The sequence below is a fragment of the Brassica napus genome, chromosome C8, assembly GCF_020379485.1.
Source record: "Brassica napus cultivar Da-Ae chromosome C8, Da-Ae, whole genome shotgun sequence".
In the NCBI taxonomy this organism is placed as follows: Eukaryota; Viridiplantae; Streptophyta; class Magnoliopsida; order Brassicales; family Brassicaceae; genus Brassica; species Brassica napus.
Window position 1 is genome coordinate 11,170,627 of NC_063451.1, and position 143,706 is coordinate 11,314,332.

At 42.6% G+C, this 143,706-nt stretch overlaps 6 protein-coding genes and 3 non-coding genes across 10 annotated transcripts in view; 4 read left to right on the top strand and 5 right to left on the bottom strand.

Moving 5' to 3' along the window:
• Nucleotides 1-7,520: 7,520 nt before the first annotated feature.
• Nucleotides 7,521-7,627, bottom strand: LOC125592256. The gene has a single exon (XR_007328094.1). It is a non-coding gene; the product is annotated as a small nucleolar RNA R71 (small nucleolar RNA).
• A 25,522-nt stretch (nucleotides 7,628-33,149) lies between these two features.
• On the bottom strand, nucleotides 33,150-33,256 carry LOC125592087. The gene has a single exon (XR_007327937.1). It is a non-coding gene; the product is annotated as a small nucleolar RNA R71 (small nucleolar RNA).
• A 6,086-nt stretch (nucleotides 33,257-39,342) lies between these two features.
• LOC125591852 lies at nucleotides 39,343-40,559 on the top strand. Its single transcript, XM_048766727.1, has 2 exons — nucleotides 39,343-39,514; nucleotides 39,556-40,559. The coding sequence occupies exons 1-2, from the start codon at nucleotides 39,343-39,345 to the stop codon at nucleotides 40,557-40,559; spliced, it is 1,176 nt and encodes a 391-aa protein (XP_048622684.1).
• An 869-nt stretch (nucleotides 40,560-41,428) lies between these two features.
• On the bottom strand, nucleotides 41,429-47,115 carry LOC111209461. Its single transcript, XM_022709375.2, has 6 exons — nucleotides 47,073-47,115; nucleotides 43,802-44,505; nucleotides 42,865-43,578; nucleotides 42,370-42,677; nucleotides 42,206-42,287; nucleotides 41,429-42,124 (listed from the first exon to the last, which is right to left on the bottom strand). Exons 1-6 carry the CDS (start codon nucleotides 47,113-47,115, stop codon nucleotides 41,429-41,431), a joined length of 2,547 nt encoding a protein of 848 aa, XP_022565096.2.
• A 19,321-nt stretch (nucleotides 47,116-66,436) lies between these two features.
• Nucleotides 66,437-68,385, top strand: LOC111209940 (transcription factor VIP1-like). Its single transcript, XM_022710009.2, has 4 exons — nucleotides 66,437-67,127; nucleotides 67,189-67,343; nucleotides 67,821-67,905; nucleotides 68,014-68,385. The coding sequence occupies exons 1-4, from the start codon at nucleotides 66,560-66,562 to the stop codon at nucleotides 68,193-68,195; spliced, it is 990 nt and encodes a 329-aa protein (XP_022565730.1). The 5' UTR covers nucleotides 66,437-66,559; the 3' UTR covers nucleotides 68,196-68,385.
• A 23-nt stretch (nucleotides 68,386-68,408) lies between these two features.
• On the bottom strand, nucleotides 68,409-70,533 carry LOC106446276 (serine decarboxylase-like). Its single transcript, XM_013887977.3, has 5 exons — nucleotides 69,985-70,533; nucleotides 69,674-69,905; nucleotides 69,397-69,590; nucleotides 69,192-69,328; nucleotides 68,409-69,113 (listed from the first exon to the last, which is right to left on the bottom strand). Exons 1-5 carry the CDS (start codon nucleotides 70,325-70,327, stop codon nucleotides 68,550-68,552), a joined length of 1,470 nt encoding a protein of 489 aa, XP_013743431.1. The 5' UTR covers nucleotides 70,328-70,533; the 3' UTR covers nucleotides 68,409-68,549.
• A 213-nt stretch (nucleotides 70,534-70,746) lies between these two features.
• On the top strand, nucleotides 70,747-85,871 carry LOC106446274. Of its 2 annotated transcripts, none has more exons than XM_048765718.1 (2): nucleotides 70,747-71,061; nucleotides 82,347-85,871. In XM_048765718.1, the coding sequence occupies exon 2, from the start codon at nucleotides 83,898-83,900 to the stop codon at nucleotides 84,723-84,725; it is 828 nt and encodes a 275-aa protein (XP_048621675.1). In that variant the 5' UTR covers nucleotides 70,747-71,061; nucleotides 82,347-83,897; the 3' UTR covers nucleotides 84,726-85,871. Both variants share the same exon structure in this region, with proteins under 2 accessions (XP_048621675.1, XP_048621676.1).
• Nucleotides 85,872-140,023: 54,152 nt separating this feature from the next.
• Nucleotides 140,024-140,130, bottom strand: LOC125592126. The gene has a single exon (XR_007327975.1). It is a non-coding gene; the product is annotated as a small nucleolar RNA R71 (small nucleolar RNA).
• An 848-nt stretch (nucleotides 140,131-140,978) lies between these two features.
• The window catches only part of LOC125591853, a 5,167-nt gene continuing 2,439 nt past the window's right edge, over nucleotides 140,979-143,706 (top strand). The window contains exons 1-7 of the mRNA XM_048766728.1: nucleotides 140,979-141,229; nucleotides 141,314-142,014; nucleotides 142,056-142,191; nucleotides 142,285-142,495; nucleotides 142,733-142,831; nucleotides 142,957-143,017; nucleotides 143,108-143,706. The exon at nucleotides 143,108-143,706 is cut by the window's right edge and continues 10 nt beyond it. Coding sequence (XP_048622685.1) covers nucleotides 140,979-141,229; nucleotides 141,314-142,014; nucleotides 142,056-142,191; nucleotides 142,285-142,495; nucleotides 142,733-142,831; nucleotides 142,957-143,017; nucleotides 143,108-143,706 — 2,058 coding nt within the window. The remainder of the gene's footprint in view (nucleotides 141,230-141,313; nucleotides 142,015-142,055; nucleotides 142,192-142,284; nucleotides 142,496-142,732; nucleotides 142,832-142,956; nucleotides 143,018-143,107) is intronic.

The following is a 143,706-nucleotide window of genomic DNA, read 5'->3' on the forward strand; positions in this document are numbered from 1 at the left end:
GTCGTGCTTCTCGCGTTGCTCGTCGTGACGTCGCGGGACGATGTCGAGAGATCCTAGAGTTTTTGAAGGAGAAATGGGAGAATAAGAAGAAGGAGGCATCAGCTGAGATCCAGTCGCAAGAGGTGGTTGCCAACATCGACCTTCTAAACGAGCTCAAGGATGGGGGCTTAAATGAGGACGCTGAACTTGCTCGTTTGAAGGAGATGGAGAAGGACTGTGAAGGTCTTGTTGCTTTGGCTGCTGTATCGGATTGGTCAATCTCCGGGTTCGATCTTTCTCAGGTTTCCAAAGATTCAGTGGATCAAGCCGGAGGGTCGTTTGTTCCTGATGGAGCCGATTCTAGTTGAGCTTTCTGTTTTGATACTATTTTTTTTTTGTTTCAGACTCTTTTGTTTTCCGCGATCTTTGGTTGTGAAGTTTCGATTTGAATGAAGAAACACGGTTTTCGGAATATCTTTTGCTCCCTTAGTTTTCGAGATTCTTTTATCTAGATTGTTGAGATATGGGGATGCCTTAGTCTTTATAAAGCCTTACTTCGTTTAGGGTTTATCACAGTACTTCCGCTAAATTCTTGTTTCCTTCTACCGAAAAGATATGGCATCGAGAAGGACGAACCTTCGTGAATCCGAAAGGATACAAAATCGAGCTGGCGATGTTAGTGCGGAACGCATTCGATCCGGAGATGTGAGCGAACCGCTCACAGAAGTTCTTCGCGAGGAGACCCGGCTTCCGTGAGCTTCACCTCAAGAGGAAAAAGACCTCGAGGGTGAAAAGTCTGCTGCTCGTACAAAGTCGGGTAGCCCAACTGGTTCAGAGGGGCGCGAACGTCTTTCGAAGAAGGCAAAAACGAATGGTGCAGACCATCGTCTCGGTGTTTCGGGTGATACGGTTGTTGCTAAACTGTTTCATTGGCAGTTTTCTCACTCCAAGGATTGTCCTATTACGGAGGACCCGGACAGCGTCGCTCACTTGGTGAGGCACTTCAAGCCTGCTGGATGTCCATTTCTTTCGTTGAGAAATATGACGGAGTGCGAGGCTTATGTGAAGATGGCTGTCGCTCATGCTAAGGTCGTCTTTCTGATACTTGTAATTTTGAATCTTTAGCTTGTGCTGAATCGTTATGTTCCAGGCTATGGAGGCCAATAATGAGTTCGCGGCGACTTTGGAGAGGCGTCTGCAGGGTATTCCGTGCTCCGACGAGCTTTATGAGATAAAGAAGGTCGTTCGGGAGCTCAAACTTGGTTTGAAGATGGCTCAGGAGCGAGAGAGAGCTAACGCTGCTCAGCTGGCCGCCGCTGAGAAGCTGGGGAATCAGGCTGCTTCGCTCGAGGCTCGTTTACGAGTCGTGAGTAACGAGAGGAAGTCGACCCTCGAGCAAGTTTCTTTTTTGGAGGCGAAGGCCGAATCTTCCGCTAATAAGTTCTTTGACGACCTTCGTCCCGCAACTTACGATGCTAAAAAGGCTTTGGCAGATAGCTACTTGGACGTGCTGGTATCTTTGAAGGAGAAGTGGGAGAAGAAGAAAGCCACAACTGATTGCGAAGCTTATCTTAGGGAGGTCATGGCGAACATAGATCTCTTGAAGGAGATCATGGACAATAAACTTTTGGCCTCGGATAAGTTGTTGTGTCTTCGAACGAAGGAGGTCGGGCTCGGGTACGAGCTCGATGTGATGGCGGTTTCAGATTTCTCCTTTGAGAAGCTTGATCTGCCTCAGATTACGGAGGACTGTGGGAACCGAAATTCGCACTGTCGATTTCCGTTTAAATAAGGAAACTAGGAAAACCCTAATTTCCCAGAGGTCCCGAATATCTGCTAATACCACACGCCAAGCAATCAGAACACGAAACATGAACAGTAATGAAATAAGAAATCGAAAAAGAGAGCAAGATAGTTCTTATTCCGAATCTGTGTTTGAGCGTTTACAACAAGGTAAGTGCCTGGGCTACGAGAGCTGTCGGCGAGATTCCTAGTTCTAAAACCCTAAGACGGTAAAAACCTAATTGAGTCGTAGCTCGAATAACAGAAACGGAAAATTGCCTAAAATCGCTCTAAGTGCTAAGTTTGCTGTGAAAAGTCTTTTTCCATGCCTCTCGCCTAGGACTCCTTATATACAGGCTCCAAGGTCGGTTTACGCCTTTCCCCTTCTGCCCTTAAGCCGCCATAGCATAAAAATGGAGATATTCCATTTTTTCCGATCTTCGTAATTATCTTCAAAATTTTGTATTTATCCGCGGAACTTGACATTTATCTTTCTTTGCGAACCAAGCGTAAACCGTCATGCGGCTTACGGGATGTTGGTTAAGAAATCTTAAGTTGGGCTTCGAGTCATGTCTTAGGTCCCTTTGGGCCGTCTTCCGACTCGAAGCGTTTGTTACGGCTTCTTTCGATAAAGAACAAACTTTCCGCGGTTTTTACGGTAAAGTTTGATCGATAACTTAGAATGGCAGGGAATCGTGAAATGGGTTCACTACGGTCTTCGGGAGATAGCATCGAAGGGTACACGAGAACGCATGGACTAATGTCGTATCGACGTTTCGGAAGAGCTCGGTCGCTACGTAGCGACCGAGCGCTCGATCGCTACGTAACGACCAAACTTTGGTTCGAGCTCGGTCGCTACGTAGCGACCGAGCTTTGGCTTGAGCGCGGTCGCTACGTAGAAACCGAGCTCCTGCTCGAGCTCGGTCGGTACCTAGCGACCGAGCGGAACATGTGTTTGGTTGCTGCGTAGCGACCCTCTTCGAGCTCCTGTCCGATGACTCGCATTTCTTCCGCAAAGCTTTTCGTAAAGAAGAATCTATTTCGAAAAAGTATTTGTCGAAGAAGGTTTCTACGTTTTTCTTCTTCGGGGATTGGACGTTAACTTCGTCTCAACCGTTTTCGACCCCAACAAGGACCTACCAGAAGATTTCTTTGCTAAAGTTTCCTCTGTGATGAACGACACGGATGATGAAACGAAGTGCGCAGGTGGCCAGTTCGAGGATGGTGAATTCGATGTTGAGGAGTAGTTTTAGGGATTTGATTTTTATTTTCGCTTTCCCCTTGTTTTCTGTTGCTTTATTATTATTATATTTTTAATAAAGAAAGAATTGTGAGTCCTCGAGTTGTTTGTCGCATTTTTTTTATGTTTACGCGAGGCCAGTCTTTTGAGGTCGTGGGTCGATTTGTCGTAGGTACTCTTTTCGACGTACGTTTGATGTAACAAAACTTTTATCGACGTACGTTTGATGTAACAAAAGATTTTGTTAACTAGTTTCGCCGCGCTCGTTGGAGGGGCTGGCTGTAACCGAAGACTTGATTAGGGTCCTGGTTTACCGTCAGCCATTAAGAATATTGCGATTTTCGGATATAGGAGTTCTAACGAGCTCGAACTGCGAGGTGTAAGAATTTTATTAAAAAGTTGGTTTTCGGTTTGTTACAAAATTGAGATAAGGAAGGAAGCTTGTCTTTCGATTCGAAGTTGATGCTGTCGTGTTAGTGTGCTTCGGGTGTTGCGACGCGTATTCTCTAGGCTGTGTAGTTGGTGGGTGACTAAACTCGTGTCTTGAGTTGCCTACGTACCCTCGGCGAGGGATCAAGTCATAACGTAGTTCGATTATTTTCCCAGGGATAGGGTCTTTTGTTCGATGGTTCGTGTACGTGTGTACGTCTGTTGTTGGTCTTGGTCGCCTGATTAAGAGTGTTGCTTGATGTATTTGAAGCTTTGCAAGGTAGGATGTTCTGGAGCTCTTCTGACTTCCTCTAATGGTTTCGATTCCTTTTGGAGTCGGGAATTTCAGGCACTGGTGGTAGGTTGAGGGAACTGCCTTCATGCTGTCTAGCCAGGGCCTTCCAAGGATTGCGTTGAACGGGGCTGGACAGTCTATCACGATGAATTCCACGATTTTCCTGACTTCTCCGGCAGTTACAACGAGCTCGATTGACCCGAGGGAGTATGTGGTTTCCCCTGCGAATCCGATCAGAGGGGTTCGTTCTTTCTTGAGGAGTGCTTTGGTGAATCCCGTTCTTTTGATCGTGTAGAAGAGGACATCAGCCGACCTGCCGGTGTCGATCATTACTCGAGATAGTTCGCAGCCGCCGACGTCGAGTCGTATTACGAGGGCGTCGTCGTGTGGTTTGTCAAGATTTGCGGTCTCTCTTTCGTCTAAGGTGATTTCGTGGTCAGGACCCGATAGGGGTTCTCTGACTCCTACGCTGTTTTCGGCTCTTCGTTGGTATGCTTTGATGGAGTTAACCGAGTTGAAAAATTTAGAGCCTCCGTAGATAAAGTCGATTCATTGTTTGCCTTTGTCGTTTATCGAAAAATTCCATATTTTGGTGGGTGTTGGTCAGTATTGTCTCTTCCATTTTTCTTAGAAGGTGACGCCAGAAAATGGCTTGACCAAATACCAACAGGATCTTTGACCTGTTGGAAGGAGATAATGAATGCCTTTATCAATCAATTCTTTGATGAGGCGCACTACTGGGATGTAAGGAAGAAAATCTCCAGATTCCGTCAAGGTCCACGAGAATCGTTCAGAAACGCTTGGGAGAGATTCAAGATCTACCAACTTGAATACCCCCACCATGGCTATTCAGAGCCACAATTAATTAATACCTTCTATTATTCTTCATTACCAAATTACGCTTGACACAGCCAGTGAAGGGAACTTCAGTACCAGGAACCCTGAAGAAGCAAAGCGTTTGATCAAAAATATAGCTACGGATAGATCCTACGAAATGATGGACGTAGAGTTAGGAAGGAAAGCTGATCCAGTTGATGAGTCACCTTTACCCGACATTAAAGAACATCTAGATTCATCCCATTCTGCTTTTGAGGGACATAACCAATTTGGGATTTACCAAATTGATGATGATACCCTATCTGAGCTAGAACAGCAAATAGATTTCGTAGATAGCCAAACCTTGGAAAATAAGTATCCTAACCCCGATAGCTTTAGCCAAAAATATGATGCTACTGTTGGATCACGCCGAGGTAGAGCGAAATTTAGGCTAAACCAAGCTTTCACGGGAAATCATAAATTGGCCACTGACCTGAATGGAAAGATAGACTTAATCTTCAGTGAGCTGATGAGGAAGTTCGACACTTTGAGTGAACACATTAAGAGTCTGGACAGTCGGGTCGCGGAAAATGGAACCGCCATCAAAAGAGAGACATGACGTCTCCCTGGGCGGACTGACGCGAACCCAAAACGTCAAGTTAATGCCGTGTTATTGAGAAGCGGAAAACGCCTCATTCCGAGCACAATAGAAATCAACAACACAGAGAAACGTGATGTAGTTGAGGAAGCCGGTGAAAATAGGTCGCACCCTATAATCCTCGATGATCCCAACACTGAGTCAGAAATACCTCGAGAGAGAGAGAGAGCGACCCAACACTGAGAAAGAGGCCATCGACCTCGAGGAGGAAGAAGGAGAATTGGAAGAAGTGATATCTTGCATATTTACATGTTTTTAGCCTTCATACCTTGTACATTTTGATCATATAGATTAGGAATTAGGCATCTTTAGAGTCCATATTGCATGCATTGTCCTTATTATGTGTTGGAGAGTGCTATAGAGTGATTGAAGATGTTTGGGAGCATTGTGATTCAAAAAGAAGTAGAAAATGATCATCGGGCGAGTAGAGGAGCTGGAGCGACCTACTGGAGCGAGGTGAGCAACCTGCTCTAACCTGGAGCGACCTCTCGCAGCGACATCATCAACCCGCTCGGCATTTCGTCGCGATACGAGGATGATCTGGAGCGGGCGAGCGCAGTGGGGTCTGGATGTCGCGCCACGACTTGAATATTCAGACGACGATTCAGCGCGGAGAGACGCAGCGGAGCACAGGAGTCGCGCGCTAAAATCCAAAAATTCAATCAAAGCTGGAGCGGGGTATGGCAGCGACGTCACGTACCCGCTCGGCATTTCCCACTTAGTCGAATTTCTATGTTTTAATGGGCTTTCTCAGATTTGTTGACTGAGCCCACTAGGGTTTTAGAAGCCATATAAATACTTTTAGATCCCAAAGTTGGGAGAATCTTCTTTTCTCTCTAAGAACACATAAACCTCTTTAAAGAGAATTTGGATCTTGAATCATTTTCCATCTATATTCTTTGTGTTTGTGGGATTATCTTGCTCTCTAATCATGTTTAACCTTGAATCATCCATGATTTTGGGGTTATTCATGTCTATTAGCGAGAAGACAAATTTTGGATTCATGGGCTAGGGTGATTAAGGGTGATTAGAGAAGATCTAGGGTGTTTAGTGTTAGATCTACTTGTTTCCATGCTTGTTGAGGGTTCTCAATGCTATTTTAGTCTTGATCATACTAAAATAGATCTCTAAGCATTTCCTGCCCACAAGGTGTATGATGAAATGCATTAACCAACGCTTCAATGCTTTTAGCTTGCTTTACCTAAGAGATTAGTTGCTAAAGGAGTTAAGATTGCTATTAGACTTGTTCTCCATGTTTGCTTTAGTAACATTCAACCTAAGAGATTAGATGCTTGAGTTGCTTTACCAGAAGAACATTCATCAAGAGATAAAGCTTGTTTAGCTTAGTGTCTAGGCATAAGGAAAGTGTTTGATTGATAGTTTGCAACCCTTAGATTGGATCTACATCACCCAAGATCAAATGCCAAGCCCCATGAGTCCTCTTGCTTCATATTGAGAAAGAAAGATCATTACTTTATTGCATTAGCTTATTAGTTCTTAGTTCATACCATCTTTAAAACTGGATTGCACTTAGCTTAAGTATGAACTTGCATTCCCTTTGCTTTAGAATCACCTAGGATTGGTTCGACAATCTTTTATACTACAACATTTGATTAGGAGCCTTGAAAACTCCTAACATCAAATTGGCGCCGTTGCCAAGTTCTAGGTTGATTGTGACATTGGGATTTAGTCACTCTTTTGAGACTAAGTCATTTTTCTTTTATTTTGTTACTGATTCTCCCTCTTCCTCTCCCTTTGCATTTCAGGTGTATGAACTTGAGGAGCAAAGGTTCATCAAGCCTAGTTCCAAGAGTTGAAGACATAGTTGCACCTGAGAGGGAGATAGCATGAAAGATAAGAGAAGAAGAGCAACAGGCTCACTTTCAGAGATTGGGGTTTGAAATTGAGCACAATCAGAATCAGCCTCATGATGGAGTGGCCCAAGGAGCTGCAAACCTTAGGCCACAACATCCGCAGCGCCAAGCTAGAAATATTGGAGCCTATGATAAACCTCACATTCATGGTCATAGGTTGGAAATCAGAGCACCAGCTGTGGAGAACAACAACTTTGAAATCAAGTCAGGGCTGCTCAACACCATAGAGAACAACAAGTATCATGGCCTTGCTGCTGCAGATCCATTTGATCACTTGGAAAAGTTTGATAATTATTGTGGCTTGTCCAAGACCAATGGTGTTTCTGAAGATGCCTTCAAGCTCAAGCTGTTCCCCTTTTCTTTGGGAGACAAAGTGACTCTATCACAACTTGGAATGAGTGCAAGAGGGCATTCCTAGAGAAGTTCTTCTCTATCTCAAGGACATCCAAGATCAGGAATGAGATTTCTAACTTTCAGCAGAAGAACCTAGAGGGCTTTAGTGAAGCTTGGGAGAGGTTCAAGGGCTATTGATCTCAATGTCCACATCATGGCTTCACCAAGGAGAGTTTGCTCAGTACCTTCTACAGAGGTACTCTTCCAAAGTTCAGGAGCAGATTAGACACAACCAGCAATGGTTTCTTCTTGGGTAGAACTGAAGAGGATGCAGAAGAGCTGGTGGAGAACATGGCTAAGAGTGACTCAGTCTACAGTGAGGAGTATGATAGAAGCAACAGAGGTGATGATCAGCACACCAGGAAAGAGCTGAAGTCTCTCCAAGCCAAGTTGGATCTACTTCTTGCAGAAAAGGCTAAGCAGGAGAAGATGAACTTTGTTGGTGACCAGAAACAAGAGGCACCTCCAGTGATCAATGAGGTTGATGGTTTAGAAGGCCAAGAGGAGTTGTGCTTCATCAATGCTAATGGTACATGGTACAAGAAAGAGCCCAACTTTCAGTGCCAAAACAACTACCAGCAAAGGCAACTATACAACAACCAACAAGGAGGTTACCAAGCCAAGCAGAATTATCCTCAAGGTTTCACCAACCAAGGCAACCAGTCTCCTCAGACTCAAGGAAGCTCTTCCCAAGCTCAAGCTCTAGATTCAAGTGTGGACTCCATGTTCAAGAAACTCTTGGAATTTCAGGCCAGAAATGAGAAGACAATGGTTTTTGAGTTCAAGAACATCCACACAAAGATTGATGAGAACTACTCTGACCTCAACAACAGGTTCTTACAACTTGCCTCTCACTTCAAGGCTTTGGAGAGTCAAGTTGCTTCTATGCCTTCATCCTCCAAGCAGCCAATGGGGTCTCTACCAGGGAAACCAGAAAAGAACCCCAAGGAGTCTTGCAATGTTGTCTTCTCCACTACTTCTTCAGAGATTGAGCTGAGGGATCAAGAGAAAGAGGAAGATGAGATTGAAAGGCTGGTATTTGGAAATGATTTTGGGGAAGTTGAGAGATTTGTTGTGGCCACAGCTGAAGCACAGATTGTGAAGGACGCTGCCAGGAAGGTTGAAGCAACGAATCTGCAAAGAGCTGAGCACAAGGCTGAGAAACAAGTTGAGAAGAGAGCTGACAACAAGCTGAAAGAGGTTAAGCTAGAGGAAGCCACTGAGGTTGAGCTATCACCCTATGATAAGCTCCCTTTCCCCCAAAGAGTTCTCACCAAAGCTCAGAAGAAGGTGCTCTCCAAGTTCAGGAAAGATTTTAGTGATGTTGGGGTCAGGCTTCCAAAAATCTCGGGTATGCGTGAAGCTCATGTCCAGATGATACTCATCAACGACATTCTAGACCACCAAGCTGAAGTGGCCGAGCTTTTGGACATCTCCATTCTGAAGTTTGATCCACCAATCCCTCCAAAGTCCCTCCCTAAGCTTGAGTCTCAAGGGATATTCACCTTGCCTTGCCATCTTGGTAAGCTCACTTTTGATGATGCTCTTGTTGATTTTGGTGCAAGTGTGAATGTGATCTCAATGGAGATGATGAAGAGTCTAGGGATTGAGAGCATGGAGCCAAACACATCTTCCCTACAGTTTGGAGATCCCTCTTCTACAACTCCTATTGGTCTCATCAAGGACTTCCCTTTGAAGATTGGAGCATGCACCATTCCTATAGACCTCATTGTTCTGAAGATGGCAACTGAGAAGAGAGTCCCATTATTCCTTGGCACTCCATTTCTCACAACAGTGGAAGCTTGCATAGACTTTGCCAACAAGAAGGTCACACTCCTAAATGTGAACAAAGCTGTCTCCTATCCACTACAATCCCCAAAGATGAATGCTGAGTATTGTGGAACAATCACTTGTGGAGCATCCTCCATTGAGAAGACCAAGGCTGAAGGGGTTGGTATTGAGAAAGAAGTTCTTGCTGGAGAGTTCTCTAAAGAGCTGTGTGATGAGCACTTGGAAAGTGCTAAAAAGGAGGAGGTGAGTAGAGCCAAAAAGGCTGCTCGTGACAAGAAGAAGATTGTGAAAGAACCTCATCCTCCACCTCTTGAGAAGACTCCTCACACTCTCACTCTCCACCCAATGAAGCTTAAGGATGGGGCCATTGAGTACAAAATCAAGTGCAAGGGAAGGTCTAAGCCATTCTCAAGTGCAAGGGCCATCATCACTCCTCACCTCCAAAATGATCCAATCAAGCTTCAAGAGCTTCTCTCCCACGTCCTCACCATCACTCTTGAAAGTGGGAAGGACCCTCCTTCTCACTAGCCAAATGAAGGAAAGTCAAGCTAGAGACTTAAAACAAGCTCACTTGGGAGGAAGTCCCATCGCTATCCCTGTACATATCAGTAGGATCTTCGTTTTTAAGACCCTTGGGCTGAGAAAGAAAGCGGCCAGACATTGCTCCCTAGACACCACTGCCTTTTCCAACACTCCATCAGAGGTACTCCTTCACCTTAATCTTGTACATACCAGTTTATCTTTGCATATTGCTTTCCTTTGGGTATCTCTCCCTTACTCACACAGAGACTGTGTGATTAAGTGTGGGGGGAGGTACCAAGTATTAGATCATGTTTTCTTTGATGATTTTGAGTCTCATGCATTGCATTGTACATGCATATATGCATAGAAAAACCAAAATTTTTTTTGAAATTTTTGAATCATGTAGTTGCATCACTTGCATTCTTAAGATTGAGTCTAGAGCATATAAGATGCATTCACTTGCATATGGAGCAGCTGATTGATATTGCCTTGTATAGAACACTTGTTTGCACTGAATTTGACACCCTAGTTAAACATATCAAGTAGCTTAAGCATCTTTTGAAAGGCTTGCATGCTTTGAGCCTTGAAAAGTCTTTTGAAACTTGTTTGCTTGCTTAATATTGGCATTGTTCTTGAAACCAGCTCCAACCTGAACTTAGACTTGACTGAACTTAATCTCTCTTGCATATGGGCATTTGCATACTTGATCATGGGTCTCATACACATTTGGGCTATCTTTCCCCATTGTACCACTCTTTGTTAACCCAAATGACACTTCCTTACCCTTGAACCCTAGCCATTCTTTGAAGCCTACATTAAATGCATGAGTGAGGCCTCTTTTGATAGTTTGTCATGTGCAAAATCTTGAGAGTATTGGGAGCGACATGGATTTGTTCTCATCTCTTGCTATCATAGGGTCATCATTTGAGCTAGCTTCTAGGATGGTGAGTGGGGTCTTTGTTCCTTAAAGGTTCATATCTTGGGTTTGGGAAGTGATAAAGTTGAGATTGATGAACAAAAGATTGTCATGAGAAAGAAAAACCCTAGGGACCTAGAATAGAAAGATAAGAAAGCTCTTGATTGTATTGTTTGAGACATTCCCCCTCTATAAAAAAAAGAAGAAGAAAAAGAAAAGAAAAAAAAGAAAAGAAAAGAAAAAGAAAAGAAAAGAAAAAGAAAGATTCAATAAGATAGTGGGGAAGGGATAATAAAAAGTGTTAGAGCTTAGAAATGTGAAAAGTGAATAAGAGGTCCTTAGTGGTTGAGTCTTAAGAAAAGAATGTTGTTCATTGGGTGAGTGATGTGAGTGTTTTTCATTTTGGGTTATGGGATGAATGAAAAGGGTGTAGAATTTGTAATCACTTAGGAATGTGGTAGAATGATGAGGATGGATCCATGTATGCATGAATTGCTCCTAGTCTTAGATAAATTTTGAATAATGATCAAGCTCCTTGATTATTGAGTGATTGCCACCTTAATATGATTGCATTGAACCCTCCTCTCCATCCATATTAGACCATTTGATCACCTAGCCAAATGATTGAGATCATGTGCCCATCTGTGAGAATTCACCTTGTGTGTGTGAGTGTGAATCAATGTGAGGGTTGGTGGAGAGCATGTTGGTTGAAAAGCATTGCATCTTGTGTAGAGACATAAGAGTATTTATAGGCCTAGAGAAGCTAGAGTATAATAAGAGAGTGTGTTCATGCTATTTGCTATGTTTCTTTAGGATGTCAAGTTGAGTGCATTGAGTGTTTCTTTTGGCTAAGCTCCCATCTTTGTATCTCTCCTCCTTGTGTTTTGAAAAGTTTACTTGAGGACAAGTAAAGGACTAGTGTGGGGGAGTTGATATCTTGCATATTTACATGTTTTTAGCCTTCATATCTTGTACATTTTGATCATATAGATTAGGAATTAGGCATCTTTAGAGTCCATATTGCATGCATTGTCCTTATTAGGTGTTGGAGAGTGCTATGGAGTGATTGGAGATATTTGGGAGCATTGTGATTCAAAGTGAAGTAGAAAATGATCATCGGGCGAGTAGAAGAGCTGGAGCGACCTACTGGAGCGAGGTGAGCAACCCGCTCTAACCTGGAGCGACCTCTCGCAGCGACATCATCAACCCGCTCGACATTTCGTCGCGATACGAGGATGATCTGGAGTGGGAGAGCGCAGCGGGGACTGGATGTCGTGCCACGACTTGAAGATTCAGACGACGATTCAGCGCGGGGAGACGCAGCGGGGCACGGGAGTCGCGGGCTAAAATCCAAAAATACAATCGAAGCTGGAGCGGGGTATGGCAGCGACGTCACGTACCCGCTCGGCATTTCCCACTTAGTCGGATTTTTATGTTTTATTGGGCTTTCTTTGATTTGTTGACTGAGCCCACTAGGGTTTTAGAAGCCATATAAATACTTTTTAGATCCCAAAGTTGGGAGAATCTTCTTTTCTCTCTAGGAACACATAACCCTCTTTAAAGAGAATTTGGATCTTGAATCATTTTCCATCTATATTCTTTGTGTTTGTGGGATTATCTTGCTCTCTAATCATGTTTACCCTTGAATCATCCATGGTTTTAGGGTTATTCATGTCTATTAGTGAGTAGACTAATCTTGGATTCATGGGCTAGGGTGATTAAGGGTGATTAGAGAAGATCTAGGGTGTTTAGTGTTAGATCTACTTGTTTCCATGCTTGTTGAGGGTTCTCAATGCTATTTTTGTCTTGATCATACTAAAATAGATCTTTAGGCATTTCCTGCCCACAAGGTGTATGATGAAATGCCTTAACCAACTCTTCAATGCTTTTAGCTTGCTTGACCTAAGAGATTAGTTGCTAAAGGAGTTTCTCCATGTTTGCTTTAGTAACATTCAACCTAAGAGATTAGATGCTTGAGTTGCTTTACCAAAAGAACATTCATCTAGAGATAGAGCTTGTTTAGCTTAGTGTCTAGGCATAAGGAAAGTGTTTGATTGATAGCTTGCCACCCTTAGATTGGATCTACATTACCCAAGATCAAATGCCTAGCCCCATGAGTCCTCTTGCTTTATATTGAGAAAGAAAGATCATTACTTTATTGCATTAGCTTATTAGTTTTTAGTTCATACCATCTTTAAAACCGGATTGCACTTAGCTTAAGCATGAACTTGCATTCCCTTTCCTTTATAATCACCTAGGATTGGTTCAACAATCTTTTATACTACAACATTTGATTAGGAGCATTGAAAATTCCTAACATCAAGAAGATGTCGAAATCGATCGACAAGAATGAACAAATGTCGATCGACAAACCACGGTGAATATCGGTCGACACTCTGGAAACAATGTCGATCGACTCTCGACTCCTGTTGAACCCGCTATAGAAAGAGTGTATAGGACTCTACCATCCTTCCCTCCTAACAAAAATCAGACTAAGCGAGAGCTAGATAAAGCGATCTGCAAGAAAGCATTCGATAAGATCACGTCGGAAATGCTATTGAGTGATGCAATAAAAGTTTCACCTTCAATAAAAAATTATGTAAAAGATATGGTACCCAACAGTGTTCGAGCCGCTGAGCGCAGCATCATGATGGTTTCATAGGAAGTAAGTGCAATACTCCAAGGCGAGATCCCGATCAAGAGACCCGATCCGGGCAGTTTTGTTTTGGATTGCAATATACGGAACAAAAATTTTCCTTGATCCCTTTGTGACCTAGGTTCCAGCGTGAACTTCATGCCACATTCTGTTGCAATATCCCTAGGATACGACAAGTTCAAACCTACCAAAATAACTTTGGTTCTGGCCGATAGATCCGTTAGATTACCTGAGGGAGTGCTTGACGACATGCCAATAAGAATTAACGGCTGTCACGTTCCAACGGATTTCGTGGTACTGAAATACCAAAATGAACCAAAGGACCCCCTTATTTTGGGTAGACCATTCCTAGCTACTGCAGGTGCATTAATCGATGTCAAAGAGGGTAGGATATGTCCAAACATTGGAAACATTCCGATGACTTTCGACATGGATAACCTGATAAGATGACCCTTGATCGATAAACAGACTTCCTACGTGGACGATATCTGTGAATTGGCTGAAGAATCTTTCATAAACCTGTGCTCAGACAACCCCCTGGAGAAAGTACTCACAACTAGTGAAGAAGAAACATTTAGTATCGACAGTAGAGCTGAAGAATACACACGATTAATGGATGTGAGCATGGAAACAGCAAGCATTGATGACATAGAAGATGACGCTTCGGAAATGAACGTCGATCGATATTTGATAAAAGCTGTCGATCGACAACCATCCCCCTTGAAGGAATGGGATCCCGAAAAGGCACCAAAGATTGAGTTAAAACAGCTGCCCGCTGGACTCAAATATGCTTTTCTATATAAAGATTCATACCCAGTAATCGTGAACGCTAACCTCACAAACGGAGAACTTGCGTTGTTATTAAATAAACTACGCAAATACAGGAAGGCCCTCGGGTACTCTCTCAAAGATATTCCTGGCATTTCTCCAGATCTGTGCATGCACCGGATTCACCTAGAAGACGGTTTGAAATCGTCAGTGGAACACCAAAGGCGACTGAACCCGAACTTGAAAGAAGTTGTTAAAAAGGAAATAATTAAACTTCTAGATGTCGGAGTCATTTACCCGATTTTGGATAGTAATTGGGTTAGCCCCGTGCATGTTGTACCAAAAAAGGGCGGAATCACTGTGGTGAAGAATGACAAAGATGAAGTCATTCCCACGCGAAACGTCACTGGACATCGAATGTGTATCGATTATAGAAAGCTAAATGCTGCTACTAGAAAAGATCACTTCCCTTTACCTTTCATTGATCAAATGTTGGAAAGATTGGCAAATCACCGATACTACTGTTTTCTTGACGGATACTCGGGAGTTTTCCAAATCCCTATACATCCTGACGATCAAGAAAAGACCACCTTTACATGCCCTTACGGAACATTCGCATACCGCAGAATGCCATTCGGTCTTTGTAATACCCCTGCCACTCTCCAACGGTGCATGATGTCAATTTTTACTGATATGATAGAAGACTTCCATGAAGTCTTCATGGACGATTTCTCAGTATATAGATCCAGTTTCAAAAACTATCTCGATAACCTTTGTAAAGTTTTGGCAAGATGCGAAGAAAAGAATCTCGTTCTAAATTGGGAAAAATGACACTTTATGGTTAACAATGGAATCGTCATAGGACATAAAGTGTCTGCTGGTGGAATAGAAGTAGAGCGGGCAAAGATTGAGGTAATGACCGGCCTGTCGGCACCCACAAATGTGAAAGATGTGAGAAGTTTTTTCGGGCATGCCGAATTTTACAGGAGGTTCATACAAGATTTTACCAAAATCGCTAGACCTCTCACCTCCCTCCTCTGTAAAAGTTAAATTCGACTTCACACCAGAGTGCGTAAAATATTTGGGGAAATAAAGGAAGCCTTGATAACCTCCCCCATCGTACAGGCACCCGACTGGAATCTTCCTTTTGAAATCATGTGCGATGCGAGCGATTTCGCTGTCGGAGCAGTTCTGGGCCAAAGGAAAGACAAAAAGCTACATGCAGTTTATTATGCCAGTCAAACTCTCGACGAAGCACAAAGAAATTACGGGACAACAGAAAAAGAACTGCTAGCCGTGGTTTATGCATTCGAAAAATTCCGTCAATACCTGGTCGGATCACGAGTCATCGTCCACACCGACCACGCTGCAATTAAATACTTGATGCAAAAGAAAGACGCAAAACCACGACTCCTGCGATGGATCCTTCTACTTCAAGAATTCGACATCGAGATCAAAGATAAAATAGGAGTGGAAAACAGAGTTACAGATCATCTTTCCCGGATAAGAATAGAAAACGACGTCCCTATCGATGACTTCTTACCAACTGAAAACGTTTACCAAACAGAATCGTTCATCGGGAATGTATATCTCACTTCAAAGGACCTATCGATCGACGATAACGATCCAATGTCGATCGATTACGACATTACTAGGTCAATCGACGACGAAAATAGTATGTCGATCGACACTTCGGACATTCTGAGCGAAGATACTAATCCCAAAACCCTCACCTTCGATATAAAAGTTAACGTCGCGCACAACAAGATGTACCCTGACCGTGATTTCCCCGTGGATAAAAGTCTACATCGAGGGGTGCATGTAGTCGGATAAGGTTCAAAGGACAGACCCTGGTACGCTGATATAGTAAACTATTTAGCTGCTGACATAGAACCCGAAAAGTTGAGAGGGTACACAAGAAAGAAAATTTTACGAGAAGTTAGGAGATATCACTGGGACGAACCATATCTCTACAAACACTGCTCTGACGTGATGTATAGATGCTGCGTCACCGAAACTGAAATACACGATATTTTATTCCAATGCCATGGATCAGATTATGCTGGGCATTTTGCTACCTTTAAAACGGTATCAAAAATTCTTCAAGCAGGATTCTGGTGACCACCCATGTTTCGCGATGTTCATGCATTCATAGCACAATGCGACAGATGCCAACGAAGGGAAAAAATCAGTAAAAGACACGAAATGGAACATAAATCTATTCAAGAGGTGGAAGTCTTTGACTGTTGGGGAATAGATTTCATGGGCCCTTTTCCTTCTTTGTACGGAAATAAATACATCCTAGTCGCTGTTGACTATGTGTCAAAGTGGGTCGAAGCGGTAGCTTCCCCAACAAATGATGCATATGTAGTTATTAAGCTTTTCAAAAGCATTATCTTCCCGAGATTCGGAATACCCCGAATAATCATAAGTGACGGTGGTTCCCGTTTCATCAACAAAGTTTTTGAAGAACTACTCCGTAAGAACGGAGTATATCATAGAGTTGCTACACCCTACCACCCGTAGACGAGTGGGCATGTAGAAGTCTCAAATCGACAGATCAAAGAAATCTTAGAAAAGGCCGTGGGCGCATCCAGAAAAGATTGGTCTAGAAAATTGGACAATACACTCTGGGCCTACTGGACTGCCTTCAAAACCCCTTTAAGAACCACCCCATTTCACCTGCTATATGGAAAATCATGTCACTTACCAGTTGAGCTGGAACACAAAGCAGCCTGGGACATTAAATTATTAAATTTCGACATCAAACCAGCTGCCGAAAGAAGGCTCATACAACTTAACGAGCTGGACGAGATTAGACATTTAGCCTATGAGAGTTCAAAGACATACAAAGAGAAAACGAAATCATATCATGATAACGCTGTTTCCCGGAAAACTCCGATCTCGTTGATCTGGTCCTTTTACTGTTGTGAATGCCAATCCCTATTGAGCCATTACGCTCACAAATAATAAAGGAGACGAATTCACGGTAAATGGCCAACGAGTAAAGCACTATTGGACTAAACCGCCAAATATCGAGCCCATAAACTTATGCCCCCTTCCCGATAATTAGAAAATTTGAATATCGAGTCAAGCAAAAGACTTAAAATAAGCGCTGAATGGGAGGCAACCGATATTTAATTTTTGAATTTTTAGAAAGTTTTAGGATTTAAAAATAAAAAACATAAAGCTGCTGATAACATAGCGTTTATCGATCGATAAAGACACACCGTCATCGATCGATAGTAAATGAGAAGACACGGGCTCATATTAAGTCGACATTCACACAAACCCGAAAACCTAAGAAAACACCCCCATCTCTTTTCTCTCCCGTTTTTCGGCCAATTCCGAGGATTTCTAAGCTCAATCCACTCGATTTTCAACCCTCTGTCCGTCTAAATCGCTAAACTCACGCATCATCATGGTATGACATGAAATTTTCTTATTTTTCGTTCTTCCTAGGGTTGAAATAGATAATGAGCTAGAACCGGGATTTTCGGGCCCTTATAGATCGATTCATGCTAAAGGAGTGATAGAATAGGGAATACTGATCGATTAAACCGATTATATATGCCATGCACTTTGAAATGCATCGATGGGTTTTTGCAGGTTCCCGCGAAGGCGAAATCGACCGATGATTCACAAGTTTCATCGATCGATTGTCGCACCAAAATATCGATCGACATCGATCGTTCCGTCGATCGACATCGATCGTTCCGTCGATCGACATCGATCGTTCCGTCGATCGATATTGCACCAACCATCAAACCGGACTAAACTCCTATTTTCGTTTATGGTTTTTGGTTGCAGATGTATGAAAGGAGGATGAAGAGAAGGTTCGACGTAGGCGGCAGTAGCGCAGCTCCGCCACCACCACCGGTTCGCGACCAATACCCTTGGCCACGCAAGCACGAAGACGAACCTATCCCGCTCTTTGACCACTTGGACGACATACATTAAGCGGTAAAGAGCGTGGCATGTAGAAACCGCGCGATCATGGACACGTGGGACGACTATGACAGCATATTCTTCAATGAGTGGCTGAAGGTCTCCATCGAGCCGACGCGGTTCGTCGATCCATACGTGATCCGAGGTTTGGCCATCAAATCAGGCCTCGAGGACTTGTTCGTAGAGCTGGGTATGTGGAACTTGGCTACTAACCTGCAGGTTCTCTACCCGGAGCTGGTCCGCCAGTTCATGGCCACGGTGAACGTCTACTATGCCAACGAGAGGGCAAAGAGAGCTAATGAGGGTGTCTTGACCTTCTTCATTCGCGGCATTCGCTACAGGGTCCTTCTCTCGACTCTCTGTACTATCTACAGGTTCGACACCGAACGTCAGCACGCCGTTGTACCCGAGTTCCCAGGGATTTCAACATTCTGGGAGCACATCGCTACAGGTTACTTCGAGTCCGCCAAAACTCTTCAGACAGACATCCGTCACCCGACCCTACGCTACTTCATGAAGGTCCTTGCCAACACTATGTTGCTCAAAATGGAACCTAATAAGGTTCGGGTGCAGGAGCTCACATTAGCCTATTACGCGGTGAGGAGTTTGGTTCACATGGAGGACATAGAGGAGCCCGCCGACGACGTGTAGCCCAACATTGGAGCCGTCTTTGCTGAGCATCTGGTCAAGCTTAGGATGAAGCCGTTTCAGTCAAAGGGAAAGAAGAAGGAGACGGTTGGGAGCTTACTTACCCGGATTTTCATACATTGCGGAGTTCCATTAGACGATGCTGAGATGGATGACCTGATCGTCTACATGGACGCAGCACACCTCACGAGCGCTCAGTGGCTCAAGGAAGACCGTGACTGGTGCTTCAGGGACGAGAACAGCACTCACCTGGTGAGGTTGCGACTTCGTACACTCACAGAGTTCGACCACGGTCTCGCTAGCATTCAGTTCTGCCCTGACCCACGCCTCCTCCACGCCCCTGCAACCATCCCGCGACGCTACAAGGTCCAGCGACCTGGAGGACCTCAGCTGCATCAGCCCGAGGCTGCACTCCCGCCATTCCCGCCTATGCCAGACATGTCTACACGCCCTGAGGGAGATTTCCAGCGCGTGGTAGTCGATGCTCTCACTGCCGAGTATCGAGATGTCGCTGTTCGTGGAAGAGGAACGTGCCAGCCAGCTCACCATTTGCAGCAGGACCATCACGCCAGCGCAGAGGCACCTCTAGCGACGACACCACTGATGAGGACTAGTCCTCATAACTCTATCCCTATCTACTTATGTTTTCTTTTACCTTTGTACTATTAGGATTTACTTTCGAACTTATTATTCTATGTTATGACTGGAGTTTATTTATTTTGCAGACCTTGCACGTGTTTTGATTGTCTAACAGAGCTAACCTAGCTGACTGATACTTGTGGGAACCGAAATTCGCACTGTCGATTTCCGTTTAAATAAGAAAACTAGGAAAACCCTAATTTCCCAGAGGACCCGGATATCTGCTAATTAACACACGTCAAGCAATCAGAACACGAGAATAACAACGATAAGAATAAGAAATCGAAAAAGAGAGCAAAGTAGATCTTATTCCGAATCTGCGTATGAGCGTTTACAACAAGGTATAAGCCTGGACTCGAGAGCTGTCGGGGAGATTCCTAGTTCTAGCAACCCTAAGACGGCTAAACCTAATTGAGTCGCAGCTCGAAATAACAAAAACGGAAATTTGCCTAAATTTCTCTAAGTGCTAAGTTTGCTCTGAAAAGTCCTCCCCCATGCTCCTCGCCTAGGACTCCTTATATACTAGCTCCAAGGTCGGTTTACGCTTTTACTCTTCTGCCCTTAAGCCGTCATAGCATAAAAATGGAGATATTCCATTTTTCCCGATCTTTCAATTATCTTCAAAACTTCCGTATTTATCCGCGGAAACTTGACATTTATCCTTCCTTGTGGACCAAGCGTAAACCGTGCTGCGGTTTACGGGCTTTTGGTTAAGAAATCGTAGGATGGGCCTCGAGTCGTGTTTTAGATCCCTTTGGGCCGTCTTCCGACTCGACACGTTTACTACGAATTCTTTTCGATAAAAAACAAACTTTCCGCGGTTTCTAATCCGCGAAGTTTGATTGAAGGATTTGAATAGCGGAAAACATGGACTGAGCTTGCTACGGTCTTCGGGAGATAGCATTCGAAGGTTTGACGAGAATGCATGGATTGATGTCGTATCGATGTTCGGAAGGGTTCGATCGCTACACAGCGACTGAACTTCGGCTCGAGCCCGGTTGCTACGTAGCAACCGAGCGCTCGTCCCGCTCGGTCGCTACATAGCAACCGAGCGGGACGATCGCTACGTAGCGACCGAGCCTTGGCTCGAGCTCGGTCCCGAGCCTTGGCTCGAGCTTGGTCGCTACGTAGCGATCAAGCGGGACGAGCGCTTGGTCGCTACGTAGCGACCTGTTTCGAGCTTTCATCGGACATCTCGATTCTTTCTTCCGTAAAGCTTTTTCGTAAGGAAGAATCTATTTCGAAAAGTACTCTTCGGAGAAATTCTTATTTTCTTCCTCGGACGTTTTGAATGTTAAATTTGTCGTAACCATTTTTGACCCCAACAGTTAGCCCCCCAGCCCGTTAGAGTTGTGACTCTAGCGGGCGGATAGATGACTTTGACAAGGTTAAGTGTATTGGACGAAATTCACATTTTAAACTCCGCGGAAAAAGTTGTCGAGACGATATTCCGAATCCATACTTCTATAAGTAGTGAGCTCTTGTCATTCATTTTCTTCACACCTTCCCTTCTTCATTCCTTCAAACTCATTCAAAAATTAAAAAAATCTCTAGTTTCATAACTTTCCTTTCAACATGTCTTCCTCCCAAGGTGATAAGAAGGATTCCGACGTCGAGATGGGCGAGGCCACTTCTCCGGCTCCGGTTCTAACTTCTCTGGCGGAAGCGCCGGCTTGTGTTGCCGGTCATCTTTCTTTCCGAGAGGAACTAGTTCGTCGTCAAGCCGAGAAAGAACTAGCTCAAGCTGGCGCTGAGTTTCCGTCTTCTTCCGCGAAGGTCGTTGCCTCGTGTCATGGGACTGAAGTCATGGCTCTTCTCCCGCAAGCCCTACCTGCAGGATCTTCCACAAATCCGATCCTCGTCGAGGACAAGGAGAAGGCCGCTGACTCTATGCCTCCTCCTCCAGCCAGAAAAGACGTCATTCTGGCATTGCGTGCTCCTAGCGCTGTCCTGGCTACTCAGCCTAAGAGTCGGAAGAGGAAACTTGCCAAGAGTGGTGACGGGGAGAATTCGCAGCGAGGCGGATCGAGCCTAGCATCGGGACTTCGCGAAAAGGTTTATCTGTTGTTTGAATTCTCGATCGTCTTTTGTGCATTCTTTTCTCGGACTTAGTCTTAAGAATTTTCACCGTTCGCAGTTCATATCGTTGATCGATGGGATGATCGGCGAATGTTGTTCTGAGACCAGTTGCCTTTCCGGGGAGTTGGTGGAGCTTCAGGGCAGATGGTCTGAAACCGAGGGCATGTTGACGGCTGTCAAGGACTCTCACTCTTCGAAAGTGTCGAAGATCGAGGTTGCGATAGGAGAGCTTGAGAGGGACCTTGGGAAGACGGCGAGTTCCTTACTTAAGGAAAAGAAGGCCAGGAAGGCCAAATCCTCGGAGGCGTGTCGACTCCAGCGTCAGATCGAGAGTGACGCGGGACTAGCGCGCCGTGGGATCCAAGAGGCTACGGATGCCCTTCGCGCGGAGTTTCAAGCTCGCTTGGCGAAGATTTCTGCTTCCCTGGGTTCCCTCGAGTGTATCCGGAGCAGGGATCTAGCTTTAGCGACGATTGAGGGCGGGATTGCCATGGTTCGGTTGTTCCAAAGTGAGACTCCCCCGATCTTGGAGGCCGAAGAGGCCCGACTGTCCGGCTGCAAGAGAGATATGGCGGCCGAGAATGGAGATTTCGGTCTCGTCCTGGCTGACCTGAAATCCGCGTGCTTCCTTCCGACGTGTTCAGAAGACCCAGAGGGGAAAGACCCGATGGTCGGAGAAAACGGAGGTGGCGCGGCTCCAGGCTCGGATGAGGCAGCAGGTGAAGAGAGGGCGTAAGTTCTGAGGATGACTTGGGTTAGATCTCTTGCGAGAGATTTTTTTTTTTTTTTTTATGTTTTTATGTTTCGGCCTTGAATGGCCTTATTTGTATTTCGGGACTGGCCGTGTGTGGCTTTGATTCCCTGCCGCGCTGCGGCTTTCTTTTTATGGTAAGATAATCGGATAGCGCTTTTTATGAGTTTGCGAATAGTGGGGAGGAAGGTGATGAGTTGTCGTCTCATATCCATCTTCGATTGTGAAATGTTTCATTCGAGACCTGTTTCGAGAGTTCTTCCGCGAGATGTGAACTCTGCGAGGGTGCTGAAGATGTCGAACATAAACATAGAGGCATGGTTTAAGAATCTCTTATCTTTCGATATCATGCCTTTGAGATGTTAGAGACCAGTGCGCTGGGTTTAGGGCAAGACCTAGGTTTACTCTCGGTTTAAGGATTGTGCGGTGACTAACCGGCTATCGTTTTTCCTGTCGCGATTTCTTCCTGATTCATGTCGATGTAAAGTCCGTGATAGGTTCTCGGCTTATATGACTTGTTTGATACGAATCGAGCATCTCTCCGGAGACCGGAAGTGCTAGACCAAAATCTCGGATTTCTTTTATAGCGCTATTATCCTTGTGTCGGATTGAAGAGAGTCATCTTCGTGAGATGGCTATGTCTGTTTAGGACGTTTTGTGAGTTTGATGTGATCAGCATCGGACTTGGTGGCGTGTGCCGTTGTTTCGAACTTTTTGCGCAAAATAGGTGATAGTGTGTGCATATATATGTTTCTTTTGTGACGGAAGTTTCGTTCGTTCGAAAGAAATAAACTTTTGAGGCATCTTTTGCGACGTCTCGCGATGCCAAAGGTTGCTTCTCCTAAACGGTTGACTAATATCCGAAGACCTCACACTGATTTTACAAGTGAGGAGGTTTTGATAAGTCGAAAACACCAAGAGCGTGGTAAGAAGTTTTTTCGATTTTGGGGAGTATACGAGTATACGTACCCACTCCCCCCTTTTTAATGAGGGGGGACAGCTGAATTTGCCTTTCGGCAAACTGCCTATGTACTCCTTGCGGAGATCAAGCCGTCTCGTAGTTCAGTGATTGCGGGTTGGTTCGTTTAGTGATAGTATTTTTTGAGATGCAACGCGTTCCAGGTTCTAGGAATTTTTATGCCCTGCATGTTGGCTATTTCGTAAGAACCTGGTCGGACGACTTTTTCAATTTTATAGGGACCTTCCCAGTTTTCTCCGAGTTTTCCCGCGTTTCGTTCAGCGCTGTTTTGGAAAACTTTGCGAAGGACCAGATCCCCCTGATTGAACCTACGATTTCGTACGTTGGAATTATAGTATTGTGCAGCGGCGTACTGGTAGTTTTGAATTCGAATAAGCGCTCGATCCCGGCGCTCGTTAATGAGGTCGAGATCATCCAAGAGCATAGCATTGTTGAGTTCCTCTCGTTCGGGTAATGACCTTCTTCGAACACCGGGAAATTCAACTTCCGCGGGAATCATGCATTCTGTGCCGTATACCAGAGCGAAGGGAGTTTCTCCCGTTGCTCGCCTTGGGGTGGTACGGTGAGACCAGAGGACTCCCTCGAGTTCGTCGGCCCATCTGCCTTTTTTTGCCTCTAAGCGTTTCTTCAGTCCGTCGAGAATGGTCTTGTTGATTGTTTCAGCCTGTCCGTTGCACTGCGGATATCTGGGAGTTGACTTGTTGAGTCGTATCTTCCATTTTTCGCAGAATGCTTCGAATCGGGTGGAGATGAATTGAGACCCCTTTTTGGTTACAATCTTGTAAGGAACTCCATGCCTATAGATGATGTTTTTCCATACGAAATTCTCGACTTGGACGTCCTTTATACTTGCGTACGAGTCCGCCTCTACCCATATTGAGAAACAATCGGTAAGGACTAGAAGGAAACGCTTTTGCTTTGAATTATGCAGAGGTCCGACAATATCCATGGCCCAGCGCATAAAGGGGTAGGGCGATCTGATGGAGGAAAGAACTTCGGCCGGTTGTCGGATGGTTGGTGCATGCCTTTGGCATTTTACGCATTTTCGTGCGAATTTTTCGCAATCTCCGATCATTGTCGGCCAATAGTATCCATGGCGTTTGATTTTCACGGCTAGTGATCTCCCGCCGGAATGCTTGCCGCAGGAGCCGGAATGTATTTCCTCCATTACTTTTCTCGGCTTTTCTCCTTCCAGGCACGTCATGAGTGATCCGGAGAATCTCCATTTGTAGATTTTGCCGTCCACTGTTACGTAGCGTGCGGCCTGTGTTCGGATCTTGCTAGCTGCCCATTTTTCGGCGGGTAGTTGCCCGTCGACGATGTGGTCTCGAATCGTCTGAAGCCATGGGGTATCACAGCCGTAATCAGATTGCTCTGATGGTGGTGGTATGATAATTTCTTCTTCGTCGTCTTGGCCTTTTATGAGATTGACGACGATTGGTGGTCCGATGCTCGGATGTTCGATGAATTCGACCGGAATTACCCTTTTGAGTCCTGGATCGGAACTTGATGCTAGGGCCGCGAGGGCGTCCGCCTGGACATTCTCGGAACGGGGGATCCGCGTAAGGGCAAAAGAGTCGAAGTCTTGAGCTAGACCTTGGACCAATTTGAGGTACGCGTCCATCCTTTCGTCTCTGGCTTCATACTCTCCGCTGAATTGACTGGCCACTAACTGGGAGTCGCAGTAAGCGTGGAGATTACGTATTTTTAATCCGTGAGCCAAACGTAGCCCTGCGATTAATGCCTCGTATTCGGCCTCGTTGTTCGAGGCATGGAATTCCAGCCTGAACGATTGTTCCAAGATCTCGCCCGTCGGAGAGGTGAGACGGATTCCGATACCCGATCCTTGCTTGGATTAGGATCCGTCGACGTGGAGGAGCCAGGTGGAATTTGGTTCCTCATTTGTTATTGTTCCCGTTGGAAGTTCGACCTGGAAGTCTGCGAGCACTTGTGATTTTGCGCTTGTCCTCGGTCGGTATTCGATGTCATACTCGCTCAACTCGACCGCCCACTTAGCCAATCGGCCTGATTGACTCGGGCTATGCAAAATTGTCCGTAAGGGAAAAGTCGTGAGGATGACAATCATGTGGGATTGGAAATATGGTCTTAGTTTTCGGGCCGATGTTACGACCGCGCATGCCAATTTTTCCATCAACGGATACCTAGATTCGGCATCCAGCAAGGTTTTGCTTATGTAGAAAATAGGTTTCTGCTCCCCGCGTTCTTCCCTGATCAGGACTCCGCTTACGGCCGTTGCCGATACAGCGATATACAAGAATAAAGGTTCCCCTTCCAAGGGTTTTGCGAGGACTGGAGGGGTAGCTAAATAGCGCTTCAACTGTTGGAAGGCGTTTTCGCACTCCTCCGACCATACGAATTTTTTATTTCCTCGCATGACGTCGTAGAAGGGCAGGCACTTATCTGTTGATCGTGAAATAAATCGGTTGAGCGCTGCGATTCTGCCGGTCAGTCTTTGGACTTCCCGCTTATTCTTTGGTGAAGCCATCTCGATTAGTGCGTTGATCTGTTTTGGATTTGCTTCGATACCACGGTATGTGACCAAGTAGCCGAGGAATTCCCCTGATGCCACGGCGAATCTACATTTTGTCGGGTTGAGCTTCATGTTATGGGAATTTAATTGCGCAAAACACTCTTCGAGATGTGACACGTGATCTTTTGCTTTGAGGGATTTGACTAGCATGTCGTCGATATAAACCTCCATCGTTTTTCCGAGTTGTTTGGAGAACATTCGGTTTACGAGTCGTTGGTAAGTTGCACCGGCGTTTTTGAGGCCGAAGGGCATTACCTTATAGCAATAAGTTCCGCGATCGGTAATGAACGTAGTCTTCTCTCGATCGTCGGGATTCTACCTAATTTGATTATAACCTGAGAAGGCATCTATGAAGGATAAACGTTCGTTGCCCGCTGTTGTCTCTACCAATCGATCGATATGTGGTAGGGGGAAGCTATCCTTTGGACATGCTTTGTTTAGGTCGGTAAAATCCACGCACACTCGCCACTTCCCGTTTTTCTTTTTGACTACTACAGGGTTGGCGAGCCAGTCTGGGTATCTTACTTCTGTTATCGACCCAACTTTAAGCAATTTCTCGATCTCATCGTTTACTGCGGCAGCACGTTAGGGTCCTAGCTTCCGCCTTTTCTGCTTGATGGGTTTGAATGTTGGCTCGATATTCAACTCGTGACATGTTATGTTAATGTCGATCCCCGGCATATCTTCCGCAGCCCATGCGAATGTATTGAGGTTCTTTTTAAGACAGGCTATGAGTTCTGTTCTTAAAGGCTCGCGGAGATTGGCTCCAATCTCGATGCAGCGTTCCGGGAAGGCTTTGTCGAGACAGATCGTCACCACGGGTTCACATGTTGGCTAGCGTTTTTCGTCTAGGGCTGCGATGCTGCGAGATTGCCAGAAGAGTTCCGCTGAATCTTGACCTCGTGTATCTTTTCTGGAGGTCTTTTTCTCCACTTTTCTAGGAGTGATCTCGAGGATTGGTCTTTTTGGTTTCAGTTACGCAGTGAAGCAAACCTATGAGACTCTCGGATTTCCCCATATTACCTCGACTCCGTTAGGGGTCGGGAACTTGAGGCAAAGATGGTACGTTGATGGGATTACGCGCATGGCGTTTAGCCATGGCGTCCCCATGATAACGTTGTAAGATGCGGGATGGTCAACGACTAGAAACTCTGTGACGTTCGTCACGGTTCCGGCTTTGACAGCGAGATTAATCGATCCGTAGGCCATGGTTATTTCCCCCGAAAGTCCCAGCAGTGGGCTTGGGTATTTTGTGACTTCGGATTGATTGATCCCCATTTTTTCGAGCGTTTCTTTGAAGATGATATCGGCCAAACTACCGGTGTCGATAAGCACCCTAGCGACGTCGACATCTCGAATCGTCAACTCGATGACAAGGAGGTCGTTTCGAGGTTTGGCCCGATCGACCGTTGCTCCCCCCTTGAATGAGATGACGTTCGCGCACGTCGAGTCTTGCATATCGTTTCTGATCGTTGAGTGGCTTTTGCGGGTTAGATTGATCCTTGTCCCCCCTCCTTCTAGCGCCAAACTGTGGGAACCAAAATTCGCACTGTCGATTTCCGTTTAAATAAGAAAACTAGGAAAACCCTAATTTCCCAGAGGACCCGGATATCTGCTAATTACCACACGTCAAGCAATCAGAACACGAGAATAACAACGATAAGAATAAGAAATCGAAAAAGAGAGCAAAGTAGATCTTATTCCGAATCTGCGTATGAGCGTTTACAACAAGGTATAAGCCTGGGCTCGAGAGCTGTCGGCGAGATTCCTAGTTCTAGCAACCCTAAGACGGCTAAACCTAATTGAGTCGCAGCTCGAAATAACAAAAACGAAAAATTGCCTAAATTGCTCTAAGTGCTAAGTTTGCTCTGAAAAGTCCTCCCCCATGCTCCTCGCCTAGGACTCCTTATATACTAGCTCCAAGGTCGGTTTACGCTTTTACTCTTCTGCCCTTACGCCGTCATAGCATAAAAATGGAGATATTCCATTTTTCCCGATCTTCCAATTATCTTCAAAACTTCCGTATTTATCCGCGGAAACTTGACATTTATCCTTCCTTGTGGACCAAGCGTAAACCGTGCTGCGGTTTACGGGCTTTTGGTTAAGAAATCGTAGGATGGGCCTCGAGTCGTGTTTTAGATCCCTTTGGGCTGTCTTCCGACTCGATACGTTTACTATGAATTCTTTTCGATAAAGAACAAACTTTCCGTGGTTTCTAATCCGCGAAGTTTGATTGAAGGATTTGAATAGTGGAAAACATGGACTAAGCTTGCTACGGTCTTCGGGAGATAGCATTCGAAGGTTTGACGAGAATGCATGGATTGATGTCGTATCGATGTTTGGAAGGGTTCGATCGCTACACAGCGACTGAACTTCGGCTCGAGCCCGGTTGCCACGTAGCGACCGAGCTTTGGCTCGAGCTCGGTCGCTATGTAGCGACCGAGCTTTGGCTCTACGTAGCGACCGAGCGGGACGATCGCTCGGTCGCTACGTAGCGACCGAGCTTTGGCTCGAGCTCGGTCACTACGTAGCAACCGAGCGGGACGAGCGCTCGGTCGCTACGTAGCGACCGAGCGGGACGGACGTTCGGTCGCTGTGTAACGACCTGTTTCGAGCTTTCGTCGGACATCTCGATTCTTTCTTCCGTAAAGCTTTTTCGTAAGGAAGAATCTATTTCGAGTTTTGAATGTTAAATTTTTCGTAACCGTTTTTGACCCCAACAATACTTATGGGTTAGACACACTGACACGATGCAGCTAGCGCATAAATTTTTTGTTTTAGCGCTATCGATCGACGGCGAGGTCCTTACGTCGATCGACAGAAATGCATTTATGTCGATTGATTGAGAGTAGTATATATCGATCGACACTGGAGACAGATGGGTACGAACAATCTTTTCTCTTGTCTAACATTTTAACTTAGCAGTTATTATTAACTTTCTAACCAACCAACCTTAGACTGAATATCACTGGGGACAGTGAAGTTTAAGTGTGGGGGAGGTACTTACTGATATTAGTTTATTCATGAATTTTTAAATATTTTCAAACAAATTTTTTTTATTGAGTCAAGAAGGGAATAATGACCTTATTAGATTTTTGCTTGTTATCTAACCACTCTTTTAGCACCATTTTAAACTTTCTGATTGCACATAGTACTAAAGATACTAAAGTGGATCAACCTGTCAACTGTCCACGCTTGCTGAGATTGTTTGAAGGAACCAAAGCCGACCTCCAACACTAAACTTGACAGAACTGCTTGTCTTGGGGCTTGGTATACATGAGATCGGATTCTTCAAACAAGTCTGGAAGGTAGAGCCTTGTGTATATAGATTTATCACCATTTCTCTCTCTATTTTCGAAATTATAGATAGATAGAATAAAAATAAATTTTTATTTAATTATTATTATATATTAGAGATTTATTTGGAAAAAATTTGAATATGACTTGGTGACTATAACCATTAAGGATTGCTTCATAAGAATTCTATAGATAAAGGATTAGAACATGACTTGGTGGCTACAACCATTAAGGCTTGCTTCACAAATAATCCTAGGATATATGTCAAAAAGAAGTGAACAGGACTTAGTGGCAACCACCATTAAGGCTTAATTCATGGAAGTCTGTCCAATCTTGGTCAATGATCTAGCTAATATAGGCAGACTTTGACTAGGAGAGAAAATTAGTAGAGAGAGAGGATAGGAACTAATGTTTACCTGCAGGTCCAGATACTTGTTTGAAAGTCCTTGCATCTTGTGATCGATACCCCCAAGGTAAAGCCTGCACTTTTATTTATGCTAGGAAATGAGGTTGGTAGAGGGGAATGACAGACAAGATATGCTAAGTTGTTGGCTAGATGAATTTGGTTGCTAAGCTAGGATACAGTATAAAGTGTTTTTGCGATTAGGATTTTTTTAGATATGGATTGCAATATTGTAGAGGTGATGATTCTGATTTTTTAAATCATGTGAGTTCCTGATGTTTTCAGGCCTCTCTCACAGAGACTGATCTGTTGTGTTTTGCTTGAAGACAAGCAAAAGAGTAAGTCTACACAAGCAAAAGAGTAAGTCTGGGGGAGTTGATAGACCATGGATTTTACCCATTTTTAACCATGGTTTATGAATGTTTTAAGATATATTATTACTATATAGAATCTATTTAGAGCAATTACAGGTTCAGGTACTATCTGGAAGAAAATGATGTATTTGGAGCTTTTTGGAGATCTTTTGAGCTTCGCTGGAAGCAAGAGATGGTCGACGGTCACAATTCAGTATCGACCGACAGTTACCACCAAATATCGATCGATGTTGGGTTCCTCACATCGATCGATTAAGAAGCCGTTCGAGAATTAATGACAAATTAGAAGATTTCAAGTTTCACAAAAGTCTTAATAATTACATCATTAGTCCATGGCCGTCTGTTAGGCTATTTATTAGGGTTTTGTATCATTTTAGAGGCAGACTTGCCTAGAGACCTTTTAGACCTAGTTTGGAGGAGGCAAGAAGCCACCATTGAAAGAGGAGAGCTTAGGATTGGAGAGATAGATCATCTACTCCAAAACAGAGAAGATCTTGAACTCCCTTGTTTTCATTATTTCTGTTACCTTTACTATTTATTTTAGCTAAGTATTATTCAGAACATCATAACTATGTGTTTCATGAATATGTCTGAGTAGTCCTTACTGTTATATTTAGGTTTCTCAAATAGGTTGATAAATGTAATACTGACATAACAATTGCTAGGGTTTTTAGAAATATAGTTCCTTCATCTAGTTGTGCTTAAAGCTAAGTTTAGGTTGATCTCCCTTTAAACTTAGATCTTAGGATTAATTGGGATTAAGCCATTGCTTGACTCAATACCTGAAAATAACTAGAATGATCTAACTGACTAGATACAGACGAGAGTTGGTCTATTAAGTTAGAGAATATAAATCAAATTTGTCCGTAAAGCTTTCTGGAAGAAATATCGATCGACGCAGCGAAAGCCCTGTCGATCGATATTTTGAAAGGTGTATCGATCGATATTCACAAAGAATTATCGATCGAAACTTTCTCGTGATTAAAATACGAGAGTTGAGATCCGAGATCCATATTAGATAATCAAATAGATTATATCTTAATTTGAATTCAAGAACAATTAATATTAATAAACCCCTAATTTTCCAAGTTAAGTTTTACTTATCATACCTGAGAATATACATGAATCTAGCTACTTCAACCAACTGTTAACAACCTCAAAACAATCAATCGAGCAATAAATTTGCTCACCAATCCATTTACTGCTTTTAAAGCTTATAAACCATTCAATCTAGATTTATTTAAAGACCATAATCTATTGTGTAATTGATATCTTGCATATTTACATGTTTTTAGCCTTCATAACTTGTACATTTTGATCATATAGATTAGGAATTAGGCATCTTTAGAGTCCATATTGCATGCATTGTCCTTATTAGGTGTTGGAGACTGCTATGGAGTGATTGGAGATGTTTGGGAGCATTGTGATTCAAAAAGAAGTAGAAAATGATCATTGGGCGAGTAGAGGAGCTGGAGCGACCTACTGGAGCGAGGTGAGCAACCCGCTCTAACCTGGAACGACCTCTCGCAGCGACATCATCAACCCGCTCGGCATTTCGTCGCGATACGAGGATGATCTGGAGCGGGCGAGCGCAGCGGGGTCTGGATGTCGCGCTGCGACTTGAAGATTCAGATGACGATTCAGCGGGGAGACGCAGCGGGGAACGGGAGTTGCGCGCTAATATCCAAAAATACAATCGAAGCTGGAGCGGGGTATGGCAGCGACGTCACGTACCCGCTCGGCATTTCCCACTTACTCAGATTTCTATGTTTTAATGGGCTTTCTCAGATTTGTTGACTGAGCCCACTAGGGTTTTAGAAGCCCTATAAATACATTTTAGATCCCAAAGTTGAGAGAAATAAACCTCTTTAAAGAGAATTTGGATCTTGAATCATTTTCCATCTATATTCTTTGTGTTTGTGGGATTATCTTGCTCTCTAATCATGTTTAACCTTGAATCATCCATGGTTTTGGGGTTATTCATGTCTATTAGTGAGTAGACTAATCTTGGATTCATGGGCTAGGGTGATTAAGGGTGATTAGAGAAGATCTAGGGTGTTTAGTGTTAGATCTACTTGTTTCCATGCTTGTTGAGGGTTCTCAATGGTATTTTAGTCTTGATCATACTAAAATAGATCTCTAGGCATTTCCTGCCCACAAGGTGTATGATGAAATGCCTTAACCAACTCTTCAATGCTTTTAGCTTGCTTTACCTAAAAGATTAGTTGCTAAAGGAGTTAAGATTGCTATTAGACTTGTTCTCCATGTTTGCTTTAGTAACATTCAACCTAAGAGATTAGATGCTTGAGTTGCTTTACCAAAAGAACATTCATCTAGATATAGAGCTTGTTTAGCTTAGTGTCTAGGCATAAAGAAAGTGTTTGATTGATAGCTTGCCACCATTAGATTGGATCTACATCACCCAAGATCAAATGCCTAGCCCCATGAGACCTTTTGCTTCATATTGAGAAAGAAAGATCATTACTTTATTGCATTAGCTTATTAGTTCTTAGTTCGTACCATCTTTAAAACCAGATTGCACTTAGCTTAAGCATGACCTTGCATTCCCTTTGCTTTAGAATCACCTAGGATTGGTTCGACAATCTTTTATACTACAACATTTGATTAGGAGCCTTGAAAACTCCTAACATCAAATTGGCGCCGTTGCCAAGTTCTAGATTGATTGTGACATTGGGATTTAGTCACTTGCTTGAGACTACGTCATTTTTCTTTTATTTTGTTACTGATTCTCCTTCTTCCTCTCCCTTTGCATTTCAGGTGTATGAACTTGAGGAGCAGAGGTTCATCAAGCCTAGTTCCAAGAGTTGAAGACATAGTTGCACTTGAGAGGGAGATAGCAAGAAAGAGAAGAGATGAAGAGCAACAGACTCACTTTCAGAGATTGGGGTTTGAAATGGAGCACAATCAGAATCAGCCTCATGATGGAGTGGCCCAAGGAGCTGCAAACCTTAGGCCACAACATCCACAGCGCCAAGCTAGAGCTATTGGAGCTTATGATCAACCTCACATTCATGGTCATAGGTTGGGAATCAGAGCACCAGCTGTGGAGAACAACAACTTTGAGATCAAGTCAGAGCTGCTCAACACCATAGAGAACAACAAGTATCATGGCCTTGCTGCTGAAGATCCATTTGATCACTTGGACAAGTTTGATAAGTATTGTGGCTTGTCCAAGACCAATGGTGTTTCTGAAGATGCCTTCAAGCTCAAGTTGTTCCCCTTTTTTTTGGGAGACAAAGCACACCAATGGGAGAAGACTCTTCCAAGTGACTCTATCACAACTTGGAATGAGTGCAAGAGGGCATTCCTAGAGAAGTTCTTCTCTATCTCAAGGACGGCCAAGATCAGGAATGAGATTTCTAGCTTTCAGAAGAAGAACCTAGAGGGCTTTAGTAAAGCTTGGGAGAGGTTCAAGGGCTATTGGTCTCAATGTCCCCATCATGGCTTCACCAAGGAGTGTTTGCTCAGTACCTTCTACAGAGGTGCTCTTCCAAAGTTCAGGAGCAGATTAGACACAACCAGCAATGGTTTCTTCTTGGGTAGAACTGAAGAGGATGCAGAAGAGCTGGTGGAGAACCTGGCTAAGAGTCACTCAGTCTAAATTGAGGAGTATGATAGAAGCAACAGAGGTGATGATCAGCACACCAGGAAAGAGCTGAGGTCTGTCCAAGGCAAGTTGGATCTACTTCTTGCAGAAAAGGCTAAGCAGGAGAAGATGAACTTTGTTGGTGACCAGAAACAAGAGGCACCTCCAGTGATCAATAAGGTTGATGGTTTAGAAGGCCAAGAGGAGCTGTGCTTCATCAATGCTAATGGCACATGGTACAAGAATGAGCCTAACTTTCAGTACCAAAACAAATACCAGCAAAGGCCACTCTACAACAACCAACAAGGAGGTTACCATGCCAAGCAGAATTATCCTCAAGGTTTCACCAACCAAGGCAACCAGTCTCCTCAGACTCAAGGAAGCTCTTCCCAAGCTCAAGCTCCAGATTCAAGTGTGGACTCCATGTTCAAGAAACTCTTGGAATTTCAGGCCAGAAATGAGAAGACAATGGTTTTTGAGTTCAAGAACATCCACACAAAGATTGATGTGAACTACTCTGACCTCAACAACAAGTTCTTACAACTTGCCTCACACTTCAAGGCTTTGGAGAGTCAAGTTGCTTCTATGCCTTCATCCTCCAAGCAGACAATGGGGTCTCTACTAGGGAAACCAGAAAAGAACCCCAAGGAGTCTTGCAATGTTGTCTTCTCCACTACTTCTTCAGAGATTGAGCTGAGTGATCATGAGAAAGAGGAAGATGAGATTGAAAGACTGGTATTTGGAACTGAGTTTGGGGAAGTTGAGAGATTTGTTGTGGCCACAGCTGAAGCAAAGATTGTGAAGGACGCTGCCAGGAAGGTTGAAGCAACGAATCTGCAAAGAGCTGAGCACAAGGCTGAGAAACAAGTTGAGAAGCGAGATGACAACAAGCTGAAAGAGGTTAAGCTAGAGGAAGCCACTGAGGTCGAGCTATCACCCTATGATAAGCTCCCTTCCCCCCCCCCCCCCCCCCAAAGAGTTCTCACCAAAGCTCAGAAGAAGGTGCTCTCCAAGTTAAGGAAAGATCTTACTGATGTTTGGGTCAGGCTTCCAGAAATCTCGGGTATGCACGAAGCTCATGTCCAGATGATGCTCATCAACGATATTCTAGACCACCAAGCTGAAGTGGCCGAGCTTTTGCACATCTCCATTCTGAAGATTGATCCACCAATCCCTCCAAAGTCCCTCCCTAAGCTTGAGTCTCAAGGGATGTTCACCTTGCCTTACTATCTTGGTAAGCTCACTTTTGATGATGCTCTTGTTGATTCTGGTGCAAGTGTGAATGTGATCTCAATGGAGATGATGAAGAGTCTAGGGATTGAGAGCTTGGAGCCAAACACATCTTCTCTACAGTTTGGAGATTCCTCTTCTACAACTCCTATTGGTCTCATCAAGGACTTCCCTTTGAAGATTGGAGCATGCACCATTCCTATAGACCTCACTGTTCTGAAGATGGAAACTGAGAAGAGAGTCTCATTGATCCTTGGCACTCCATTCCTCACAACAGTGGGAGCTTGCATAGACTTTGCCAACAAGAATGTCACACTCCTAAATGCGAACAAAGTTGTCTCCTATCCACTACAATCCCCAAAGATGAATGATGAGTATTGTGGAACAATCACTTGTGGAGCATCCTCCATTGAGAAGACCAAGGCTGAAGGGGTTGGTATTGAGAAAGAAGTTCTTGCTGGAGAGTCCTCTAAAGAGCTGTGTGATGAGCACTTGGAAAGTGTTAAAAAGGAGGAGGTGAGTAGAGCCACAAAGGCTGCTCGTGACAAGAAGAAGATTGTGAAAGAACCTCATCCTCCACCTCTTGATAAGACTCCTCACACTCTCACTCTCCACCCAATGAAGCTTAAGGATGGGGCCATTGAGTACAAAATCAAGTGCAAGGGAAGGTGTAAGCCATTCTCAAGTGCAAGGGCCATCATCACTCCTCAGCTCCAAAATGATCCAATCAAGCTTCAAGAGCTTCTCTCCCACGTCCTCACCATCACTCTTGAAGGTGGAAAGGACCCTCCTTCTCACTAGCCAAAGGAAGGAAAGTCAAGCTAGAGACTTAAAACAAGCTCACTTGGGAGGAAATCCCATCGCTATCCCTGTACATATCAGTAGGATCTTCATTTTTAAGACCCTTGGGCTGAGGAGGAAAGCGGCCAGACATTGCTCCCAAGACACCACTGCCTTTTCCAACACTCCATCAGAGGTACTCCTTCACCTTAATCTTGTACATACCAGTTTATCTTTGCATATTGCTTTCCTTTGGGTATCTCTCCCTTACTCACACAAAGACTGTGTGATTTAAGGGTGGGGGGAGGTACCAAGTATTTGATCATGTTTGCTTTGATGATTTTGAGTCTCATGCATTACATTGTACATACATATATGCATAGAAAAACCAAAAAAATTTGAAATTTTTGAATCATGTAGTTGCATCACTTGCATTCTTAATATTGAGTCTAGAGCATATAGGATGCATTCACTTAATATGGAGCAGCTGATTGATATTGCCTTGTATAGAACACTTGTTTGCACTGAATTTGACACCCTAGTTAAACATATCAAGTAGCTTAAGCATCTTTTGAAAGGCTTGCATGCTTTGAGCCTTGAAAAGTCTTCTTGAAACTTGTTTGCTTGCTTGATATTGGCATTGTTCTTGAAACCAGCTCCAACCTAAACTTAGACTTGACTGAACTTAATCTCTCTTGCATATGGTCATTTGCATACTTGATCATAGGTCTCATACACATTTGGGTTATCTTTCCCCATTGTACCACTCTTTGTTAACCCAAATGGCACTTCCTTACCCTTGAACCCTAGCCATTCTTTGAAGCCTACATTGATTTGCATGAGTGAGGCCTATTTTGATAGTTTGTCATGTGCAAAATCTTGAGAGTATTGGGAGCGACATGGATTTGTTCTCATCTCTTGCTAGCATAGGGTCATCATATGAGCTAGCTTCTAGGATGGTGAGTGGGGTCTTTGTTCCTTAAAGGTTCATATCTTGGTTTGGGAAGTGATAAAGTTGAGATTGATGAACAAAAGATTGTCATGAGAAAGAAAAGCCCTAGAGACCTAGAATAGAAAGATAAGAAAGCTCTTGATTGTATTGTTTGAGACATTCCCCCTCTATAAAAAAAAGAAGAAAAAAAAAAAAAAGATTCAATAAGATAGTGGGGAAGGGATGATAAAAAGTGTTAGAGCTTAGAAATGTGAAAAGTGAATAAGAGGTCCTTAGTGGTTGAGTCTTAAGAAAAGAATGTTGTTCATTGGATGAGTGATGCGAGTGTTTATTATTTTGGGTTATGGGATGAAGGGAGTTTATCAAAACCAACCCACTTTTTCAAGTCAAATCCAAAATCAACCCCTTTTTTTTGTCCATACTATTCATCAATAAAATTTCCATATTATCCCTATGTTTTTGAATTATTCACAAAATTGCCATTTTTATTTTATTTTTTATTAATTTCGAAATTAACAAAAAACCAAATACACCCTAACCATTTCTTCTTATTTACAAAAATGCTATCATCATCAATTTTTCCAACCACCATGAACCACCATTTTTGAGCTCTAAAGCTCTAGAATTCAATTTTCAACCACTTTCTTTCTCATTCTAATCCAAAAAACTTCATTTCCTCTCATCTCCTCTACATTTCCATCTAAAAAACTCTCATAACTTTCAATTTCACAATCACAAACTTCATATTTTTGAGTTTCTTCATTAGTGAATCGTCAAAGATGCTTCTTTTTGCTCATATTCAGAGTTTGGACGGTTGAAAAGGTTGAAAACGAGCTTTACACAGGAAAAAGGTAACTATTTATATACTTTTCGTTCTTTTTCAGATCTGTGTCGCGACGGTAGACTGTTTTGTATGTCTACGCCTCCCTGTAGACTTACGATACAGTCTATTTGTCAACGCACGGGTTAGTTTTGCAATTGACCAAACAAATTTTTTTTCTAACGCAAACTTCCCCAGTAGTCTCCGTCTTTACCTTTGACAACAAAAATAAAACTTTCGGTAGACTAACTCAGACGTCTACCTAAAAGAGGTTAGTTTTTCATTTGACCGAACTTTTGACTTTTCAAAATAGACTTCAACGGAAGTCTACAAACTGTAGACTGCCAACGAAGTCTATAAAAGGTCAGTATTGCATTTGACCAAAACGTTGACTTCGTTGAATAGGTTAGTTTTGTGTTTGACCAAAAAGTTTAAAAAGCAATTAAAAATTTATTAAATTGTAGACTTCATATGTAGTCTTCTTATCTTAGAAAAAAAAAATGTAGACTGCGTATAAAGTCTATCTTTTTATTTTGGTCAATTGCAAAACCAACATGTCGGATTTGAGAGTAGACTTTACAAGAGGTCTACACACACGTAGACATTCATTTCAATCTACTGATTGGAAGTCAAACTTGGTCAATTGCAAAACTAACCTCTTTCAAAAAAATTCAAACATGTAGACTGCATATGAAGTCTAGTTCTGAAACTCAAATCTTGGATGAATTCTGGTCAATTGCAAAAACTAACCTTTTTAAATTGTAGACTGAAATGAAAGTCTACATGTACAAAATCACAACTTTTTTCAACTATAGAAAGCAACCCGTAAAATGGTTAATTGCAAAAACCAACCCAAATCGTAGACCTATTTGACAGTCTACGTCTGTAAACTGAAAAGTACGTCTACATCTTCAGAGACTGAATATTAAGTCTGCATAGAAAAATCTATAAATATGTGAATTTGTGTATTATTCATTAAGTTTTTTCTAGTTTTATTTGTTTGAAAGTGTGTGTTAGTTAATCCTAATGGGTTTGAATGATTTTGAAAAGAATTTTTTTTTATAATGGTTCAGGTATAATTCATTTGATATGACAATGTTGTTTAGCTAATAATTGTACACGTATTTGTAAGTCTTCGTTTATAGTTTTATGAAACATGAAATATTTCTTTGCTGATTATGTAAACCTGTATTTTTTTGCAGGAAATGGCTAAGATACCTGTTGTATACGAAGAATGGGTGGTGAAAGGCTCTTTGTGGGAGTTTGTGGTCAATAATCGGAAAGGAGGGAGAATGTTTCTTGTGCCGGATGGTTGTACACATGGTGAACTTCATGAAATGGCACTAGAAGATTATGGTCTGGACAAGAAAATCGAGAAGGTGGAGCTAACATATTCCTTACCAGACGTCATTTTACAGTAAATGGCTCCGGATACTCCTCCTATGCATGTCACGAGTGATAGACAAGTGCGGAACTTGATCGAGTTGGCTAAGACACACTTTGTACGCCTTTGTGTATCAAGCTAGAGCCAAGTAGAAGCTGGAGTTGATGATGATGCGGATGTGTCTGATGGTGATGATAGTAATTTTGCTGATGACGATACTGATTCAGAGTGGGATGAAGATAGTAACGATGCTGATGATGTTCAAGCAACTGCTGATGATGTTCAAGCAACTGTTGCTGTTGATGTTGACGATGGTGTAAACTATAGTGATTACGGGAAAGTGAAAGATGAGGATTCTGACGAGGATGCAAATGAAACGCTTTATGATGGCTATAAAGCACAGTTCTCTGGTGGTGAAGGAAGATCGTTGTCCTTAAAGGACAATATATATGTCGGTTAGAGTTTTGCTAGTAAGGCTGAGCTTGTTTCAAAGCTGAAGTCGGTGGCTATCGAATATAAATTTACATTCTCAGCATATAAGACAACGAAAACTCTGTATGTGGCTAAGTGTCGTGTTCAAGGATGTGGTTGGAAGCTTAGAGCGAGTGTGAAGCATGGGCCAAAGACATTTTGGGTGACAAAATATTCGAAAACTCATACATGTTCAGTTGCGGATCGAATGGCTCAACGGAAACATTTTACTCCGAAATATGTTGCAAGACTATTTATAGAACGGGTTGGGATTATAGATGGGCTTACACCAAAGCATATCAAAGACGCGATGAGGAACATGTTTGGGATGAAGCTAGATTACAACACTTCGTATAGAGCTTTGTTATCTGCGCAAGAGTTGGTGAGAGGAACAGCAGAAGGTGGATATGAGAATCTGCCTTCTTATTTGCGTCAGATCGAGATATCGAATCCGGGAACTGTCACATGTCTTGTGAAAGATGGTGAAAACAGATTTAAGTATATCTATTCATATCTTTTGCAGCTTCGATAGCTGGTTTTAACTATCTTAGGAGGGTTATTGTGGTGGATGGGACTCATCTATGTGGAAAGTATGAAGGAGTTATGCTAGTTGCTGCTGCCCAAGATGGTAATTTTCAGATTTTTCCATTGGCTTTTGCGATTGTAGATGCGGAGAATGATGAGTCGTGGGAATGGTTTTTTACCCAATTGCGGAGATGTGTTTCAGATCAGTATGCTTTGGTGATAGTGTCTGACAGGCATGGTTCCATTAAGAAGGCGTGTGAGAAGGTTTTCCCTTGGGCAAGGCGAGGAATATGCTATTATCATCTACAGCAGAACATAGTCCAAAAGTTCAAGGGAAAGCATATGTTGTACTTGGTCAAAGGCGCTGCTTATGCACATACGCTTTTCGATTTTAACCGCTACATGGATGAGATACGGAGTATAAACCCAAACCTTGCAACATATTTGGAGAATGCTGACGTCTCTTTATGGTCACGAGTTCACTTTCAAGGTGACAGATACAACATAAAGACTAGCAACATCGCAGAATCCATCAACTCTGCACTTAAGCCAGCCAAAGGATTCCCAATCTCATTCCTTATTGAATTTATACGCGAGAAGCTAGGAAGGTGGTTCTTTATAAGGAGAGAAGATGCTTTGAGTCTCACATCACATCATAGTCGGGGAATCGAAAACTTGTTGGCTATTCGTGAAGAGTATGCAGATATGATGAATGTGGAGCGTATTGATGGTTGGCGATTTGTTGTGAGAGGAGGACATCGAGATTGTGTTGTTGACTTGGAACTTCGGAGGTGTCAATGTGGTGTGTTTGATATTGAGAAGATACCTTGTTCACATGCCATTGCAGCTGCAAAGGATGCAAATATTCATGTCACTACGCTTGTATGCCCATCCTATTCAAAGAATTATCTTTATGCAGCATACGCGGCAAATATATATCCCAAAAGTGACGTTTTGGAAGCTCCCAACACTGATGACACATCACCTGCCAATGAAGAATAAGCTCCCAACACTGATGACACAACACCTGCTAATGAAGAAGGAGCTGATAAGGCACGTAAATGTCTTCCTCCAGAGGTCAAGCGTGGAAGGGGTAGGCAAAAAAGTAAAGGTGGCAGTCTTGGCTAGAAATTTCCAGGATGAGGGGAAACCAACCGCGAAAACTGCACAAGGATTATAGTTGCTCCCAGTAAAAAGTACCGGGTCACACTCGTCCTAACTGTCCAGGTTAAACCGGTGTTGTGTGTCTTATTGTTTTAGATGTTGTCTTATGTATTGTGTGAAACTTATTAGTTGTATTGTTGCTTTGGATGTTGTCTTATTCCTTTGGATGTTGTCTTATGTCTTATGTGTGGAACTTAACAGTTGTCTTATTGCTTTGGATGTTGTCTTATGTCTTATGTCTTAATGTGTTAGTCTTCTGTTACAGAACGCAGACTTCTTTTGTAGTTTTCTTTTCCAGAATGCAGACTTCTTTTATAGTCTTCTTTTACTTACCGCAGACTTCTTTTGTAGTCTTTTTAAAAAGAAGACTAATACGTAAGTCTCTGAGTTGTCTCGAAGTTGTATTTTTGGTCGAATATGAGCTAAAAAGGACTAATATACTGATAAAAAGATGATGCCTAGATAGTAGTCGAGTAGCAGACTTCTGTAAAAGTCTTCTGTAAAAGAAGACTAATACTTAAGTCTGCTGCAAGCAAATTACATAAGTTTGTTACAGCCAAAAGTGTGCTACATCAGCCTGTTACTCACAGCACAATACAATAGTCTGGTACAAAAGCCTACTACATCAACCTACATATATCCGATGAGGAAAGTCACCAAAAAACTTCATACTTTCCCTTAATTCTACCCAAAGAAGTGGATTAACCTTAGTCATAGAGACCGAGATGCTTGTAATCACGTTTCTCTGTGTCGTTTATCCTGGTCTCATCAAATATCTCACTAGCCATCTGAGACCTGATTGTCTTGATCTTCTTATCACACAGCTCATGAGGTGGGAATGGCATGCCAAGTGCATGACATTCTATATACTTCAAGCAATACACTCCACAGTCACCACTTTGTTTGTTTTGTGGCACCCCAGATTCACGCTCATGTGTGAAATCAACTGTGTACAACTCCCTCTCCGCACCGGTAGATAACATACGCAGCATATACAGCAGCATGTGTGCAATAGGTTTCACGACCTTAGCAAATTCTGCATCCGTAGCGTAAGCAAGATCACTATCCCAAATCACTATGCGTCTCCTCGGGATTGATATCCAGCAAGCTACCCAATGATCGTTCTTGACCAATAATGGCGCATATATATCATCAATCTCCAGTGCCCATGTCTTATTTGATCTGCTATACGCTGGTTCCTCACCTGTGTAGTAGTCTAAGGCGCCAGGAGGGAGTAGTTTACCTGAGCCGTCAGGATTGGCAGGAGAGGCCAGAAACTCTGAGTACTTTGCTGTCCACATTTGAGTAAATACAGCATCCAAAATGCAAAATCTGTCGGACCTAAACCATTCAGGGTGCTTTGTGTATCGGAGCCTTAAGAGATTAATGCCAGCATCCATGTGCTGCATTTACAACATTAGAGACTTCTACATCAGATACATCTACATGCGAGAGAAGTCTACATGAGAGAGAAGTCTACATACCGTGTCAATCAACCATTTTGTAGGAGTTAGTAGTATGTAGAACCAATGACTTGAAGAACCTTTGACCTTCTGTCGCCATTTGCTGTCAATAATCAAATTAAATAAATAAAACACTACAAAGTCTTTATATAAAGAGCAATTAATTTAGGAAATAGATGACTTACGGGTCAAGTTTCACCCAATCAAGAAGAGCAGAGAGCTTTTGGCGATCAGGATTAGCAAATGGGTTATATCCCTGGCCTTGCTTCGGCTGGTTAGGTATAATAACCTTTGCCGTGCTGTTTCCATCAAAAGGAGACTGCTGAGTTGCAGCAAGCCTACGTTGCCGATCACTTTTAGCACGGGCCACAATGCGAGCAGCTCTCACTTTACCAACTTGTTTCAGTTTTTTCACAGAACCATAATCAATGCATGATTGTTCTTTATCTACTACAACAACACTTATGCCTCCATTCTCATTTTCACTCTCACTCTGCATTTGTTTTCAGTAGAAAGAACACATTAATAACAGCCACAAATATTATACAAACCAAAAGAGAACATTCAAATGCACACGTTTTTCCACAGTTCCAAATCCAAATGCAAACAAGTTATTTCTTTTTCACTGATTTTTTTCCTCTTTTCGGATTGAGTGGTTTGGGAGATGTTTTGGTACTAACCACAGTGGCTTGGGTGTCTCTAGCTTTGGCTCTTGTTGTCATTCCTTTGGGAGCTGTTTCCGCAGCTTTGCTTTCCTCGGCTCTGCTTTCCTCGGCTCTGCTTTCCTCACCTTTGCTTTCCTCACCTTTGCTATCATCGCTTTCATCACCTTTGCTTTCTTCAGCGCTGTCCTTCTTAGCTTTGTCTCCATCAGATTTGTTTGCCTCAGGTACATCAGTAGATGAATCAGCTTTGGCGTGGTCTTCCTTCCAACCTTCACGCACCATCTTCTCAATAGCTCCCACCTGAGTTGTAAGGCCCTCAATCATGCGGGATTGTGTCTTCAGAGTGTTCTTGCATCTGCTCAGCCCCTCAACCATATTAGAAGTCAGGCCAGTTAGCCAACGAACTATTTCTCCTTTCATGGTCTCCACATCCAGGCCAGGGGACTCACGAGCCTTCTTGCGTGATTCTGCATCAGACTGTGTGCGAGAAGGGGACACTGTCTTCAAGCTTCGCACCATCTGACCAGCTTTTGTCTTCATCGGAAGGATCTCCACCTTCACATTTGTCCACAGTTTTGTTCCGACAAGAGGCCAGTGACTTTGTTCCCATGCCCAGCCTGAAGAAAACACTGCCTTCACTATGTTATCAGCCTTCTCATCTTCCAGCTCACCATCCCAGCGAGGGAACATTTCAGAGTAATCCTTCATAGTAAAGTTCTTAGTCCTAGTCTGCAGAAGATAAAACTATTAAGTTAGTATAAAACCACTTTATATCAAATTAATGCATATATAAACATAAGAAGCATACCTGTTTCAGCATATTCTCCTGGAGCCTTCTCTTGCCTTTGCCACCTAAGAAGGCAAGTAGAGGTGGGGTCGGAGAACCTTCTATAGGGTGACCAAACCCAGCTCCGAATTCAGGGAGACATTAGTAGACCCAGACTTGAAGAACCTGAACAAAGCCTTCAATAGCATACGTCTTTGTCAAGTCTACACCCTTCACCGACTCCATCAAGAATTTAAAGGCTACCCTTCCCCACGGATAATCTTCAAAAGCATCTAGATCCATCACTAACCTAGTCAGGCTAGCCCGTGTGGGTGACGAGGTTCTTGCTGCTTCGATGAAACCAGCGTAGATGGCTAGATACCCTAAACGCAGCCGATCATCTCGAGACCATGTTCTGCACATCTGACACGCTGTAGTTAATTCATCAATACTTGGCCCCCTGTCGAAATTCACTCCCATCTGTGCCCAAAATGCTTTCATGTCAGTCGTTACCTCAACCAACGGATTCTCGAGATTCTTCACATACTCGCAGTTCAGGCCAGTTATCTCTTCAAATTCATGCAGAGAAAACCTCAATGGTTCAACACCTACGAGACTCCACAACTCAAACTTCTTCTTGCAGTCAAGCTGAAAACACAGTATATAGTGCACCAGCCTTGAAGCCCATCCAAACTTCATTTCGTGGAACTTTAAGAACACTCCTACTCTCGAGTTCTTGAGCTCCTCCCATTCATCTGCCTCGAGTGCTTCTTTAAGAGCAGGGAAGAGCTTGTTGTCATCGCTGTAGTAGGCAATGCTTTTATTCGGAAAAGGTTTCTTGCCTACACTATACAGCCTCTGTGGGAAATCAAGTGTATCCATTTTGAAACCTGCAACAAAAAAACACAAACAAAAAAAATTACACAAGAGAAGTCTACAAACGAATAAAAGAAGTCTACACGAGAAGTCTACAATTCAAAATGAATTCTATACGAGAAGTCTAAAATTCAAAATGAAGTCTACACGAGAAGTCTACAATGCAAAATGAAGTCTACCCGAGAAGTCTATAAATCAAAATGAAGTCTACACGAGAATTCTACCATTCAAACTAAATTAATAACCCAAACTCTATCATAAATCGAGAATACGAAACCATCTAACCAAACTAAATTTGTCATCCTTCAACGGAAGCCAAAAACAGTATACAACAATTCAAAAAGATGTCTACATATCAGCAATGATGTCTACCTTAAAGTAGACTGACTGGAAGCAGAAAATGGATTAGAGAAGAAACTAATAGGTTAGTTAACAAACTAAGACAGAGGTTACAGGAATATACGTCAACTAGTTAGGTTATTAGTTAAACGAGAGAAGACATAGAGAGATGAAGTACCGTTCGTTCCCTGGAAAGATGAAACACAGTTTGTTCGCTCGCTAGAGTAGAAGCCGTGAGACTGACAGGAAGCAGAGATTTGGACGATAAGCACCGTTCGCTAGAAGTCGCCGGCTCAGATCTGAAAAAGAAAAAGGTAAAGGTGGTTACTTTTAGCAACGGAGCGGACGAAGCCGTAGACAAGCCGGAGACATTTAACTTACCAGAGCGACGGAGTGGAAAACGACTAGTTTAAGCGGCGGAAACGGTGTGGCTAGAGTTCGCCGGAAATCTCCCCGAAAATCGCATGAGAGAGAGAACGGCGGGGATTAGGGTTTTTTTACCCCAAAAAGCTTAACAAATCGTATTTATATTCTCGGTAACTTTTCTGGTTAGGTTAAAAGAGGTTTGGTTTAAATTCGATTTGGTTAATATTATATTGGTTAAATCCGGTTAGGTTAAATTTGATGTGTGGACTTCTTTGTAAGTCTACAACGATTTTTTTCTTTCCCTTTATTATTTGCAAAAATAAAAAAAATAACTTACTAAATTTGTTTATTTATTTTTAATATTTATAATATATGATTTAACATTCTTATTCATAAATATGTAAATTTAATTTAAAATAGATTTTTTGTAAACACCAATAAAATAGACTGAAAAGGACGTCTCCAGCTAATTAGACTTTTTTGTAGGTCTACGAAACCCTAAACCACAAATCTCAAACCCTAAATGTTTTGCTTGATAATCAAAAAGTCTCAATTATACAAAATATAAACTACTAAACATTAATATGCAGATTTAAGTTAATAAAACAAAAAAAAAACAAAATCTAAAATCTAACCCTATGAAATCAACCACTAAAAGACATAACATGTTAGAACCTTTTTGTTTCTAAACTATGAACATTGTCTACCACATGATAGCCAAATTAGTATATATTCTTGAAAATTGTTCAATTATATGAAATTTTAATCTATTTAGTTCATATTATCCATTATATTGATGATTAGTTAAAAATATCACTATAATTATTTTTATACATTTTCAAAATTAAATTTTTTTGATCAAATTAGAGTGTAGACTACAAACTAAGTCTGTAAGGTAGACTTTTTAGAAAGTCTAAACATTTGTAGACTTCGTTTTTTCGTGTAGACTTCCAAAGGATGGAAACGTAAAATACATTTCTGTTTTTTTGTTTGGTCATAAGGGTTAAATAGTACTTTCACTACCCCTTTAGGTTGGTTTTGCATTTGACTGAAAGTGGGGTACACTTTTAGGTTTGACTTTAATATTTGGGTTGGTTTTAGTAAATGTCCCTGGGATGAATGAAAAGGGTCTAGAATTTGTAATCACTTAGGAATGGGGTAGAATGATGAGGATGGATCCATGTATGCATGAATTTCTCTTAGTCTTAGATAAATTTTTCATAATAATCAAGCTCCTTGATTATTGAGTGATTGCCACCTTAAAATGATTGCATTGAGCCCTCCTCTTCATCCATATTAGACCATTTGATCACCTAGCCAAATGATTGAGATCATGTGCCCATCTGTGAGAATTCACCTTGTGTGTGTGTGTGAATCAATGTGAGGGTTGGTGGAGAGAGCATGTTGGTTGAAAAGCATTGCATCTTGTGTAGAGACATAAGAGTATTTATAGGCCTAGAGAAGCTAGAGTATAATAAGAGAGTGTGTTCATGCTATTTGCTATGTTTCTTTAGGATGTCAAGTTGAGTGCATTGAGTGTTTCTTTTGGCTAAGCTCCCATCTTTGTATCTCTCCTCCTTGTGTTTTGAAAAGTTTACTTGAGGACAAGTAAAGGACTAGTGTGGGGGAGTTGATATCTTGCATATTTACATGTTTTTAGCCTTCATATCTTGTACATTTTGATCATATAGATTAGGAATTAGGCATCTTTAGAGTCCATATTCCATGCATTGTCCTTATTAGGTGTTGGAGAGTGCTATGGAGTGATTGGAGATGTTTGGGAGCATTGTGATTCAAAAAGAAGTAGAAAATGATCATTGGGCGAGTAGAGGAGCTGGAGCGACCTACTGGAGCGAGGTGAGCAACCCGCTCTAACCTGGAGCAACCTCTCGCAGCGACATCATCAACCCGCTCGGCATTTCGTCGCGATACGAGGATGATCCGGAGCGGGCGAGCGCAGCGGGGTCAGGATGTCGCGCCACGACTTGAAGATTCAGACGACGATTCAGCGCGGGGAGACGCAGCGGGGCACAGGAGTCGCGCGCTAAAATCCAAAAATACAATCAAAGCTGAAGCGGGGTATGGCAGCGACGTCACGTACCCGCTCGGCATTTCCCACTTAGTCGGATTTCTATGTTTTAATGGGCTTTCTCAGATTTGTTGACTGAGCCCACTAGGGTTTTAGAACTCATATAAATACTTTTTAGATCCCAAAGTTGGGAGAATCTTCTTTTCTCTCTAAGAACACATAAACCTCTCTAAAGAGAATTTGGATCTTTAATCATTTTCCATATGTATTCTTTGTGTTTGTGGGATTATCTTGCTATCTAATCATGTTTAACCTTGAATCATCCATGGTTTTGGAGTTATTCATGTCTATTAGTGAGTAGACTAATCTTGGATTCATTGGCTAGGGTTATTAAGGGTGATTAGAGAAGATCTAGGGTGTTTAGTATTAGATCTACTTGTTTCCATGCTTGTTGAGGGTTCTCAATGCTATTTTAGTCTTGATCATACTAAAATAGATCTCTAGGTATTTCCTGCCCACAAGGTGTATGATGAAATGCCTTAACCGACTCTTCAATGCTTTTAGCTAGCTTGACCTAAGAGATTAGTTGCTAAAGGAGTTAAGATTGCTATTAGACTTGTTCTCCATGTTGGCTTTAGTAACATTCAACCTAAGAGATTAGATGCTTAAGTTGCTTTACCAAAAGAACATTCATATAGAGATAGAGCTTGTTTATCTTAGTGTCTAGGCATAAGGAAAGTGTTTGATTGATAGCTTGCCACCCTTAGATTGGATCTACATCACCCAAGATCAAATGCCTAGCCCCATGAGTCCTCTTGCTTCATATTGAGAAAGAAAGATCATTACTTTATTGCATTAGCTTATTAGTTCTTAGTTCGTACCATCTTTAAAACCGGATTGCACTTAGCTTATGTATGAACTTGCATTCCCTTTTCTTTAGAATCACCTAGGATTGGTTCGACAATCTTTTATACTACAACATTTGATTAGGAGCCTTGAAAACTCCTAAAATCCTAGAGTCTCTGTGGATTCGATCCCTAAGTACTACATCCGAACCTCTTATTTGAGAGAGTAATTCACTCCTTATGGTAATTTGAGTGAAATCACAAGGCGACTCTGGCTCGGTTTCCCTGCTTCTTTTATTCGAAGAGCCTTTAGTTTTTCGATTAGACTTTGGGGTCGCTGGCTCTTCCTCTTCTTCTTCGGTATTCTAGCTGGTCTTTTTATTTTCGTTTTGACTGCGAAGTGCCGCTCGACATTCCTCGGTCGAATGGCCGTTTCGTTCATGGAAGGCACAGTGTTTATTGGGGTCGTACGTCAATGATTTGTTTTGCGGCGAATTGTTTATCGCATAGGAGTGTTGTCCTTTGGTTGCTGGCTCTTTAGGAGCATTGTTCTTTGTTGGGAGCGTTATTTTTGTTTGCGCTGTATTGTTCCTTCAAGGCTGCGACCTCCTCTTCGTGGGTTGCAAAGTATGAAGCTCGGTGTAGGGCATCGTCCAACGAGATCGGTGCCTGCACTTCCATTTCTTCCCTGAAATTGGATGAGAACCAGACGCCGTTCTTTAATGCCGCCAGGGCCATGACTTCGTTTGGGTGAGAGATCTTGGCTTTGATTTCCCTGAACTTGTGTATGTACGCTCTAAACGGTTTGAAAGGCGCTTGCTTGAGATTCCAGAGGTCTGCCTCGGTAACCCTCGTTTCTATGAAACCCGAGTATTGTTTGAGGAACGTAGATACCAACTGGGTGAAGTTGTCGATTGAGTTTTCTTCGACGCCCGTGAACCATTCAAGGGCGGCCCCTGTGAGATTTTTGGCAAAGCAGCGGCAGTAGCCGGCCTCTTTTTCGTCGTCGTTAAGGTGTGCTCTTGATATCGCTAGCCGAAAGGCTCGTACGTGGGCTTTTGGATCTGTGTTCCCAGCGTACTCGGGAAATTTGAGTTTCCCGACATGGTGTAACCTTACGCTGGCGATTCGGTTTGTGAATGGAGTTCTCCTTGTTTCCTTAATGACCATATCTATGTATGAAGTGGAGCTCGCACCATGTGCACGATGGTGTGTATTCTTTTGAGCTCGGCATCGTTTCTTTTGATATAATTCTGGAACGTTCCGGTTTCTCACGAAATCCCCATATCTTCTCTTTGAGGATCCGCGTCGATAGGTCTGCGAGGGTCGTAACCGCGAGCTTGCCCTATTGGTTCACTGAACCCCGCTTGCTGGGCGGCTCTCGCGGCAGATGGGGTTCGATTCTCGGAGGTTAAATTTCCCAGTGGTGGCATTCGGTTCCTAGGCTCCCCGGTTCTTTCCGTATATCTGTTTTGCGATTGGATTGGAGTACTTCTTTGGGCTTGTAGTCCGGTGTCTATTTCGTCCAACCCGCTGTAACTCAGGCTTCACTGCGGCATGCTCTGCTGCGGAGGTCGTTGCGAGTTCTCTTCCGTGTAGCATCCGGATCGAGCGCTCGGGATTTCTGGAGTACCGAAGGCTCCAGAGTTTTGAGGATTTAGTGTTTCTCTTAATGGATCAGGCGGCGGTTGGTTTCTCTCTCGGGCGTTAGCTCGGTGCTCCGCGAGTTCCCATTTGGCTTGATCCAGTCGGTTACCAATGGCACAATAGGCGGTCTTTTGGTTGCGAGCTTCGTCAATTAATGACGAGCCAATTCCTCGAAGCTCGGTCACTTCTTCCCGAGTGTGTGCTAGCGGGGTAGGAGATATCGGCCTAGATGATTAAGGTCGGATTAGGTCATCATTGGTCTGTCTTTCTCCGGGGCGATTCCAGACTCGAGCTCCTCTTCGATCGGGGATCGAGGTCCTTTCCGAAACCGAAGTGCGATCTGGTAGTGAGGATGGTTCGTGGACCGATGATCGCTCCTGGTTCGAGGTTCCGATTGGAGGGATTTGTTGTGTATGGGTCGTTCCGGTCGTCCCATCGGTGCCCGTTGGTCCAATGGGTAACGATCCGGTTCTCGAGTTGGATCCGGTGGGATCGACGTTGTCGATTCCTGATGGCGTGGTTCCGATAGTTTGATTGGGATCCATAGTCACGCTTAGGAAAGTTAGATCGGTTTCTTAGCAAAGACGTTTTTCGTTTATCGTCCCCACAGTCGGCGCCAATATGTAGATCCTAAAATCTACACTAAGAATTTGATAGTGATCGGGAGTTTAATCAAGGGAAGATAAATGATGTAGGCAACGATATCTTTAGAACACAATGATGTAATCATTTTCCAGTAGGCAAAAATTGATTTTTATTGATGAATAAGATCGAATACAATGAATAAAGCAAGATCGAATGTTACAATGAGATCGTTAAGAGAAAAGATCTAAAGATGGATGAAAACAAGGTCGAAGTATGGGTGTAGCTCTCTCTAGCGATTTCAACGTGTTCCTTCCTTATGCGCCAACCTCCTCTTATAGCGGGCTGCTCTCGTGATGCTCGCAACCGTTCCGCGATCTCCGCAATCGTTCCACGATCTCCGGATCTTCGAAGTCTCCGTTTGGAGCTCGAGTGCTCGCTGTGGGCTTTAACTGTTCGCGTCCCATTTACTTGATTGTGGCCCATTAACATATTGACCAAAATTGGGTCCAACAACAATGAGAAAGAAGGAGGAAGACAACGCACTGACAGCTCATTTCTACCTTTTAAGCAGATGCTAAGCGATTCTGGGATGTTGGAGTTCCCGTTTTCTGGGAATATGCTATCATGGGTAGGAAAACGAGCAGGTAGAACCACTGTCAGATGCCGCCTAGACGGAGCTGTTGGAAATGAAGATTGGCATGACAAGTTTCCTCACTCTGATGTGAAGTTCATGAGGTTGTGGGGATCGGATCATCGTCTGGTCCTAACAAACATTCTCACAAAACCAACGAGGAAAAAAAAAAGTTCAAATTTGACAAAAGGTAGCTGGATAATAAGGAACTAAGGCAAGTCATTCTAGAGGGATGGAAGTCTCGAGATCTTCCTCTTAGCTCAAATATCATGGAGCATATTTCGAGTTGCCGCAGAGCCTTAAGCGAGTGGACGAGACATCATAATTTGGATGCAGAGAAACTTTCAGAGGATCTTAAAGAGAAGGTGGAGGGCTTGTACTCGAATAAAAATGCTACGACCGAGGAAATACCAGAAGCTTTAAAGAAACTATCTGATGCTCTTAAGGCAGAAGAGATGTTCTAGAAACAAATAAAGTCGAGTTTTCTGGCTAAGAGAAGACGACAGAAATACAAAATTTTTCCACGCATCGACAAAGCAGAGGAGAGTTAGGAATAGAACCACACAGATTTTAGATGCAACTGAAAATGTTGTCGAGGATGAGGAAGGACTGGTAGCCATTGATATTAGTTATTTTAGGCAAAATTTTGAGTCATCTAATCTAGAAGGTATATAAGAAGCGCTATCAGAGAAAAGGCTCCATGGCCAGATGGGATAACTACTTTCTTCTATCAGAAATTCTGAGATATTGTATAGGAGGATTTAACTCATGTGGTTAATCAATTCCTTTTTGAAAGATCGATGGCGAGTGGACTAAATGATACTAATATCTACTTAATTCCAAAATAACTAAGCCTATAGAAATGTCCCAAGTCTGCCCTATTAGCTTGTGCAATGTGAGCTATAAGATAATCTCTAACGTCTTATGCCAGAGATTAAAAAAAGTTATACCTGACAGAATTTCAAAAACCCAGTTAGCCTTTGTTGCTGGAAGACATATTTCATTTAATATCATGATTGCTCAGGAAAATGTTCCATGCACTGAAAACAAAGCCAAGTGGACGAAATAAAATGATGGCCATTATGACGGATATGAGTAAATCGTATGATAAGATGGAGTGGTCCTTCATCGAAGCAGTTATGCGAAAATGAGATTTTCGGAAACTTGGATTACATGGATAATGTGTTGCATAACTTTGGCTAAGTACAAGGTGCTTATGAATGGTCAACCAAGGATAAATATTAGTCCGGAAAGATGTCTACATCAAGGAGATCCTTTGTCTCCTTTCATTTTTATTCTATGCACGGAAGCGCTCGTTAGCCTTCTTAATCACGCAGAGAGTCAAGGAAAGATAACTGGGATGTGTGTTACACGCTAGTGTCTCTCAGTATCTCATTTCCTCTTTTCTGATGATAGTTTCTTTTGTAAGGCGGAGCCCCGTGAATGTGAAGAAGTGATGAAAGTTGTCAGGAAATATGGACAAGCATCAAGCCAATGTATCAATTTTAAGAAATACTCTCTACTCTTTGGCAACAGGATCGACACAAATGGTAGACAAAAAATTAAAGAGACAACTAGAATCCAGATTGAAAGAGGAATGGAGATATATTTAGTAATCCTAGAAGATATTAGCGGCTCCAAATGCAAGCATTGGGTGTTGCAAAACAGTCTCGTCAGGGCTGTATCCTCAGATTCAAAAATTGTATTGAACAGTCACACATTACAGACGATATATTGAGGTAAAGAAATATATCAAATCTCGACTCCATGAATTTTTCTATTTCCTTAACGATTTCTTATACTTTTTCTACATGTTTTATAAACTATATGTTTCGTGATTTTCAATCAAGATATTCATGGTCCTACATATAGTCGTTAAGCTTGATTTGCTCTTGAACCAAAAGGAAACTAGTGGATCCTTTGTATCTTGACAGTTTCTGGATGTAACCATGGTCAAGAAGCCTTCCTAATGTTCTCCTTTGATTGCTTGATGAGGAATATGGCTGTTGGTGTTGGAGAAGAATTTGTAAAAACTTCTTTATGCTGTATAGTGTGAATGCGGCTGAATATGGAAAGGTTATGTGCATGAGGATCCGCCTGATCCTATGGGTACTGGTGCACCTAAGGACATTTTGGATGCATTTTGGTTTATGTAGAGTATCTCCTGGATTCCATAGAAATGTTTGATCTGAACCAAATTGAATTGGTTGACAGACTTCTCATATTTAATATCGGTTCGGCCAATTTTAGTAAACTAAATCTTCTGGCTGATTTGGATTTCGGGCTTGGTTCTTCTTGATCTGGACTCCTAAATATTCCTCCTTAACATAACAGATGGCTTTAGTTGAGGCCCTTTCATAGTTGGATTCATATGAACCTAAATATGGCTGATCTGGCTGGTCAGTGAATCTTTTCTGGTAATTCAAAGCTTCAGTGATGAATTGATGAGTTGGACGTATTATAGGATTGGTTTCATGCCAAAATTTCTTATTGGTGTTAAGATGCACTCCTTGGACTGAACCTCTATCGTTGGTACCTCCTAGATGGCTTGTGTGGGCGGTTTGGTGAGGCTCTGGTTGAGCAATAGATTTCACGACGACAACACCCCCTCCTTCTTGAAAGGTTTGGTTGTCAGCTTTCATTCTATTTTAAGATTCTAGGACCTTACCTCAATATTGTTTCGTTTTGGGAATGGGTTGTGTATCATGTGGTTCTCCTTTGAGAAGATAGGAAATGATCACACCTCTTCCCAGGACATGGTCATTGCATATCTTTTGGAGTTGATGGTCCTTCACACTTCTGGTATCCTTTATTTCGTCAGCAAGATAGGCATCGACTCTGATTATTTTGTTCGGATCAGTGTCGTCGATTCTGAAATCTATAACCTCCTCCTTTAGTGGGTAGATTTTTTGAATCGGCTTTGCCACTATATTGACATGGGATGCCGACTGTCGGAGTTTCACTTTAGCGACAAGGAGATTCCTCGCTGTTTATTGGTCTCCTCGGAGATTTTGGATCCGTCCATTTCTGATGGGGAACTTAACACATTGGTGGTAAGTTGAAAGGATCTCCTTCATTAAGTGGATCCACGGAGTGCCAAGGATCGCGTTGTAAGGAGATTCGATGTTGATTACGTAGAATTTGACATTCCAAGTGATATCTCCGACGAACAAGGGTAATAGGATTATGCTTGGCATTGCCTTGGAAGATCCGTTGAAACCGTTTAATGAACGAGCTGAAGGTTTCATATCTTGGAGATCGACTCCCATCTTTTCGAGCGTATCCTTGAATATGAGTTCGACCGAGCTACCAATGTCGATAAAGACTCTTGTGAAGACTCTTGTGACTTCACAAGCTCCAACCTCTAGATTTCATCAATAGAGGATCGTTGTGTGGTGTGTGGACACCAACAGTATCTTCGGCGGAGAGAGTGATGTGTTGATCATTCCCTGGCTTGGCATGTCATTTCTGAGTAGCAGCGGCTTGTATTTTATATTCATTGACCGATCTGAATGAGTCTCGTCTTAGAGGTGATCCTCCCATGATGAAATTTAGTTGAGCTCCCATGATTTAATTTAATTTAAGTTGCAAATCCTTGGCTTTGGATTGGTCGAGCTCCCTCTTTTCGTCCTCGTCATTTGACTTGTGCTGATCTTGTTAATGATACTTCGTAATGTCCTACGGTTGCCAACTGTTGAATCTAAGTTTGGATGGACTTGCTAAAGACTGAAACAAACTCGATTGTGGGTGTTTCAAAGGTGTTTTATTGATTACAAGAGAGTTAGGTTGCAGAGTCTGTGAACAAGAGGGGAAATTACTCGACACTTGGCAGAGTTAGGCCGTAAAAGTACAAATCGGCGAGAAATAACAAAGTGTAAAACCCTAATTTCTAGCGGTCAGTCTCTTGTGTGTTTAAGTCTGCATCTCATTCAGGGTTCTTTTTGTCATTCTTTTATACTTAGACCTCCTCTTTCTCTTGTCCTAAGTCAATTTGATCTAATGGGTCGGGTTATGCTTTACGGGCCGAGCATTGGGGCTATCGAGCCGAGCTCGTGTGTGGGAACCGAAATTTGTACTGTCGATTTTCATTTAAATTAGGAAAGTAGGAGAACCCTAGTTTCCCAGAGGTCCCGGATATCTGCTAATACCACACGCCAAGCAATCATAACACGAAACGAGAACAATAATAAAATAAGAAATCGTAAAAAGAGCAAAAGGTGTCTTATTCCGAATTCGCGTATGAGCATTACAACAAGGTAGAAGCCTCGGCTATGAGAGCTGTCGGCGAGATCCCTAGTTCTAACAACCTAATACTGCAAAACCTAGTTGAGTCGCAGCTCGAAATAACAAAAACTGAAAGTTGCCTAAATGCTCTAAGTGCTAAGTTTGCTGTGAAAAAGTTCCCATGTGTGCCTCTCGCCTAGGACTCCTTATATACTCGCTCCTAGGTAGGTTTACTCTTTTCCTCTTCCGCCCTTAAGCCGTCATAGCTTAAAAATGGAGATATTCCATTTTTCTCGATCTTCGTAATTATCTTCGAAAACTTCATATTTATCCGCGGAAACTTCACATTTATCTTTTGGTTAAGAAATCGTAAGTGGGCTTCGAGTCACGTCTTAGGTCTTTTTGGCCCGTCTTTTGACTCGAAATTTTTATTACGGTTTCTTCGATAAAAAACGAACTTTCCGCGGTTTTTATCGTAAAGTTTGATCGATGACTTCGAATGACGAGAAACATGAAATGGTTCAGCTATGGTCTTCGGGAGATAGCATTAAAGAGTAGACAAGAATGCATGGATTCGAGCCGTATCGACGTTTTGGGAAAGCTCGATCGCTTCGTAACAATCAAAACGTGCACGTGCTCGGTCACTACGTAGCTAGCAAGCTTGGTTCTGAGCTCGGTCGCTACGTAGCGAGCTTTGGCTCGAGCTAGCGACCAAGCTTTGGCTCGAGCTCGGTCGCTACGTAGCGACCTAGCTGTGTGCATGATTGGTCGCCGCGTATCGATCGAGCTTGGCTTGTCCGCGGTCCGATTGCCATACTCGAGCTCGTCCATGACCAGTCCGGATACGTGTCCGTTGTCTTGGGACAATTGGTATTTGGTTCAATCGAGATTCGAACAAGATTTTGCCACGAGATTCTTTGTAAAGATTCTTTTTACGAAGAATAACTTTCGTAAAAAATGTTCATGCTGATTTTTACCGAGATTTGGATGTTAACTTCGTCGTGACCGTTTTTGACCCCAACAGTTAGCCCCTTAGCCCGTTAGAATCGTGGATCGTTGATGAGATTCTAGCGTGCGGTTAGGCGAGTTACGCAAGATAGGCATGTTGGACGAAGTTCGTATCCGAAGATCCGTTAACAAACATTGACGAAGAAAAACTTATGCATATAAAGAAAAGTTTTTGTTTTTGTTTTTTTGTTTTTTTGTTTTTTTTTTTATTGGGGCTGCACCTTATGAAGGCTGCCTACTTACCCTTGTCGAAGGGATCAAGCCTTTCGTAGTTCGTTTTGGAGTTAAGATGCTTACAATCTGTTTTCCAATGAGACATTTGTTTAGTTATGTGTCATGTAGAGATTATCAGGCATGTTGCTGCCGATGGCATTTTATATGGGCGTAGAGGGAAGACTACGAGTTGTCATCTCGTAATCTGACTCTGTGTGAACTGCTATATCTGTAATCTGTTTCAAGAGTTTTCTGCAGTGTGTAAACTTGCGGGATTTCTGAAGACGCTCGAATATTTTCCAAGAGACAAATTTTGGGATCTCGTATCAGGGTGTTTGATACTATGCCTAGAGATGTTAGAGACCAGTGCGCTGGGTTTAGGGCAAGACCTAGGTCTAACCACGGCTTTAGGGGGTGCGATGACTACTTCGACTTACGTTTCCCGTATCGTTTTTGACCTGATTCCATCCCGCTTTAAAGTCCACGATATGTTCTCGGCTTATGTAACTTGTATGGTAGGAATCAAGCATCTCTTCGAGGACAATTTTTAAGTCTCCCGAAAGTGCTGACCAAAATTTCGGATTTTTTTTTATAGCGCTGTTACCCTTGTGTCGGGTGTACGAGAGCTATCTCTACAAGATGGCTAAGTCTGTTTAGGACGTTAAGAGTTTGTTGTGATCAGCAACAAACTTATCGGTATATATTACCGTTTTTGAGTCTTCGCGAAGAATACGTGTTTGAGAAGATGTTTGGTATGTATGACTGTTTGGTCTTCCAAGAAGGTGCCTTTATCGAGGAAGGAGATTTTGTCAAAAAATGGTTCTTCAGGCGTCTACGACGTCTCTCAATGCTGAAGATTGATTTTTTTCTTTTCTATGCCGTGTTTCGTGCTTGAAATGTTCGCGGACTTGAAGATGTTTTGCGATATTGCAAGGGTTTGGTCTTAGCCCTGCGTTTGAGAAACATTCTGGTTTGTCTACGGATGTTCGCAGCCAAAATTATTGTTCCTGTTTGGATTTGATTTGCGATCGAGGAGTTAGGACCAAGGGGTCACGTAAATTTGTCCCCGGAAAAAGGCATCCTCCTATACCATGCTTTGTGAGGTGTTAGCCTTCCGAGATTTCTTTCGTGTCTATTTGAGGATGTTTCGTATAGCTATAGGAGCTCTGTTACGAGTTTTCCTTACATGCCGCATTGTACGAGTAAAACACAGCAGGCTTATAGTGAATCGCAGTATATGGAAATTGGTCAATTTTTGACAAGTGAAACCTTTCCATTATATGTTTGGTTGTTAGGGCTGAGTTTTGTTATGACGAATTTACCGTATGATTCCCGTTTTTGGGTCATACGATAATTGTTTGTGTAATCGTTACTTGGCGTTTCAAAAAATTGTGGATTACCGTTTAGCCGTCAAGTTATTGGAGCGGTCGTCGCTCAATTGTTTTGGCTTTGCATGAAGGCTGTGCTCAGCTTTATAGCCAAGGACGTTGTTGCCAAAGGATTAGACCATGACACTTTCGTGCTATCAATAAGGTCAAGTCGGTTAGAATCGTCCTTAAAGGGGATGCTGTAACCCAGTTCGGCTTTGAAGGAAATGCGTAATTGGGCACGGGACGAATGGCGTTTATCGAGATTGATAGGCCGAGTATGCCCATGGTGGTAGAAAATATTTTTCCACTTTAGGGTTAAATTATACGATGAAAGTTTCGTATAATGTTTCCTTTATTCGTATGGAAGTTGTTTGCTTTGTTTCCGAGGGAGATAAAGCCTAAGAAGCTTGATACAGAGCCCGTGCGGAGTCAGTTGCGGGGTGATTTCCTGCGCGGACGTGACCAAGCGGAATGAGAGCGGATGCTAGTGAGTCGCAGGGCTAAAGAATGAGACCTTTCAGATCGTGGTGCGAGGAAATAAATTTTAGATTGGTCATCCAATGGCGGATCATACAGCTTGGTTTTTGCTATAAGGAATATACTTTTTCGTAAAACCTGTTACGTTTACTTTCGAAAGTTACTTCGTATAACATGATCTGATTATACGAAGGATTTTTTGCGTAAGTAACAGGAGACTGGTTTTTATGAATTTAGTAAATTGACGCGACGTATGGAGATTTCAAAATAACAATGTTTCCGCAGATTTTTGAGAAACGCTTCCGCTTTTGTTTTTATTCTTCGGTGAAAGTTTTTTTGAGTCACTCATGGAGTTTTAACAAAGGTTATTTCACCGAGATCTAGTCGCAAAACGTTTTTGCAGGTTTCTTGAGCGAAATGAATCAGTTAAACAGCGATAGACTTAGTCGACGAGCGGGGAGGACGTGTTCTCTTTGTCTTATTTTCTGTTACTTTTGTTTTTGATTTTGCTTTGTCGCAAATGTTTTTGATGTTTTTCCATGAGTCGGTTGGTTCAACGGAAAATAAGAGCGATGCTTTGATGCCTGAAGATTTCTCGTAAAATGACTCTTATAGGAAACTCGTTTTATCAAATCGGAAAAGATCTTTATGACTTCAGCAAATTATCGACTTTCATTCTGATGTTTGGCAGAGGTTTTCTAAATGAATGATTGCGATGATAGATGCTGTATAGTATTTGAGAATTTTTCCAAGATGGTTTGGATCAGTTCCTAGCGTTTAGACGAATCTCAGATTGTCGTTTGCTTTTATGATGATTTTGACGAGACATCGCATTGTTTGAATATTTTTCCGTATATTTCTACGAGAGTTTGCTTTGTCGAAAGCGTTTTCTTGTCGAAAGCATTTTCCTGATCTTGACGAGACATCGCGTTGTTTGAATATGTTTTTGAAGTATGGGAGTATACGAGTATAGTATATGCACCTACTACGTCCCTTTTTTCTCGAGGAATAGAATGATCGACAGTCCGGGTCGGTTTGAAGACGACACTAGGATTGCGACTTGGTGGTTTTCAGGTTGACAAGTTGGAATATGTCGGTTTTTATGAAGGTTGCTAGGAACGAATCGATTTTAAGACGATGTTCGTGTCTCTAGTTCTTTCTTTTTCTTTTTTTTTTCTTTTTTTTGGGAAGCGAGCTAAGTATGCGTGGCAATCATTTCTCGATTTTGAGAGAGTTTAGATCGGTTAGCAAGATCTGCCAGAGCAATAGGAAAAATTGCCTATGACTTAGCTCACTAGACTATCCACCTAAGTTTTAAGTTCCCTAAAATTCTATGGCAGTTTCAAAAGCTTTTTATCGCTTAGTACCTTCCTACGAAAATTCCAAGTTTGATCTTGAAACAAGTCGGACATACCTTAGTGTTCTCGGAGATGCAGTTTTGTCTCTTCTCAGTTTTGCTTGCTCATTTCCCCTTCCTCTTTTCGTGTGTGTTCGCCATTTTCGATATTGTTGTTTATTGTTTGAAACTTGACATTTATCTTCCGAACTCGACTGTTATCTTCTACTTAGATACGGCTTCAATTTTTATAAAAAAGTTCAACGTAATAGTATAGTTTAGGCGGCTAAGGTGCTAAGTTAACCGTTGCCGTTTTATACGATCAATTTGAATTCATGCAAGAAAACAAGTCTTTGCGATTTTTTTTTATGGTAAAGTTTCAATGGTAACTCCAATCGAGACGAAACAAGAGACGTTTCGATCGAGATTTGAAGGAGAACACAAAGATGGAGGTGAGGGCGAGTAGGAGCAAGCGAAGGAGTTTAGACGAGTCTTACTTGTTTTCGTCGTAAAATCTCAACGAAACTCCGATTGAGACGAAACGAAAAGTGTTTCGATCGGGATTCAAAAGAGAACACAAAGGAGGAGGTTTATGAGACCTGGCAGGTCGCTACATAGTGACCTAGAGGTCTGACAGGTCGCTATGTAGCGAGTAGAAGTAAGCCAAGACGAGTCCTACTTGTTTTCGTCGTAAAATCGCAACGTAAACTCCAATTGAGACGAAACGAAAAGCGTTTCGATGAATATTCAAAAGAGAACGCAAGGGAGGACCTTTTTAGGCCTGACAGGTTGCTATGTAGCGAGTGGAGGTCAGACAGGCAGCTACGTAGCGAGTAGAAGCAAACCAAGAAGAGTCCTACTTATTTTCGTCGTAAAATCTGAACGGAAACTCCGATTGAGACGAAACGAAAAGCGTTTCGATGAGGATTCAAAAAAGAACGCAAGGGAGGACCTTTCTGAGGCCTGACATGTCGCTATGTAGCGAGTGGAGCTTGGCTTGAGCTCAGTTGCTACGTAGCAACCGAGCTTGGCTTGAGCTCGGTCGCTACGTAGCGACCGAGCCGTGTTTGTCCTCGGTCACTACGTAGTGATCAAGCTTGGCTTGAGCTCGGTCGCTACATAGCGGCCGAGCCGTGTTTGTGCTCGGTCGCTACGTAGCGACGGAGCTTGGCTAACTGGTCTAACTCGAGTTTTGATGATACGTTGATGCGGTCGCTTCGTAAATGATGCCAATTTTATTTCTACAAATGTCTCATCATAAAATATTGACTCTTTTCACTTTGCAAACGACGTTTCGTAAAACATTGTCGAGTTTAATTTTACGAAAACTATTTCGTAAATATGTTTTCGAGTTCGGATTGACGAAAGCTGTCTCGTAAAATGTTGTTTGCTTTGTTTCGTCTCCGTCTACCATTTTTTGGTTTCGAGTGATTTTTAGGAAATCAACTTTGTTTCTTGGAATGTTATCCAGAAGAAGTACATCATTGGGGGTTGCGTACCCGATTTCCTGTTCTTCTTCTTTCTGCGAGTAACCTAGGGTTTTTCCGCAGTTTTTGGGAGAGCAAGTTTTATTTTTCTGAAAAGTTTTCAGAAAAAGTCATTTGGTCAAACCCCTACGCGCTGAGATTTCTCCAACTCGGTAATAAGAAAAACTTTACGGGGTTGGATAGATTTTATTGTTGCCCTTCGTGTTTACAGGGAGAAATCGCGAGCGCGTTTTAGTGCTCTTCCTGTGGCAGAAGGTCGCGACTAAGTTTTCGATTTCGTTGAACACTACGGCGTTTTCGTAAGCTTTGGCCATAGGAGCAGTCAGTGCTGCGAGTTTGTCTTTCATATATCCAGACATCGTTTTGATCAAGCGTTTTGTGGCCATGAGTAAGAATAATCCGTAATCCCCCCTCCTTCTAGCGCCAAACTGTGGGAACCGAAATTTGCACTGTCGATTTCCGTTTAAATTAGGAAAGTAGGAGAATCCTAGTTTCCCAGAGGTCCCGGATATCTGCTAATACCACACGCCAAGCAATCAGAACACAAAACGAGAACAGTAATAAAATAAGAAATAGTAAAAAGAGCAAAAGGTGTCTTATTCTGAATTCGCGTATGAGCGTTACAATAAGGTAGAAGCCTCGGCTATGAGAGCTGTCGGCGAGATCCCTAGTTCTAACAACCTAAGACTGCAAAACCTAGTTGAGTCGCAGCTCGAAATAACAAAAACGGAAAGTTGCCTAAATGCTCTAAGTGCTAAGTTTGCTGTGAAAAAGTTTCCATGTGTGCCTCTCGCCTAGGGCTCCTTATATACTCGCTCCTAGGTCGGTTTACGCTTTTCCTCTTCTGCCCTTAAGCCGTCATAGCTTAAAAATGGAGATATTCTGTTTTTCCCGATCTTCGTAATTATCTTCGAAAACTTCATATTTATCTTTCCTTGCGAACCAAACATAAATCATCATACGGCTTATGGGCTGTTGGTTAAGAAATCGTAAGTGGGCTTCGAGTCACGTCTTAGGTCTCTTTGGCCCGTCTTTTGACTCGAAAAGTTTACTACGGTTTCTTCGATAAAAACAAACTTTCCGCGATTTTTATCGTAAAGTTTGATCGATGACTTTGAATGACGAGAAACGTGAAATGGTTCAGCTATGGTCTTCGGGAGATAGCATTAAAGAGTAGACGAGAATGCATGGATTCGAGCCGTATCGACGTTTTGGGAAAGCTCGATCGCTTCGTAACGATTGAAACGTGCACGTGCTCGGTCACTACGTAGCGAGCAAGCTTGGTTCCGAGCTCGGTCGCTATGTAGCGACCGTTCCGTGCGCGTGCTCGGTCGCTACGTAGCGACCAAGCAGTACGCGTGCTCGGTTGCTACGTAGTGACCGGGCTTGGCTCGAGCTCGGTCGCTACGTAGGGACCGAGCAGTACGCGTGCTCGGTCGCTACGTAGCGACTGAGCTTTGGCTCGAGCTCGGTCTCTACGTAGCGACCGAGCTGTGTGCATGCTTGGTCGCCGCGTATCGATCGAGCTTGGCTTGTCCGCGGTCCGATTGCCATACTCGAGCTCGTCCATGACCAGTCCGGATACGTGTCCGTTGTCTTGGGACTATTTGTATTTGGTTCAATCGAGATTCGAACAGGATTTTGCCGCGAGATTCTTTGTAAAGATTCTTTTTATGAAGAATAACTTTCGTAAAAAAATGTTCATGCTGATTTTTACGGAGATTTGGATGTTAACTTCGTCGTGACCGTTTTTGACCCCATCATCGTGTACCGATCTCGTGACGTTGAATAAAGTCAATCTGTCTAACAGTGTATGAGTGTCGGTCTGCTTACGCCGAGTGATGTTAAGTTGGGCCGACTTATTGGGTCGAGTTTCTTATTTGATGGGCCTTGTGAAGAACCATGGGCGGAGGTAGTGAAAGAGTAGGAGATCAGCTGACCCCACAATCTATATCATAATAGTTGAGTTTTTACTCCCTCCTCAGCGCGCCACATCAGCGTTTTGTGGGTCCTACTTTAAAAAGTGTGAAAAAGTGTCACGCCCATGGCTCGAACCAAAAAGTATCATTTAGAGTCAAGGTCGGACTGATCAGAGGGGATAGACATGTTGGACATTACATCTGGATAGTACTGGTCAGGTTAAGACGATACTGTCTGTCAGAACATAGCAGTTGAGCTTGTCGGACTAAGCTGGACGGATTCATACAAGGCAGCTGGAGTTGTCTTCCGAGATCAGTTAGCCTATGTAAGGACTAACTGATGTACGTTCTGACGGGAACAGATACTGAGCTGAACATGAAATGATTAGCTAAGGAGAATGGCGGGATCAGTTACCGGAACGGTTACTAAGCAGTTACCGAAACAGTTACTGGACGGTTCCTAAGTGACTACTGGACGGTGTAACCGACTAGGACGGTTTATGGGACTTGGAACTGTCAAGTAGTTATGGAGCAGTTAATTAACTGTCGGGAAGTTAAGTTAAACCGCCCGAGAGCAGTTACAGATGGGATTAAGCGCGGGAGCAGTTGAGTGAAACGGTTATGGGCGGTTAAGGCCGAGAAGTAACCGCCCAAACTCCTTTTTAATGGAAATCCCGCGGATCAGAAAGGATATCTCGGCTCTATACGGTTCAGGACAGACTAGAGAAAGAGAAATACGGAGAGAAGGCGATTCTGATCGGAAAGATAGAGAGAGTTAGCCGGAAGGCGGATCGGGGTCTCAGTTACTGTCCGCGGGTCTGTCTGGTGCACTGCGACTTCGTCTGATCTGAACATGATCGGATCGCGACTGGGATACCGAGAGACAATGATACTGGATCGAAGGGATAGAGCGTGGGTACTAATAATAGATCGGCATACTGTATCTGATCAGGTACAGTACGGGAAGGGAACAGACCGAATCTGTGTTCTGCGTGGGTTCTTGTGAATTCGAGTTGTCCTTCATACCGTGGGCTTGATGATGCAGATCTTCCCTGATGGATGGCGAGTCCTGTGGAGGCTGGATTGGCTGGTTCTGTACACGGTTTGATGGTTTCTGATGGGAGGCGTCTGTACTGATGATACAGATCAGACGGCAAGAGTTATCTGAGGCGGTTATCGGATGTTTGGTTCTGGAATGCGATTTTGGCGGTTAAGACTTAGATTGAGTCTTAGTTCTGTTCCGACGATGGTAATGGTTGTGTCTTGATGGAACGGCTGGTAGCGAGGCGTCTTCTATTCATCGCGGACTGAGTGTTGGTAGGATCTTGAGAAGATTTGATCTGATCGTATGCTGGAGAGGCAGGAAGGTGGCTGTGAAGCCGAGTGTGTTTACAGGGATCTGGATGCGTGATGGTACTGGTTGGATCGTGGGCTGCAGAGCCGAGTTCGTACTGATTGATCTAGGCGTGATCATTGACTGGTTCTGGGGCCCTGAGCATGGCTAGCATGCTGTCTGTACTGGATGGCTGGTTTGAGACCGAGCCGTTTCTTCTTGCTCTTGGTCATGTGGGGATTGTTGGCTGAGTGACTAAGGAACAAGGGGATTCGGTTAAGTATCAGATCGAGCTGGCTGGATAAGACGGATGGGAAACAGGAAGACAGCAAGGAAGGAGTGTATGGATGGATTATCAGATAACAAAGCACCGAGGTAGTAAGGTACATGTTTATTATGCTGCGATTACTAGTAGACTGCTAAGTTGCTGGATTAGACTTAGGGAACCCTGTGTGATCTGAACCTCTTAGAGGAAAGCTGGTTAAAAATCGTAAGTAAAGGGAATATTTCGAAAAAATGCCAGTTTGGGTCGGGGCAAGCAAATTGAGGACGAACCGGCGGTAAGGGAAACCGAGTTGGGGCCTTTCAAGTGGTATTAGAGCAATTACGGTTCTAGGACAGAGTTGGATGGATTATTCAAGATTCGTCTAGACTGAACGGACGTGGAAAATGCTAAGCACGAGCATTGGAGAACTGACGAGAGACTTGACCCTGGGAGTGATCAAGTCGGACTTACACTTTGTATGGGTAAATGTAAGTCGGACTTACACTTTGTATGGGTAAATGTGAGTTGGACAGGTGGTCCGAGAATTGAGATAGTATCTCAATGAACGGGTTAAGGCAATTGATGGATTGCTAAGAGATAACCTGAAAGAGTCAGGAAATCGGAAAACTGAATTGGACTAGTCGTCCATGGAAGAGCCTAAGGACTAATGGCCAAGGCACTGATGCTGGAATGTGAAGTACGGAGACTTACATTCGAATGGAACATCTGTTGAGAATGCTTAGACGGATTCTAAGATTTTCAATGTAATAGACAAGCTGGTCCGGGAAAATGGAACTGGAAGTTTCATAAGAAGATTTTTGGAAAAATCTGAGTGAGACTTACACTTAGCAAGTGGTGGGTGTAGGCAAGTCTGGATATAGGAACTGGACAAAGGAATTATCAAGGTTGACTAAGCTTGAAGAACTGATGAAGCCACGTAACGGAACATGTGCCTTTTATGCATCGTCACTATCTATTGTTACTTGGGTTTCATTAAGCTTAATGTTTTTTTTTTGTATGATCTTGGGCTTGATTTCTGCTTGTATTGAATGGCGTTTGAGCCTTTTAATAAAAGTTGACAAATAAAAGAAGGTTTTACAGCCCCATTACTGAGTAAGCCAAGTTCAGCTACCCCTTCACTAGCGATGCTGATCTCCTCGGCCCCATCCTTCATAGTCCTTCCTCCGGTGGGTCTCACCGTACCTTTGTGGTCTTGGATTCTATGGCAGCTGTGGAACGGTAGAAACAAACTCTGTTTTGAGAACAGAGTATTTTCCGGTATGAAAATTATCTCTAAAGCCATTGCGGATGCACGGGAATGGCAAAGTGCACAATGCTCGGATAAGGCAGTACCCTCTGATGTAGCACAAAGCCATTCTAGGATCTCATCTCTCCAGGCCCCTTCCCCTTCGCCAGAAACTGTTATATGCAACGTTGATGCAGCATGGGACTCATTGACTTTAAATAGTGGGATTGGTGGTGTTTTTTCAGGTCGGAAGCATTGTCCGTAACTCTCCCCTATCAGTGACTCTCGCAGTCTCGTTTCATCGGCACTTATGACTGAGGCCATTGCCATCCGTTCGGCGGTTATGTATGCTGCCTCTTCAAATGTCAAATCTCTTATGATCCGGAGCGACTCTCAATCCCTCGTCAAGATGCTGAGGGAGAAAGGCTCATCTCCTGCTTTGTTTGGGATTTTATTTGATATCTACTACTTTGCTCTTCTTTTGATGTTATATCTTTTGTTTATGTACCTCGGTTGAAGAATGTGCAGGGTGATTCAGTGGTAAAATCAGCTCTCTCGTTGCTAAATTCATCCTCATTGTTGGAGTGCAAATTCTATTTATGAATGAATGGATGTGTTTGACCAAAAAAAAGAAGGTTTTACTCGGACTTGTCCCAACTTTCCCCTCTCGACAAAACTCTTCTGTCAAGCTTTGTTTCTACTTGGGTAAGTAAACTACTGAAACAGTCCACCCAAACGTATGAAATAGATGGAGCCTACCCTGAGAGCTAACCAATCATCGATCCTAAGCGAAATCGAACGTATGCCAGAAGCTCCACGTCAGCGTATCTCTCATCACCGTCGAGCTCGTTCCGACACTTTCTTCACCGGCGAATCAATCGACGATCTCCTCCTATTCGACCCTTCCGATGTGGATTTCTCGTCCCTCGATTTACTCAACGCTCCAGCACCACAACCTTCTCTGATGTACGTCGATTCTCCTCCCGAAGAAACCTCATCAAACGGTGCTCCACAGATTCCTCTTCCCCCTGGCCGTCACGTTCGAAGCTTCTCAGTTGATTCCGATTCCGATTTCTTCGACGATCTAACGGCCACTGAGGATAATCAATTCGCCCGAGCTACAAGCTCCGGAGAGAGGAAAGGTCATCATCATCATCATCGGAGTAATTCGATGGATGGAGCTACAAGTTCGGGTTCGTTTAACATGGAAGCAATTCTCGCCGCTGTGAATTGCAAAGACGGTGGTAAGAAGAATATGAGTATGGCTAGTGACAGACTTGCCGAGCTTGCTTTGCTTGATCCCAAAAGAGCTAACGGTATGTATCCTCTGAAATTAGGGTTTTTTTCATTCAAATATACTCTGATTATTATTCTTAGTATTTGGGATGGTTCTTGATAGGATTCTCGCAAATAGACAATCGGCAGCTAGGTCAAAAGAGAGGAAGGTTAGGTATACTGGTGAGCTGGAGAGGAAAGTACCGACACTTCAGAACGAAGCAACTACACTCTCTGCCCAAGTCACCTTGTTGCAGGTATATATCTTTACCATGACTTGGTCAAGGGTGACATCTTTATTCATCCTTCATGCAATCTATATATGTTGATTTGGTGGATAATATTTCTTTCTGGTTAGTAGCTTTCAACTTGTAATTGAGGTCTTAATTCATATGTGTTTAAGACTGCTTCTTGGTGTTTAGAGATATGTTTGTTACTCGTAACAAGTATATGATAAGGGCCATAGAATTGTTTAAATATGGGAGAGAGAAAACAAATTAGTTTAGAGATCTCTACAGTTTTGTTGTTGTGTTCTTGACTGTAAAACCAACAGTTCATGATCTAAAATTTGAGAACCGTTTTCTGGTCCCTTATTTGGTAGACATGCTACTGCGTAGCATTTTTCTGTTATTCTTTTGTTAAAATTAAACGAAACATGATTTATTGTCTGGATAGCATATTTTGTTTGTTTGCGCACTTGTGCATCCCTTCTAATATGTGTGTATACTGTGCAGAGAGGAACATCGGACCTGACCACTGAAAATAAACACCTCAAAATGCGGCTGCAAGCACTGCAGCAACAGGCTGAACTTAGGGATGGTAAGCCATTTTTGAAAACGCAGCAGCATCATAAATAATTTTTTTTTGAACACGCATCGTATATAATTTAAATCAAAGTTTTGGTACATAAATCATAATGTTCTGCAGCTTTGAATGAAGCGCTGCGGGAAGAATTGAACCGACTCAAGATGGCCGCTGGAGAAATTCCTCAAGGTAAGGGAAATTCATACAACTGTACCCAATTCCTAACTCAGTTCGGGAACAACAAGAACCAGCAGATGAGCACAAACGGGCAGCCGAGCTTCCTTGATTTCACCAAGAGAGGCTAAGTTCTAAGTGTTGGCTGAGTTTTCATTTGGGGCTGCAATATTGGATGTATTTATTATGGTTTGTGTTAGCTTTGTTCGTCTATACTGATGATATGTTCATGTCAATATGTGTAAATAGTAGTAACTACAACTACTGTAATACTGTCCATAAATCTTTATAGCAAACATATCTACATCCATTTAGTATCAATCATCTTAAACGCATAAAAAACATTGTTTTAAAACCATGACTTGTATTATTATTCTTATAAGAAACTAACGAAAGTTTGACGCCAAAATTCGCGACTACAAAGGAGAGAGAAATTTAAACCAAATAACACAAGAAATACCAAACATATGGCGGAAATTGTGCGGTCACTTGTGAGCCGGACAGATGCAGTTGTTGATCCCTACATCTTTTACAAGGCATGGTGGTTGAGATCCGTCCTCATACCAAACCAATCTGTGTTCGACCAGGTCCTTGAGAAAATGATCCAGCTTCTCTACTGTAACACTTGGCATAACCACCACATGAGCTATATCGCCTTGACAAGCAAGCTGCCACCTTCTGACAAACTCTTCCTCCTTGGGACGTTCAAAGACCACAGTGCTGCTAAGCTCATTGAGCATCGCGCTGATCCCAGCTTCACGGAGTCGATCTTTGAGGTAATGCGCATTTCTCAGGCATTTCTGAACCTCCTTCTGGAATCCTTTGTACCCTTTCCTGTTTAAGGTGTACCAGAGGAACAAAGGAGCATGCCCGTTTCGGCTTCCCATGATTGTTGCATCCCTAGAAGCGAGATACTCGACGTTGTTAGAGAGGACTTTGATGTGTTTCATTCTTGTTATCTGAACACCACATGGCATTGGGCATCCGACAAATTTGTGGCCCGATACGCTCACACTCCCTATCGGCTTATTGAACGTGACTTTTGGTGCCTGTGAAGAGGGGTACGCTTGCTTAGAGGACAATAAAGCTTATGATCTGAATGATTTGATTGAAAACTATACTCTTACCCGTTTGACAAAAGGCATCATAAGTCCAAACAAAGCTCCATCACAGTGTATATAGAACCTGTCATGTGAGAAGCCACACTCTTCAAGAGTTTTGATCACAAGGTCGAGGTCATCAACAGCTCCTTTAACAGTTGTTCCTACAATAAGAAAATGTAAACAACCATTCTCAATACGGACCTAGTTACAAAGAGAGCGAGAGACGAACCTATGTTAACATTAAGAATGGCTGGTTTATCTTTGTTTGCCGACAGCTTCCGTCGGAAATCATCACAGTCAATCTCCCCCGAGATAAGCGTATCAACCTTCTGACACTCCATTCGATACATACGAGCTGCTTTAAACACAGAGTAATGAGATTCACTCGACGCATACAAAATCCCATCAGGAAACACTTCTCGCCTGAAAAAATAATTAGAACAAATATTCAAAAAAAAGCAGTAAAAGGATTGAAATAAAAAACAAATCACACAAACAAAACTAACCCAACTAAAATGCCGTGAAGGTTTCCTTCGGTACCACAGTTTGTGATGTAACCCCAATAATCATCTCTCTCTATCTCCCAAAGACGAGCAAACCAATCCAAGACGCCAACTTCAAATGGCCTGGAGTGTACACCATAGTTGCTTTCGATAAACGGATCTCCAAGATTGTTGATGGAGAAATGCTGCAACTGCCCAAGCGCACCGTAGTCGAAATCCAAGTTATATGGATAACCTACGCCATGTCCATCTTAACATTTAATACATATATCCTGAATCTAAAGATTGTTTTTGTTCCTTGTTGTTGTTATTACCTAGATGATATTTGGTTCGTTCGACCAAAGTTTTCCGGTAACGAGCGAGAACGCTAGCCATGTAAGCTTCTTTGTCTCCAGTAAATTCGTCGTTAGACTCTGGCTCCGTAACGGCGAGGGAAGTCGTGTGCACATTCCTGCCCAGAACCATCTCTCTTTCTCCTCCTCCGTTTACCACCTTCGTCTTTTTCAGATTCTCTTCCTCTTGATCTGCTCCGGTTCCGTTTGTTACCGGCAAAGGTAACGGTTCGGGGGCAACAGCCGTTGGATCGAAACCATCAGACAAGATGTCGAATTTTTCAGCCATTGCGAATGATTGATCAGATTCCAGAGCTCCAACCATGGTGATTTAAAAGATGCAGAAAAGTAGGAGAATCTCTGGTAAGTGCAGATCTGAGACAGAGAGGGGAGAGAGGAGGAAGTGATTGGTGGAAATGGTGAAGACTGAGACAAGAGATCGAGAGAGGCGCGGCTTCGTTAATTTATTAGTAGCAGAAAATGATTCTTTGCTTTTTATTGTCTTTTCGTGGGCAATTGTGCATCTCGTGAGATTTAACTATAAAAATTTACATCTGGAATCACTTTATTTATGACTTTTCAATTACATATGAAGTCACTTTCCGTGATACACACTTTTTTGTGTTGTTTGGCCATTATACCCTCCAACACAATTATCATATTTCTAAAGTCAACCTCTTTCCTTATCTTGTAACCATCTCCTAACTCTATTTCATTTTCTCAATTCACACTTTATCAACCCTAATTCGCCTAAATCTCTTATTTTCCCCAAAATATTTATGTTTCCTAATTCATATTCAAAAAAATAGAAACCTAAAACACATTCATCTCCTTCCTCATTTTTCGTAAACCTCTTTCTCTCCTTGCTCTCTCTCTTGCCATGAAAATCCAGAATACAATCTCATCAGAAATGTTTGATCATTGTTGAGAGAAGAAAGAGTCAGAGAGATGTTGGAGCGAGAGGTTGAGTTCTTGCCAAAAGTTGATTACCACAAGAGATTACGTTTTGGGACTGGAAGAGGCGTGTTAGAAACCAAACTCTGAATTGGATTATAAAAGGTTTGATCTTTCTTGAATCTGGTTTGGTCACTGTTTAAAGTTAATTATCAGGCCCGTTGATAGATCACTGATGTTTGTGTTAAAAAAAAAGAGAGGCTTCTAAGATCACTTGCATCTTATCAACAGATTGAGAGTCTGATTTGTTTGTGTTACGGAGTATTTTGTCTTTAATTCCCATTGTTGATGTTGGGTCTGAAATACGTTTGTGCTCATTACGGTTTTGGAACATTGTGCACAAGCACGACCACAAGCGCCATCACACATATTGTTGTTGTCTGCTGATATCACTCAAATTACCTTAAGGAGTGAATTACTCTCTCAAATAAGAGGTTCGGTTGTAGTACTTAGGGATCGAATCCACAGAGAGCTAGGGCACAAAAAAGATCTAATAGTTATATTATTAAGCTAGGCTAATAGGTTATTAAGTAGTAAATATAGCAACGCAGGTTGAACAAGGTAGTTGTTCGGTAAACAATAGTGAGGTTGTTTGATGGAAGGATGGTTACTAGACTTAGGGTTTCATTCAGGATATTAGAACTCTAATCATGCTAAGGATTGATTCTAGAACTCGATATCTAATACAAAAGAACACCAGCTCCCACTGTGAGTCTAATCTATTGACTAAGTTTAGTGTGTCAGCACTCGCATGCGGATCGAGCGTCGATGGATACTATGGTATGAGCGTCGATCGATGCTACAGTATGAGCGTCGATCAATGCTATGGTATGAGCGTCAATCGACGCTGCCTTAGGCAAGCGTTATCGATCTGATCGGTTATGTTCAACTAGATTCCTAGACCAACGCTAATATGCGCCTACGTATCTAATCCAGCAGGATTCGGGTTCCGTTAATTGATTGCACTCTTGTGCCTCTCAATTGTCCTATGATTCTAGGTTCAAGAAATTAGTCACACTCCCGAGATTTTTCAACTACTCTAGATCCTAGTATTACAAGTTACTCTGGTGTAGAGATCTATAGATATCCTAACAATCATATAATTCAGAAGTTCATTCAAAACTCTAGAAAACCTAGATCTAGCAGGTGGATCTACTCGGACATGATAGTTGTCATAGGAATCATAGATAAATAGAAGAAATTGCAATAGATATTAAAACCAAAACCAGAGGAGTTCAAAGAGGACTCTGAAGGAGTTCCTCTCTTCTCTCTTAACTAAGAACAATGAATAAAAGAAAGCTTAGCCGTCAACAATGGGTTAGAAAATACATAAATAGGTTTTTAGGTCGTCCAAGGGTATTCGAGTAATTTGTGGCTACTTCTGGACTTCAGTCGGTCATAAAATATGCCCGGCCAGCATTCTGGCATCACCGTCGATCTACACCAAGTCTGTGTCATCGATCGACGGTTGTTCATCTCCTCGACAGCTTTTCCTCGCGAGGCAGACTGACAACTCTTCAGTAAAATATGCATAACTTCTGCTACAGGATGCTGATTGACCTCAAACCAGTGGCATTGGAAAGCTAACTCAAATATATATCTTGTGTAAAAAGATGGGCTCAATCTAAATGTGGGAAGATATCCATCCATACCTAGACATCTGATGCGTCTGTGCAGTTCTGCACTCAAAAGGTTCCAAAAGACACCAAAATCACCACTTTCCACCAAATCGTCCCTGAACCTGTAAATACACTAAATCGACTCCAAAACATAATAATTATATCTTAAAACACTTATGTAACATGGCTGATAGTGGGTAAAATCCATGGTATATCAACTCCCCCAGACTTACCCTTTTGCTTGTCCTCAAGCAAAACACACAGGGGCAGTCTTATGAAAGAGGTTTGAAAACACCAGGGATTCACATAATTTAAAATCACTACTCTCACTTCTGCAAATATGATAGGTGGAAGTGAATCATTACTAACCTTGGATGCTTTCAATATACTACACACTAGCTTAGTCACCATACCATACAATCACACAACACTACTGATAGCGTCTGACGTACCCCTCTCCTGACCTCATTTCTACATAAAAATAGATGTGAAGGCTACGTCTTGGGAGTATCGATCAAGGGACATGGAATCTTACTCAAACAAGTTTCTGAACACACATGTAGTCTTCTCTGATCCCTTTCTTCCCTCTTTTCTCTCTTCTCTGAATCTCTATAGTTTCAATTTCAATGAATGTTGATGCTGATACAGTCCATCTTGTTCATCTTATTGACTTGTCTACTTTTGTAGCTTTATTTGACAAAGTGTAGGGAATACCAGGGTCACAGGAGACACTCCCACCCCTCGTTTCCACAATGTGTTATCATTCCCTTCAGACTTAGAATACTGGGGTCACAGGAGACACTCCTACCCCTCTGCCTCTTCCAGGAAATCATTTCAATCTTTTATATCTTAAGATGCCAAAGAGAGGGAGAGAAGGGAATCAGAAGCACACAGACTTTTACCTTCCAGACTTGTAGGAGGACTCCTATCCAATGTATACCGAACTCCAAAACAAGCAAGTAGAGTAGATTAAGGTTGGAAGTCAGCTTTGGTTTCTCCAGACATTCTCAGCAGGTGTGGATGTGAGCATTATGTGATACACAACGGTGTTTCTATCTAATACTTCTTGCAATTAGTAAATCTAGATGATGATAGAGAGTGATTAGAGTAGAAATCAAATTGTATTTGATCATAATCCCCTTCTTGACTCGATAATTTTTTTTTTTTTTTTTGAAAACATTTGATAAGACTCAGAATAAACTAGATATCAGTAAAACTCTTCCCATACTTAAATTACACTGTCCCCAGTGTATATATAGTTAGAGTTATGGTGATAAATAAATCATAAGTACTCAATTTAACAAGTTAGAACGATATACCTGACCGGATTAAGTGTCGATCGATGGAAAGGAGTTACCATCGGTCGCTGCAAGTAATGTACTGTCGATTGATATCGACATGCTCTCATCGGTCGATATGATGGGCATTCGTCTATTCTGTTCTCTTTTTTTTTTTGAATAGCTAACTAAAACACAATATTAGTAGAACCTCCCCCAGACTTAAACAACACTGGTCACAGTGTTATACAGTATAAGATTGGTGAGAAAATAAATCATAAGGAAAATATTAACAAGGTTTCGCGAGTAAACCTGCCATTGATGTGAGTATCGATCAACCCAGTTAAGTGGTGATCGATACTTGTGATGCTCTGTCGAGGGACACTGGCCGGCTGTCTATCGATGCTGGTGCAGAACTCGTCTTCCTCGTATTTATTTCCTTTTACCTAGCATAAATAAAAAGTCAGTAATAAATAAATAATAAAACCAATTATCTAAATTTTTTTTCTCGATGAACAGTGACTGCTACAGTAGACCTGCTACAGTATCACAGCTACAGTAACTCCCGATTTTCTGCTACAGTGTCGGTCGATGTTTTTGCTATAGTGTCGCTCGATTTTCTTGCTACAGTGTCGCTCGGCGCTGCTACTGTACCGTCATTACTGTTCACCTTTTTTTTTGACCTGCATAAAAATAAAAACAAAAATCAGTAACAATCTAACATAAACTGAATGAAATTACCTAATACTGGGTTGCCTCCCACTCAGCACTTTGTTATAGTCATTTAGCTTGACTTTGGAGATCTGATTTAGTCCAGATGAGAATGAGAACATTCTCCAAAACAAGTCTCAATGTCTACTCTCTGAAGCTTTATCAATTTTGTGTGAAAGCCTCCTCCATAGACTCTTCTCCTTTGTCTATCATCTCAGCAATAAGGAGTGCTCGAAGCTTTGAAAATGGCTGTGAGAAGCATCTGCTGCGCACTCTAGATTTCTTGAGACCATCTGAGAAGCAAGAAATCAATGATAACTGAGAACCTTCCTTGGTCCAATTCCTCTTCCTCCAATTCCTCTTCTTATTTCCCCCAGACTTGTCTGATCGCGTGGTGGTTTCCACACACTTCATACTCATTCTGCTCTGACTCACGACCAGTGTCGATCGATGGTGAAGTGGTAATGTAGATCGATTTCGGTTTGTTGGTGTCGCTCGATACTGCTTCTATTGGACCATTGTCGAATTCACCTCTAAATCTCAACCCTCTTCTCTGAGAAGCCTCTACACATATATGATCATCAAATACTCCACTGTAGGAACTTAACTGTATACTTTTATCTGGTGGGATAGGAGATTCAGCTTCAAATACATCGCATGGAACCACAATCTTCCCAGGATCATGTATCGTCTTCACTCTTTTGTGAAATCCAACAGCTTCTTTTGTCCAGATAGGTGGTCTCTGATGTTTAAGCACAGCAAGGTGTGAGGCCTTAGATATGTACATCCTTTCCTCAACTTGTTCCAGCTCGACTATGTATCCTGGCAGTTCATCCAACCATGGGTGTCAATCGATGCAATCGGGTGGGTGTAGCTCGATGCTATCTGGTGGGTGGTGATCGATGATGTAGGGCGGGCGTTGATCGACGATGTAGGGTGGGTGTCAATCGATCTCATCACGTTGCTGTCGATCGATGCTAGTCTTTGATGAAGTCTCCAAATCTTTCCTCTTAGCGTTTCGTTCGTCATTAAGCTTCTGCTCCGAGTCAAGGCATTCCTCCAGCTCCAAGAAGTCTTCCATAATGACTTCCCTACTCGAATCCAAATCTCCAAGATTTTCTCCATCCTCCAACTCCAAGAATTCTTCTAGCTCCAAGAAATCTTCTATGGTGATCTCTTTTTCTGCAATTGGGGAAGGATAATAACTTGATATATCAGTTCTCTTCTGTGTCGAGTCTGCAATGTCCTGAGGACAACTCGATCATTCAGGGATTTTGAGTGGCGTCGATAGATAACAAGAATCTGCATCGATCGATGCTGAGGAGGTGCTGTCGATCGACAATGAGGTGGTAATGATGATTGATGCATAGGTTTTGGTGTCGATCATTTCGGAGGTGCTGGGGTCGATCGACGATGAGATGGTGGTGTCGATCGATGTTGAGGTCGGATCACTAATTTCCGCTTCTTCTCTTCGCGCAGTCTCGTCTGTCCATTGAACCTCAATGTCTGGCTTTTCGATCTGAGCGTTCATGGTTTTCGATTCCTCATTCGGCTCAGTGTAGACTATACCCAACATCTGACTGAATCTAGACATAAATTCCTTTTCCCGACCTTTAATCATCTTGTCCAACATATCATCAAACTTCCTCTGTCGAGTTGCTGTAGCTTCATAGAGAAATTTGTTGAGGAAAACGCTTTTAATGTCCTCCCAGCAGGTTAAAGATCTTGGCTGCAGCTGACTAAACCAGCTAAATGCATCTCGAGATAGAGAATAGGGGAAGATCTTGCAGATAATGTGGTCTACGAATACTTCATTCTGCTCGCTTGCCAAGGCTAGCTCGTTAAGCTCCTTGATAAGGTCTCTCGGATCTTCATGAGGAAGACCTCGAAAAGGGTCCACACTTCCCCAATCATACCATTCGCGGTTCAGATCAAAGTCGTTTGTCTCAGCAACATCAATCACATCAGGGATTACAGCACCCTTTGCATTAATCAATTGTCATGTGCTGTTGCGATAACAACCATTTTCGTCTCGTAACATCCTATTCTCATCGACCTTAAGTATAAGCACTTTGACCTTCTCTGTCTCCACACAAGTGGTGTCGGTCATCGGACGAACAGTACCATGATGAACAGTGCCGTGGTGAACAGCGTCTCGATGAATAGGGTCACGTTGAACAGTGTCGTGATGAAGATTGTTTCGATAAACAGTGTCGTGATGAATAATGTTGATCGATGCGGGATGAACAGTGTTGATCGACATCAGATGAAAAATGTCGATTGACATCGGATGAAGAGTGTCGATCGATGTCAGATGAATAGTGTCGATCGACGTCGGAAGAACAGTGCCGATGTGAACAGTACCGTGATGAACAGTGTTCGGATGAACATTGTCGATCGATACGGGATGAACAGTGTCGATCGACGAGTGATGAACAGTGTCGAGTTGAACATTACCGCGATGAACAGTGTTCGGATTAACAGTGTTGTTTGACGGTTGGTTGGAACATTGTGCACAAGCACAACCACAAGCGCCATCACCCATATTGTTGTTGTCTGCTGATATCACTCAAATTACCCTAAGGAGTGAATTACTCTGTCAAATAAGAGGTTCAGCTGTAGTACTTAGGGATCGAATCCACATAGGGTTAGGGCACACAAAAGATTTAATAGTTATATGATTAAGCTAGGCTAATAGGTTATTAATTAGTAAATATAGCAATGCAGGTTGAACAAGGTAGTAGTTCGGTAAACAATAGTGAGGATGTTTAATGGAAGGATGGTTACTAGACTTGGATTTCATTCAGGTTATTATAACTCTAATCTATAGATGCTAAGGATTGATTCTAGAACTCGATATCTAATGCAAAAGACAACTAGCTCTCACTGTGAGTCTAATCTATTGACTAAGTTTAGTGTTTCAGCTTTCGCATGCCAACACGGATCGAGCGTCGATCGATGCTATGGTATGAGCATCGATCGATGCTACGGTATGAGCGTTGATCGATGCTACGGTATGAGTGTCGATCAACGCAATGGTATGAGCGTCGATCAACGCTGCCTTAGGCAAGCGTTATCGATCTGATCGATTATGTTCAACTAGATTTCTTAACCAACGTTAGTATGCACCTAGGTATCTAATCCAGCAGGATTCGGGTTCCGTTAATTGATTGCACTCTTGTGCCTCTCAATTGTCCTATGATTCTAGGTTCAAGCAATTAGTCACACTCTCAAGATTTTCCAACTACTCTAGATCCTAGTATTACAAGCTACTCTGGTGTAGAGATCTATAGATATCCTAACAATCATATAATTCAGAAGTTCATTCAAAACTCTAGAAAACCTAGATCTAGCAGGTGGATCTACTCAGACATGATAGCTGTCATAGAAATCATAGATGAATAGAAAAAATTGCAATAGATATTTAAACCAAAACCAAAGAAGTTCCAAGAGGACTCTGAAGGAGTTCCTCTCTTCTCTCCTAACTAAGAACAATGAATAAAAGAAAGCTTAGCCGTCAACAGTGGATTAGAAAATACATAAATAGGGTTTTAGGTCATCCAAGGGTATTCTAGTAATTTGTGGTTACTTCTGGGTTTCAGTCAGTCTTAAAATATGCTCGGCCCGCATTCTGGCATCACCGTCGATCGACACCAAGGATGTGTAGTCGATCGACGGTCCTTCATCTCCACGACATCTTTCTCTCGCGAGGCAAACTAACAACTCTTCAGTAAGACATGCATAACCTCTGCTACAGGATGCTGATTGACCTCACAACGATGGCATTGGAAATCTAACCCAAAGCTCTATCTTGTGTTAAACGATGGGCTCAATCCAACAATAGAAAAGTCTCCATCCATACCTAGACATCTGACGCGTCTGTGCAGTTCTGCACTCAAAAAGCTCCAAATGACACCAAAATCACCACTTTCCTCCAAATCGTCCCTGAACCTGTAAATACACTAAATAGACTCCAAAACATAATAACTATATCTTAAAACACTTATATACCATGGCTGAAAGTGGATAAAATTCATGGTATATCATCTGATCGTGCTCTCCCCACCGTGCCTGCAACTCAGGTCACCATCCTCTATTCACCACTGTGTAGAAGCCCTAAATGAAGCTCTAAGCCTCTGGCAAGTACCATCCACGTCGTGTCATATGTCGTCATTCTCTGATCCCACCAAGGCATTGTGGTCATGCTCAAGATCGTTGTGGTAGCTGTCTTCACCTCTTCAGTTGTAGAAGGAAAGCTCAAGCAATCTCTTATAATGTGTAGACCTTTTTCTCATGTCTAGCTGAACCTTTTTAATCTCATAAATTGTAACCTTGTCCATATTTCTGCGTCCACAATTATTATGTCCATAATTTATGTCTTAACCATATGTGTTCATGAAATATATATATATATATATATAATTTATGTCTATAACAAATCACTCTCGTATATATTACCATTCACATGGTGTTAAGTGTATCATGTACATTATCATGTCAAATTTCTTTTAAATTTCAAATTTGTAACAGCGGAAGTAAACCATCATACATATTATTTGCATTTTTTAATTCACATGTGCATAAATTGCTCGTCATTTACAAGTCCATTCACAATTCGTCGTCGTCCATAACTTGTCTTCTACAACTCGTCGTCCATAACTCGTCATCCATAACTTGTCGTCCACAAGGATAAATTTGTCAAAAACACACCTAGGCCCCACCAAAAAGTGTCTCACAGGTAGGAAGTGACTCTCACTGTAAAGGAAAGACAAAAAATGTCCTCAGGTGTAATCAACTCTATTATCTACCACTCTCTAGCACCACTCTTAGATTTATTGACTGCAGAGTGTATTAGAGATACTAAAGTGGATCACCTGTCAATTATCCACACTTGCTGAGAATGTTTGAAGGAACCAAAGCTGATCTCCAACCTAAATGAGCTTAATCTGCCTGTCTTGGGGCTTGATATACATTAGATCATATTCCTCTTGCAAGTCTGGATGGTAAAAGTCTATGTGTAGCTAGTTCCCCTCTCTCTCCCCTTCAATTTTAAAATGGATTAGAACATGACTTGGTGGCTACAACCATTAAGGCTTGAATCATAAAAATTCTAAAAAGAGATAAACATCAAAAAGAAGTGAACATAATCTGGTGGCTACAACCATTAGAGTTTGATTCATGGAAACCTGTCCAAATATCTCAGTCAATTAAAAAAATAAAATGGTACCCTTTTAAAAAGGGGGACATTGACTGAGAGAAGTGAGAAGAGAGAGAGGAAAAAAACTAGAAAAGACTACCTGTGTGTTCAGAAACTTGCTTGAGTAAGAGTCCATGTGTCTTTTGATCGATACTCCCAAGGTAAAGCCTACACCTTTTATATACGTATTAAATGAGATCAGTAGGGGCGAGTCAGACATTATTAGCTAAGTTATTGCTTAGATGAATTTGGTTGCTAAGCTAGGATATGGTATATAGAATACCTCATAAGTTAGAACTGATTTGATGTGGTGATGATAGTGAGTTCTTAAATTGTGTGAGTCCCTGCTGTTTTCAAACCTCTTTCATAAAGACTACTCTTTGTTTTGCTTGAGGAGAAGCAAAAGGGTAATGTGGGAACCGAAATACGCACTATTGATTTCCGTTAAATTAGGAAAGATAGGAAACCTAAAATTTGCCAAAGGTCCCGGATATCTATCTGCTAAACCACAAGCCAAGCAATCAGAACAAGAAAAATAAGTTAAGTATAAAATTGATGAATCAAAAAGAGAGCAAAGAAGATCTTATTCTGAATTTGCGTATAAGCGTTTAAAACAGGAAAAACCTCGGCCGCAAGAGCTGTCGGCGAGATCCTAGTTTTAACCACCTAAGACTTGAAAAACCTAGTTGAGTCGCAGCTCGATAACAAAAATGGAAAATTTCCAAAATTGCTCTAAGTGCAAAGTTTGTTGTGAATGTAGAGTCCCCCTTGCGCCTCTAACCTTCGCATCCCTTATATACTCCTCCTAGGTCTGTTTGGGCCTTAATTTTTCATTTCTGGGTTGAGCTTATCCTTCGGCGGAAAATATTCCATTTTCCCGATATTCATGATTATCCTTGGAAAACTTAGAATTTATCTCCAAATTTGACATTTATCTTTTCTCGCGAACATTTGATTAACCGTCATAGCAACTTTGGTCTGATTTTTCGTTAAAAAATCGTAAGTGGGCTTTTACCGCGTTTTAGACCCTTTGGGCCATTTTTCGACGAAAACGATTTTTACTATTTTCTTTTAGGAATAGAAACCTTAGGTACGACGCCAGTTTTACGAGATAGTCCAAATAATTCGTATAGTCGAGAGAACCATGGCGTTAAGTTTAACCGTTATCATCTTTATGATATACCATGGATTTTACCCAATTTTAGCCATGGTGTATAGGTGTTTTTAAATACATTATAGTTGGTTTGGAGTCTTTCTAGTTTGTGTTCAGGTTTTGGAGTGATTTGGAGGAAACTGGTGATTTTGGTGCATTTTGGAGATAAAATGACAAAGACCCGAAGTTGACATCCGACCATGACTATCGATCGATGGGCAAAGGCAACAATCGATCGACACACACTCTGTGGTGTTGATCGACGGCGAACCACGCAGAAACCAGATTGGGTTCCAGCCGACTTAAACCCCAAGTCCCATAACAATTACCAGATTACCCCTGATGAGTTTTAATATATTATTTATGTGTTCTGCCATTGTTCTAGGCAACACACGCTTTCATACTTTCTACTTTTCACACAACAAAATACTATGAGTCTTAGGTTTGGAGAGAAGATCCAAGAACTTCTTCAGAGCTTTGTGATTGGAACTCCAGTTTCTTTACTCTATTTTATTTATGCTATTTACTTATTCTATTGTCATGAATTGCTTAGCCATGTCTGAGTGGTTCATCTTTTTAGATTTAGGGTTCAGATATTCATGAGGGATTAGCCCAAAATATAGAATTGCTAAGTGTCAGGATATTAATCAACTAAACTAGTCTTAATGCATGTGTTCTAGAGTAGCTAACTAGTACCTTGCATATAAATATTAGGGCGCATTCGTAAGATTGGTTCTTTGTCTGAAATAGTTTAGGTTGTGCTAGGATTGCTAGAAACAAGGAGAAGCTGATTTAGTTAACCTAGTGAACACGTTCAAACCCGTTCGTAACGCTCCCTGGAAGGAACGTCGATCGACAATTCACTAGTTGCATTGATCGACGGTCTGAAAGGTGTATTGATCGACACCCCGTTGTTCGAATCGATCGACACTTTCTCAATACCAACAAGCGACAGCTGAGGTCCTAGATCCGGTGATAGATAGTCTAATTATACGGAAGTTGATCGACTATTTTAATTGTTTGAGTTCTAGAATATCCATATATACTTAGTAGTCTATATCTCTATAATCATGATTGTCTGAATAGAAACCTTAAGTCTAACGTCTCCCATATCAATCCTTAAAACCCAATCAATCAACTTAACAATTGCTTGTTCACCACTGCTTATTTACATTTAAACCGTTCAACCTAACTTAACTATATAACTAGATAGATCTATTGAGTGCTTTAGCTCCCTGTGAATTCGATCCCTAAGTACTATAATTGAACCTCTTATTTGAGAGAGTACAAATCACTTATATGGTAATTTGAGTGATATCAAATTTGGCGCCGTTTCCGGGGAGCTTCGATCGTCATTAGATGAAACTTAGTTAGGTTTAGTCTAGATTTTTGTTACTTGCAATAACTGATAAATTTTTTTTTTGTCTTTTCAGGTACATGCCCAACAGTACCAGAAGCAACAAGGAACATACACTTCTCTTTTCAGATCCTACACTACTAGAACGCACCATCCGCAAAAGCAAACGTACCGCATTAATCGACAACAATGCATGTTCATCGACCGACACTCGCCTTCCACCTTCGATCGAGACTACTCTTCCGTTGACCGCCCATACCCACCCAACATCGATCGACACTCCACCTTGGACATCGATCGACACAAAGCCGCGAAACATGGTTGCGACACTAGTTCTAATTCAGGATGCAACTGGAAACCTGCATGACCAGGAGGGTCATCTGCGTAATGCAGCAGATCAGAAGATAGATGATCAGGGGGCTGTAATCCCTGATAATGATGCTGATATTGCAGCTGCTCAAGCTGTAGACGAGGCTGCTAGAACGAAGACATTAGCTGATTACAACAGGCCATATCAGTACTACGAGAATAGATCTGCCATCCGTCCTCCAGCCATACAGAGGCAAGACTTCAAGTTGAAGCCTCAGTACTTTACACTCGTGGGACAGAGACCCTACTGTGGGTTATCACACGAGCATCCTATGGACCATCTGGAAAGGTTTGAGGATCTAGTTTCTCCTATCAAAGCCAATGGAGTCCCTGAGGACTATCTGTTTTCCAAGCTCTTCAAGTACTCACTTGCTGGAGAGGCTTCGTACTGGCTTAAGTAGTTACCACCAGGATCCCTTACATCCTGGGCCGAAATCAAGAATGCATTCCTATGCCACTTCTTTGATGAGGCACGCGCTAAAGACTTGAGGAGTAAAATTGCTACATTCACATAGGAGCCTACAGAGTCATTTAAAAGCTTCTGCATCAGATTCAAGTCATTTAAAAATTGCTCCTAAAGCTCCATACATTACCCAAGGTAACGGCAGACCATCTGGGTCTGAAGATAGAGCCTTCGCAGGATTCATTCACTTTCATGGATCATTCTACGAGGAACTCAGGAGGAATCATCAGAGATGTTGAGGTGCAGATTAGAAACGCACTAGTTCCAGTTGACTTCCATGTCCTGGAAAACAAGCAGAACAAGAATCATTCTCTACTGCTTGAGAGAGCTTTCATGGTCACTGTAGGAGCAGTTTGCAACATGCAGACTAATCAGCTGTGTCTAACACTGATAAATCTTGATGTCCACTATGATCCAGTCAAAGTTGTGAGGCCACGAACATCCAACACTGGAGTTAACACATGATTCATTGCAGCATTCCACTGCAATTATGAGGATAAATACGAGACCGAGTATTCAGGATCGATCGACCGCGGGACACCACCATCGATCGACATTGACATTCATCCACCGATCGACGATGAGTCTAGAGAATCGATCAACAGTAGCCCTGCGATCGAGACCTTCACCTTGCCATCACACTGATATCCGCGCTTTGACGTTGCTACACAGCCTCAGACAGCGATTGACTACCACTACGGTGACACGATCAGCAGACAAGGCAATTATTCTATTGCCTGTTGGGCAGAAGATATCCTTCATGAGAGCTACGCACTGGACACTGAACTACCTGAGATGAGATCTGATGAGTATGACAAGGACAACCATAGGGAGAAGAGCATCAAGTACCATGGTCTTACCATGGATGATAGAGGACTTCTCCATACATCGTCTGCAGATGTAACGTCAACATCGATCGATAGCAGACCTACACCATCGATTGACAGCAGAAACAACCCATCGATCGTCATACGTTACAAACATCTATCCGAAGAATATTTGAATAATAATACTGATTATGATCTAATTTCTGATGAATTTGGTATGTTCAGAGATTCAGAAAGACGAGCACGAGGAATGCATGGAAGTATCCTCAATGTCTCAAAGGAAGATTCTGAAGAACTTTTTTCCATGCATGGATCCAACCTCTTTTGCCAACCAAAGAAAGAATCTGCTACTCGACCATCGATCGACAGGAGACCCTTTTCATCGATCAACGGTTTAGTCGCGCCAGAGAAGAACAACTACACCAAAGTAGAGATTGATGTGTTAGTAGAGGAGATCTACAGAGTTATCAGAACTTCAGACGATTTTCATTCAAAGAGGCTCGATGACATCTACTACCCGATCGACAACAGTATCAGTTGGTTGACCAGTAGCATGGATGAGATGAAGCAAAACCTAGCCATGCTTCAGAAACAACTTGAAGTCGACAAAGGTAAATCGAAATCGATCGACGCTCACACTCAAACATCGATCGACACTAGCATCTTAGCATCGATCGACGAACGACTAGCACAATTCGAAGATAGGCTACAATCATTCACCTATCGGCTTGAAGGTGTTTACTACCCACTACGTGATGGTGTAGACTTCCTGACCACACGCCTGGACGCTTTTTAACAGGAGATGGTTATGATTCAGAGACAACTCGATTCTCAAGCAGAACTGTCACCGTCGATCGACAGAGGAACTCAACCATCTAACCACGGCGACTACACAACACTACGAAGCAAGCTGGTTACCGAGAAGTCGCTACAGGAAAAGCTTGATGAGATCACTTTCTCTCAAGACTTGCTCAAAGAAGATGTCTACCAGGAGCTGAAGGACATCTTAGAAACAACATATGCCTACTTGCTCAAAGAAGATGTCTACTTGGAATGCAACAACACAACATTGGCAATCTTCAACATAGGATGCATGCAAGTGAGGTTGCTGGAGAAAGATTGAAGAATCAATGGACCAGAGGAGATGAGGCCATAAGAAGCTTCATTGGCACATGGTTCCATATGAGCAAAGATGAAGTGGACACTTGCATACAACCAAGTGGTCACTTTGATCATTACTAAACAAAAACAACCTCTAAAGTCAAGCTAAATGAATATAACAAAGCGTTGAGTGGGAGGCAACCCACTATTAGGTAATTTCTTACGGATTTATTTATTCCATGTTATTTAATTTCATTTTTACCTTATTGCAGGTCTAAAAAAATAGAAAATCAGAAAAACCAGAAAGAGAACCAAGGAGAGATAACTTGTCATCGACCAATGAGCCCAGGTCGACATCGATCGACATCATAACACCATCACCGATCGGTAGACACATTCCTGTGTCGATCAACATCGACAACATCGACATCAGCGATCAGGTATACCATTCTCCTTGTTACATTCAGTACTTATGATTTATATTCTCACCAAACTCCGGCTAGATATACGCTGGTGATAGTGTAATTTAAGTCTGGGGGGAGGTTTACTAATATTATTTACCTAAGAGCTTTTTTAAAATGTTTTTATAAAGTTTGATTGAGTCAAGAAAGGGACAATGAACTTCTACAATTTTCCTTACTCATCTAACCACTCTTTAGCACCATTCTTAGATTTATTGACTGCAGATTGTACTATAGATGCTAAAGTGGATCAGCCTACCAGTTATTCACACTTGCTGAGAATGTTTGGAAGAACCAAAGCTGACCTCCAACCCAATTTAGCTTAACTTGCTTGTCTTAGGGCTTGGTATACATTGGATCGGAATCCTCCTGCAAGGTATTAGACTTAGTGTCACTGATTTTCCTTCCACCTCTCTTTTGAATCCATATATATAAAAGATTGAGATGATTTCTTGCGATGAAGAGGGGTAGGTACATTACCTATGACCCCACTAATCTAATTCAAATGAATGATCACACATTGTTTGGAAGTGAGGGGTAGATACATTATCGATGACCCCATTAGTCGCCTACAAACTTTGCCAAAAAAATAACTCTTCCATTGTGATGTAATCCGTAGCTTTATGGAGGGCTTCTTGGATTATCCGTGGCTTGCCGAGAGTTATCCACTTACGGAACTTTGACTTATACCAGAGCGTCTTCCTGAGCATGTCGATTGCCACCTTATCGCTTATCCCGCTAGCTCTCGCCATAACGAGCTTGAACCTGTTCAAGAAGTCACGAAGAGATTCGTCCACCTTTTGGCTAGGCTCCAGAGATCAACGTCGGAAGTTTCTCTATCTATGAACATAGAGTACTGTTTGAGAAACTCTGAAGCGAGTTGGCGGAAACTTCCGATGGAATTTCACCTAAGACGGGAAAACTATTCGAGCACTGCTCCGTGGAGATTTTTTTACGAAGAGGCGGCAATGGCCGGCATCCCTTGCGTTTTCCGTCAGCTTGGCCCTCCCCATGGCGATCTGAAATGTCTGCAGATGCGCTTTAGGATCGGTGGTACCATCGTAGGTAGGGATTTTAATTTTTCCAGGGTCCGAGACCTTTGTCTCGGTAATGCGAGCGATGAAGGGAGTTTCTCTTGGTATCTCGGATTTCGTAGAGATCATCGCCATCAGCTTTCCGATTTTGTCGGCATTTACTGCGAGTGAACCGGGTCTGTTCTCCAGCGAGTTTCTCTTGTTTGGCCCATAAGGTGTTTTCCTCTTCCTCTGTCATGGGTTTCTCGTACGAAGAACTTTCCTGATTTGCATGGCTCCTGGTCCTCCTTGGATGCACATCTGCATCCTCGTCCGAATGAAAAGACTGATCGCTGGTATCCAAGTCGATTCGTTTGACTTCGTAATACTCCGTTTCCCGCACGAGAGGTGGAGATTTTTCCGAATTTTTCTGAGTCACAGCCGGGGTAATCTCATCAGGGTTTTCTCTGTCGGGTTATCCTGCGCGCTTCCCGGCCTGTCGAGTGGAGTCGCGAAATCAAGTCTCCTTCCGCGAACCTTTGTAGTTCCGCGGGGAAGGACGGCTCTGGTTCTTGTTGTTAGGGTTTCGACCTGTTTAGCGAGAGAGCCTATGAGCTTTTCCTGTTCCCTCGACTTCATTTTGAAGGCCGTGGTCTTAGCATTAGCGTTGACCGCGGATACGTTCTCTGCTGGAGTGGTGCCAATGTTGTCGTTGATATCTCCATCAACAAGAGTTTGTTGGCTGTCTGTTGCCATGTCTGATCGAGCGTCTGCGGCTGAGAGTTAGATTTGATCCGTACCCCCCCCCTCCTCCTTCTAGCGCCAAACTGTGGGAACCGAAATTTGCACTGTCGATTTCCGTTTAATTAGGAAAGATAGGAAACCCTAAATTTTCCAGAGGTCCTGGATATCTGCTAAACCACACGCCAAACAATCAGAACACGGAAAACAAGCTAAGTATAAAATTGATGAATCGGAAAGAGTGCAAAGAAGATCTTATTCCGAATTTGCATATAAGCATTTACAAAAGGTAAAGCCTCAGCCGCAAGAGTTGTCGGCGAGATCCTAGTTCAAACCACCTATGACTTGAAAAACCTAGTTGAGTCGCAGCTCGATAACAAAAACGGAAAATTGCCTAAATTACTCTAAGTCCTAAGTTTGATGTGAATGTAGAGTCCCCCTTGCGCCTCTCGCCTTCGCATCCCTTATATACTCCTCCTAGGTCGGTTTGGGCCTTACTTTTTCGCTTCTGGGTCGAGTTTATCCTTTTGCGGAAATATTCCATTTTCCCGATCTTCATGATTATCCTTTGAATCCTTAACATTTATCCCCAAACTTGACATTTATCTTTTCTCGCAAAAATTCGATAAACCGTCATATCATCTTTTGTCCGATATTTTGTTAAAAAATCGTAAGTGGGCTTTTGCGATTGGACCCTTTGGGCCGTTTTTCGACGAAAAAGTTTATTATGATTTTATTTTTGGAAAAGCAACCTTCGGTACGATGCCGGTTTTACGAGATAGTCCGAATCAATCGTATAGTCGAGAAAACCGTGGTGTTATGTTTAATTGTTATCGTTTTTATACAATCGATTCGAATTTATACGAGAAAATAAGCTTTTGTATTTTTTTTCCGTAAAGTTTCAACGGTAACTGAGATCGAGATGAAACAAGAGACAGTCCGACCGAGACCTGAAGGGGGGGAGTTCCGAAGACGAGAATGCATGGTTCTGGATCGATCCAACTCGGCGAAGGCGAAGCTGGACAAACTGATCCAACTCGCCGTTGAGCGAGTTGGAGACATATCATCCAGCTGGCCCAACGGCGAGTTGGACATGGTTAGTCCAACTCGCCCAACGATAATTTAGATCAGTCGGTCCAACTCGCTGTTGGGTTAGTTGGCCTTGGCTAATCCAACTTCTCCAAAGGATCGGACGATGCTAGTGTGGTAGTTCCGATGCTCGGGAATTGTTCCTTAGATAGTTTAAGTGGTCCCTTGTCGCGTAATAGGCTTAAAAATACAAAGTTTTAGTTTTCCTTATTCTTATTTTCTTTTTTAAAAGGTTTCTCGAGAACTATCCGATATTGATATTTTGTTACCAATTTTGACCCCAACAGGTAAGTCTGGGGGAGTTGATATACCGTAGATTTTACCAACTTTTAGCGATGGTATATAGATGTTTTAGGAACTATATGTCAGATATTGGAGTATTTTTAGCACATTTAGAGGTTCATGAGTGATTTGGAGAAAAGTGATGATTTAGGTGCATTTTGGAGATAAAATGAGAGAATCTCATAGCTGACCATCGAACCAGTCCGAAAGGTCGACATTCAGAGTCAAACATCGATCGATGCACACCTTATACCATCGACCGACAGCGAAGCGTGCAAAGCCCAGCCGGCTTAAAACCCAAGTCAAGAAATATTTACATAAATACTCCAGGCCGTTTTTAACCTAATATTTATGTGCTCTGCCATTGTGCTAAGCAACACACGTTTTCTTACTTTCTAGTTTTTCACAGCAATCAACCTCTAGAGTTTTTAGTAGATTTGGAGAGAAGATCCAAGACTCCTTCAAAGATTTGTATTGGAACTCCAGTATTTCTCACCTTAATCTATTTATGTTTATTGTTATAAATTTCTTTGCTATCTCTGAGAAGTTTACCTTGTTAGGTTTAAGGTTCAAATAGGATTATGAAGGATTAGTCTCAAATATAGAATTGTTGAGTTGTATGTGATATCCATCAGTTGAATTGATCTTATTGCTTGTGTTCTAGAGTAGCTAACTAGAACGCTGATATTAGGATAATTAGGCGAAAGCGGAAGCCTAGTTTTTACCTGAACTTTCTCCAGATCAACAAACGACAGTTGAGATATGAGATCCAGACAATAGATAATCTAAACAAACGGAAGTTGATAGATTATTACTTACTTTGAGTTCTAAAATATCCAATATATAACCCTAGCTTCTATACTATTATAATCCTGATTACTTAAATAGAAACCCTAAGTCTAACGCTTTCTCATATTGTTTAGAAACCTCAAAACCAACCAACCGAACAACTGCCTTGTGCACCTTGCAACTTTATTATTTACATTATTTACCTAGCTTAATCATAAACTGTTTAGATCTATTGTGTGCTCTAGCTTGATATCACTCAAATTACTCTAAGGAGTGACTTATTCTCTCAAATAAGAGGTTCAGTTGTAGTACTTTGGGATCGAATTCACAAGGAGCTAGGGAACCTAATAAATCTAATCAAATTGGTTAAGCTAGATTGATTTTAAGTTTAAATGTAAATAGCAGGTTTGTGAGCAAAGTAATTGCTCGATTGATTGATTGGGGTTTTGGTACTTAGATGGAAGTAGCTAGACTTAGGGCTTTTATTCAGGTAATCAGGATTAAGTTGCATGCATGATATTGTAGAGCTCAACACTTATAAACAAACCACTAGGCTCTCGACGCTTTGGTCAAGCGTTAATGCGCGGGTTGAATATGCTCACTAAGCTCACTAGATCAGCTCTCGCCTTACTCTTAGCAAGACTTAGCTCAATTAAGATGGTTTCAGGGTGAGATGCAAGGTATCGCTTATGCCTACAACTCCTATGGCAAGTTCTAGGTAGCTAATCTAGAAACATGCATTAATGACAATCCTAAAGATGAATATCACAACTTAGTAATCTATAGTTGAGGCTAATCCCTCATAACCTATTTAAACCTTAAATCTAACAAAGAGAACTACTCAGACATGGCCAAGCAATTCATAACAATAATTAGATATAAAAACTGCATTAGATAAATAGATAGATATCAATGGAGTTCCAATCACAAATCTCTTTAGATCTTCTCTCCAATCTACTAAAAATTCTAAAAACCTTTTGCTGTGAAATCAGTAAAACAAGAAAGCACACTTTGCCTCTAACATGTTGGCAAAGCTTATATAATTAGGTATAAACTCATCAGGGGTAATCTTGTAAATAGGTGAAGACTTGGGCTCTAAGTCGGCTGAGACCAAACAGGCTTTCTGCGCGCTTCGTTGTCGATCGATGTAAAGATGTGAACATCGATCGATTATTCCTCTTCAATATCTCCAAAATCATAACTTTCCTCCAAATCACTCCTGATCCTATAAATATACTAAAGAGACTCTATAATATAATAATTAGTAGTTAAAACACTTATAAACCATGGGTAAAAGTGGGTCAAATCCATGGTCTATCATAGCTCCCTGTGGATTTGATCCCTGAGTACTGCAATTGAACCTCTTATTTAAGAGAGTAAATCACTCCTTAGGGTAATTTGAGTGATATTAGATTACAGCCCTATGTGCATCAATCATTGGTCGTCTATGTTATGCGCACGACCCTCTTCATCTCGTAACACTCCTTCGGAATCAGCCCTTAAGTATGATCCTATCAACTATTTTTGCCTATCCACGTATGGCGTTGATATACGCTTTAGAAGTGTCATTCGATGCTCGTGCCCGATGTGTGTCGTTTGATGGTTTGTTGGCATCGTTCGGCGTTAACTTCCCAGACTTATGGATCGCACGTAAGTCAGCAAGCTCCTGCTTTGAAAGACCCAAAAAGACTTTTTTCATTGTTGTTCCTCGTACTGAGATGTATGTACCTGAAACAGAAGATTAGAATATTAATAAACTAATAAAGAAAAACCTAGTCTAATGGTGATCAGAGTCCCTGCAATGACGCCAAATTTGATATGCTCAAATTACCATAAAGCAACTCTCTCAAATAAGAGATCGATTGGAGTATTTTTTGTGGATTGAATCCACGGAAACTCAATGTTTCACACACTAGACTTTAGTATACAGATTAAGCTAGCCAAACAGTATAAAAGTAGCAGCCAAAGAAATAAGTAGATAGAATGTTTTCAAATGGTAGGAGAAGATGCTAGATTTAGAGATTATCAAACAGAAGATTCAAAACAACAATCAAAGAGAGAGAGAGAGAGAAAGAGAGAGACAGAGAGAGAGAGAGAGTGGAACCATTTTAGTGGAGCCTCCTGAGATCGTCGCCGGAGCTCGCCACTTCGACCACCGCCTTCGCCATCATGCATTTAGTTTTTTTTTGCTGTTTCGTAAATCGTTGATATCTCTCTAAGTTTTGATAATTTCACGCATGAAATGCCACCAGCGTGTTCCTCTCGACGAGAAGAAGCCGTAGCCGCTGACCACACCACTATCGGAGTCTGGACGAAGACGCATGCGCCTCTAGAAATTACCTCCGTCCCGCCGCCGTTTGCTGCTGCCAACCTCCACCGCCGCCGTCTTTCACCAGTAGCTTTCCGGTAAGATGCCGCCGCCCATTGTCGCTTCTGCCGGTGACTCGGCCAACTCAGTGACTCAGAAACCGAATGGTTTATCTCTACTTAATAGATTTCGGTTTGGTTAGGATAAACTGGTCGGGTAAATTTGATTAGATTTTGGTTAGGTTAAACCGGCTGGTGAGGTCAAATTGATTTTGGTCAAAGGTTGACAGGGTTGACCTTTGATCATCAGGTTGATTTTTTCGTAGATCTTCACAAGCCCCTTTTAACTGTTCAAAGAGTTTTCTGACTCGAATTTTCACTCTGGTTTCAGATTTGGAGTCTATTTTAACAGGTGGAATTCATAGATACCACTTCTACATATTGGTAATGGGAGGGCTACTCTGTTTAAATCCTAAATAATTTAGTATTACCGTTATGGAAAGTTTAGTTTCGAAACATGATATGTCTCTGTGAATCGAGTCTGTTTGCGAGTCTTGGTTGTTATTACTATTGATTGTTAAATTGGAAATATGATAATAGAGGATTCAACGGTTGAAAGAAGTGATTGATGTTAAGAACTGTTATATATATATATATATGTGTGTGTGTGTGTGTGTATATACATAGTTATTAGTAGGGATGAGGGCGTGAGTTTAGAGTTGTCTGAGCTTCTGCGCTGCTTGTGTGGGGGCGTGGGGTACAAAGACGTTTGTACTGGCGACGCTAGTTTTGTTGGGGCATGTAGCACAGAGACGTTTGTGCTATCGACGCTGCTGGGCGTGTGGTGCAGAGATGTTTGTACCATCGACGCTACTTGGTGGGAGTACATAGACATATTGTCCTAGTGACGCTTCGTATATATGTATCTTTATGAGGAGAATTCGGGGTGCAAAGAATAGCTATGTTCTATTATCGCATTGGTTTTATTTGTCTAGTGCACTAGACATACGTTGATTACTCTGTCTGGTTTAACATGCATCATGTTTGTTTCATGGTAGAGCTAGGCCTACACAGTTGTAATGCTATGGACTGAGTCAGTGATTTGCGGATTAGCATCTCATACCTCACTGAGTAACTCCTCTGTTACTCACCCCTCCTTCTTTCCCCCTTCAGGTGAGACCGACAAGCAGGAGTGATTGTACCGGATTGGTGTTGCTTTTGGTCTATTGGGCTTTTGGTATTTTGTGCTTTTTGGTTTCTTTTCTATTTGAACTTTCGATTTTATGTTGTTCTTTAAATTTCGGATGTTGTTTTATTTACTTGATTTACAGCGTGAATGTTGACTTCCAAGTTTTTTTAAATTGAGATTTCAGATATTATTATTTATTATATTATTGCGAAAGTGCGGGTGTCACAGTTTGATTCCTGAAATTGAAGGCAATAAATAAGTTTCCCAGCTCTTGCTACGGAAGACTATCAGTTGTCTAACTCTAATCTAATAGCAACTCTCGTTGTGTATCCGATGAATCAAACAAGCATTACGCCAGATTCAAATAAGTTCAACTAAAATCCTAATCCAACTCTCGCTGCGAATGGATATGTAGTTCAACATGATTAGATTCAGGCATCGGTCACACTCTCGTTTTTCCGATTATCCAATGATTATAGATTCATGTTATCAGTCACACTCTTGTTCTATCCCAACTAGCCTAGAAACTAATATGATAAATAATCCTGGTGTAGAAATCTATAATAACCCTAGGAATCCTTTGGTTATCAGTTCGACATTAGGGTCATGAAATCCCAAAATCTAACAAATTGATCTACTCAGACATGGACGCAGAAACACAAAACATAGCCTGAACAAAAATCATATATAAACTCAATAATAAAACCAAAGTTATTCCAAAAAGACTCGGAATGAGTTCTTCTCTTCTCTCTAATCTAAAACAAAGGTTAGCCGTCAACAATGACTACAACATAGATAATATATGTTAAAACACATTCTAGGTTCTTTTGTAAATAATGCAAGATTTGGAACCAAACTGCAATTACTCAATCTTCATTATCCGCCGGGTACCTGTTCAGGGGAAGCTTCGTTCGCTTTTCAGTGTGCGTCATTCGACGCTGGCCACAAACTTGAATCCTCGACAACTTCAGGTCGCACGTAAATGAGACCACTATCCAGTAAAACAAGCATAAACATTGATATAAAATCCTTATTGACCTTAAACTAGTTGAATTTAAAAGTGAACTCAAAGATCTATCTTGTTTAAAAATATGATCTCCATATAACCATGGTAAGGGCTCCATCTGTTGCTAAACTTCTGACGCATCTGCGCAGTTCTGCATCTTATAAAAAGCTCCAAAATGCTCCATAATCTCCAAAATGCTCTTAACATACTTAAACCTGAAAATAACCTAAACTAGACTCGAAATACATTATAAAGACTCTATCACTTACAAAGGATATCAGTTAAGTCATTTCTTCAGGAACTCTTGAGAAACTAAGGAAGAGGTTAAGGCACTGTTTGCCACTTAAATATGACAAAGCAATTAGAACGGTTTGTAAATATATATGAAAGGCGCTAGATCTAGGGATGTCAAACAGGTTATCGGAACTCAAATCTATAGATACTAAGGTCTAATTAAGATCAATCATAGAATTCAAATTCATAGGTAAGTAATCCAGCTCTCACATGAAATTACTATCAAACGCCAACTCTCGTTGTGGATTTAATTATTTAAGACAAACATTAATGTTCCAATTCGATATGTTTACTAGGTTCAAGAGTTAAACAAGGCAAAAAGGGTTGATCTTGAACGATTACACACAATCATAGTATGAACAAGCATCATATCGAAATGACAATAAAACACATAACAAGGTATTACTCTCTAAGAAACATGTTTTCTTTCAAAGACAACCAACGACCATATCACATATGAAAAAAATAGAAACCAACAAAGCAGCCAGATCGCATAGATTCAACTTCAACACATCCATCGCATCATGAGAAGCCGTACTGGCCGTCATCACCACCTCATTCAATCTCTGAAAGAGTTCTAAACCTTCTCTCCAAAGCTCTGTAAAAATCTCTCTAAGGATAAGTAAAGCGTAGCCTAAACAATGACTTGAGAAATAAAAATATAGGTAAAAACAAGCCCATTGGATTTTTTTGCAAATACTATAAACTTTTGGGACAAAGTGCAATTTATGAACCATCATCAAAGCTTGTCGGTCTGATTGAATAATTGTATTTTTGTACCTGTTGCCAGACACATCAAATCGTACAAACCTTAGAAATTACTCCATATAATAAACCTATCCCACAAAAAGATTATCGAATTTTACCACCACTGACCTTATTTAAGAACTTTTTTGTGCAGTCTCATCGGCGGAATATCGCTCAAAGGACACATGTAATCTTACCTATTTAGGTTTTTCTATTAGACATCCAGTCTCTTCTGGTCATTTTCTTCTCTCTTTTCTCACTCTATGAATCAATTTTCGTCTTTGTCTTTCTTTTTTCATGCTCTACAAAGTGTTGGCGAATGGGGTCACATAAAAATTTTCTATCCCTCATTTCCATATTTGTGTGATAATTCCATAAGAGTAAAATAATGGGGTCTTTGGAAATATTCCTATCATTTTACGAGTTAGTAAATCATCTCAATATTTTATTAATTTTCTAATTTTTAGATGCTGAAGGGAAGAGAGAAGGGAGCCATACTCACACAGACATACCTTTTCAAACCTGAACGAGAAATCCGATCTTGTGTATACCAAGCCCCAACACAAGAAAATTAAGTAGATTACATTGCATGCCAATTTTGGTTCCTTCAGACAATTTCGCAAACATGTATGTTATTGGCAGATCTATCCACTTTGGCTTTTCGAAGTTGTAAAGCATGCAGTCAATAACTCAATAATGGTTCTAGGTAACAGTTAAGTAATTAGTTCCAAGAAAATCTAATAGTTCCCAAGTGACTTTATTTTGACTCAATAAAGAAACTCAATTGACATTCAAAACATAACACAATGTCAGTAGAAACCTCCCCATACTTAAACAACACTGTCCCCAGTAGTATTCAGTCCTAAATTGGCAAAAGAAACCAAAAAAACTCATGAAAAACAAAGAAAAAGTAGAAACGTACCTGATGGTTGAGATGAGAGTCGACCAACATTGGTGGGTATCGATCAATGCTAATGGGAGGGTGGGTGTCGCTCGGCACTGAGAGGGTGTCGATCAGCAGTAGGTACTCTAAGACACGGACTTCTTTTTCTTTCCTTTTTGAAAACTTACCAAACAATGGGTTGCCTCCCACTCTGCACTTTTTTACATTATTTAGCTCGATTTTGGAGCCAAGATTTAGTTCAGATGAGATTGGGAACTTGCTACAAAACAATTCCCAATGTCCAATAGCTTCATCTTCAGTACAATGCCCACGAAACCTTTCACATAATCCTCTTCTTTTCCTTTTAACTTCGAAGTGAACACTGTGGGAACCGAAATTCACACCGTCGATTTTAATGAATGGAGGAAAGCAAAGAAAACCATACTTTCCTTGAGGTTCGGATTCTCTGCAAGAGCCAACGACAAGTGACCAAATAAATGCGGAAAAATGGAAAGATAACAAAACGAACAATATATCTTTATTTCGAATTTGCGTATGAGTGTTCCAGAGACAAAAGCATACATGAGACTTGTCTGGAAACTGGATTACAAAGGAAATCGTATAACACAAGCAGTAAAACGAGAATAAGTTTGCTAGCAATACCACCTATGTCGAGAAAAACCTATGTGGCCGCAACTCGCTTAGCAATAGACGAAAAGGACGAAAATGTTTTGTTAATATTTGGGAGTGGACCTTATGAAAAGCTACCTACGTACCCCTTTCGATGATCAAGTCGAACGTAGTTCATGATGCAACCATGGTTGAGCCAGATGACTATGAAACAAAGGATAAGCCTGGATGGCTAAATGCAAAGCTTGAAGATGAACCAGAGGCTGGATTCGAGCATGTTGGGCTTATTTCTCACTCAAGTGACAATGACGAACATGTCAAACAAGCTGGAAAAGATGTGATCAGACTCATGGATGACTTAGGCCTCTTTCTCAGCCTAAAAGAAGATCAATATTCAAGTTGAGGATCCATTCTCTCTTTCTGAATGGACAGCCACAAAATTCAAGTCAAGAAGTCAGCCAAAATAATTATTATTGAGTTTTCAAGAGAATTTTAGTTTTAATTAAGTTTTTTTCTTATTTCTGCAATTTAGGACTTTTCGTTTTCCTTCTTCTTCTCTACTTAAACTCTCTTTTGTTTCAGAACAAAACATTCACCTTTTCTATAAAAATCTCTCTATTTCTGTGAATCCTTTGTTCATCTTTGAACATCGATTGCTAGGAGTTCATTCTCTGCAAGCAAAACTTGTCTTTGATTGAAATCAGAGTTCATTCTCTTGATCAAAGACATATCTAAACAAGATCTGATCAATCCATAGATCATTTCTGAAGATCATCCCGTCAAACCATCTCTATCACCCACGATCTGAATCAAACCATTTCTCTCTCAAATCATCAGATCATCCTTCAAAAGAATCAGGGACAATTGAATCTCCTCATCAGGGATTCATCATGTGGTATCAGAGCAGATCTAAAGGCTTTTGATCTGGTTTTGATTCTAAAACTTCTCTCTTTGTTTTTGGGAATATGTTTTCTTTCTCTGCAATTTTCTCAGAAATCTCTTATCTTTCTATCTGTATAATCTGCAAGAGGGCCAACCAGATTTAAAAAAAAAAGAAAAAAAAAGAAAGAAAAGTTGAAGAGAAATCCAACTTGGCTGAAGAGAAATCCAGCCGGCTGAGGAGAAATCCAGCCCTGGTGGTAATGACTCTTGCAAACAAAAATCTTGCAATCTGTCTATCTCTTTCTTCTGTTTTGGGGTTGGGGTTTGTTCTCTGAAGTTTGATCTTTGTTTGTTGCTGAGCTATTGGATTCACAGAGAAAACTCACTGAAAAAAAAATTACAAGAGAGAAACACTTAAGAGATTGTGAGGCTTCGGCTATCTGTTAATGTGCTAATTTTTCTTGTTGAGACTGTAACAGGAAACCGTGGCTGGGGATGTCAGTAAAAGAAAGGAGGCACCAACTATGAAATTGAATAAATTTCAGATGGAAGCAATGATGTCTGAGATCATGAGAAGAATGAAAAAGTATGATCTTTTACAAAAGAAACATGCTGATGATTTCTTTGATAATGTTTCTCAGGTTCAGAAGGAAGCTAAGACCAAAGGGAGTAGGCAGGATGTTTCCAGTGCTACTAGACGTCCTGAGAGAAACCCACAGCCTGACCAATTCAGTTCCTCCACAAAGAGTTTGCTAGAAAAAAGGCAATACTTGTTAAGAAAAGAAAAATCGGGTTTTAACAAATCTGATTTGTTGCAGGAAAGGTCACGACCAGGGAGGCTGCTGGACACGCCTATTAGGAGGAGCAGAGGGCAATCTAAACAGTCCAGAGAAGAAACAAAACCTGTCCATAGTCGTGATGATCAGGAGTTGCTGCGGAGAGCTCTTAAGCGGATGAGTAGTCCCCAAAACATTACTGATATGTGTAACCAGATATTCAAGGATTTAGAGAAGGACAAAAGACAGAGCACACGACCTTCCTCAAAGGCTACTTACCCAAGGGATTGTAACAAGCAGGAACAGATTATCCAAGAGCTGAAAAGAGAGCCATCTAAGGTAAGTAAAGAATCTGAGACATAAAATGAGTTTTCTCTTTTCTCTCCTCAGTCTGAACTTGTTGTCAATAAAACCTGTGATGAACTAACTTATCTTGAACCGGTGCAACCGAGTAGCATTGTCTCAGTGTCTAAGGTCTCAGAAGAACACTCACCAGAAATAGAACAAAAGAGTTTAACACGAGGTGAAGTGATGGAGCAACAGAGCAGCTTAGAGCTGAGCACAATTCCTAATTCTTTGTTCCCTAACCTGCAAGAGCATTGTAAGGAACTTAATAAGATTATTTCAGTTCCTGGATTGTTTGTTTTGGTGACTACTAAAGATGAAAAACATTTTGGTCTTGAAAATGTGAAAGAATTTTGTGTTTCAAACTCTGTTTTTGATAACATAATTTATTCTTTTAAGAAACTTGAACCAGATATATTTTCTGAAGAAAAAGGTTTTTCCAGTGATAGTGACATCAATCCTGGTCTTGTTTTGAGTCTTGATAAATTTATCAAACATATCAAAAGCTTTGATCATCCTATAAAGTCAGTGAATCTTGTTTTGCAACAGCATGTTTTCTGTTCTAGAAAATCATTTGATTCATTTGTCTTCAAAGAACTTTGTTCTGAATTGTTCTAAGCATAAAATAGCCACTGGTTATTTGTTTTCTTCCTCACATGTCTTGAAAGAGTTTATGGTTAGGAATTTTCAGAAACCAAAATCACTTAGAGATGAAACCGATTTTATTTGTGATTATGTTTTTAAACTTGGTATCTTGTGTTCTGAATCTGATAAACCTTGGCATGTTTTGAGATCATTTCTTGAGAATTGTGTTGTTTTAAGCTTTGATGATATTCTGGTTTACAATACTTTCTTTGATAAGCAAGCTGAGCCTTGGTTAAGAGATTCTCGGTTTGAACTTGATCTTTTGTGTTCTGAATATAAGGAACTTGTGCCTGTTCTAACATTGTTCTTTAAGAACCATGTTATCTCGTGTCTTGATACCATTCTGGTGTACAATACTTACTTTGATATGCATCATCAAGTTCTGAAACATTTGCTGCATGATATAGGGAAATAAAGTTTGGTTTTTGATCCGAACAAGGGCATGTGTTGCATTGATAATTCTGGATATCTAGTCTCTGTTTTGAGTGTCCAGGAACAACAGGACCAGTCTCAAAGGAGCAAAAGCAAACACCATGCTTATCAGCCAGAGATTTGGAGATGGAAGTACTTGAGGAAAATGACTTCAAAACTCGAAGGAAGTTTTTGTCCAAAACCTTACTTTGATGCTGTTTTCATGCTTATTTTCTTGATCATTTGTCTCACTTCTTACTTGTTTCCTTTTGATGTAGGAGATACAGATTTGAGGACAAATCTTTTCAAAGGAGGAAGGGATGATGCAACCATGGTTGAGCCAGATGACTATGAAACAAAGGATAAGTCTGGATGGCTAAATGCAAAGCTTGAAGATGAACCAGAGGCTGGATTGGAGCATGTTGGGCTTATTTCTCACTCAAGTGACAATGAAGAACATGTCAAACAAGCTGGAAAAGATGTGATCAGACTCATGGATGACTTAGGCTTCTTTCTCAGCCTAAAAGAAGATCAATATCCAAGTTGAGGATCCATTCTCTCTTACTGAATGGACAGCCACGAAATTCAAGTCAAGAAGTGAGCCAAATTAATTATTATTGAGTTTTCAAGAGAATTTTAGTTTTAATTAAGTTTTTTTTCTTATTTCTGCAATTTAGGACTTTTCGTTTTCTACTTAAACTCTCTTTTGTTTCAGAACAAAACATTCACCTTTTTTTTATAAAAATCTCTCTAATTCTGTGAATCCTTTGTTCATCTTTGAACATCGATTGCTAGGAGTTCATTCTCTGCAAGCAAAACTTGTCTTTGATTGAAATCAGAGTTCATTCTCTTGATCAAAGACACATCTAAAAAAGATCTGATCAATCCACAGATCATTTCTGAAGATCATCCCGTCAAACCATCTATCACCCACAATCTGAATCAAACCATTTCTCTCTCAAATCATCAGATCATCCTTCAAAAGAATCAGGGACAAAGGATCTCATCAGAAGGGAATCAAACAAGTCTTTAATTATTTTTTTTCTTTTTTTCTGCAATTTAGGACTGTGGGAACCGAAATTCACACTGTCAATTATGATAAATAATAATGGAGGGAAACCGAGTGAACCCGTTTTTCCTTGAAGGTCTGAATTCTCTGCGTAATCACTTTAGAACGATAAAAAGATAGATAATCGCTCAGAGGCGTTTTATTGAATAGTATGAATACAAGATTTTCTCTGAGAGGAGTAGAGATATGCTAACTATCGGAACAACAGGACAAGAGGCGGTCAAGACGTCCTAAGCCTTACCGTGCTAGTCTAACCACCTAAGCCCTAAGTTCTCTAAGCTAGCAGGAGCTCTCTAAGTCTAAATTCTCGGATCCTTTTTCTTCAGCTCCTGCTCTCCTTATATAGTCGCTCTAGGTCGGTGGCCCATCCTTCGCCTTCGGACCCAATTCTATCTCTTTCGGGCATATTCCATTTTTCGTCGATCTTGATAGTTATCCTCGAATCTTTACATTTATCGTATTTCTGCGAGTTAGGACAAACCATCATAACTTTTATGGGCTCGAATCCCTTCTGAGATCGTAGATGGGCCTCTAGACCAGTCTGGATCCTTGTGGACCGTTCTTAGGCTTTTTGGCGTTTATACGATTTCTCGGTTTTGGTCATAAAACTTCGAGAATAACTTTAATCAAAACGAAAAAAGAAGTATATGGTCCCGAAGGCCGGATATCACAGCTATATGGAAGATACGGGAGTTGAAGTAAGTCGGACAGGCCGGGATCAGGTCGAGCTCACGGGGCGAGCCGACTCGCGTGACGGCCGAACTCGCCGGTGAACACAACCACGCGACGGTTCAGCTCGCCAGCGAGCTGACCGGCGCGATGGCTCAGCTCGCCGGGCAAGTGCAACCATATGGCGGTTCAGCTCGCCGGCGAGCTGACCGGCGTGATGGTTGAGCTCACCGGCGAGCGGACCCGCGTGACGGTTCAGCTCTTCGGCGAGTGGCTTTTGTGCGGGATTTGCTCGTTCGTTCACTTCTGATCTTTCTTTCAGTGAATGTTTTGCGAGAAATCCGTGAATAAGAAATAATCATAGCCGTTGATTTCGATATAACCGTTTTTGACCCCAACAGTTAGCCCCCCAGCCCGTAAGACTCGGAGACGATTTTGCGGGCGAGTGATATGAATTAGAAATCGAAATCTTTGGCTAAGAATATTTATTGCGGAAATCCACGTCACCCTCATATCCTTATAAGTAGCAACTCACCACTCCTCATTCTTCACACATCTCTTTCTCTCACATTCTCTTTTTTTCAAACTACCTATCAAGAATGTCTTCCTCCCCAAGTGAAAAGAAAAGCTCCGATGTCGAGATGGGTGAGGCCAACTCGGCACTTCCGACTCCAGCCATGCACGAAGCGACTCCAACCTTCATCGCCGGATTTCTTTCTTTCAAAGAGAGACTGTCCAGATGCAGTGCCGAGAAGGAAGGGGGTCGGGTTCATCCTGAGGTGCCAGCTATCCTTTCTTCGCCTGCGATGTCGACCTCGGCTGGAGGAAACAAGTCCCCTGGTGATGCCACGCCCCTCGCAGAATCGGCCATGGTTCCTATTCAAGTTCCAGAGGTCTCGGCTCAACCCTCGGGCTCTTCGACCACACCAGCTCCAGCTCCTAAGGAGGAGAAGGCGACGGATTTGATGCCTCCACCTTTGGATAGGAAGGAGATCGTCCTAGGGCTTCCTGCGTCCAGTGCTGCTCCTTTGACCAAAAGCCGCAAGAGGACTGGCGCTGCGACCGAGACCATCAAGAAGAGGAGATGTACCGCTGGCGCGGAAAGGGAGCCCTCGGGACCTGTGTCGCAACATCGTTTCAAGGTTTGTTTTGACTATTTTCAGCATGAGCCACCTTGTTCTACGATTACCCTGACCCTTATTTCATGTATAGTTTGTATCCCTGATTGACGGGATGCTCAGCGACTGCGGATCAGAGATAGAGCGTTCGACAAGGGGCCTGGCTGAATCGCGAGAGGCGTTGAAACAAGCCGAGGCCGCATTGAAATCTACTGAAGCCACTCGTGCTGCTGAGCTCTCTCAGCTGGAGGTTCGGGTCAGCGATTTCGAGCGGGACCTCGGAAAGTCGGCGAGTGCATTGTTCAAGCTGAAGAAAGAGAAGAAGAGCAAGGCTTCCGAAGTCCGTCATCTCCAGCGTGAAATTCAGAACCGAGAAGAGTCGAGGACTGTCGTTTCGAGGGATAATTATCACGCTCGCCTGACGAGGATGGCTGTTCTGTTTGATTCCCTCATGGCGGTCCATGAGAAGGACCTGGCTCTGGCGAGCGTCGAGGGAAGCCTGAACGAGATCCACCTGCTGAAAGGCGACATGGTTCCGACTCTGGACTCCGAAGAAACCAGGCTGTTGTCTCACAAGGAGGAATTGAAGGCTTCCGACGGGGACTTCGACTCGATCCTCTCTCAGCTGCAGTTCGAGTGCACCCTCACGCCGTGTTCGGGAGAGACCGAGGGGCATGGCCCCGTGGCTGAAGAAGGTGGAGATGTTGCGAGCTGGAGAGGAAACGACGAAGCGGCCGAGGGAGGCAATGGCTGTGAGGTTGAGGATGAAGGTAGTGCTCCGAGGAGTGCTTAGGGTAATGATCCTTTCGGGGATTTTTTTTTATTTTCTGTTTCGGCCTGTTTGTGAGGCCACAGTTTGCATGTTTTGGGACTGGCCGTTGGTGGCTTTGAATCCCTGCCCTTGTTTGGGCTTTTTGTATAATGCTTGGCTCAATCTATAAAATCTTTTCGGCTTATTATAAATCGAGAGAACTCTGGGTTTTTTGAAGTTAGAGGGCGAAGGAGTGAGTTTTCGTCTCGTTCCTTGCCCCCGGACGATCACCGTATCCATAGTCTGTTGAGCGCGCAGCTTTTGCTTTGTGCGAGGACTCGTGAAAACGTATAGACTTAAGTGAAGAGACAAGTTTTGGGATCTCATATCGGGATGTCGATTTTATGCCTTTGAGATGTCAGGATCCAGCAAGACTGGGTTTAGGGCAAGACCTAGGTTTACTTTCGGACTAAGGCTATGCGATGACAAGTCGGCTTTCGTTTTGCCTGTTTGCAATTTCTACCTGATTCATACCGATATAAAGTCCGCTAAGTGTTATTGGCTTATATGACTTGTCTTGGAATGAATCGAGCTACTTCCAAAGGCCGTTTGGAGGTGCTGGCCAAAATTTTGGATTTTCTTGTATAGCGCGCTATGGTATCCTTGTCGGATGTAAGAGAGCCTATCCTTTCGAGGGTGGCTAGTGTCTGTTTAGGACGTTAGGGTTCGTTTGTTGTGATCAGCAACAAAGAAGCGATGCCATTTTAAAGGCATTTCACCGTTAGAGGTATGTTGATTTTGGAAACAAGAGTGTTGTTTCCATAAGTGTTGGAAAGACCGTAACTTCAAGCGTGTTACGACGTTTCACAGTGCCAGAAGTTAATCTTTTTTTTTTGTTTTGAGCCGCGTTTTTCTTGCGGGCTTTTTACCAAGGATGCTTTTTTTATGAGCATTCGTGGGTTTGTTGGTTTTAGCGTGATAGCTGATTTAGGCATTCTGGGCGAGTTCTGGACCGCCATTCTGGCCGTTTGTCGGGTAGTGGGCTTAGCAATTGTAGCGTTGCATTTTTTTTTTTTGAAAAAAGTTCTGAAAAGATCGACTTTTTTGAAAGTTGTGGGAGTATACGAGTATACGTACCCATTCCCCCCCCTCTTTTTTAATATGGGGGATAGCTGAACTCGCTGGGCGAGCTGCCTATGTACCCTTTTTTCGGGGATCAAGCCATCTCGTAGTTCTTTGGATCCACTTTACGATTAGTGGTAGTATTTCTTAAGATGCATCGCGTTCCAGGTTCTTTGGATCTTGACGTCCTGCATGTTTGCGATTTGGTATGATCCTGGTCGGACTACCTTTATGACCTTGTATGGGCCTTCCCAGTTTGCTCCCAGTTTTCCTGCGTTACGTTCGACAGTGTTTTGGAAGACTTTGCGAAGGACCAGGTCGCCTTCTTTGAACCTGCGATGGCGAACGTTTGAGTTGTAGTATTTTGCGGCGGCGTGCTGGTAATTTTGGATTCGTATGAGAGCTTGATCTCGCCGCTCGTTAATAAGATCGAGTTCGTCTAGCAGCATTGCGCTGTTAAGTTCTTCTCGTTCGGGGAGGAATTTTCTCCGTACTCCGAGAAATTCTACTTCCGCGGGATCATACATTCCGTTCCGTAAACGAGGGCGAATGGGGTTTCACCCGTAGCCCGTCTCGGGGTCGTACGATGCGACCAAAGAACTCCTTCGAGCTCTTCTGCCCATCGCCCCTTTTTGGCTTCTAAGCGCTTTTTTAACCCGTCGATGACGGTTTTGTTGATGGTCTCTGCCTGGCCATTGCACTGCAGATATCAGGGAGTCGACTTGGTCAGTCGTATCTTCCACTTCTCGCAGAATGCTTCGAATCGGGTAGAGATGAACTGAGATCTGTTATCTGTCCCGATTTCGTAAGGGACCCCGTGTCTGGTGATGATGTTCTTCCATACGAAGTTCTCGACTTGTAGCTCTTTGATACTTGCGTAGGAATCTGCTTCTACCCACTTTGAGAAGAAATCCGTGAGGACCAAGAGGAAGCGTTTCTGCTTCGAGTTGTGTAATGGCCCGACGATATCAATGGACCATCGCATGAAGGGATACGGAGACGAGATGGACGAGAGGACTTCCGCGGGTTGATGGATTGTCGGCGCGTGCCTTTGGCATTTTTCGCACTTCCGTGCGAATTTCTCGCAGTTCTTGATCATAGTTGGCCAGTAATAACCATGGCGTTTTATTTTTACGGCGAGAGATCTTCCGCCGGAGTGGTTCCCACATGATCCGGAATGAACTTCCTCCATTACTCTTCTTGCTTTTTTGCCTTCGGCGCAGGTCTTGAGTGGGCCGGAGAATCTCCATTTGTAGATTTCTCCTTCAACCGTTACATATCGCGCGGCCTGGTCTTGATTTTGCGGGCCGCCTATTTCTCACTGGGAAGCGTTCCGTTGATTATGTATGCTCGGATTGGCTCTAACCATGGGCTGTCGCAGCCGTATTCTGACTGATTCACGTTTTCTTCTGGTGGGTCTTTGACTTCCTCCGCATTTTTGATTTGTGCTCGAGTCAGATTGGCGACCACTGGTGGTCCGATGCTTGGGTGTTCGATGAACTCGACGGGGATTACTCATCTTAGTCCAGAATCCGAACTTGATGCGAGTGCGGCCAAGGCATCCGCCTGAGTGTTTTCCGAGCGAGGAATCCTAGTGAGGGCGAAGTGGTTGAAGTCTCGGGAGAGGTCTTGGATGAGTTTTAGATATGCATCCATTCTTTCGTACCTCGCTTCGTATTCTCCGTTGTACTGATTTGCGACTAACTGAGAGTCACAGTAAGCGTGAATGTTGCGGATCTTAAGCCCATGGGCTAATCGTAATCCTGCGACGGGTGCTTCATATTCGGCCTCGTTGTTCGACGCATGGAATTCCAATCGGAACGATTGTTCCAAGACTTCGCCGGTCGGAGACGTGAGCCGGATTCCGATCCCGGATCCTTGTTTGGACGATGATCCGTCGACGTGAAGGATCCAGGTTGAGTCCGGTTCTGTGTTTGTCATACCTCCCGTGGGCAATTCTACCAAGAAGTCTGCTAGTACTTGAGATTTTTTGCAGGTTCCTGGGCGGTACTCCACGTCGTACTCGCTTAGTTCGATTGCCAATTTTGAGAGTCATCCTGACTGACTCAGACTGTGCAAGATCGTTCGCAGGTGGAAGGTGGTGAGGATTATTATGGTATGCGACTGAAAGTACGGCCGGAGTTTCCTTGCCGATGTCACAACTGCGAATGCTAGTTTCTCCATCAGGGGATACCGGGTCTCAGCGTCCAGTAACGTTTTGCTTATGTAGAAGATTGGTTTTTGCTCACCGCGTTCCTCTCTAATCAAAACGCCGCTTACCGCTGTTGTGGAGACTGCGATGTACAGGAACAAGGGTTCTCCCTCCACTGGTTTTGCGAGGACGGGAGGAGTGGCTAGGTAACGTGTTAGCTGTTGGAAAGATTTCTCACATTCCTCCGACCATTCGAACTTCTTATCCGTCGAGCGCGAGATGAAACGGTTCAAGGCCGCGACTCTTCCGGTTAGCGTTTAGACTTCCCATTTCGTCCTTGGCGAGACCATCTCTATTAACGCGTTTATCTGCTTAGGATTGGCTTCGATCCCATGACACGTGACTAGGTACCCGAGAAATTCTCCTGATGCCACCGCGAATCTACACTTTGCAGGGTTCAGTTTCATGTTGTGGGCGTTATGTTTTGCAAAGCACTCCTCCAAATGGGAGACGTGGTCGTGCTCATCAAGAGACTTTATGAGCATGTCATCGATATATACCTCCATAGTCTTGCCGAGCTGTTCGGAGAAAATTCGATTAACAAGTCGCTGGTAAGTGGCGCCTGCATTCTTGAGACCGAAAGGCATTACTTTGTAGCAATATGTTCCCCGATCGGTGATGAACCCAGTTTTCTCACGATCGTCGGGATTCATCATGATCTAATTGTACCCGGAGAAGGCATCCATAAATGATAAGAGTTTGTTCCCTGCTGTTGCTTCGACCAGTCGATCGATGTGCGGGAGTGGGAAGCAATCCTTTGGACAGGCCTTGTTGAGATCGGTGAAATCGACGCATACTCGCCATTTGCCGTTTTTCTTTTTGACCACGACCGGGTTAGCGAGTCAGTCTAGATACCTAACTTCTGTTATTGATCCGAACTTCAGGAGTCTTTCGACTTCCTCATTTACCGCGGTGGCACGCTCCGGTCCTAGCTTCCGCCGTTTTTGTTTGACAGGTCTGTAAGTCGGATCGATGTTAAGCTCATGACACGTTATGCCGATATCAATCCCTGGCATGTCTTCCGTGGCCCAAGCGAACGCATTGAGGTTCTTTTTGAGACAGGCGATGAGCTCTATCTTTAGTGGCTCGCGGAGGTTGGCTCCAATCTCGATGCATCGTTCCAGAGAGGATTCGTGGAGGCTGATCGAAATTACCGGTTCGCAAGTCGGTTCGCGCTTCCCTTCCAGGGCTTCGGCCATTTGAGATTGCCAGAAGACTTCCGAGTCTCGTTCCGGGGCATTCTCATCGAGAGTCAGCTTTCTTTTCTTTTTATGGGAAGTTTCGATCCCCAAGTTCTTTCTTTTTAACTCGGCGGCAAAACAGACTTGCAACATCCTGCGGTCTCCTTGTATAGTTTCGACTCCACGAGAGGTTGGAAACTTAAGGCACAGATGTAATGTCGAAGGGATCGCTCGCATGGAATTCAGCCATGGAGTACCGACGATCACATTGTACGATGTTGGGCGGTCGATGACTAAGAATTTCGTGACTTTTGGTGACGCGCCCGGCTTTAGCAACGAGGTCGATCGAGCCGAGAGTCATAGTAGCATTTCCCGAGAGTCCGAATATCGGGCTGGGTCTTTCCGTAACGGCGCACAGATCGATCTCCATTCTTTCGAGGGTGCTTTTGTAGAATATATTGGTCGAGCATCCGATGTTGACCAACACTCTCGCTACGTCGATGTCCTGGATCGTTAGCTCGATGACAAGGAGATCGTTGTGGGGTTTGGCCTGATCGGCCGTTGCCCGGTCCTTGAAAGAAACGACATCGTTAGCTGCTGGAGCGGACATCCTGTGTCTTTTATCGTTTAGTGATTTTTGAGTTAGAGAATTCGTCAAACCCCCCCCCCCCTTCTTCTAGCGCCAAACTGTGGGAACCGAAATTCACACCATCGATTATGATAAATAATAATGGAGGAAAACCGAGTGAACCCATTTTTCCTTGAAGGTCCGAATTCTCTGCGTAATCACTTTAGAACGATAAAATGATAGATAATCGCTCAGAGGCATTTTATTGAATAGTATGAATACAAGATTTTCTCCGAGAGGAGTAGAGATATGCTAACTATCAGAACAACAGGACAAGAGGCGGTCAAGACGTCCTAAGTTCTCTAAGCTAGCAGGAGTTCTCTAAGTCTAAATTCTCGGATCTTTTTTCTTCTGCTCCTGCTCTCCTTATATAGTCGCTCTAGGTCGGTGGCCCATCCTTCGCCTTCGGACCCAAGTCTATCTCTTTCGGGCATATTCCATTTGTCATCGATCTTGATAGTTATCCTCGAATCTTTACATTTATTGTATTTCTACGAGTTAGGACAAACCGTCATAACTTTTATGGGCTCGAATCCCTTCTGAGAGAGTAGATGGGCCTCTAGAGCAGTCTGGATCATTGCGGACCGTTCTTAGGCTTTTTGGCGTTTATACAATTTCTCGGTTTTGGTCATAAAATTTCGAGAATAACTTTAATCAAAACGAAAAAAAGAAGTATATGGTCCCGAAGGGTCGGATATCACAGCTATATGGAAGATACGGGAGTCGAAGTAAGTCGGACAGGTCGGGATCAGGTCGAGCTCGCCGGGTGAGCCGACTCGCGTGACGGCCGAACTCACCGGCGAACACAACCATGCGAGGGTTCAGCTCACCGGCGAGCTGACCGGCGTGATGGCTGAGCTCGCCGGGCGAGTGCAACCACACGGCAGTTCAGCTCGCCGGCGAGCTGACCGGCGTGATGGTTGAGCTCGCCGGCAAGCTGACCCGCGTGACGGTTAAGCTCTCCGACGAGTGGCTTTTGTGCGGGATTTGCTCGTTCGTTCACTTCCGATCTTTCTTTCAGTGAATGTTTTGCGAGAAATCCGTGAATAAGAAATAATCATAGCCGTTGATTTCGAAATAACCATTTTTAACCCCAACAAAGACTTTTCGGTTTCCTTCTTCTTCTCTGCATAAGCTCTCTTTTGTTTCAGAACAAAACATTCACCTTTTTAAAATAAAAATCTCTCTAAATCTGTGAATCCTTTGTTCATCTTTGAACATCGATTGCTAGGAGTTCATTCTATAATTGGAAAACTTGTCTTTGATCACAACAGAGTTCATCCTCCTAATCTTAGACTCATCTACACAAGATCTGATCAATCCATAGGTCATTTCTGAAGTTCATCCCATCAAACCATCTATCACCAACGAAATCATCCCATTTTCACTCTCAAACCATCTGATCTTCCTTCAAAAGAATCAGGGACAAAGGATCTCATCATAAGGGATTCATCAAGTGGTATCAGAGCAGATCTGAAGGCTCTTGATCTGGGTTTGATTCTAAAACTTCTCTCTTTGTTTTTGGGAATTTCTTTTCTATTCTTTGCAATTTTCTCATAAATCTCTTATCTTTCTATCTGTAAAATCTGCAAGAGGGCCAACCAGATTAAAAAAGATATATCTATATAGAAAAGTTGAAGAGAATTCCAACTTGGCTGAAGAGAAATCCAGCCGGCTGAAGAGAAATCCAGCCCTGGTGGTAATGCCTCTTGAAAACAAAATCTTGCAATCCGTCTATCTCTTTCTTCTGTTTTGGGGTTGGGGTTTGTTCTCTGAAGTTTGATCTTTGTTTGTTGCTGAGCTACTGGATTCACAGAGAAAATACACAGAAAAATTCAGAGAGAAACACTTCAGAGTTTGTGAGGCTTTGGCTATCTGTTATTGTGCTAATTTTTCTTGTTGAGATTGTAACAGGAAACCATGGCTGGGGATGTCAGTAAAAGAAAGGAGGCACCAACAATGAAATTGAATAAATTTCAGATGGAAGCAATGATGTCTGAGATCATGAGAAGAATGAAAAAGTCTGATCTTTTACAAAAGAGACATGCTGATGATTTCTTTGATAATGTTTCTCAGGTTCAGAAGGAAGCTAAGACCAAAAGGAGTAGCCAGGATGTATCCAGTGCTACTAGACGTCCTGAGAGAAACCCACAGCCTGACCTATTCTGTTCCTCCACAAAGAATTTGCTAGAAAAAAGAAAATACTTGTTAAGTAAAGAAAAATCATGTTTTAACAAATTTGATTTGTTGCAAGAAAGGTCACGACCAGGGAGGCTTCTGGACACGCCTATTAGGAGGAGCAGAGGGCAATCTAAACAGTCCAGAGAAGAAACAAAACCTGTCCATAGTCGTGATGATCAGGAGTTGCTGCGGGGAGCTCTTAAGCGGATGAGTAGTCCCCAAAACATTGCTGATATGTGTAATCAGATATTCTAGGATTTAGAGAAGGACAAAAGACAAAGCACACGACCTTCCTCAAAGGCTACTTACCCAAGGAATTGTAGCAAGCAGGAACAGATTATCCAAGAGCTGAAAAGAAAGCCATCTAAGGTAAGTAAAGAATCTGAGACAGAAAATGAGTTTTTTCTTTTCTCTCCTCAGTGTGAACTTGTTGTGAATAAAACCTGTGATGAACTAACTTATCTTGAACCGGTGAAACCGAGTAGCATTGTCTTAGTGTCTAAGGTCTCAGAAGAACACTCACCAGAAATAGAACAAAAGAGTTTAACACGAGGTGAAGTGATGAAGCAACAGAGCAGCTTGGAGCTGAGCACAATTCCTAATTCTTTGTTCCCTAACCTGCAAGAGCATTGTAAGGAACTTAATAAGATTATTTCAGTGCCTGGATTGTTTGTTCTGGTGTCTACTAAAGATGAAAAACGTTTTGGCCTTGAAAATGTGAAAGAATTTTGTGTTTCAAACTCTGTTTTTGATAATATGATTTATTCTTTTAAGAAACTTGAACCAGATAAATTTTTTGAAGAAAAAGGTTTTTCATGTGATAGTGACATCAATCCTGGTCTTGTTTTGAGTCTTGATCAATTTATGAAACATATCAAAAGCTTTGATCATCCTGTAAAGTCACTGAATCTTCTTTTGCAACAGCCTGTTTTCTGTTCTAGAAAATCATTTGATTAATTTGTATTCAAAGAAAATAGTTTTGTTCTGAATTGTTCTAAGCATAAAATAGCCACTGGTTATTTGTTTCCTTCCTAACATGTCTTGAAAGAGTTTATCGTTAGGAATTTTCAGAAACCAAAATCACTTAGAGATGAAACCGATTTTGTTGGGGAAAAATATCCCGGTATCATTTCCTCCAGCCTCCAGGCAGGACCCAGACCCTCGGGTCCCCGATAAGGGAATGCTCCAGGTCCCCGCTAGAAGGAACCCCGAGTTCGGTCCCTGGAACCGAGCTCCCTTCCAAGAAATGGAAAACTTCCGATAAGGAGAACCTTCGATATTTCTGAATATGGAAGAGTTTAACCTAATGGAACCGATTCCCAGACGACTATATAAGAGCTACTAAAACCCTAAAGCAAGGGATCGACTTCTCCAAGGCTTAGAGACTAGAATTAGACGGCTAGAATTAGGGTTCCTACCCAATAGCTTGTAATCTTGCTTGTTCTATCTAATAAACATCTCTTCAAGCCTATCTCTTTATTATCCTCTCTAAATCCTCACGAAATACATACAAAAACTCACCCGGTTTACCAGCCTATCCATCGTTCCGTGGTACTCTAAAAGAGCCTACACAAAAATCCCCTAATAGTTTGGCGCTAGAAGGAGGGGAGTAATCTAACTACGTAATGGTGGCGGTGGATGAGCACGGCGAACCAACTGAATCTGCTCAAATGACAGCTGAGCTCCAAAAGCAAATAGACGGCTTGCAAAGCCAAATCACCGACATGCACCGAGCTCGGGAGACTACCGGAGATAACCCCGACCTCTCTTCAGAAGTTTAAAATCTGAAGGAGAAACTTGACGAACACTCCAAACAGCTGGAGCAAAGCGCCGAGAAGCTAAGCCAGCTTCAGACGGAGAACACTGTCCTCCGGGACCAGAATCAAGCCCTCAACGCAACAAGCAACAAGAAGCGTCGTTTCAATACCCGAATTTGGCCCATGGGAAACCTGAACACTCCCAACTCCGGAGAGGGCACAACCGATACGCCTCCTACGTCGGGAGTAGCTGGAGCAACTCGGGAAGGGACCGAGAATCCTCAAATCCACGATCTGGAAGAGAGCGATTCCGAGCCGGAACCCGGGAAGGAAGCACCCGAGAGGGCTGCGGCAACAGAGTCCTCCATAACCGCCTACCTGGAGCAGATTTTCTCTAAGAGATTCGACGCCATGTAGTCCATGGTAGAACGCCTACCAGGAGTAGCTCCCCCAATCCGGAGGAGCAGTCCAGATTCCTACGCCGATACCGCCTTCGCGGAGGAAATCGCCTCAGTCAAGATGCCTAGAAAGTTCTCCTTCCCCAGCATCAAGATGTATGACGGTACTGGCGACCCCGACGATCACATCGCGCAGTACAAGCAAAGGATGTTGGCGGTTGCACTCCCTAAGGAGTCCCGCGAAGCCACGATGTGCAAAGGGTTTGGTTCCACTCTGATCGGACCTGTCTTGTAATGGTACATCAATCTCCCCACCAGGTCCATATCTTCCTTCGCAGGCCTGAGCGACAAATTCGTGGAGCAATTCGCAAGAAGTAGGAGCCTGGAGAAGACTTCAGATGGTCTCTACCAGATCCTCTAGCATCGAGTGGAACCCCTGCGAGACTACATAGCCCGCTTCAACCAGGAGAAAGTCTCGGTCCCCGAATGCAGCATCCCTACCACGATATGTGCCTTCAAAAGAGGTCTACTTTCAGATGGGGGGCTATACAAAGAGTTGACCATGTACCCTTGCAAGACCATGGAAGATGTGTTGTCCCGAGCCTGGGCGCATGTGAAGTGGGAGGAAGATGTGGCTAGCCCTACCAAGGCTCAGCCAAAGCAGAACCAAAGGTCAGACCGAGAGGAAAGATCCTCCCAGAAAGGATCCAAAGACTCTGCTAGTAGGAACAGGGGCAGGTTCCAGTACCGGCCTCAAGAGAAGGAAGAAGGGATGTCGGTATCTACCTGGCCCGATATCTCCCATCTCTCAGTATCAACACCAGAGCTAGTCAACGCACTGAGACATATGGGCCAACAGGTTAAGTGGCCTCCAAAGATGAAAGCACCTGACTCGTCCCGGAACCCGGAACTTTGGTGCGACTTCTATCGCGATCATGGCCACAAAACCGAAGACTGCATCGCCCTGAGCATCGAGGTCAACGAACTACTCCAAAAGGGGCATCTCCGAGAATTCCTCTCAGAGAAAGCCAAGGCCCACCTCAGCAAAGAGACAGCAGGGAAACCCAAAGGAGCTACACCAACCTAACCACCTCGCCAAGTTCGGGTGATCCATGTCATATCCGGAGGTTCGGAAGTAAGCGGAGTGAGCCACACAGCCACAAAGAAAAGCACCCGTAACGCTAAGCATGGTCTGGAAACGACCCAACCGAAGCGCCTACTTCTAGGCACCGATGAGATAAGCTTCACAGCTAAGGAGCAAGAGAAGATCCTAGCTCCCCACCATGATGCTCTAGTTATCTCTCTCACCGTAGCAAACTGCTTGGTGAAAAGAATACTAGTAGACAACGACAGCTCCAGCAACATTATCTTCTAGACGGCATACCAAGATCTAGGGCTGGAGGAGAGCACCCTAACGCGCAAGGTAACACCACTCATCGGGTTCAGCGGCGAGGTCAAGCAAACCGCCGGAGAGGCTATCCTCCCAGTATACGCTGAAGGGGTCAACATGTCTACCAAATTCCTGGTCGTAGATTGCCAATCGGCATATAACATGATCTTGGGACGACCATGGATTCACGCCATGGGAGCAGTCCCTTCAACCCTTCATCAGATGGTAAAGTTCTCTACACCCTGGGGCATCAGAATAATCAGGGGAGACCAGGAGAACTCTTGATCCTGCTACCAGACCACCCTGAAGGGAAATACCAAGATCTTATAGCAATTACAGAGAAGACCTCAGACTTATTTTTCACTCAAGTGACAATGAAGAACATGTCAAACAAGCTGGAAAAGATGTGATCAGACTCATGGATGATTTAGGCCTCTTTCTCAGCCTAAAAAAAGATCAATATCCAAGTTGAGGATCCATTCTCTCTTTCTGAATGGACAGCCACGAAATTCAAGTCAAGAAGTAAGCCAAAATAATTATTATTGAGTTTTCAAGAGAATTTTAGTTTTAATTAAGTTTTTTTTTCTTATTTCTGCAATTTATGACTTTTCGTTTTCCTTCTTCTTCTGTACATAAACTCTCTTTTGTTTCAGAACAAAACATTCACCTTTTTTTTAATAAAAATCTCTCTAAATCTGTGAATCCTTCGTTCATCTTTGAACATCGATTGCTAGGAGTTCATTCTCTAATTGCAAAACTTGTCTTTGATTTCAACAGAGTTCATCAAGTGGTATCAGAGTGGCTCTTATGAGTAGCTCAAATCCGGACCTTCAAGGATGAATGAACCGATATGGTTTTGCTCAGCCAAGGTGTTTCTACTGTTCTTGTGCGCACTCGCCCTTATTCCAGGCTCAAAGATGAAGTGTTGTAAACCCTCTTCATGCCTCAGTAGCTCCACTGGGTCGTACTCCTTGCAAGCAAATGGCTGAACCAGTTTGGCACTTGATAAAGAGCCGAGAATATCACCTGAAGCATAAGCGGTTGTGAGATCTTTTTCATGATCAGCTTCTGGTCCACTATCAACCACATCTTCAGCCACTTTTTGGACAGCCAGGAGAACACTTACAGCCTCTGGTTCTTCCTCCTCATCAAAGATTGGACCGAGATCTTCCTCCTCATCAAAGACTGGACTGAGATCTTCCTCCTCATCAAAGATTGGACGGAGATTTTTCTCCTCATCAAAGACTGGACTGAGATCTTCCTCCTCATCAAAGATTGGACCGATATCTTACTCCTCATCAAAGACTGGACTGAGATCTTCCTCTTGATACAGCTGATCGTCCATAGATTCTGCTCGGACATAAACAATCAATAGCTCTGGTTCGATATCTTTGGCATCCTGATCTTCTTCTAAAACTGGAGATGGACGTGGGTTTGTGATCCTCTCATGGATCTTAGCCTTGAAATTCTCCACCCATCTTTCCAAGCCTTTATTCCTCTTCTCTTCAGTTCTGGTTGATGTAGTTTCTTCTTTGCTGAGTGGTTTCTTCCATTTGCCTCTCTCCGGTCGTGACTTCTTGGCTTCCTTCTCTTGGTCACGCTTAGATTGTGCTCTCATTTCGGCGGTGCGTTTGTTGTACCTCCATTCTTGCAACTTTTCTTCTTGTGCTTTGCGCGCTGCCTTCTCTTCATGGTTGATCAGTAGTCCAAAAGACACAGTTGATCTCCTAAAGGCTGAAGAGTTAAGAATGGCTGGCTGTGAAGAACTCCGAAACTCAGAGTGGCTCTGATACCACATGATATGCCCTAAATTGGAGGATCACTCTAAGGTTGGTGGATTTGATAAACCTTGCACCGAATGAGCTAGAAAGCACAAACAATCAAGGGATCTCTTGGTTCTGCGAACAAATGTTTGTGCTTTCTAGCTCATTCGGTGTAAGGCTTATCCAATCCACCAACCTTAGAGTGATCCTCCAATTTAGGGCGTATCATGTGGTATTAGAGCCACTCTAAGGTTCGGAGTTCTTCACAGCCAGCCATTCTTAACTCTTCAGCCTTTAGGAGATCAACTGTGTCTTTTGGACTACTGATCAACCATGAAGAGAAGGCAGCGCGCAAAGCACAAGAAGAAAAGTTGCGAGAATGGAGGTACAACAAACGCACAGCCGAAATGAGAGCACAATATGAGCGTAACCAAGAGAACGAAGCCAAGAAGTCACGACCGGAGAGACGCAAATGGAAGAAACCACTCAGCAAAGAAGAACTACATCAACCAGAACTAAAGAGAAGAGGAATAAAGGCTTGGAAAGATGGCTGGAGAATTTTAAGGCTAAGATCCATGAGAGGATCACAAACCCACGTCCATCTCCAATTTTATAAGAAGATCAGGAGGCCAAAGATATCGAACCAGAGCTATTGATTGTTTATGTCCGAGCAGAATCTATGGACGATCAGCTGTATCAAGAGGAAGATCTCAGTCCAGTCTTTGATGAGTAGAAAGATCTCGGTCCAATCTTTGATGAGGAGAAAGATCTCCGTCCAATCTTTGATGAGGATGAAGATCTCGGTCCAGTCTTTGATGAGGAGAAAGATCTCAGTCCAATCTTTGATGAGGAGGAAGATCTCGGTCCAATCTTTGATGAGGAGGAAGAACCAGAGGCTGTAAGTGTTCTCCTGGCTGTCCAAAAAGTGGCTGAAGATGTGGTTTATAGTGGACCAGAAGCTGATCATGAAAAAGATCTCACAACCGCTTATGCTTCAGGTGATATTCTCGGCTCTTTATCAAGTGCCAAACTGGTTCAGCCATTTGCTTGCAAGGAGTACGACCCAGTGGAGCTACTGAGGCCTGAAGAGGGTCTACAACACTTCATCTTTGAGCCTGGAATAAGGGTGAGTGCGCACAAGAACAGTAGAAACACCTTGGCTGAGCAAAACCATTATCCTTTGAAACTTGAAATTTATCTTCGAAACATGATATTCTTGAGTAATATATAAACCGTCATAGTAGTATTGGGCTCATTCTCGTCTGAAATTGCAAGGGGGATTTTTAGCCGCGTTTTAAGACCTCTGTGGGTCGATTTACGACTTTAAGCATTTTTACGATTTCTTAGAGAAATTACCTTTGGTACGACGCTGGTTTTATGAAAGAGTTTAAATCAGTCGTATAGTCGATGCAGCTGGTGTTTTAAGTTAACTGTTCTCATTTTATACGATCGATTCGAACTAATACGAGAAAACAAGTCTTCGCGGTTTTTCTCGTAAAGTTTCAACTGTAACTCAAATTGAGACGAAACAAATGACAGTGAAGTCGCGGTTCGAAGGAGGGAGCTACGAGGATGAGATGAGAATGCATGATACTGATATGATGCGGTCGTAGTCGCCATACGGCAAGCTGGCCAGGATGAACCCAACTCGCCATATGGCGAGCTGGTCGGGATGGTCCGAGCTCGCCATATGGCGATCTGGTTGACCAGTACCGACCTCGCCATATGACGAGCTGGTTGAACAGAACCAAGCTTGCCATATGGCGAGCTAGTTGGGACATGCTGAGCTTTGGCCTTCTTCGGGTCGTTCGGACGGTTGGGAAGCGTTGGTAAGCCCTTTTAAATTTTGTTTGTCGAAGAGATTGTTGGGAAACGTTGGTACGCCCTTTTTAAAATTTGTTTGTCGAAGATTTACTGGTTCGGACGGTTGGAAAGTGTTGGCCTTCTTCGGGTGGTTCGTCGTTTGTTTCTCAAGAGTTGTTTGTCGAAGAGATTGGATCTTCTAATTCGAGAACTTGTCGTATAACTTCTTTTTAAAATTATACGAGCCTTTTGTTCCGAGAAATATTTTTCACGGACTTTCAGGCATTGATTCCGTCGTGACCGATTTTGACACCAACAGTTAGCCTCCCATCTCGTTAGAACTTTTGCGATGTTCTTGCGAGCGGTAAGACAGGTTAGGTAAGTTAGACGGAATTAATGGTTGAAAAGGTCCGTTGAAAGAGGTAAGTTCACTCTAAAAAGAGTGGAATGCGGTAAGATTGGGGCTGCGCCTTTTATAGGCTGCCTACGTACCCTTGTCGAAGGGATCAAGCCATTCATAGTTCATCTTGGATTTAAAGTTCTTATGACCTTGTTTTCCAGTGAGAACTTTATGGTCTAGTTATGTGTCATGTAGCGATTTTCGAGCACGTTGCTGTCGATGGCATTTTTTATTGGGCCTTTGTTGGCGTCGAAACTAACTTGGAGGCTGTTTTCTTTGGCCATGTGTAGCCATGTACATGCTTCGGGACCGGCCCTAGGTGGTGTCTACTTCCTGCCCGCATAGGGCTTCTAAAAATATTTTGCTCATATTTATACGATTACAGTTTTATAACTTGAGAGAACTATCATTTTTTTTTAGATAGAGGGACATGGTTTGAGTTGTCATCTCATTTCAGTCGCTCACACCGTCTCATTTTTAGTTAGAGGGACATGGTGTGAGGCGTTGCGCAAGATGAGAACACTCGAATTATTTTCTAGAGATTCATACACGTACCGATAAAAATGAAGAAACAAATTTTACTCGTATCGGGGTATTGATACTATGCCTTTGAGATGTAAGAGACCAGGGATGTTGGGTTTAGGGCAAGACCTAGGTTTACTTTCAGCTTAAGGCTATGTGACGACTATCAGCTTTCGTTTTGCATGTTTGCGATTTCATCCTGACTCTTAACGATTTAAAGTCCGCGAAGTGTTATCATCTTATATGACTTGTCTTGGCAAGAACCGAGCTACTTCCAAAGGCCTTTTGGAGGCCTTATGGGGATGGCTAAGTCTGTTTAGGACGTTAGAGTTCATTGGTTGTGATACGTAACAAAGAAATGATAAATATGACCGTTTAGAGGTGTGTTAGTGCGTTTGACTGTTTCGAGTTTCTGAGAGGAGGGTTTCGTCTGAAAAAATTAGACGGAAAACAGTTCTTCGAGCGTTAGCGACGTCTCGCAGTGCCAAAGGTTGATATTTTCTTATGCCGCATTTTGTGGTTGAAATGTTTGCGGGCGTGAAGAGTGCTGTCGCAAGGGTTTTGTCTTAACCTTACGACAAAGAAACGTTTTGGTTTGTTTGTGGTTGTACGAAGCCAAAACTGTTGTTTCTGTTTGGATGCTAAATTGTCTAATTTGTGATCTAGAAATTTGGACAGAGGGGTCGCGTAAATTGGTTTCACGGAAGGAGCTTCTTCCTCCACTTTGCTTTGTGAAGTGTTGGCCTTCTGAGATTTATTTCGTGTATTTTTAAGGACGACTCGTATAGCTCTAGGAGCTTTGTTACGAGTGTTTCTTTTCATGCCGCGTTTTGGGGGAAAACAATGTGAGATTAAAGCGAATTGTGGAGCATATATAACTTAGTCAACTGTTGATAAAGTCAAAATTTCCATTAACCGTTTGGCCGTTAGGACTGAGTTTTGTTATGAAGACTTTATCGTATGAATTTTGTTTCTGGGGTATACGATAGTCATTTGCGTAATCGCTACTTGGCATTTCAAGAAAAATTGTGGATTATCGCTCAGCTGTTAAGTGGTCATATAGAGCGGTGGTCGCTCAAATGTTTGGCTTCGTATTGAGGCTCATGTTCAGCCGCATAGCCGAGGATGTTGTTGGTAAAGGATCAAACCATGACACTACCATGACACTTTCGTGTTAACATTAAGGCCATGCTCGTTTACGATTGTCCCTTAAGGGGATACTGTAGAAACCCGTAAAAAAAAAGAGAGAGAATGGTCGAGTATCTTTGTGGTGGTCGAGTCGCGGGCGATAAGGATCAATCGAGAAGTTTTGAAGTACGAGGTGGGCGAAGAAGTGATCGTGAGTGAACTATGAGTCGAATAAGTTGCTCGACCATAGTTAGAAGACGTCTTAGATTGATCAGATGGATGTTTTGGAAGCATAATCTTTTTGGAAGCACGACGTTCTAGAAGCTCGACGGTTTACAAGAACGATGTTTCTTCAGCATGAAGTTTTCCGCAAAACTTTGTATCAGGGGGATATTATTTCGAAGACATTGGAAGCAGGACAAAAATTAAGCAGGATGGGAAGCAAGCACGATGGGATAGAAGCACGACAGGAAAACCCAAAATTGGACGAAAACCCTAATTTCGGTATTATGGAAGTTTTCGATGAAGCCGAATGATCGGGAAATATTTACCGCCAAAGTTAGAGTTCAGATTGGAGTTTATTAAAAATATTCAGCTCATCAGAACGGGAGTGGAAAAATATTTGGGATGGATCGCGGATCAGAAATTTGCCGAAAAGACCGAAATCAGGCGAATGACCGAGAAGCACGAGGTGGCTTGGTGTGAGTGTTCAGAACGTGGTGTCAACTGTCCAGCAAGCTGAGTGCCTATAGAAGCTTCAGGTGTCACCATGCATGGAAGCAGTACATGCAGCCTGACATGTAGAAGCACGAGGTGGATCGACCAAGCACGAGGTGTCTCCGCGCATGCAACCGAAGCATGCTGATCGACATGTGTGAGATGGTGTGTCACCTTGCATGAGTTTCAGTCATGTAGCCTAACATCTGGGAGGAGTGGTGGCGTCCTGCATGTGTCCTGGCCATGCTGAAAGACATGTGGAGCACGAGGTGTCGCCGCGAATGCGTCCGGAGCCATGCGAAGCGACACATGGGCTGCCACCAACCTGAAGCTGATTGGTTGCTGTATCCTATAAATACCCCACGACCCCAGCTCAATTATTCACATCCATACCTGTCCAAACTAAGATAAAAATGTGAGAGAAGGTTATGTCCAACTGAAGTTCAATCAAATGAAGATCAGCTCAGATGGGAATCAAGTCAACGTGGCTATAGAGAGAGAGAGAGAGAGAGAGAGAGAGAGAGAGAGAGAGAGAAAGTGGTCGATGTAGTGTTTGATCGATTCTGAAGACCGAGAATGCTAGTTCAGTCCAATCGGCGATTCTATACGATTGTGAGGCGGAAGCTCTGTCCCAATCAATCCGTCCAAGCTAGTCAGTATCTTATATGGTCAAGAGGAGGTGCTTTCCAGAGAGAGATCAGTTTGACGGTTTCAGATGAGTCAAAGTTCTGAAGTTCGATACTCCTCCGGGAAGTCCGAAAAAAAACATTCCAGAAGCTAGAGAAGATTCTGTCCGAGTTCAGATCAGTCCGTCAGGCCTGTCAGTTTCTTCATGATCAATCCGAGGTTATGTCCAAGTCGAGATCAGTTCAGTCCAGCCCAGTCAAGTCGTCCATTGGGTTTTGGCCAAGTCTTCTCCGATCAACCAGCTGCTTATCGACATCAAACACTGTGAGTTGGCTTGTTTGAATTCCACTTGGAATTTAGGGTAGATCGAGTCTGCATATAAATTAGAATGATCATGTTACTGGGTGATAGAGTCCTTAGGGTTATTTTATTTATGGAACCGGACTCACTTTAGCAAGGGCTAAGCTGACATGAAACGAATTAAGACTGAGTTAATAACCTGGCTAGGACTAGGGCTAGGATGCATCATGTTTTCTATTATTGCGTGTTGATATGGTTGAGTGCAGGAACCCGTTATCTTTAAAGATAGTTTCATAGCAGGAGGCTAACTATCTGGGTAACCGTTTGATTAAGTAAATTGCTTGTTAGACTAGTTAAATGCTTGCTCGTTTAATTAATCTTGTTGATTGAGGTTAGTCAGCTCTTTGTAAGGGAGTGATTAATTGGTTGAGTTGTTAGAATTATGTTATTTGGTTATGTGTTAGAATCCTAGTGAGTCAGTCATGAGTACATGTTTGGTCAGAGAATCCTACTTGGATTCAAGAGCCAAGTATTTTGCTTAGGAATTGAGATTAGTAGAGTGTTAGGTAACTCGCAAGTGTGTGAGATGGAGTTGAGAACTTCGTGGTGGTTCTACTTTTGGCAGGTCATTGCTTCCTCAAATTGGTACCACTAAGCCGGTCGTGGTCCGGAAAGTGGTGGGCTCGGTTTAGCTTGGTTGATCACCAAGGCCGAGTGTCACACGTGGATGTGACAGCCCCCGGCGAGTCCGATAGAGGACCGGGGCACGGCGATTCCTATTGAGGACCATGACCGGATGATTCCCGAGCACCTACGCGTGTGTGGTGTAATAGTGAAGGGATTGCCGGTGTCCCTTATGTGGAGGAATTATGATTTTGTTGGGCCCAACTAGAGTGTCTTATAGAGTAGAGGGTTGTGAAACCCTAGAGTGAGTGGTAACACCGAAATACGGTGTTAAGAGTTAGACTCGGGTCATAGTTAATTAGTTTCTGGTTATTGTGAATGGTGTGATTAAATTAAAGTTGGTTGTTGACTTGCTATTCATGTAGGTTCCCGTTACTTGAAGTTAGATTCATGGCAGTAGGCCTTGTCTAACTTAGTAACGGTCTGATTAGTTAATAATTGAGGTTATTGTTTTGTGATCGATTCCTTAGCTTTAGCTTTGATTGAATGCTAAGGCTAGATTGATTGTTATTTTGGGTTGTTCGGGTTAGAGTCTAGGTTGCGGGTAGTGGCCGCCAGCTCGCTTAGTGACATTAGGTTACTCATCCAACTCCGTTGTCCTTTTTGCAGGTAGTTTTAGTAAGGATGATCGGATAGCTTGGTGCTGGACGTTAGAACCACCGGAGTAGATTTTCATGCCTTTTGTAAATGGTATTTAGATATTTGTTGTGTTGACTCGGTTTGGCATTAGGCCGGGTGCCAGTCTCAAATTATTTTAATGTATGGATATTTCTTGAATCAACAAAGAATTTTTTTTATATGCGCATCATGAGTGCTCTGATATTTGACTAGTCCGGTCTAACACAACGTTAGGTCTCGGTATGGGTTGAAAAGCCTTAGGCCTCGATCTAACGAAAAACAACGCTAACTCTAGGTACGGGTTGCAAAGCCTTGTGCCTTGACACAGAGGGACGAGTTAGTGGATAAACTGGTCTAGGTCGTGGAATAATTTTGTGACTCTGACCGGATCGTCTCTAACCCATCACGTAGAGCTTCCGAACCATGGTGTTGGGTTGGACGGTCAGTCATTTTCTTGTTTGATTGTTGGCTGGCCGGTTGGCTCATTCATCTTTAACCCTGGGTGTTGGACGGTCGATCGGTCATGTTCTTGCTTGATTGTTGGCCGGTTGATCGACCATATGTCTAGGACGGTTCGGGGGTGTTACAGATACCGAGTTCTGTTTCGGGCTTTACGGGGAGGCGCAATTGTTCGAGGGCCAAAGAGCCTTTGTCGAGATTGATAGGCCAAGTCTAGCAGAGTTTTCCGTGTCAAGATGGCCCATGTTTTTAGAGAACGATTTTTCATTTTAGGTTTCAGTTATAATATGAATGTTTCGTATAATGTTTCATTAGTCGTATGAAATTTTTTTCCTTTTTGTCCAAGGGAGACGAAGCCTAAGAGGCTCGACACAGAACCCGTGCAGAGTCAGTTTCTGAATCATTTCCTGCTCGGATGTATCTGAGGGAAGCGAAAGGCAGAAGTCAGCGACCTGAAGGGAGCTTCGTGGTTATACGAAAATTATGTACGACAGTTCTTCGTAAGACCCGTTTCGTTTATTTCTGAAATTTGCTTCGTATGACTTGATTTGACTCTACGAAGGATTTTTCGTGAAAGTATTGTGAGAGGGCCTTCTCGTAGAAGTAAATAGAGAGTGTTTCTCGCAAATTACTCGTGATATTTGCGAACGAGGAATATTTTTTCCTTTTTCACTTTTTCGTATTACGAAGTCGTTTTGCATGACACCAATCTTGTTTTCTTGTAGACTGTTTCTTATAAAATGTTTTTGTTATACGAAAGTAATGGGTGATCAGTTTTATGAAGATAGTAAATCGAAGATGTCAATGTAGCGATGTTTCCACAGATCAGTCTTTGATTTCGACCTTTGGCGAAAGTTGCTTGGAATGACACATGGAATTTTACCGAAAGTTATTTCGTTACGATTTGATTACTAACCGTCATGTTATTAGTCTGACCTTGGTACACGCTAAAACATACTCCAAAATCTTATAATAGAATCTAAATAGGTTATATGCCATGGTCTAAAAATGGTAAAATCCATGGTCTATCAACTCCCCTAGACTTACTCTTTTGCTTGTCCTCAAGCAACACAAAAATAAACCTGTGAAAGAAGTTTGAAAACAGGAGGGACTCAGACAATTTTAATCTTACTACCATTACCTCTGCAATGTTGGAAGCCACATCGAATTAGTACCAACTTAAAGGTCACTTCCATGTACTAGACCTTAGCTTAGAAACTACACTATCCAGCCCACATCTCAGCTGATTCCGCCTGACATACCCTTCTAGTGATCTCATTTATGCATATAAATGTGTAGGCTAAATCTTGGTAGTATCAATCAAGGGATACATGGACTAGACTCTTACTCCAGCAGATATCTGAGTAAATATGTAGTCTTATTCGGGTTTATTTTCTCCCTATATCTCTCTTCTCTAAATCCTTTTCTTTTCTTTTTCTTTTTTCAATTCTTTTTTAACAAAGTGTAGGCGAATAGTGGGGTCATCGGTAATGTACGTACCCCTCGCTTCCAACAATGTGTGATCATTCCTTTGAATTAGAATAGTGGGGTCACATGTAACTTACCCCTCTGTATCTCAGGAAATCATCTCAATCTTTTCTTTTTCTTTCTTTTTGGATGCTGAAGAGAGGAAGGAAACCAAAATCACCCAGACTATTACCTTTTAGACCTGAAGGAGAAATCTGATCCAGTGTATACCAAACCCCAAAACAAGCAAGTTGAGTTAAACAAGGTTGGCAGGTGATCCACTTTGGCGTTTCCATTTAGTACACCATGCAGTCAAGAACCTCAAAGAATGGTGCTAGAGAGTGTTTAGATAATATGTAAAATTGAAAAAGTTCATCATCTCCTTCTTGAATCTTTAAAACCCAATGAAAACTCATAAAATAAAAATCAAAAGAAAACACAATATCAGTAATACCTCTCTCAAACTTAAACAACACTGTCCCCAAAGTTATATAGTCTAAGATTGGTGGGAAAATAAATCATAAGGACAATATTTAACAAGGAAAAACAGTATAGCTGCTTGCTGATGGTGAGCGTCGATCGACACATTTAAGTGGCAATCGATCGGTACTCGTGATGCTCTATTGATCGGCATTGATCAGGTGCCGGTCGCTTCTGGGTACAGATCTCTTCTTCCTCGGATTTCTTTTTTTGATGAACAGTGATGATGCTACAGTATCGATCGATGATTCTGCTACAGTGTCGTTCGATATTGTTCATCGTTTTTTTGACCTGTAATAAATTAAAACGAAAATAAGTAGAAATGAAAATAAAACCAAATTTAAAACCTACCTAACAGAGGAATTGCCTCCCACTCAGCAATTATTATTAGTCATTTGCTTGACTTTTGCAGATCAGATTTAGTCCGGATGAAAATATGAACATGCTCCAAAAGAAGTATATATATCTCTCTTCCTTATTTTGTGTATGTTGTTGACAAACTCCCCTGCAGAAGCTTCCCCTTTGTCTCTCAGTTCTGAATCACATACCGCTCTAACCTTGGTAAAAGGTTCTGGAACTCCTCTGTAGTGAACCCTATACTCAAGACTTCTCTCTTGATATTGCGAAGGAGCTAGTGACAGGAACTCTGCACCTACATTCTTCTTCTTCTTCTTCTTCATGGTCCTTCCCCCCATACTTAGATTTTTCAGTCTCGGTCTGTTCTGAAATTCGGAGGTATGAGAAGAAATTCGGAGGTATGGTCCTTCTCATCCAGTTTATTCTGAAGATTGACGTTGACCTATGCTGAAGGTTGAATGTCGACCGACGGTGTAATGACCCTGATCTTAGGGGTCAAGTCAACGCGAAGTCAATGATTTGCAATCAACCAACAAATGAAGTGGAATAATATTTGAAGATGTTTGTTGAGGTTTGATCGAGGAAGTTTGGAGAACGGTCGAGTGAAATTATGTATTGGTCGAGGAGAAGACTTGAGGACGCGATATGGCCAAGGTTGAGTAAGGACGATTTTTGCAAAATGTGCAAATCAAGTAAGACTCAATCTTAATCATCTTTCTAGATCGACAAAAGACATTTGGCCAAGTTAGAACCAAGTTGGTCTGAGTAGAACATCAAAGGGTCGATAGAGGTTTCAGAGACGGTCGACGTAGAATATTGGTAGCGGTCGAAGGACAAAGACGACCAGTGTGATTCCAGGAGTTGGGATTCAACCTAGGAATATTTCCTAAGGTATTTGGAGGAATTATTTGGAGTTTGGCGAGACAAAACCAAGATGGTTCGGAGGAACACATTTTTGGCGGATATGTCGAAATTGGCTAAACAGGTGAAACGAAAGCCAAATGAAGATGTGCAAGCATGGGATTTGGATTCAATGGAATATCTTAGACTTATTTTGGAGTGATTATGAAGGTCAACTCATGAGAAGAAAAGTGAAGAAAAATCAACGGCCCAGATTGCACCACATGGCACCTACCGAATGGACGATTGAGATCTAGCCATGTGAAGGAATCAATTTCTTTTAACTCAGCGCAGGATGTGGAATACATCATGTGATTTTATGGTGAAGAAACGAAGTGCAAAAGATGCAAGGAGAGGTTGGAGACATCAAGATTCTTTTTGTCCAAAAAAGAGGGCATTTTACCATGGAAGTGAAATGGTTTAAAATGGGGAACCAGGAAGAGACACACGATATCTAAGCCGTCACGTGTAAAATGGAATGGCATGAGACAAGGGAATATGTTTGGAGCTGTTCATTTACCAAAATGGGTAAAATTGCCTTTGTGGCCAAAAAAGAAAACGTGAAGGGAACATGTCAGGCACGGAAGTGGGCATGCAAAGCTGTATTCAGGACAGGTTGAAGTCTACATTGAGCCAGAGGAGAAATCCCAAGTCGTAGGTTTACCACATGTTATGCAACTAGGTGATTTTTGGCATAAAAATCACCTATATGGCAAAGTAACTTGGAGAGCAAGTTTTGGAATGAGATTTGGTACACTGAACCTGGTGGGGAATGTGACTTTGCTTCTTGAAGATGGGATGAAAATAAGTGGATTGTCATCACTTTCCACTATTGCATGTAAAGAGGCACATTTTGGTGACACTTGTGTGGGCACTCGCAAGGGGTTTACATACAATCCATGGCTATAAATTGGACCTTTGGGGTGTCATTTTGATAGTTTAGAACCCATGTGCTTTCTCTCTCAAGTCATTCTTGTTGTTAGTGATTGGGAGAGAAAATTGCTAAAAACCGATAAAAATCTCTAAGTGTGTGAGGTGAGTGTTAGGAGGCTTTGTGATGGCTAATCCTTACTCTAGGATCTGTGGTGTGGTGCTAGAATGGGTGGTAAGGTTTTGATTTTGTGTTTGAAAACTGTTTTGTACCCTTGAGCCTTTAGCCTTCCTAAACCGGTTTTTGGTAAAAACTAGGTGGAACCGTGTAGGAGAGTGTTCTGGCTGTGAGCGTGGCCTAACCGTGTAGGAGAGTGTTCTGGCTGTGAGCGTGGCCTTTCTCCTTTGTAAGAAGGCTTAGGTGGGTTACGGAGGTGTTTTCTGTATGTGCTAACCATGTGTGGTTGCAGGGAAGAGCTTAAACCAAGCGTGTCTTTAAGTAAAACCGAGGAGCGGTTTGTGTGTGAACCGCATGGGAGTGTGCTAGACTCCATGCGTGTGTGTTGTTGTATTATTGAGTGCTTGATTGTGTGTTTAGGTTGATAGAATGCTTGTGTGGTTGTGTATTTATTTTCATGCTTGTCTTGATGATAGTAAATCGCATGCATTGTTGTGGAAATGGTGTTGTATGTGTATCTAGACTTGAACAGATGGTTGTGTAGCATGCATTGTGTAGAAATTGTGTAGCATGCTTGTCTAGATAAGGTAGTTGTTAAGTTGTAGCATGCTTATCTAGACATTGTTGTGAATCGCATGGTGATTTGAGTGGAACTCTCACATGCCGATTGTAGTTAATGCATGTCTGATTGCGTTGTTGTGTAGCATGTGCTGCTAGTAGTTGAGTGGTTGTGTCTAGATTCACCATGTAGGTGACTATGACATGTGTGTTATTGAGATTGCATGTCGAGTCTAGCGTGACCATGTAGGTTACCTACAGCTAGTGTTTGTGTAGCCTACTCATGGAGAATAGAGCTTGTGGTGAGTTGTTTACTCTTTGTGAGTAGGACATGCAATCTGGCTGTGTGCGATAGTCTAGTGTGATCCCGTAACCGAGCACTATGACTTGTGGATGGCATAATCGCTGATCCTCGGGGCGCGTTATGTGTGATGTGTGTGTTGACGTAATCGCTGACCTGCGGGGCGCATTACGTGTGTGTGAGACGGATAAGACTACCTCGTCCGCTTTTCGCGTGAAGTGGGTCACGCCCATGGACAAGCGCTACATGACGATGTAGTCCGGACTCGGAGTATGGCCGTTTGCCGGAAAATGATGTTTTCCAGCTATGTGACTTGTGTGTTTGTATCTGAGAGTGTTCAAATGATGGAGTCCGGTGTGTTGTGTGGGATCCGAAGGATGTTGTAGCAGGAGCTCCATTCGTGTGTTGGGTTTTGTGTTGAATTGAGTCGAGGATTGAGTCTAGACGTGTTGTTGAGTTGGACAAGGCATACAGCTGTGTTGGTCTTACGCGTCGAGTAGAGAGTCTCCGCGAAGTGTAGTAGCATGCATTGTTATTGTGATGTTTCCGCCTTGCATTATGTTGATGCATGATTGATTCCGCCTTGCATTATGTTGATGCATGATTGATTGTTCCCGACATTTATGGAAGTTTCCATATCTTTCAAAGATTTGCCCTAATCACCTTTTCTCTTCTCTGAAGTCGATGGCGCCTCCATATAAAAAGCCATCCTTATCTTTATTTTATGGACTACGCTAGTTTTGCAAGAGACCTAGACCTATTCTTGAATAATTGCTATTGTATGGGAGACGGTTCCTCTTCTTGATAGAGAAGATCATCCTGAACCCTATTGATTTATCTTTGGATTTACATGCAGTATTATTCAGTTATCATGTCTGGTTCATCTTGTGTTATGGCTGAGTAGTCGGCTAGTTTGTCTAGGGTTCTAAGGTGTTAATCGCAAGGCTATACATAAAGAAGCAACTCTATTGTGTCTTCGTTCATCCCGGCTATTATTGCTACCTCTAACCTGATCACTTACTTTGGAGATCTGATTTAGTCCGGATGAGAATGAGAACATGCTCCAAACAAGTCTTAATGTCTACTCTCTAAAGCTTTATCATTCTTGTGTGAAAGCCTACTCCATAGACTCTACTCCTTGGTCTATCATCTCAGCAATAAGGAGTGCTCGAAGCTTTGCAAATGGCTGTGAGAAGTATCTGCTGCGCACTCTGGATTTCCTGACACCATCTGAAAAGTGAGGAATCAATGATACCTGAGGATCACCCATGATCCTTTTTCTCTTCTTCCAATTTCTCCTCTTCTTTCCCCGAGACTTGCCTTATCGCATGGTGGTATCTCCATCCCTAAGATTTCCACATACATCGAACTACTTCTGCTCTGATATGCGTCCAGTGTCGATCGATGGTAAAGTGGTAATGTCGATAGATGCCGGTTTGTTGGTGTCGTTCGATGGTATCCGGTCGGTGTCGACAGATGCTGGTTCTGCTGGGCCCTTATCGACTTCATCTCTAAATCGCAACCCTCTCTGAGAAGCTTCTACGCACTGATGATCTTCCAATACCTCAATGTAAGAACTGAAATGCATACTTCTATCAGGTGGAATAGGAGATTCAGCTTCAAATACAGCGCATGGAACCACAATCTTCACAGGATCATGTATCCTCCTCACTCTTTTGTGAAACCCAGTTGCTTTTTCTGTCCAGATAGGCAGTCTCTGATGTTTAGGGACAGCAAGGTGTGAGGCCTTAGACATGTACATCCTTTTTTCAATCGGTTCCTCCTCAACTATATATCTTGAAAGCTCATCCAACCCTGGGTGTCGATCGATATTATCAGGTGGGTGTCGAGCGATGAAATCGGGTGGGTATCAATCGATTCTCTCGAGTGGGTGTAGGTCGATGCTATCCGCTGAGTGTCGATCGATGATATCAGGCTGGTGTCGATCGATGCTTGCCTTTGGTGAAGTTTCCAGATCTCCTCTCGAAGTATGCTGATCGTCATCAAGCTTCTTCTCCGAATTCCGATCCATATCCTCAAGCCATTCCTCTAGCTCTAAGAAGTCTTCCATAGTGACTTCTCTACTCGAATCCAAGTCTTCAAGTTTTTCTCCATCCTCCAACTCCAAGAACTCTTCTAGGTCCAAGAAATCTTCCATGGTGATCTCTTTTTCTACATCGTCGATCGACGTTGATGTTGTAACGTTGGTAGACGTTGAGGTCGTACTGTCGACCGATATTGAGGTTGTAACGTCGGTAGACGTTGAGGTCGTGCTGTCGATCGACGTTGAGGTCATGACGTCGATCGACGTTAAGGTCATGCCGTCGGTCGACGTTGAGGTCCTGCCGTCGGTCAACATTGAGGTCCTGCCGTCGGTCAACGTTGAGGTCGTGTCTTCAGTACCAGCTTCCTCTACTCAGCTCAGCTCTCCAGACACATGTTGTTCATCCCTTTTTACCATAATGTCGTCGAGCAGCTGTATTGGAATCATATACTCCTCATCTAACGATGCCAAGAACCTGTCCCATTTATCATTTTTCTCCTTTTCTCGAGTTGCTTCAGCATAATCAAGAAATTTGTAAAGGAAGGCTCTTTCAATGTCATCCCAGCTGGTTAGAGATCCTGGTTGCAGTTTACTGAACCATCTGAATGCATCCCCAGATATAGAATAGGGGAAGATCTTGCAGAGCATGTGGTATTCAGACACTTCATTCTGCTCACTCTGTGACACGAGATCCTTAAACTCCTCGATGTGGTTTCTGGGGTCTTGGTGAGGAAGGCCCTGGAAGGGGTATCAACCTACCCAATCATACCACTCTCGGCTCAGGTCAAAGTCATTCATCTCAGCAACATCAATCACATCAGAGATCACAGCACCCTGAGGATTAATTAACTGTCCTGCGCTGTTGCGAGTGCGTCCTTCTTTGTCTCTTAACAGCCCATTCTCATCGACCTTAAGAATGAGCACTTCCACCTTCTCTGCCTCCAAACAAGTGGTGTCGGACGAAGGATGAACAGTTTCGGTTGACGATGGATGAACAGTGTCGATCGACGGTTGATGAACAGTGTCAACCGACGTCAGGTGATCAGTGTCGACCGACATCAGGTGATCAGTGTCGACCGACGTCAGGTGATCAGTGTTGACAGACGTCAGGTGATCAGTGTCGATTGAAGTCGGGTGAACAGTGTTGATCGATGTCGGGTGAACAGTGTCGATCGACGTCGGGTGAACAGTGCTGATCGATGTCGGGTGAACAGTGTCAATCGACGTCGGGTGAACAGTGTTGATCGACGTCAGGTGAACAGTGTTGATCGACGCTTGGATTTCTGCGCTGTCAATTGCTGCTTGGAGGGTGTCGACTGCCCTCTTAGACTTATGGATCACGCGTTCCAAATCCAGTGGCTTTACTAGTAACAGCCATATCCCCTTGTTGCTTCTGGTACTCATATGGATGTACCTGAAACACAAGAAAAAATTTTATCAGTTTTTTTTTTTTTTGAACAGTTGTAAAACCTAGACTAAATCTAACTAGACAGATCTAATGGCGATCAAAGCTCCCCGGCAACGGCGCCAAATTTGATATCACTCAAATTACCCTAAGGAGTGATTTATACTCTCTCAAATAAGAGGTCGAGTTGTAGTACTTAGGGATCGAATTTACAGGGAGCTAGGGAACAAAATAAATCTAATTAGTTTGATTAAGCTAGGCTAAATAGGTTTAAAGCAGTAAATAAAGATATGCAAAGCAGTAAACAAGTTGAACAAGACAATTGTTCAGCTTGACAAAGAGTTGTTTGATGGAAGGATTGTTACTAGACTTAGGATTTCATTCAGGTTATTAGAACTCGAAACTATAGATGCTAAGTATTGATTCTAGAACTCGATATCTAATGCAAAAGACAACCAGCTCTCGCTGTGAGTCTAATCTATTGACTAAGTTCAATGTTCCAGCTCTCGCATGTTAACACAGATCGAGCGTCGACCGATGCTATGGTATGAGCGTCGATCGATGCTACAGATTGAGTGTCGATCGATGCTATGGTATAAGCGTCGATCGACACTGCCTTAGGCAAGCGTTATCGATCTGATCGATTATGTTCAACTAGATTCCTAGACCAACTCTCGTATGCGCCTAGGTATCTAATCCAGCAAGATTCGGGTTCCGTTAATAGATTGCACTCTCGTGCCTCTCAATTGTCCTGTGATTCTAGGTTCAAGCAATTAGTCACACTCTCGTGGTTTTCTAGCTACTCTAGATCCTTGTATTACAAGCTATGTAGAGATCTTTAGATATCCTAACAATCATATAATTCAGAAATTCATTCAAAACCCTAGAAATTCCTAAACCTAGCAGGTGGATCTACTCATGCATGATGTTTGTCACAGAAATCCTAGATGAATAACATAAAATATAAATAAAACCAAAACAATGGAGTTTCAAGAGGACTCTGAAGGAGTTCTTCTCTTCTCTCCTAACCTAGAACAAGAATAAAACAAAGCGTAGATAGCGTGTAGCCGTCAACAATGGCTTATAAATAACATAAATAGGGTTTCTAGTCGTCCAAGGGTATTCTGGTAATTTGGGGTTGCTTCTGGGCTTCAGCGGTCATAAAATATGCTCAGCCCATATTCTGACATCACTGTCGATCGACACCAATGTTGTGTTATTGATATCTTGCATATTTGCATTGTTTTAGTCATTCATTCTTGCACATTTTGATCATCTAGATTAAATCTAGGCATCCTTTAGGTTTCATATTGCATACATAAGTCTTTATTAGGTGTTGGAGCATCCCTTAGAGTTTTTGGAGGTATTTGGAGACATTTGGGCTCTTAAGGAGTAGAAAATGATCATCTTGGTGAGTAGAGGAGCTGGAGCGACCTACTGGAGCGAGGTGATGCACCCGCTCTGGACGAGTGAAGTGTAGAGCAACCCACGGAAGCGAGGTATGACACCCGCTCTGTACCAGAGCGACTTCTCGCAGCAAGGTAGCGTACCCGCTCTCGGCCCAACATCCCGTCAACAACTTTCGAGAACCGGAGCGACCAAGACGGAGAGAGGTGGGTACATCGCGTGCCAAATCCATGAAGTGCGAAGGAAGCCAGAGCGACGTCCCGGAGCGAGGTGGCGAACCCGCTGTGAAGCTAGAGCGACCCACTGGAGCGGGGTCACAAAACCCGCGCGCTAGATCTATATTTGGTGGATTTTTCATATTTTGCTGGACCTTCTCAGACTTGTTTTTGAGGCCCACTAGGTTTTTAGGAGTCCTATAAATACTCTCTAAACCTAAAATTAGGACTTATCTTGTTTTCTATCTAATCAAAAGCCACTTTTGGGAAAAATATCTAATCTTGATCATAATTTCTTTTCTTTGCTTGATTATCTTGCTCTCTAATCATGTTTAACCTTGAATCATCCATGTTTTTGGGGTTATTCATGTCTATTAGTGAGTAGACTAATCTTGGATTCATGGGCAAGGGTGATTAAGGGTGCTTAGAGAAGATCTAGGGTGTTTAGTGTTAGATTTAATTGTTTTCTTGCTTGTTGAGGGTTGTCAATGCTATTTTAGTCTTGATCATACTAAAATAGATCTCTAGGCATTTTCTGCCCACAAGGTGTATGATGAAATGTCTGAACCAACTCTTCAATGCTTTTAGCTTGCTTTACCTAAGAGATTAGTTGCTAAAGGAGTTAAGATTGCTATTGGACTTGTTCTCCATGTTTGCTTTAGTAACATTCAACCTAAGAGATTAGATGCTTGAGTTGCTTTACCAAAAGAACATTCATCTAGAGATAGAGCTTGTTTGGCTTAGTGTCTAGGCATAAGGAGTGTTTGATTGATAGCTTGTCACCCTTATATTGGATCTACATCACCCAAGATCAAATGCCTAGCCCCATGAGTCCTCTTGCTTCATATTGAGAAAGAAAGATCATTACTTTATTGCATTAGCTTATTAGTTCTTAGTTCATACGATCTTTTAAACCGGATTGCACTTAGCTTAAGCATGAACTTGCATTCCCTTTGCTTTAGAATCACCTAGGATTGGTTCGACAATCTTTTTTACTACAACATTTGATTAGGAGCCTTAAAAACTCCTAACATCAAATTGGCGCGGTTGCCATGAATGTTCTTTTGGTAAAGTAACTCAAGCATCTAATCTCTTAGGTTGAATGTTACTAACACAAACATGGAGAACAAGTCCAATAGCAATCTTAACTCCTTTAGCAACTAATCTCTTAGGTAAAGCTAGAGGAAGCCACTAAGATTGAGCTATCACACTATGATAAGCTCCTTTTCCCCCAAAGAGTTCTCACCAAAGCTCAGAAGAAGGTGCTCTCCAAGTTCAGGAAAGATCTTAGTGATGTTGGGGTCAAGCTTCCAGAAATCTCGGGTATGCGTGAAGCTCATGTCCAGATGATGCTCATCAAGGACATTCTAGACCACCAAGCTGAAGTGGCCGAGCTTTTGGACATCTCCATTCTGAAGATTGATCCACCAATCCCTCCAAAGTCCCTCCCTAAGCTTGAGTTTCAAGGGATGTTCACCTTGCCTTGCTACCTTGGTAAGCTCACTTTTGATGATGCTCTTATTGATTCTGGTGCAAGTGTGATTGTGATCTCAATGGAGATGATGAAGAGTCTAGGGATTGAGAGCATGGAGCCAAACACATCTTCCCTACAGTTTGGAGATTCCTCTTCTACAACCCCTATTGGTCTCATCAAGGACTTCCCTTTGAAGATTGGAGCATGCACCATTCCTATAGACCTCACTGTTCTGAAGATGGCAACTGAGAAGAGAGTCCCATTGATCCTTGGCACTCCATTCCTCACAACAGTGGAAGCTTGCATAGAATTTGCCAACAAGAAGGTCACACTCCTAAATGTGAACAAAGCTGTCTCCTATCAACTACAATCCCCAAAGATGAATGCTGAGTATTGTGGAACAATCATTTGTGGAGAATCCTCTATTGAGAATACCAAGGATGAAGGGGTTGGTATTGAGAAAGAAGGTCTTGCTGGAGAGTCCTCTAAAGAGCTGTGTGATGAGCACTTGGAAAGTGCTAAAAGGGAGGAGGTGAGTAGAGCCACAAAGGCTGCTCATGACAAGAGGAAGATTGTGAAAGAACCTCATCCTCCACCTCTTGATAAGACTCCTCACACTCTCACTCTCCACCCAATGAAGCTTAAGGATGGGGCCATTGAGTACAAAATCAAGTGCAAGGGAAGGTCTAAGCCATTTTCAAGTGCAAGGGCCATCATCACTCCTCAGCTCCAGAATGATCCAATCAAGCTTCAAGAGCCTCTCTCTCAAATCCTCACCATCACTCTTGAAAGTGGGAAGGATCCTCCTCCTCCACTCTCCGCTTGAGGTACCCCTCCAACCTTTCCATTGTATATACCAGTTTATCTTTGCATATTGCTTTCCTTTGGGTATCTCTCCCTTACTCACACAGAGACTGTGTGATTTAAGTGTGGGGGAGGTACCAAGTATTTGATCATGTTTGCTTTGATAATTTTGAGTCTCTTGCATTGCATTGGACATACATATATGCATAGAAAAACCAAAAAAATTTCAAATTTTTGAATCATGTAGTTGCATCACTTGCATTCTTAAGATTGAGTCTAGAGCATATAGGATGCATTCACTTGCATATGGAGCAGCTGATTGATATTTCCTTGTATAGAACACTGGTTTGCACTGAATTTGACACCCTAGTTAAACATATCAAGTAGCTTAAGCATCTTTTGAAAGGCTCGCATGCTTCGAGCCTTGAAAACTCTTATTGAAACTTGTTTGCTTGCTTGATATTGGCATTGTTCTTAAGATTAGCTACAATCTGAACTTGGCTTGAATGAACTTAATATCTCTTGCATATGGGCATTTGCATACTTGATCATGGGTCTCATACACATTTGGGTTATCTTTCCCCATTGTACCACTTTTTGTTAACCCAAATGGCGCTTCCTTACCCTTGAACCCTAGCCATTCTTTGAAGCCTACATTTATTTGCATGAGTGAGGCCTCTTTTGACAGTTTGTCATGTGCAAAATCTTGAAAGTATTGGGAGCGACATGGATTTGTTCTCATCCCTTGCTAGCATAGGGTCATCATTTGAGCTAGCTTCTAGGATGGTGAGTGGGGTCTTTGTTCCTTAAAGGTTTATATCTTGGGTTTGGCAACTGATAAAGTTGAGATTGATGAACAAAAGATTGTCATGGGAAAGAAAAGCCCTAGGGACCTAGAATAGAAAAATAAGAAAGCTCTTGATTGTATTGTTTGAGACCTTCCCCCTCTAAAAAAAAAAAAAGAAAGATTCAATAAGATAGTGGGGAAGGGATAATAAAAAGTGTTAGAGCTTAGAAATGTGAAAAGTGAATAAGAGGTCCTTAGTGGTTGAGTCTTAAGAAAAGAATGTTGTTCATTGGGTGAGTAATGTGAGTGTTTTTCATTTTGGGTTATGGGATGAATGAAAAGGGTGTAGAATTTGTAATAACTTAGGAATGGGGTAGAATGATGAGGATGGATCCATGTATGCATGAATTGCTCATAGTCTTAGATATATTTTGCATAATGATCAAGCTCCTTGATTCTTGAGTGATTGCCACCTTAAAATGACAACAATTGAATCATTCTCTTCATTCATATTAGACAATTGCTTACCTAGCCAAATGATTGAGATCATGTGCCCATTTGTGAGAATTCACCTTGTGTGTGTGTGTGAATCAATGTGAGAGCTGGTTTAAAGAACTTGTTAGTTGATGAGTAGTGCAACTTGTGTAGAGGCATAAGAGTATGGATAGACCTAGAGAAGCTAGAGTATAATAAGAGAGTTTGCTCATGTTATTTGCTATATTTCTTTAGGATGTTAAATTGAGTGCTAGGAAGTGTTTCTTGTGGCTATGACATCCCACCTTCAAACCTCTCTTCCTCTAACTCTTGAAAGTTTACTTGTGGACAAGTAAAGGACTAGTGTGGGGGAGTTGATATCTTGCATATTTGCATTGTTTTAGTCATTCATTCTTGCACATTTTGATCATCTAGATTAAATCTAGGCATCTTTAAGTTTCATATTTCATACTTAAGTCTTTATTAGGTGTTGGAGCATCCCTTAGAGGTTTTGGAGGTATTTGGAGACATTTGGGCTCGTAAGGAGTAGAAAATGATCATCTTGGCGAGTAGAGGAGCTGGAGCGACCTACTGGAGCGAGGTGATGCACCTGCTCTGGACGAGTGAAGTGTAGAGCGACCCACTGGAGCGAGGTATGACACCCGCTCTGTACCAGAGCGACCTCTTGCAGCGAGGTAGCATACCCGCTCTGTACCAGAGCGACCTCTCGCAGCGAGGTAGCGTATCCGCTCTGGACCCAACATCCCGTCGACAACTTTCGAGAACCGGAGCGACCAAGACGGAGCGAGGTGGGTACATCGCGCGCCAAATCCATGAAGTGCGAAGGAAGCCAGAGCGACGTCCCGAAGCGAGGTGGCGAACCCGCTGTGAAGCTGGAGCGACCCACTAAAGCGGGGTAACAAACCCGCGCGCAAGATCTATATTTGGTGGATTTTTCATGTTTTGCTGGACCTTCTCAGACTTGTTTTTGATCCCCACTAGGTTTTTAGGAGTCCTATAAATACTCTCTAAACCTAAAATTAAGATTTATCTTGTTTTCTATCTAATTAAAAGCCACTTTTGGGAAAAAGATCTAATCTTGATCATAATTTCTTATCTTTGCTTGATTATCTTGCTCTCTAATCATGTTTAACCTTGAATCATCCATGGTTTTGGGGTTATTCATGTCTATTAGTGAGTATACTAATCTTGGATTCATGGGCTAGGGTGATTAAGGGTGATTAGGGAAGATCTAGGGTGTTTAGTGTTAGATTTACTTGTTTCCTTGATTGTTGAGGGTTCTCAATGCTATTTTAGTCTTGATCATACTAAAATAGATCTCTAGGCATTTTCTGCCAACAAGGTGTATGATGAAATGCATGAACCAACTATTTTAGTCTTGATCATACTAAAATAGATCTCTAGGCATTTCCTGCCCACAAGGTGTATGATGAAATGCCTGAACCAACTCTTCAATGCTTTTAGCTTGCTTTACCTAAGAGATTGGTTGCTAAAGGAGTTAAGATTGCTATTGGACTTGTTCTCCATGTTTGCTTTAGTAACATTCAACCTAAGAGATTAGATACTTGAGTTGCTTTACCAAAAGAACATTCATCTAGAGATAGAGCTTGTTTAGCTTAGTGTCTAGGCATAAGGAAAGTGTTTGATTGATAGCTTGCCATCCTTAGATTGGATCTACATCACCCAAGATCAAATGCCTAGCCCCATGAGTCCTCTTGCTTCATATTGAGAAAGGAAGATCATTACTTTATTGCATTAGCTAATTATTTCTTAGTTCATACCATATTTAAAACCGGATTGCACTTAGCTTAAGCATTAAAGTGGGGATTTGAATTAAGTGGTGACGTGCAAGTAGAGTAAATGATTCAGATAATTAAAATTCAATATTAAATATAAGCCAATCTAGGGTTTCTTATTGGGTATCAACGTGATAGACTATGGATTTTACCCACTTTTAGCCATGGTCTATAAGTGTTTTAATATATATTTACTACTATATAGAGTATTTACAGGTTCAGGGACGATTTGGAGGAATGTGGTGATTTTGGTGTCCTTTGGAGCCTTTTGAGTGTAGCGCTGCACGGACGTGTCAGATGTCTAGCTATGGATGGAGGTCTTCCCACCGTTAGATTGAGCCCATCATCTGATACAAGATAGAGCTTTGAGTTAGCTTTCCAGTGCCACCTGTTTGAGGTCAATCAGCATCATGTAGCAGAAGTTATGCCCATTTTATTGAAGAGTGATCAGTTTGCCTCGCAAGAGGAAGCTGTCGAGGAGATGAAGGACTGTCGATTGATAACTGATGTTAGGAGTTTTCAAGGCTCCTAATCAAATGTTGTAGTATAAAAGATTGTCGAACCAATCCTAGGTGATTCTAAAGCAAAGGGAATGCAAGTTACTTAGCGTGAACAATGGTCCTTGTGCGTTGCTCCGAGTATGTCTACTGGTCATGCACCTGGATCATTGGCTGAAACAAAGAAAGAAAAGCAAGTTAGATGTCTTAGACTAAATATAGAACTGAAAAACAAGGGTAAAATATATGGTCCCCGTCGCAACAGCGCCAAAACTTGGTACACTAAAACTGAACCTTTCCTACTGTCAAGTTAACAGTGGTAATTGTAGTATTTGGGATTCAATCCAGAGGACCAGTCAACACTTTATTCTTATAAGTTTTCAATTTAGCTAAAACTAAGAGCTCGCAAGATTAGAAAGACAGAACCGTCAACAACACCGGCCTACTAAAATCACAATGGATGATCTAGGAGGCCAGAATGATCTCACTGCTGCACTGGCACTCATGCAACAACATATGCAGCAGATGCAACAGACCATCAACGCACAAGAAGCTGCTCGCGAAACAGCTGCCGAACTCGCTACTCAGCAAGTTGAGCAACAAGGCGCTCCCATCGGAGAGCGGAACCTTCTGTGGAACTTCCCTACCACTCGCTCCGCCATCAACCCCCTACCTACACCCGACATGATTATGAGATCAAGCCTGCTTTGATCGGCCTGGTGCATAAAAAAATGTTCAATGGTCTCGCGGCTGAAATCCCTTTGGACCACATCGAGAACTTTGAGAGAGTTTGCAACTTCTCTCGTGCGAATGGAGTGCCACCAGACTATGTCAAATGCACGTTGTTCCCATTCTCTTTGGATGGGAAAGCATCTCGCTGGCTAGCCTCTCTCCCGACTGGTACAATTACTACATGGGAAGTAGTCAGACCAGCGTTTTAAAGCCACTTCTACACAAAGACGAAAACCACAGCTCTGAGGCATAAAATCTCCAATTTTAAGCAAAAAACCGACGAGCCCTTCTATGATGCTTGGGAGCGGTACAAGGAGTACCGAAGGGAATGCCCTCACCATGGGTTTGAGGATGATTACATACTAGAAGTGTTCTATGATGGAGTGAGCTATGAGTTTCGCAATGCTCTTGATTCCTCGAGCAATGGAGATTTCATAACCCAAACAACACTAGGCGCATTCGCACTGATCGAAAATATGGCGTCCAGCTCCCTCAACAAGAACAAGGAGAATGACCGCTCCAAAAGCGTAAACAGCATAGACAACCTCGTGGCCAAGGGTGATCAGCTGTTGAAGGGTAATCAGAGCCAAGTGTTCATAATGGAGGAAGAAACTGCATCAGAGAACAATGTTTCAGACGCCACACCTGAAGGGGGCAATACCATCGATGATCAGCAAGAAGTGAGCTACGTCAATGGACAAGGATGACAGTACAAGAACTACCACCCGATCCCCAACGTTAGGAACATTCCTCACCTCTTTGCGTATCCAAAGACTGACAAACCGGTTGACAACGCGCAGAACAGTCAAGGACAGAACAGTGGCTATCAGAAACCGTACCAGGGAAGAACATATGTCCTTAGCAAGGCGCAGCACAACCAGTTCCAGAACCAAAAACAGCAGACTGCTCAACAACCGCTCCTTCGCCAGCGATTGCTCCGCAAGACGAGATGAAGGGTCTAGCGACGATCATGCAGCAGTTGCTCCAGGGTCAACAAATTCATGGGAAAGCGTTAAATCAAATCACCACGGACATCAACTCTAGGATGAACCAAATGTTTAATGACTTAAGTACCAAATACGATAATGTAGCCAGCCATATGCGTCAGATGGACGTGCAGATCGCGCAGACAGCCGGGAGAGTCAAGAGGCAGCAAGGTACTCAACCTGGAAAGACCGATAAGAACCCTAAGGAATGAAGTGCCATAGCACTAAGGAGCAGAAGAAGACTACCGGACGCAGTCCCCAAGAAGTTGTCAGCGGTGGAAAGCTAAAGGAGGGTGAGCAACCACGATCTGAAGCACCCCCTTTATCTGACGAGGAACCGGAACAGTCTGCTGAGACTGATCCAACCCCTGTCGCTACACCTGTTGAGCCTGTTCCTTCGCGCGAATACACCCCTAAGGTTCCATACCCTGTTCCAGCAAAGACATCTCGCAAGGATCGGTAGGAGACAAAGTGTAAAAAGATACTAGAGGATCTAACTATCAAGTTACCTCTTATGGATGCGATCCAGATGATGCCTTATAGGCGCAGTTTGACGAAAGGTTTGATCTCTGACAAGATTACCGGGGACAGTGAGCTATTGATGGTTTCAAAGGAGTGCACTGCGATACTTCAGAACGGGCCGATTAAGAAATTGGATGATCCAAGCAAGTTTGTTCTCTCGATACAAATTGGGAAAACAGTATTCGCTTGTTCTTTATGCAATCTGGGTTCTAGCGTCAATCTCATGCCTTACTCCGTGGCAAAACGACTGGGCTTCACAGATTTCAAACCGACGAGAATCTCCCTGGTGTTCGCCGACAGATCAGTCAAGTCACCGGTGGGTATTCTGGAAGATCTCCATGTCCGAGTGGGCAACACCTTTGTTCCAACAGATTTTGTCGTACTGGAGGTTGAAGAGGAACCGAGAGATCCACTCATCATGGGTCATCCTTTCTTGTGCACAGCTGGTGCGATCATTGATGTTCGACAAGGAAGGATTGATCTTCACCTAGGTGACATTGCGATGAAGTTCGAGATGAACAAATTGCTGAAGAAACCAATGCTGGACGCGCAGAGTTACACAGTTGAGGATGAAGATCAAGCGTTATTCCCTCAAGAAGGAATGATTGAGGAAATCTTGACCAATGATCCACTCGAACTAGCCCTGATCCGATCTGAGACCGAGCACAACGTCATGAGCGTGGACGCGGATGGCTACAACAAGATGCTTGACTCTGCCAAAAGCATGGAAAAGCTTTTCACCTATCTAAGTCTGGGGAGAAAGACGAGAGCAATCAGAGCAGTGCAACGGGAGCAGCCACTTCGAAAAGCGCTACAAAGCCGAACATGCAACTCGACGATCCATGGACCGAATTGAAAGCTCCAAAGATCGTGCTTAAATCCCTCCCTACGGGGCTCAGGTACGCACTCTTAGGACCAAATTCCACCTATCCTGTTATTATGAACTCTGAATTGAACAATGAGGAAATTGCTAAACTTTTGTGTGATCTTAGAAAGTATCGTAAGGCATTAGGATATTCTCTAGCTGACATTCATGGTATCCCACCTGATATGTGCATGCATAGAATACACCTAGAAAATGAATCAATGACTTCTATAGAACATCAGAGGAGGTTAAATCCGAATCTGAAGGATGTTGTAAAGAAAGAGATAATGAAACTTCTAGAGGCTGGTGTGATCTACGCCATCTCAGATAGCAATTGGGTCAGCCATGTTCATGTAGTTCTTAAGAAAGGTGGCATAACTGTCATAACAAATGAAAAGAATGGATTGATCCCTACTCGAACTATAACTAGACATTGAATGTGCATTGATTTTCGCAAATTGAATGCTGCGACTCGCAAGGATCACTTTCCACTCCCTTTCATTGATCAAATGCTTGAAATGTTGGCTAACCACCCATACTATTGCTTTTTAGATTGTTATTCAGGTTTCTTTCAGATCCCTATCCACCCAGATGATCAGGAGAAGACGACGTTCACATGCCCATACGGCATGTTTGCCTACAGGAGAATGACATTCAGCTTGAGCAATGCTCATGTGACCTTTCAACGTTGCATGATGTCTATTTTTACTGATCTGATTGAGGACATAATGGAAGTTTTCATGGATGACTTTAGTGTCTATGGAAGCTCCTTTTCTGTTTGTTTGAAAAACTTGTGCAGGGTGTTGCAGTGATGCGAGGAGAAAGATCTGGTGCTAAACTGGGAGAAGTGTCACTTCATGGTCAAGGATGGAATTGTTCTCGGTCACAAGATCTCTAAGAAGGGGGTCGAGGTTGACAAGGAAAAGATTGAGGTGATGATGAGCTTGTAGCCACCAACATCAGTCAAGGGAATCAGGAGTTTCTTAGGGCACGCCGGTTTTTACAGGAGGTTCATCAAGGACTTCTCAATGATCGCAAGACAACTCACAGACTGCTATGCAAGGATACCAAGTTCGAGTTTGATACTGATTGCTTGAATGCATTCCATACCATAAAAGGAACCTTGTTCAGTGCACCAGTTGTCCAGCCTCCAGACTGGGACTTACCTTTCGAGATCATGACAGATGCGAGTGATTTCGCAGTGGGGGCAGTGTTGGGACAGCAGAAAGATAAGAAACTGCATGTGATTTACTACGCGAGCATGACTATGGATGACGCCCAATGCAGATATGCCACAACCGAGAAAGAGATTTTAGCCATTGTCTACGCCTTCGAAAAATTTAGGTCCTATCTAGTAGGTTCTAAAGTGATAGTGCACAAGGATCACGTGGCTCTGAGATACTTGCTGACCAAGAAAGACGCCAAACCGCGCTTGCTCCGATGGATCCTCCTGCTCCAGGAATTCGATCTTGAGATCAAGGATAAGAAGGGGATTGAAAATGGAGTCGCAGATCATCTGTCAAGAATGAAGATCGACGAAGAAACTGCT

Excerpts from the sequence above, each read along its gene's own strand:
- LOC106446274 (XM_048765718.1), top strand. The coding sequence starts at position 83,898 with ATGAGATCTGATGAGTATGACAAGGACAACCATAGGGAGAAGAGCATC.
- LOC111209940 (XM_022710009.2), top strand. The coding sequence starts at position 66,560 with ATGGAGCCTACCCTGAGAGCTAACCAATCATCGATCCTAAGCGAAATC. Across the intron at positions 67,344-67,820 it reads CCCAAGTCACCTTGTTGCAG|AGAGGAACATCGGACCTGAC; the intron begins GTATATATCTTT and ends TATACTGTGCAG. Across the intron at positions 67,906-68,013 it reads ACAGGCTGAACTTAGGGATG|CTTTGAATGAAGCGCTGCGG; the intron begins GTAAGCCATTTT and ends AATGTTCTGCAG.
- LOC106446276 (XM_013887977.3), bottom strand. The coding sequence starts at position 70,327 with ATGGTTGGAGCTCTGGAATCTGATCAATCATTCGCAATGGCTGAAAAA. Across the intron at positions 69,906-69,984 it reads ACGAACCAAATATCATCTAG|GTTATCCATATAACTTGGAT; the intron begins GTAATAACAACA and ends GACATGGCGTAG. Across the intron at positions 69,114-69,191 it reads TGATGCCTTTTGTCAAACGG|GCACCAAAAGTCACGTTCAA; the intron begins GTAAGAGTATAG and ends CCCTCTTCACAG.
- LOC111209461 (XM_022709375.2), bottom strand. The coding sequence starts at position 47,115 with ATGCCGAGCGGGTTGATGATGTCGCTGCGAGAGGTTGCTCCAG. Across the intron at positions 42,288-42,369 it reads GATTGGGTGAAACTTGACCC|CAAATGGCGACAGAAGGTCA; the intron begins GTAAGTCATCTA and ends GATTATTGACAG. Across the intron at positions 42,125-42,205 it reads CAAAATGGTTGATTGACACG|CACATGGATGCTGGCATTAA; the intron begins GTATGTAGACTT and ends TTGTAAATGCAG.
- LOC125591852 (XM_048766727.1), top strand. The coding sequence starts at position 39,343 with ATGAGGAACATGTTTGGGATGAAGCTAGATTACAACACTTCGTATAGA. Across the intron at positions 39,515-39,555 it reads CACATGTCTTGTGAAAGATG|CTTCGATAGCTGGTTTTAAC; the intron begins GTGAAAACAGAT and ends TATCTTTTGCAG.